We start from the raw sequence: 144179 nt of genomic DNA, 5'->3' as shown, positions 1-144179 counted from the left end.
AGGACATAAGACTGTTGAGGAGACCATGTATTCCTAGGTCTGCACAGTGAACCTGCTGAAATCCATATCTGTAGTGTCGAAGCTCATCGGGCATTGTTCCTTGCCTCCAAACTAATGAATAGAGGAACAGCATATCTGAGAAATATGAACAAGCCATGGATGACAGCTTAATTGGGGTTTGAGACTTACCCCAGTTTCTTTTCTTTTTTTTTTTGACTTGAACCTGCCATTTAATAAGTTTTTTTATACTGTCCAGAAAAGTTTGCAATCTTTGAGGTGAAAGGGGAGAGTGTGCTAAATTTTACTATGGAAGTTGATGGACTTCATACCTCTGGTCAACCATAAATGCACCTGAGTGCATGATTTGTTCAATACTTAACAATGAAACTAACTTCCAGTAAAAGGAACTATAGAATAGTCTTAAGGTTTGGCAACCTCAGGGATAGTTATATTAGTCCAGAATAACTTCAGGGCACACATATGGTGCATAGATGGCTACATTTGTTATGGAGAAGTATTTACTGCACAAGACAATATAATTGAAAATCCATTCTATCATTTAGGTTCAATCACACAGCCTTTATTGCAGTGAGAATTGAACTACAGGCATATCTGTCATACTGTTGTTGTTGTGACTTTCAGCTTTTCCCTGTTAGGGGTTGCCACAGCAGAACTCCGGTCCAATAATGATTGGCAGTAGATTTTTACGTGCGAGTTGTCGGCCCTGATGCACAACCTTCAACGAAGGTACACCCATTCACACATGTCTCCACACAGAAGACACTCTAGCTGAGAATCAAACAGGACAGAGTCTTACTGTGAGGCGACAATGCTACCGCAGCACCACAACCGCATATCTGTCATACTGTCACAAGGGTAAAGGAATGCAGTACCCAATCATGAGTTCATAGGTTCATAGGTTTACACTAGGCTAACAGCAGGGTCTTAAAAAAGCTAAACCATGCAACTCAACCCACTTTTATCCCTGAGTTTCTCAGATAATACCTATATGGTGGGGATTATTAGTAAGGAGGTAGCTAAGGGTTATGTCGAGGGAAGGAGATATGATAGTTGAGGATTAATTTACTTAATGTCAGCCTCTGTACTTCAGAGACATGAAAGCCAGACCTTGGGTGAATTTGTGATTTCTCATCAAATTTATTTATTTATTTATTTATTTATTTATTTTACATTTGTTTACCGGGCTAGTCTGACTGGATATATTTCCATTTTCAGCAGAGGCCCGGGGAGAAAAGCTCCACGTAGAAACAAAACACAGTTATGTTATACATAAAAAAAAAATAAGTAGCAAGTTAAACATAATTCAAGACTACATACATACCCTGTAGAGAAAACAATTAAGTTGTAGTTCTAGAAATACAAAATAGAAAGGTTCTGTAACAGTAAAATATTTGTGGCAAGTGTAGAGCATATTCAGGAAATTTCTTTTACATTCAAAATTCTTTAATGGATTGTAAAAGAAGCTACTTGTAAAAGAAGTAGATTGTTAGGGAAACTTCTCAAAGTGTAGGTAGTAGAGAGCGAATAGAAAGAAGGTGTTAAAGAGAGAGAGAAAAAAAAAATTGTGGAAGTCACAATTTTTAGTCAGGATTGAAGCATGGGCATAACCAGTGCATTTTAAGGTGTTTTTTCAGCTTTTGTTTAAAGAGACCAATGATCAAGGTTTTATTTGAACAAGGTCTGGGATAAACTCTGCTTCACATAGATGAGGAAATTATTCTGTAAACGTGGCATCCTTTGAGACACATATTGGTTTCTCCAGCATGTTCTATTTACATTACAAGCGAAGATTAGGTCCTTGGATATAATCTTTCTGGTACTGTGTGCTTTGCAGATGCACAAGAGAGCCATCAGAGCTCGATCTGAGAATGACTTATATGCCAGACATAGATTGCCTCTCAGTAACCTGTGGGAGACTGAGTGCAGAGATAGAGTCTTAAAGCGAACTTTTTAGAATAGGGCATTCATACCCTGTATTCTCATGGAGAGGACCCTTTCATGGCATTCCAGCTGTTGCAAGTGCCTGGTTAGATACATGCCAGAGTGGGCATTGTACTCAATGATGGGTCTGATAAGGGCTGAGTAGTGTGGTACTATAAGTTTCTTCGACCTGGATGTCATACCCCTTGCTTATGAGCTAGGCAAGATAGAATGGTTTTCTTTCTATCTTGGCTATGTGCTGGTCGAAGGCCAGATCACTGTCTACATATGTTCCCAGATCCATAACTATTGGGCCACCTCTTAGGGGTTGTTATATTGAAAGAGTTGTTAGCTTGGATGGATGATTACCCAAAATGCATTATAATGCATTACTTCTGGCTGAGTTTTAATTCATGGCTTTTATACCAGTCATTTGTTTGTCTTAGACCCACTTGTAGGATGTTGGTGTTATGTGGGCATCTATGATAGCTCCTAATTAAAAGTAATCTGCAAACTTGGTAAGCTAGAGGCCTCTGACATTAGTCTTGACATCTGAGAAGTAGATGCCAAACAGGAGTAGGTTCAAAACAGAACCCTGGTGCACTCCACTGGTGACTGGTCTCTTGCTGGAGGCAATCTCACCAGTCCTGACTTCTTGAGTTCTTTTTGTAACTGAAGCAAGCTAGCAATTCAGTGAGTTATGTGAAGGTTTATGTCCAATTCTGAGTGTTTGTCAATAATACCTGTCAGGGATATTGTATCAAACACCTTGGCCGGGTCAAGGTAGGCAGCATGCATTGTTATGTCCTCATATGTAACCTTGTTGATCCACTTGAAGAAGTCCACCGGGTTGAGTAGGCAAGACCTTCCCTTAACTTAGCCAGAATGGGATGGGACCAGTATCTGTAGGTTGCCAATGTGCTTGTTGATAATTTCCATGATACCTCATTGCATGGCTTTGCATATTGGACTTGTCAGCCTGATGGGTCTATAGTTCCCGGGGTTATGAAGAGGCATGACCAATGTGACCAACCATTCACCTGGCATGTAACCTGTTTTGAGGCTTTACCTGAAGAGTACAGAAGTCCAGGTAGGTCTGCTATGTCATGTTTTAGATTATTTAGGAGGCAACCATGGCTATTGTCAGGGTCCAGTGCAGCAGTGTATTTGGCCTTGGTGAGTACCACCAGGACCTGCTCCCTGTTGATATCGGGGGGATATGCTGGAAGTGTTTTCACAGAGGATACAGGGAGAGTAGGGAGGGAGGTTCAAGCTAATTTTATCAGCCAATAGATTCTCTATTTTATGTCAGCCTGGTCAGTGAAGGATGTGCCATTTGCCACCAGTTCTGCACACTGCTGAGTGTTACTTTTAATGTTCCTGACATAGCCAAAGAAGGCCTTGTGATTGTTTTTTGCCTGGGAAGTTATCCTGACATCATAAGTGTCCTTGATGGACTTTATTAGACCTCTTACTTTCTTGCTCAGTTAAAGCAGAGAACTCTTCTCTCTATTAGAGTTTATCTTTCTGATTTTGGCTATGTTTTCTTTTTCTTTTGTTATATACCCTGATATGGAAAAAATACTACCAGTGGAGTTTTCTTTTGGTGTGAGATCTGGACTTACTTCTGATAGTTACAGCAGCCTCAGTGCAGCCATTTATAGGATCCAAGGATCATAGGAGGTTATTAGGCTAATGGCCCTGCAGCCCTTATAAGCCTAGCCAAGAGTGTATCACCAAAAAGAAACCTCAGTCAGCACCTGTCACCCCTGTCAATGAGGAACACAGGTGGAACCCCTGGGATAAATTTGTGGTTTCTCATCCACTCATCAAGGTTGTGGTTGAAGAGGATCAGCAAGGTACTCTGTTTGACATGTATGGGAAGTCTATTCCAGAGACAAGGCAGCCTCTTGGAGACAAACCTGTCTCTCCAGCAGATTTTGTTTATGTTGCATATTAGATTTAGGCCTTTTGAGTTTGTTCATGTTTTCTGTAAATAATTCTGCATAGGTAGCTGAGTTCTCAGGGTTTGAAGAGCCATGAATTCTGAAAAACTGTTGCTTAATAGGATATTTTACTGCATTGTATTGCTATAAACAAATCTGCACTGTTGTACTGAAATTGTCTGCCTTACTGGGTCCTGTTAAATCACTTTTGTTACTGCCTCACTTTTTGTAAAGCTTTTTTAGGTAGTTTCACTGTATGAAAGGTATTAATTGGAAATGTCCTCCATTTGTTAAGCATCTGTTGGTTTTGACTTTCCTGTCAAGGAGTGTGCCATATTAACTGATTTGTTTGTAGTTAAAAACATTCTCTAGAGTCTTCTTGCTCTTTTTTCTCTTTACAACTTTAATTTGATATCTCACTGCTGTTTTGTCTGCTGTGATAAACATTCCTATAGTGTTTTCTGCCTAAAATAGTGTAGCTAGTAGCTGTAGCATAATTCCCCATCCTCCCTCCCTGTTGTTATCTTGTTCTTAAACTTGGTGGCTTTGCAGTTGCCCACCCATGCTATAAATTTGATCTGAGACACTCCTCCCAGTCCAGTTTCATTAGCTCATTCTACTTAATACAGACGGAACATTTGGGAAGGCCAACCCCCTTAGTTTCTTAACCTTTCTCCCTTTCCACTCTAATAAAAACATTTTTATTCAGCTGCTTTTACAGTATTTGTGTTTCCTCCTCCTACTCTGTTACTTCATCTTGCATTTTCAGCTACTTGTTCTTTAAAGTGTTCAATTGCATCTTTTCTGCTGCATTTATTTTTGCTTGTTTGTAGCCTGTTTAAATTGTAAGTGCTATTCTAAGCCTCTTAGTTTTAGTTTAAGCACTTGGGCTTTAGGCCTACCCCTTAACTCTCCCTGGTCTCTCTCCCTCAGATTCTGACAAATATGGATGTACAATTTCCTATGGTTTCTCCTGCCAGCTTGGTTGATATGGGGCATCCTGAGACAGTGTAGCAACTGCCTCATGTACACAGACAGCCATCTACTATTACTACTTAGGAACACAATTTGTGAGAGATGAAATTACATTAAGAACCTAGAGTCTATGCTCTCTCCCTCACAAGCCAGCATATCTGGCACTGAAAAGGTTATCAACACAATCACTACACCTCAAACACCACTTACAACTACACAGCACATACTCACATATGTGGAGGTTCTCAACAAAAACATACCCAAACAAAGGAGACCTCAGAGCCAAAAACGCACATGAACTCCACACCCCTCCCAACTGGGTCTCGCAACCACAAATGTTTAACCATAAACCCAACATATTAGTCAGGGGACAATCCATTATGAGACACACAGATGTGCCTCTCACCAAGCTAGATAAGGAGAAAGTCACAGTTAGTTGTTTGTCAGGTGCTAGAATGCAACATATCACACACGCACTCAAGTCTCTCAACAACAGGTACTGTTATGACTCTCTCATAGTCCATGTTGGGATGAATAACTTGAGACATACCTCACTGGACTATATGAAGAGAGACATGATTGAGCTTGCTGGATGTGTGTCCCAGGCAGTTATGTCCCTAGCCTTAAGCAGCATTATACTATCACCCAGAATGATGACTCGATACAAACAGAAACTCATTGACTTTAACAATTGGCTTAGTTTCTGGTGTCATTCCAGGGGGATCCAGTACCTGACAGCCTGGGAAGATATGATCGATAGACCACAATGCTTTGCTAGATATAACCTGCATCTGTCTCACTTGGGCTTCAGGCTTCTGGCAAAGGTCCTTGCCTCCCCCATAGTGCCTTTTTTAGGAAAAGTCCTGAGGTCGATAAAAACAACATAAAACGTTCAACAAAATGCTAATTAAAGGTCATGCTGCTAAACTCTGGGAGTCTAAACATGAAACTGCACTCTTTGCAAGCATTCTTAACCCTGGAAGATGTTGACATTTGTGCAGTCACAGAAACCTAGTTCAAAGCTGCAGAGGGTGCCCCAGCCATACCAGGTTACTCATCCTATCATACATTCAGACCCCAAACTTTGGACAGCATAGCCAAAGGAGGTAGAGGTGCAATATATATTAAAGACACACACTCCTCCAGGCTTGTCAAACAGTATGACACACAGGAGACACTCGAGGTGTAGTTAACCATTGATAAGACCCCTATTCAAATCAAAGCTAGCTACAGCCCCCAAATTTGAGTCAAGATGCCCACTCCACCTATCTGAACCAATTCAAATATATCAAGATTCAACCCTTTACCCTGGTCCTGGGTGACTTTAACTACCCAACCATACAGTAGACTGGAAAACCTACTTATGCCAGAATCCAAATGCCTAGAGATGCCTCGATGTTATAAATGCAAATGCCATGATACAGCTAGTTGATACCCCCACAAAAGGTGATAATATCTTGGTATTAACCAACATGAGTAACCACTGCAGCACCCCTACAGTATCATGCTCCCTGGTAAGGTTCAACCATAAAACAGTCACTTTCAAAGTCAGCATCTCCTCTGACCCCCCACCCCCCTCTAGCTAGGGTCAAACAAAAAAACTTCTCCAAAGCTGATTACAACCTTCTGAGGGATGGTATAAACAGCTTCACAGCCCATTACCTCTCTGTTGGAACTGGCCCCAATGTCCAAATCTACACTAAAGTACTATACGAGCAATTATATATATATATATATATATATATATATATATATATATATATATATATATATATATATATATATATATATATATATATATATATAGAATCAGGAATACCTGACAGGACAAAATCATCCCTCTGCAAGGAAGAATAAACCTATCTGGTGGACATCTGCAATAAATAAACTATATAACAAAAGGAACAATTGCTGTCCAGGACCAAGAAGAAGCAGGTGCACAATTGGAAGCAATCTATCCTTAGCCTGAACAAGCAAATAAGAGCACTAGTGAAATCCTCTAAAGCCAACCTCGAGTCCAAATTGGCCACATCTACTCGAGACAATCATAAGGCCGTCTTCACATATGTCCACAATCTCAAAGGAAGCACCCAGATTGGTTCATAACTAGTGGTAAAGAACACCACACACACAAATGCTGAAGAGATAGCCAACCTACTGGCTGAATGAATCAGCAAAAACTTCACCCCTCTGTCCCCCCACCTGTAAATCAGGACATTCTCAGTACCTGACCCTTCCCCTTATCTCTAGGGAACAGGTCATCACAGCCCTCTCAAAGGCAAACATACAGCCTTCATGGGACCTGATAACAGCCCAGGCTGCATCCTACATGAACTCAGGCATGAACTTGCAGCACCATTAGGCACCTTATTCAATGAAAGCCTGAGTACCGGATTTTTCCCAGCCAAGTGGAGGACAACAACTGTTTTCCCTTTACACAAAGGTGGAACGGCCACCAATCCAGGAGATTATAGACCCACCATCATAACTAGCCTGATTTGCAAGGCCATGGATTAGATTATCATGGACCTCACTAACAGGGACATTGGCAACATCTAAACACTTGACCCCACACAGTTTGGCTTTGTCAAGGGGGAGTCATGTTTGTTAAATCTGGCTGACATCTTTGAGACAGTCATCAAAGCCATGGATGAGGGGAAGATGTTACACACCACCTACCTTGACCTGGCCAAAGCCTTTGACACTATCCTCACTTGGGCATAATAGATAAACTCACTCAATTTGGCATCAGTCCATATCTTATCATATGGATAGCAAGCTGGCTCACTGATATAACCTGCCAAATCAAAATAGGGGAAGCCACCTCAAGCAGTAGACCTGTAACAAGCGGCATACCCCAGGGACTGGTCTTGGTGCCTCTGTTATTCAGGATTTACTTCTCTGAGGTGCAGGCCAAAACCAGAGGGCTATGGCTGACCAAGTTTACAGATGGCTGCAAGCTGGGCACGGTTATCAATTTTCCAAGTGATGTGGACGTCCTCCAAGAGGGTCTCACCCAAACAAATGACTGCTGCCAGAAACACGGCCTCGAGCTGAATGCCAAAAAATGCATCATCACTCCCTTTAGGGAGAGTGATATCCCCACACATAATTACATTAATAACAACGTCCTAAGCACGCAGTCAGTCATGAGGGATTTGGGCACCAAGATTAATAGAAACCTGACTTTTGACCACCATGTTGCTTCTATTATATGGAAAGCTTTCTACATGGCCCACCTCATAAGTATGGGTATCTCATCCAGGGACAAGGAGGTCATAACATCCCTGTATTCTTCCCTTATAAGGCCAATTATTGAGTACAATGCCCGTTTCAGCATGTACCTCACAAAGCACATGCAGCAGCTGGAGAGACCAGAACAATCCAAGGCCTCAAACAGCTGCCCTACACAAATAGGCTAAAAGCCCTGTCCCACTACTCAATTTCATACAGACTCCTCAAAGGTGACCTCTGTCTGGCATACAAAGCATTCTCAGACCCTGCCTTGATGGGAATGCTGCATATCCACAAGTCAAGCTCCACTCGAGTAACCTGCATGTGTGACCTCAGCCTGGTCTGTGACATCAATAGTACTTGTTGGTAGGACAGATTGCTGTCCCAGAGACTCACCCATCTGTGGAATAGACTCCCTCTCCAAATCAAGCAGAGTACCTCATTATCCCTTTTTAAACTTGACCTGGATAACAGGATGGGAAACAGAAAATATACCCCTGGGATTCCACCTGTGTCCCTCCTGGACAGGGGCTTTGGGTGCTGATTTGTCTAAACATGGGCTAAACTCTTGGATAGGCCTATAAGGGCCTCAGGGCCAATAGCCTAGTAACTTCCTAAGATCCTATGATCCTATATTATATATCTAGATATATATAAATATATATATATATATATATATATATATATATATATATATATATATATATATATATATATATATATATATATACACACACATATATATATATATATATATATATATATATATATATATATATATATATATATATATATATATATATATATATCCTATAGTTTACTTTAGAATAATTCTTAACTGTTATAGGTTTGTTTTGCTTTCAGAGTTGATTTTTATGTTGAGGGAGACAGCTTTGTGATCCAACCTCACCAAAGACAAAAGGGGTGGGGGTTAATGCTTTTTCACGTTGGCGAGTATTAAATCCAACATGTTTGATCCACTAGTTTGAGTGTATACTATTTGGCCCTTGGTGTTTGTGTTGAAAAAGTCCAAGAAAAGTAACTGTGATTTAGAGGCAGTTTATGTTTCCCATTCTATGGAAGTGTCATTAAAGTGTCCCAAGAACTGGGTATTTGGTTGGATGGTGATCACCTTTAGTAGGTCTAGGTATGAGATCTGAGCTATATGAGTCAGAAAGGGTGACCTGTATCTGTCCAGAATATGGTAAGAAACCTTTTGAATGGAGAATTGGCTTGGATGAACTCTAGGGCATCATTCTGTTTAACTGACCTGGAGTTGTATTTGTTGCTAATGTACATCGAAACCCCTTCACCATTATCCTATTGAGCAAAGAATTCCTACACTAAGACAGGCAAGAAGAAATATATACTAGTATTGCTTACTTTTATGTGTAGTTGCTGATTGCCTTAATTAGAATGAAGAAAGAAGCAACATTAAATTGATCATAGTAAAACAACTGGCTTTACAAAAAAAACCGTAATGGGCATTGGTGAACACATATCCTTTGTGGGATTTGTATGGTCCCAGATTAATTAGATATTTATGTTAGCTACTTATTCAATAAGTGTAGTTTATTTGCCATTTATTTCAGTCTCATTATGTTAAAGGACTAGAAGTCTTCTGAAACAAAGACCTAAATCAGGGACATTATTTGGAAATTACTGTCTTTCTGGTTCACAAAATATGTTCCCTCATAAACAACCAACTGCTATATTAATTCTCATTGCATATCAGTTTTGGACACAGACATGTTATGCAAATGTCTTATTGCTATAAAATTTAGTTGATGTTTACATGTTGTTAGAGGGGATTGTGTGGCTATGAACTCTAGGGGGCCTTTTTAAGCCTAGAGATAAGAATCACATTTTTATGTATCAACTAAGCCATCAGAATGGCTGACTAAATATACAGACTTCTTGCACTTGCTGGGAACTAAAGACAGATCTATTGCTTTGAAGGTAGCTATACTCACCCCTATCTCACCAATGCTACAAAGTCAACTCTGGTAGATCTTGAAACTGCACCATTTGAATGTCTTTTTACCAGTCTCAGAAGTCCAGTGCGCTATCCATTGTGCCAAAGAGCTACCAGTCCTACACTTCTGCTTATGGTCTTTACTCATTCATGTTTCTTTTATAAGATCCCTCTTTTCTTTTAGTTCCCCTGAACTTGCAAAAAATACCTTAAAGAATATTGAAACAGTATTGTTGGCTTTTCCCAGTTAGGGGTCACCACAGCAGAACTCCGGTCTGCTAATGATTGGCAGTAGATTTTTATGGTGCCCAGTTGCCAGCCTGATGTCCAACCTTCAGCAAAGGAATGCCCATTCACACATGTCTTTCAGAGGCCACTCGACCACAGGGAGGACATGAAGACTCCACACAGAAGGCACTCCAGCCAAGAATCGAACAGGAGAACTTTTTGTGAGGCAGCAATCCTACCGCTATACCACCGCAGCTTCCATATTGAAGCAGTATGAAAAGATAAAACATAACACTAGATTCTCAAAATTACATCAAAGAAATTATATTTGAGACCATATTTCTAAAACAGCAATGATTCTGAAAAGTGTAATTAATGAGTTACACTTACACATTTACACAGAAATTGTTTTGCAGCCCATATATTTAAATTTGGATAAACATAATTTTCTACTGATTATTCTGATTAGACTAGTTTCTGTCAATGATGCAGTAAGGGATTTGGGGTTTACACCTTAACCATCTAAGTTAATCAATTTGCTTTCAAATTCTTGCACCAGTTTAATTCCATTTACTATTACAGTAGCTAATATTGATTGTATCATTGCAAGGAATTTCATTATGATTCACATAATATTATAAAATTAGCAGAAAACATCAGTTTAAGCCATTATGTTGTTGACTAGTATACAAAAACGACATACATTCTGCTGTTTGATACGGTCTTCATAAATAGATGTAGGCTTACATATAAAATCTGATTATTTCTAAGAATCAGATCTAACATATACTAATTCAAACCTGAACACCATATGTGTTTAATGTGTGCTAAATATGCACTATGTAACCTGAGTTTTTATATAGTATTTACACTGACAAAGGAAGCATTAAGCTAATGGAAATTCTTTGTCAGACAGTATGGTTAGTGGCAGGATAGGTCAGTGGAGAGGCAGAGAGAGAGAGAGATACAGAGAAAGAGAGAGAGAGAGAGAGAGGAAACAAAGTATGGTCACATTAAAAATACAACACCTTTACATACTTAAAGACTGAAAAAAATACAAAGTAACACTGATGCCATTCAGCACTCAATTTAGTTTTTATAATTCTGTTGCACTTTTCTAACATAAAGTTGTAACATCCCCTTTCAGTTTTTTTAAACACCAGTCAATAATTCTAAGTTGAAGGATTTGAAACAGACAAGCATCCACAGACTCTATAAGCTATTTAGATTCACTTGTAACATCACCAGACCTGACACTGACATACCTGCCACTTATATAAATGAGCTCTATCCCTACAAGAGAAAAACATTATGGGAAGTTTAAAAGCATACCACCCTTGAAGAATACCACCTTAAATAAATTATATTACAAGACAAATGGTGTCTTAAATCATGCAATACTAACATTCATTGTGTTGAAATATGCACCAAGAATATCAGTAATCAACTAAAGGCTATTATCAGGGCTACTAATGCAAGTCATGAACTTAAATTAGCTTTAGAAACCAATGATAATTATAAGTCCTTCACAAATCCTTCTTTAGTTACAATACGAAACTAGGGCGGCCACGGTGGTGCAGCGGTTAGCATTGCCACCTCACAGCAAGAGGTTCTCTGATTCGATTCTCGGCTGGGGTGCCTTTTGTGCGGAGTCTGCATGTCCTCCCTGTGGTCGCGTGGGTTTCCTCCAGGTGCTCCGGTTTCCTCCCACATCCCAAAGATGTGCAGTAGGTGGATTGGACACTCTAAATTGGCCCTAGGTGTGTGTGTGTGTGTGTGTGTGTGTGTGTGTGTGTGTGTGTGTGTGTGTGTGTGTGTGTGTGTGTGTGTGTCTGTGTGTGTGTGTGTGCCTTCTGTGGAAGGTTGGGTGCAAGGCTGGCAACTCAACACTGTAAAACTCCAGTGCCAATCATGAGCGGACAGATGATCCGCTGTTGCGACCCCTAACCGGAAAAAGCTAGAAGAAGAAGTTACAATAGGAAACTACAATTTAAGACCTGGCAGTGTTCTGAACTTACTCAAAATGGTATCACCCATTCAGACCCATTACGCATAACAAATACTAGCAGGCAAACTTTACAGCGAAACAACTATCTTAATTACACAAATTCTTGAATTACTTGCACCTCCTATAAAAAAAAAAAAAAAGAAAAGAAACTGAGGACACATCAGGTATTTAGGCCCTGCATTGGTACTGAGCTGAACTGAAGTGGGCCACCAGCCAGAATTCTGAGCTGAGATACTAGATGACTAGAGGTGAAAGAGCTTCCAAAAAAACATAAGTTGTCTTTTTTTTTTTGCTTATTTATACTACTTACTGCACTTTTTTATTACTTGTTGCCTACTTTTATACTGTATTTATTTACTGTCTACAAAACTACACTGTTGCACTGCAATTGTTTGCTTTACTGTGCCTGTTAAATCAATTTTATTGCTGTTTTCACTGTTTACAAAGCTTTTCTGTTAGTTTCACTGCTTAAGCATTTACTGGTATTATTCACTGTTTTAAGCTATCTGTTCTGCTGCTTCTGGTTTTTCCGGCCAAGCAGTGTTTAAATAACGTATTAGCTAACTGTTTAAAGCATTCTTTAGAGCCTCCTTGTTGATTTTCTGTTATTTTAAATGTCTTTTTAGTGTCTCACTGCTATTTTTCTGCTCTTTTAAACATTATTTAGTATTTCTTGGAGAAACTTGGGTAGCTAGTAGCTGTAGCATAGTCCAGATACAGGTTTGTTGCTTCTGGAACTGTTTGTAGTGGTTTGTTTGTTTTGAGCACTTTTTCCAGGGCATCTTGAATTGGAAGGGGCCTAGCTATACTTTTTTGAGAGAATTGTGCTGATTGGGACCTGTCTTTTAAAGGGAGGTCAGTCTAGGGCTTGAAATAAGCATCATCATTGGTCATTTTGAATCTTTTTAAAGTTTTTTTCAAGTTATTAGTTTCCGGTATTTAGGCCCTGCATTTGAGCAGATTTCTGCTTGTTTGCACTTCATGCAGTGCCACACACTACTGCACAGTTGTGTGCCAAAGCCGGGCAGTTAAATCCAACAAATTTTTCCTAAAACCTAGGCAGAAATATTCATCCACTGACCTCCTCCATGATCAATTCTGAATAGTCACCCCTAGTTACAACATTCTTTAACATAGCATTATGGACAGTTGGACACTTGTTTCTCCTGCCAACCTTGTTGACTTGAGTCTTTTGAGGCAGTGTAGCAATTGCCTCATGTACACAGACAACCTTCTTTTAAATAAACTCTAGTACAGGGTGCAAGAGATGTATTTACAACAATAATGTAGAATCCATTCTCTCTCTCTCACTCAATACAGTAACATGGAAATCTAACTTAAAACCTATTTCTCATAAGGAAATTATAGATGGGATTAAAGGAAGTTGTTGTGTCTTTCGGCTTATCCTGGTTAGGGGTCACCACAGCGGATCTCCAGTCCTCTAATGTTTGGTAGTGGATTTTTACGTGCCGAGTTACCAGCCCTGATGCACAACTTTCAACGAAGGCACACCCATTCACGCATGCCTCCACACAGAAGATGCTCTAGCTGAGAATCGAACGCGACAATGTCTTGCTGTGAGGCGACAACGCCACCGCAGCACCACTACCGCGGGTTAGATGGGATTAAAGGAAGTAAGTCTAATAAAGAAACTGGAATATATGGCTTAATTATCAAAATGTATACATTGTTCCCTTCTTCTATAAACTCTCTCCTACATAAAACCTTTCTTGAAGTTCAAATATTAGCAAATATTCCTCCTTCTAGGAGATATTCTCTAATGTCCCCTATATTAAAAGAGAATAAGAACCCTAATCTTTGCAACTCATATAGACCAATCTCTTTGTTGAATAATGATTATAAACTATTTATGTCAATTATGGTCAATAGATTGAAAATACCCATATCTAAATAATTAATGAAGACCAAACTGGCTTCATACATAACAGGCATACACAGGATAATATTAAAAGAGTATTAACACTGATAGATTACCTCAATAGAGGAAACCATGAAGCACTGATAATAGGTCTAGATATTCAAAAGGCCTTTGACTCCTTAAATCGGGGTTATTTATTTAAAGTCTGACAGTTGTTTGATTTCCCCCCTTTTTTATAACAATGATAAAGAAAATCTATGAAATTAATCTAGCATATGTCAAATTAGGTCCCTTTACTTCCAAAGCAATCCAAATCACTAGAGGTACTAGACAAGGATGTCCCATGTCCCCAATTCTATTTGCTCTGACCATAGAAATACTTGCCATTTTAATATGTAATAACCCAAAGATAAGAGGTGTAAATATATATGACCAATATATATCTAAAATAATGATGTTTGCTGATGCTGTCTTACTTACCTTACCCAACTCTAAGTAAGTGTTAGGTGAAGTAGATATAGCAACAACAAATTTTCAAGAAATCTCAGGACTCTCCTTCAACAAATCTAAATCAAAATAATTATTGTTAAATAGAAAAGAACATACAGGTTCCAGTTAATCATATTACTGGAAACCAAGTTTCAACTTTCGACTATTTAGGAATAGTCCTAGATAAGAATATAGAGGAAACCTTACAGCTTAACTATGCTAAAGCCATCGACTTAATCAAGATATTAATAAGCAAATGGAATAATTTGTTTATAACATTTGATGATAGGTTACAACTGATAAAAATGGTATTGTTACCTAAATGTATATAGCACAAGCACGTATACTTCAACCAAGAAATACATTTCTTAAAGAAATCACTTAAACTCTGATGAAATTCCTATCGTACCCCAAAAGAAATAGAGTGGAATATTCTCATCATATCAGAAAATGGGAACAAGGGGGGGTTAAAATTTCCCAGATATTTAAACTTATATAAAGGAATCTGTAATTAAAGTAGTGATGAATTGGATAAATTCTAAATACTGTAACGATTAGAAACAGTTACACTCCATTATACTAATGAATAAAAATTATTTATCAAAGAATGCTTTGGTAACTGACAAAGATAAGATATGGCACTATTTAAGTTTAAATTTACAGTATAGTACAACAAAATTAACTAAACTAACAATAATAAACAATATTTTTGATATGTTTAGAAAATTCATTAACACAAATTTAGAAATAAAACTGTGGCATAGATATTTAATACCATTTACTATCACAAGGGATTTCCCTGATAAAACACATAGAGAGATTTTTGGTTTATGGGAAAATAGTAACCTATTTTATTGGTTGCAATGTATTGAAAACCAACAAGCTTTGAACACACAAAGTATATTGTCAACCTATGGCCTATCCCCTAATGACTGTTTGGTCTTTCAGAGTGTCATAGCATACACTAAGGATCTGTGTAGAACAATACATAACTCATCCTTCAAAACTGTACAAAAATTATAAACTGGATTTTTGGAATTTTATATAATAATATCAATGTTAAGAATGAATTATCATATTTATATAACACTTTGTCTATAAGACAGCTCTTAAAGATTCTTACTGGCAATACCTAACTAAAGGGTTTCAAGTATCATTATCAATGGAAAATAAAACAAGCATTTTATTTTCAGTTAAACTAACTTCTTATTCACAATTCTGGAAGATTTTTCATTGGAAATTTCTGCACAGATCCTTTTTGACACCTGAGAAACTCTCAAAAATTAACCCATCAAACAACAAGTTATGTTGGAGATGTCATCTGTCCATTAATGCTGACTGGTCTCATATTTTTTATGACTGTCCTAATATTAAACTATATTAGAATGAGATCAGCAAATTTCTTCAAGCTATCTATACTGATATATTTGTTTTGGCAAAGTCTTAATTTTATTGAATATTGTTAATAGTAATAATATGAAGAAATATGATCTGTATTTGTTGTGGGCAATGTTAGCAATAGCCAGAAAATGTATAACTAGAAGATGGAAATCTAATGTAGCACCCGCAATGGAGGAATTCCTATCATCACCATTGAAGAAATGTTAACTAATAGAGAAAAGAACTAAAAAGAGTTAAGAACTTTTCCTAAGCCATTGGTTAATAGTCTGTGGAGGAACGTTTTGAATTTGATTGATACCCTACAGATGGAAACTAATTCTTCCTAACTATCATAGTTTACATATTAACTTATTATTTAATTACAATTTTTTTTATCTGAATCCTTTTTGTCATACTGAATGTAAATGCTGTAAATAGTTAATGAATGTTATGAATGTATTAAATTGTGTTATTTCATCAAAATAAAAATCATTTGAGTAAAAAAAAAAAAAAAACAGTAACATGGAGAAGGTTTTCAACTCACCCATCACTACATATGCTCATAGTACCAATATTCATACTCATACCACTACTCAAACACACAGTATGCATCAAACATGTAACTCCACATACGTGGAGGTTCTCTCAAAAAACTTACTGACACACCACAGACCTCCAAAACACAAGACTGCTGCAACTAAAACAGTTCTCACAGCACCGATGACACAGCAACACCAGTGTCTTACCCACCAAGCCAGTAAGGCATAACAATAAAAAAAACAAATATTCCTGTTATTGGAGACTCAATAGTAAGACACACAGATGTCCCACTCACCAAGTTGGACAAGGAGAAAATCATGCAGCTACTTGTTTGATGGCAAGATTCATCAGATCATGCATACTCTCAGATGTCTCTGCAACAAGTACTGTTATGACTCTGTCATAGTTCATGTTGGTCTGAATGACCTGAGATGTACCTCACTGGACTATGTGAAGAGAGACATGGTTGAGCTTTCTGAGTTTGTGTCCCAGGCAGGTATGCCCCTAGCCTTGAGCAACATACTACCCTTATATCGAATGATGCCACTGTATAAGAAAAATGATTGATTTCAACAACTGACTCAGATGTTGGTGTCATTCAAAGGGGATCCAGTTTCTGTTAGCCTGGGAAGCCATGGTCAACAAATCTCACTGCTTTCCCAGAACCTTTTTTACACCTGGCACCTCTTAGCTTTTAGCTGCTGGCAAAGGCTGTTGCCTCCCGCATTGTGTCTTTTTTAGGCAATGTCGCAAAAACAACATTACCGATGCAAAATTAACCAATAAGAACAATATATGGGTTATGCTTCTAAATCCAAGTAAAAAACACGGCACAAAAACTATGAAAAGCAAACAAGTGACAAAAAGGCTCCACTCCAGATAAGCTTTATTAAAAAGCTTAATAAAAGCAAATAGCAACGATACTGTTAAACAAAGATACAGACTTTTAAGCGCTTTTCGTTTGTTCTCCAACAAACTTCATCAGAAAGGACTTTCTGATGAAGTTTGTTGGAGAACAAACGAAAAGCACTTAAAAGTCTGTATCTTTGTTTAACAGTATCGTTGCTATTTGCTTTTTTTATGCTTCTAAATGTTAGGAGCTTAAACCAAAAACTACACTCCCTGGAAGCACTTCTATCATTAGAAGATGTAAATGTCTGTGCAGTCACAGAAACTTAGTTTAAGGCCTTTGAGAGTACCCCGGCCTTTCAAGGCTACAATGTTTTCCACACCTTTTGACCACAAAATGAACATGTGAAAACCCCAAGAAGCAGTGTTTCAATCTATATTAGAGATAAATTTACATCCTGTCTAGTTAGACTGGACAACTCCATTGAGTTACTCCAGATCCAGGTTACGGTGGGTAAGACCCCCATTCAAGTCATAGCCTGTTATAGATCCCCCTCCATGGATCACGATGTCCACAAAGCCTACTTGACCAAACTAGAGGCAATCCAAATTTTAATGAAGGATTTCAATTATCTCACCATCAACTAGGAAATCTATTCTAGCCCTAACTCACTAGGGTAAACGTTCTATGAATTTGTTAATTCAAATGCCCTGGAACAAATTGTCCATACTCCAACAAGAGGAACAAACATTCTGAATCTGGTCCTCACCAACATGTCAAACAGATGCACTGATGGACCCTCATTAGTTAAAAGTGACCACAAATCAGTCACAGAGCTGGCACTATCACCGGCACTCACAAAGGGTGAAATCAGACTAAAAAACTTCACTAAGGCAAGCTATACCCTCCTATGTGAAGGTATAAATGCATTTCAAGCCCCACCCCAAGTTGGAAGTGGTAACTATGGCAAATCGTACACTTAAGCCCTGTACAATAACTTGCATAATTGTATAAACTTGGCCGTACCATAAAGAAGCAAAAGCAAAGTCCCAAGTAAAAACGAGTTGCCAAGGTGGACATCCAGCATCAACAAACATGACAATAAATGCAAAAAGTTGCTGTTCAAGAAAACAAAAACAAGGTCCCAAGAATGGAAAAACACTCTCCTCAGCCTCAACAGGCAAATAAGACAACTTGTCAAATCCTCCAAGGGCTCCTTTGAGAAAAACTTAGCAAGTACACCAAGGATAACCTTAAGGCCTTTTACACCTACAGATGTAACCTAAAGGGTAGGACTCAAGCATGTGCAGGACTAGTGGCCATCAGTATCACACACACTGACCCCAGAGAGTCAGCAAATCTGCTAGTGGATAGGTTTGGTGAAAATGTCTCTCTCTTATCCCCTCCTAACTTACAACAAACCTTCCCCCAAACTCCCTGAACCCTGCATATCTGAAGAGTGGTCTATATTATATATTTGAAGTTTCAAAACTTCGAACCTCATATGTTCGACAACATATGAGCGAAGTTTGAAGCTTCAAAAATATAACAAAAAATTAAAAAAAAAAAAAAACTTACCTTAACTCTCTGAGCAGGGGGGAAAGCCCCCCCCCTGCACCCCCCCCCCCACACCCCTACTGAAATATATCAACTCCGAGATCACGCTTCAATGCAGAAAAAGGAAATTTTCCCATTCTGCACTGTACAAAGCTGTTACTTTTAACCTTCAAACTTTTCAAAGTTTGATCATATGGCGTCGACCATATGACATTCAAACTTTGAAAAGTTCGAATAATTAATAGGGACCCCTGAAGAGCAGGTAATCAAAGCTTGTCCAACCCAAAAAACACAGTCTCTATGGGACCAGACAACATCTGAGGCTGTCTTCTAAACAGGCTAAAACAAGAACTAGGATCACCACTAATTACCCTTTTCAATTATAGCCTAACCATAGGCTTTGTTCCTGCAATATGCAGAACAGCAACAGTTATTCCCCTCCACAAAGGTGGCCTAGCTACAGGCCTGGGGAATTACACATCCATAAGCCTGATCAGCCTCATCTGTCAGATCATGAAATGTTACATTGTGGATCTCATAATTAAAGACATAGGTGACCTGCAAACCCTGGATCTTACCCAATTTGGCTTCATGAAGGGCAGTCCCTGCCTGTTAAATCTAGTGGATTTCTTTGAAAATGTGACCAAAGCCATTGATGAGGGTAAATCTGTGTACACAGCATACCGCGACCTGGCAAAGGCTTTCGACAGAATCCCACATTCAGGCATTGCCAATAAACATAGCAAACTGAATGTAAACCCCTTTGTTATAAGATAGGTTGCCAACTGACTCACAAACCAGACACATCCTATCAAAGTGGGTCACTCCAAATCAGCCAACAGACTGTTTACCACTGGGGTGTCACAGGGATCAGTGCTGCTCCCACTACTGTTTGGTATATACTTCTCAGAAGATCAGGTCAAAACTAAGAGGTTGTGTCTGACTAAGCTTGCAGATGACTGCAAACTAGGTACAATCACTAAATCCCCAAATGATATCAGTATACTCAAGGAGGGTCTTATGCAGACCAACAACTGGCGTACTAGTCACAATCTCAAACTGAATGCAGATAAATGCATTATCATTCCCTTCAGCACAAACAATGTCCACTCACACTATCAAATCAACAGTAGTACTCTAAGTACCCATGAAGTGGTAAGGGACACGGGATTGCAAGTTGCTGTGACCTTAACTTCAACCACCATGTATCTACTGTAGTGAGAAAAGCTTTCTATGTAGCACATTTGCCTAGTAAAGGCATCACATTGAGAGCAAAACAAGTCATAACTCCCCTATACTTGGCAATTATCCGGCCCATAATTGAATACAATGGCCTGTTTGGCATTTAACATACTAAGCACCTGCATCAATTAGAGAGACTTCAGAGGTTTCTAACAAAGACGATCAAGGGGATCCAGCAAGTGGCTTACACAGACTGACTAAAGTCCCTGTTGCTATACTCCATATCATATAGATTTCTTAGGGGAGACTTATGCATGGACTAGAGAGCAATCCAAAACCCAAACCTAATGAGATTGCTGCATATCCATAAATCAAACAGGAGTATAGATTCCCATTCCAGGGAACTAAATATGGCCCATGATTTAAATAGGACATGTTGGAGGAACGGATTTGTCTCCCTGTGAGTGCCACATGTTTGGAACAGGCTACCAATTCATGTGAAACGGAGGTCCTCTATGACACTGTTCAAGAGGAATCTGAATGAGTGGATGGGGCACCATAAATTCTTACTGGGGATAGAGCTCACAACCCATTTGGACATGGGCAGTCATCACTAAATGCAGTGTTGGGTATTGACTAGCATTTCTATAGTATTACATTGGGATGAAATGGCTAGGCTTAAAATGACCTCTGGGTCAATAGCCTAGTAATCTCCTATGATCATATGACACTGTCCAAACCAAAAATTATACTTTCTTCGGACCTGATAATTTACCTGGACACCTATTAAATAGCACCAAACATGCCCTTATGGGACACCACTGCAAATTGTTTAACCTGACCTTAGTTAAAGGATTTGCCCCAAAATATGGTGAACTGCAGTGTTGATGCTCATACACAAGTTCAGACTTACAACTGACCCAGAAAATTATAGACCCAATAGCCTGAATAGTCTGATTTGTAATGCCATGGAATACATCATACCTGAACTTATAAACTATGATATCAAAATCCTTATCAGGTTATATCCACATCTGGTTGGCTTTGTCAAAGGGAGATCTGGCTTTCACAGCTTAGTGAGCTGCTTTCAGAAGGTCACACAATCTGTAGGCAGAGGTAATTTTGTTTACACAGCAGAATTTGGAGCTATGCCACATGCTGGCATCATAAACAAGCTAAGTGCCTTAAAAGTATACTGATACATAGTGAGGTGGATAGCCAACAACCTTAAATATAAAACCCACATATTTAAGATGGCCAGCACTTCCTGAAAAAATATGAGGGTAACTAGTGGTGATCCTGAGGACTCAGAACTGGAACACCTAATTTTCAGCATTTACTTCTGACACACTGGGAGTCAGGACCTTTGGTTAACTACATTTGAAGATGACTGCAAACTTGGGGTTATTGTTAAATCTTTTTCTGGGATCTACTTCACATGACTGAAAACTCCACAGACATGATGCATGTTTCCCTTCACCTGTGGCTTAAAGTGCCAACTGTCAGAACACTGATAGTAGGGTAGGAAGTAGTGTTGTAGTGTTTCTAACTGTCGGTATGTCTCTACATTTTTATGGGAAGTATCTAAAGTAATATGGTGGACATCCCATGCACTCATGGCAGTAGTGGCAGTGCGTATAGTACTGTAAGGTAAGTAAAAGGTATATGCCCTTTTCCCCACTGTAGTGCGATCTTGAAGTTAGTATATATAGTTATGGGGGTTTTGGGGGCATATCCCCACACTTAGTTTTGTTTTATATTGTCTGGTTTCTGTTAAGAGGGTAACTAAGTAGTTTTTAAATTTTGGAAAGAGTTAGTCATTGGTGTTGTAAGTGTGCATGTGTATGGCTTAAAATTCAGTATTTTGAAATTCAGCACACTTAAGCTTTCAGTACAATGAGACTCAGTCTAATACATTTTTAGTATTTTGAAAATTAGGCATTGTGGTGTCAGTCAAATGAAATTCAGTATTTTGAATTTTCAGTCATGTGAAGTTGACCCCTTTTTCTGATACCCATTCATTAAAAGGAACCAACCGTAATAAGCACATACTGTATGGAAAAAGCTAATTTGGAAAAACATGTAGTATAGTCAAACCTAGTAAACAACTTTCTTTCTGTCTCTACCGAAATGCACAACATTGCCATTGTCCTACTCCAAAATGATAATTCATTTAGGGATCTTGGAAGCTGGGTTGAACATTTTCTCTCCATTGACCACCATGCAACAGCAATATTTATTTATTATTGACATTTATTAACTGGGACAGTCCAGCTGGGCTCAGGTGCCTTTTTTTCAGTGAATGCCTGAGGATAAAAGTTCCAAGGTATCATATTTAATGCAAACAATATTTACCATAACAACTTTTATAAAGCAGTTTCAATGAATACATAATACATAATAGTTAGTATAATAAAATGTGCACTGATATTCACAAACATTTAATTTACAAGCCTTGAACTGTGACTTTACAGACAAAAGAGGGGTATATATAATAGGTAGGAGTAATTTAAGAAATACAATGGAGTTAGGTATTAAAGGAGATAAGCAAGTCTGAGTGTTAACAGAGATGTAGTAGTGGAACAGTAATTTGCTTGTACTATCTAGAAGTCGGTATAGAAGTTTAAGAAGTACAATAAAGTGAGGTATCAGAAAGGGATAAGCAGTTTAACTGATTTAGTGCTTTAAAGGGAGGTATATGAAATGTGATGATGGGAGATAGAGAGCCATGTCCCCCAGTGAGGAGCAGGGACAAAGCCAGGAGGCGGAGAAGAAGACTTTAATAATGGTTTAAAAAGATGAAGGTGTTTGATAGACTGAATCCATATAGGAATTTTATTCCAAATTCTAGTTGCACTATTTGAATAGACTGACTGACCCCAGCAGCATGGTTTGCAGATGGTAAGCAGCTGTTTATTATTTAACTGAAGAACACAAATTGGAATATAGTATTGGAGTAGGGGTCTAATTGCTTGGTAGGCAGAAGGGCTATAGATGATTTTATGTGTTAAGTTGAGCAGAGTATAAGTTCTTGAATAATTCTCTGAAGACATACACTATTAGGTGGTCAGAAATGCATAATAGGGATAGAATCATCAGCATATTATATGAGGGAGGCTTGCTAAGAAAATATATGTAAATTGTTAGTCAATATATTAAAGATTAGAGAATGGGGCCCTGTGGTATGCCAGAATTGACAGCAAGGTAGAAAGGGAGAAAAAATGTAAAAACATTTAACAGACAATTAGCTATCAGCTAAGTAGTTGCTAACCATAGTAGTGTGGTGTATGACAGTCTGAGGGAAGACAGTTAGTAGAGGAGGTTTTGCTGAGATAGTAGATCAAAAGCTTTAGAGAGCTCAAGGAATAGAAAGAAAACAAGTTTACCTCTGTCTCTGGCTTTGATAAAAGTATCTGTGAAGGTTCATGGTAGTATTATGGGTAGATTTAAAACCATGTTGTGTGGGGTTCAGGAGCTTTTCCTGAAGAATATGTGGAAGAACTTGCTTGCGAATACACTCTCCAGAATTTTTGACAAAGAGGATAGCATGGCATGGGTAAAGAATGTAAGATTCCTTAATAGATCTGTTAATTAGAAGGGACACAGAATAGACTATGGAACTGGAAGCCAGTTTGAGATATTAGGTGTGAGTTAGAAAATCATTTTATTTATCCTAACTTCTATCTAAAGGCATATCATCCATGAGATAAGGATTATTAGAGATATTTTTAAACAAAGTCAATGGAGGCAAATCACTTACAAAAAAGCACTCCTAATGCCAATCTTATTGGCACTAGTGTGCACACTGCACCCATCATGAAGAGCGTGAGCCAGACAAATAGACGCATATATGCTGAGGTACTAAAATGTAACCTTTCTGAACCTAAAAGACCTCCTAAGTAAACTACACACAACAAATGTTCTCAACAACCTCAACTGTACACTTTCAAAAAGGAACTCACATTATCCCATAGAGCCACATTGCATGGAATGTTCTTATCAAATTAAACAAACTACTAAGAGGATAAATTAAGTATACCAAAACCAAACTTGAGGTAGATCTGGCCTTTCAGACCAGAGACGGCCATAAAGCATTCTTTAGCTATGTCCACGACCTCAAAGATAATACACAATTGTGTGCAGAGCTCATTGTTAATGGAGCCCCCTACACTGGGCCAAAAGATATAGTAAACATACTGGCAGGTAAATTCAGCTCTGACTTTACTCCCCTTTCTCCTCAAGCCTCCCCTTATGAATTACTATAACATATAACTCCCCCATCTATCATCAAAGGCAGGCCGTTTACAGACTATGGAAATTACAGACCCAGAAGTCTCACTAATTTCAAATGCAAAATCATAGAAGGAATCATCATTTAAATTATCAGTAATGACATTGGATACCTCCAGACACTGGACCCAACTTTATTTTCATCAAGAGCAGGTCATGCCTAATGAAGATGGCAGACGTCTTTGAGAAGGTCACTAAAGCAATGCACAAGAGAAAAATAGTTCACATTGCCTACGTTAACCTGAACAAAGCATTTTGCACAATACCCCCACTTGGGCATTGTTGACAAACTCAAGAAGTTAGGTATAAACCCTCATGTCACCCAGTGGATGGCCAGGTGGCTCACAGAGAGGACCCAGTAAGTTAGAACTGGGAAGTCTACCAATTCAAAGAGGCTATTCTCCAGCAGTGTCCCTCGGGGATTGGTCCTGAGTCCACTCTTTTCTGGCATTTACTTTGTCTGAAGCTAAGGCCAATGTCAAGGTTTGCTGACTGACCAAATATGCAGATGACTGCAAATTAAGAACAATCACAGAATCTTCTGCCAACACTAACATTCTCCAGGAAGGGCTGACACAGACAGATAACTAGTGTCAGAGCCATGGACTAAAACTAAATGCCAAGAAATGCATACTAGTATCCTTTGGTAAGTCAGCCAACCATGACAACACACTCTAAGAGATGATACAGTAGTCAGAGAAATGGGGACACACATAGACAGGAATGTAGCCTTTGATAATCATGTGTCTATGGTAGTAGGGAAATAATTCTATGTTGCACAACTTTCAAACAAGAGTATGAAGGAGATCATTAATTCCCGTTATTAGTACTTATAAGACCTATCATTGAATACAATGCCCTGTTTGATATGCACCTAGATAGGCACATCCAACAAATGGAATGTCCACAGGGGTTCCTCAGTAAATGAATACAGGGTGTAAATAACATGTCATATGCAGACCACCTCAAAGCCATATCACTCTATTCTGTCTCCAGTAGGCTACTGGGGAGAGATTTATGCCTGCCTTTCAAGGCATCTTTGCATCCAACTCTGACAGATCTCCTGCATATCCACAAAACAAACACCACCAGAATGACCAATTCAAAAGATGTAAAGCTTGCTTGTGATATAAATAGACCCAGCTGGGGATGCAGGTGTGTATCTCAGAGACTATTTACAGCAGGCTCTGCATGCATGGCAGCCCGTAAATGGTTTGTCTCCCAGAACTCTGCTTAAGAATGTTTCATCTCCCAAGTCTCTGATTACTCCACCAAGGGCACCAGAGATTCAGAAATCATGGCTGGGCTTAAAAAGGCCACAGTGGTCAATAGTGTAGCATACACTGATGAACCTGTGAACCTATGAAACATCTCTCTTCATGCATCCCTAAGTAGACCAATTACTGAGTATAACATCTTCTTTAGGCTCTACCTGTCTAGTTATATTAAGCAACTGGAACATCCAAAGAGGTTGTTAAAAAAGAACATTATTGGCTTAAAGTCCCTGAAATACCGGGAAAGGCTTAAATCTTTTTTTCTCAGTTTCTTATAGGTTTTTGAGTGATGTATGCTTATATCACCTGTATTATTATATCAGATAGGTTCACTGCTATCAAAACCATTGACTTAATTTTCTGCCACCACATAAATAAAATACACTGGTAAGATTTATTAATTACCCAGTTTCTACCCCACTTCTGTAACTAACTTTCCCTGTAAGTTAAACAAAGTGACACCCTAGCATATTTCAGATTAAAACCAGATGACTGGATGGGTACCCATACATGTCATCTAGGACTGACCTGCTTTGTCCTTCTTATGAAAGGGGGTACAGCATGAGTATGGTTATTGGCAAACCATAAACGGTCTTGTGACTTAGCTGCCTTGTATTTCCTCTGCTCCTATGAACATAGTTTTCTTACATCAGCAGCTCCTCAATAATTCTTCAACTATCTGTTTTAAAAATCTACATATTATGATGCATTTTGTTATTGTAAAATAAGTTGTTTTTTTAAACCTCAATTAACCTGGATGTTATTAGCATTAACAAAATGCCATATATTTTACTCTTCCCTTAATGATTTGTGCATTTGCAGGGAATCAGCAATTGCTTATTTTGGATGTTTGTTGCTTGTCATTATATGAGAAAAAGGTGGTGTACCCCACCACTGCTATAATTTAGGGCATTATAACTATGATGCACTAGCCACCTCTCCTGTGCTCGATGATACAGTGATACTGATGTGGTGTGTTTTTATGTATTAGCAGCTTGATTATTGTATCATTTTTTTTTACACTTGTTAATCTTTTTAGTGTTTCTTTTCTTCTGAAACCATTCATTCATCTCATATTTCTTTGTATTCTTCTTTCCCTGTGCTAACTTTGTTCGTATACTGTCCTCCAGCCTCTAATATTGACTCTCATTGCTTCACCAGTTTTACACAGAATCAGCTCTATTTTTTTTCCAGATGGCAGTGGATTTATTTCATATTTATTTTCTCTTTGTTGTGACCCTGATTTAGTTTTCCCATTTTTTAAATACAATACCTCAATCTCCTCTCCACAACTTGCACAGCAAAAGTCCAGAATTTGATTTCTTTGAATGGCTTCACTTACCTACTTTTCAAAACCATCCTGGAAATTGCATAATTTGTCTTATTTTCCCGTATTACTCTTGTTGCAGACATATTCACTGACTTACTTATCATTTCCAGAAGCATTTTGAATCAGTTACCAACTTCCTAAAGTCTGAATGTTGTTCAATGTATTGGTCTATTTCCACTGACCTACCAGCATTTCCTTCTTCGTCTAACATTTCACCTGTAATCCCCTTACTAACAGATTTGTTGCTGCACTCTGAACTTCTTGTCCTTTCAATAAACCCTATAATCTAGGAGTACTATATTCCACTGCTTTCTTCTGTTTCATTACCCCTTTGCCATACAGTCTTGAAGATCAATATTTTTAATAAATTAATCGCTTTCATAATATTATACTTCCCCCTCTTCCTTCTTTCACCTATTTTTTTTAATTTTGATCATTTTATGTTGCTCTCTTCCAAAGCCCACATAGCCATTCCCTTCTTTTTTCAGTCATAATATCATCCTTTCTGATTTCCCTCTTCTCCCTCAATTTAAAAATGGCAGTGCCATGACAAATGATTCCAGCCCATATCTCATTACTGCTGTTTTCTAAGATGCTGAAGCTATATTACCTTCAGAATATGTCATCATCTTATACTTTTTAACAAACTACTATTATACAATGGCATCTTCGAAAAGACGGAAAATGTGCACGCTGATTGGCCAGTCCAACCAGTGTGCATATTGTAAATCCAAAGTAACCTAAGTTACAAGTCTGGCCGCTAAGAAATCATGCAGCCCTGCCTTTCTTTTTAGGGATGGCACTGTATAATTGCAAAGTTTTATCAGCCAAAGTGAAAAATAAGGTGCCCCACCCAATCTAGAAACTGATGTGCTTACTTCTGTAAAGAAAGGCACTCTTCTTCCTCCAGAAAGTTTCCTTAAGTCAAGGAGCAGACTTACCTTTTTGAGATAATGATCACCCAGTAAGACTGGAGTCCTGCACACCACCGTCCCTCTGTACTTCTTTGTATATAGTTTAACGATTCATGCAACCTAAGGATGACAGTCTACAGAACCCACAATATTCCATCTTGGGCTTGGATTTCCAGTTTCCGGTTTAGGAGGCAGTTAGAGATGCCTACGCATTGTATGGATTTAGCGACTATTTGAAGTATAGCACTTTGGTTACATTTTGTTTGTGGATACCTAAAAGTAGTTTAAGTGTTTGAGAAACATGCAGTGTTCTGTTTGAATATTGGCTGTTTTAAAGCTCACTTGTCAATAAAAATAAATTGTATTTTAAATGCTGCGAAAATATTAAAGACTGTGAGGATTATAACTAGTGCTAGAAAAAAAAAATACTGTCAGAACCAGATAGTTGTTAGAAACTTTTGTTGAGTGCTGAATTGCAATGTCTATTTCTAAACAGGAAGTAGTGATGGTGTCAGATAGGCTATTAAGGCACTGCTTTGAACTCCTCTGTTTTTTTTTTAGTTTATTTTATATGTAAGTAAGTCCTCCTGAATAGTATTAGTGCTTAAAGCAACATAGAGGTAAACTTTAAGTTGTAGTTTCATTCAATTTTAGCACAGCTCTGAATGAATAAAGGACAATTCTTAACAAAATCCATGACAAATCCAGAAGTAATCAGGGACAACTTTAAAATATTATTATACAATGTCACCTCCTACTGTTTGGAATATAATTCTCAAAAGTTCAAGACAAAACAGAGGGGCTGTAGCTAACTACGTCAAAGTGTGGACAATTTTATCTCACAAAAAGTGGAAGAATACAAAGTAAAGCACACAAAAACCTAAATAACAACAACACAAACATAACACAACACAAAACTAACATCATTGTATAATAGCAATAACCCATGGTTGGGTGTGGGTAATGCTGGATTTACCCACGGTTGGCAGCCCTCGTGACTAAACCATTCCAATCGTGGGTAAATCCAGCATTACCCACACTCAACCATGGGTTATTGCAATACTATCCCATATCTTTGTTCACTCTTCCACTCTCAGCATGTAGCCAAACTGCTATTTTCTTTCCCTTTTAAGGTGTCCTCTGGCACTAGCAGCTGTAGTGAGATGGCACTGTTTCCAAATTTTTATTTATTTTTAACATTACTGGCTAGGTGTCCATTTTCAGTAGACACTCAGAGAGAAAAGCTCCAATAACTGCAAAAGCATTTTAGGAACAATTTTATAAACTTCAGAAATACTAGAAAATATCTATACTTTAAATAATTATACCAAATTAAACACAATGTAAAAACACTGCTTAAGAATTGATACAACTTATATGACAATGAATTAATGTTTAGAGAGATGTTTGCCAGTTTATAGAGACCTTAAAGGTAAGTTAGTATAATATAAACAGGAATTGCAATATGAAGTAAGAGAAAAACAGGGTTATGGCATACTTAGGAAGAGAGTTGGGGGAAAAAATTGCATATATGTTAGTTGATGGAATAGTTCTAAGCAATTTAGACTTTTTAGTGGTATACAGTGGTGGACTCCAAAAGTGTATTTGCTACAAATTTAGCCGCTATATTATAGTATAGTTCAACATTTGATTTTTGAGATGCCTGGAGGTTAGTAAGGATGGGAGTGTCATAAAATAGTGATAGGAGTAGTTAAGTAGTGGCGAGTGTAGTTTGGCAAGTTGCGTTGGTAAGAATGTTTTCGGCTGTGTTAAGCATCCCATGTTTTTGGTGAGTTTTTAAATGCAATTTTGTATATGCAGGTCAAATTTAAGATTATCATCCACTATCATCCCTAACAATTTTCTGTGAATATTTTGCTATCAGCTCCAATGTTCTTCTAGCAGCTACAGTCATGATTTTCCCACCACAATTGGGAATGTTCACATTTCAGTAGTGTGTGTAGATATTCACTGCCGTTTTGTAATGCCTTTATTACCATGTGGCTTGCTATACCTAGTTTACAACCATTGACCATATCAATGCCTTCAGTAAGATAATGAGAAACAGAGTCCCCTACCACTAGTGCAGCTCATGTTTTCTTTTTCCGGTCTTTATTGTCATAGAACCACTGGCTTTACTTCCTTTCTGGTTCTATCATAGAACTCCTTTCCTTCATCACAGTGGCATAGCAAGGATGGGGTGAAGGTGACATAAGCATCAGTTGCAAAGTGTCGGGGAGCATAATAAGCAGATCCTGATCAGTTTTTAGTGAATGTGTATTAATAGCATCCCGAAATTCATGTCACATTGCATCTGCCGCCAGAATTGACTTTAGCATTCTATGTATTCCACGAACTACCTGAACATTACTAGCAAAAAGTGTGCTACAATTTAAAAGGATAGATTTTTTTTCCCATTAAGTCCTTTCAAAGGACTTCAGAACTGAAGTGTTTAGTAGACCCTGTGTGGACTGTAGCAGATGCTTATATGGTAAAAAGCTGCTACATTTTAAAATTAAAGATTTTTTTCAGAATATAATGTTCTGGGACTTCAGAATATAAGTGCTTTGGTGTTCCATGCCATTACTGCAACAGAGCTGCTTGCAAAGTTGGAGGGGGGGGCAGATCAATGGATGGCAATGGGAAGCACAGCAGCTTGCCACATCTCTTCTTCATCTTACTAGACTTTTTCTGTCCTCCTCCTCCTCCTCACTTCCCTGTCTCACAAAAAAAATTCCACTTTTGACCAGCACATAATCCTGCTCTCTAAGCTGCGTCCATTGACCCTTATTTCCCCCTGCCTTCTTCTGACAATTATGCTTTTCTTCTTTAACACAGTACTTCATGAGATGGTTTTCTAACAAACCATTCATTTCCCTTACTTTTTGACTTGTCCTTACATACTTCCTTACCCTTCCATGAATCATTTTATCTGTCATGCTGTTGCCCTGGATCTTTTATTTGACTTTCCCTTTTAGAAACACTAGCCTGCACCATATGAGGCACAGAGTTGATAGTGTTAGCCCTAATACTCAGTCATGGAAACTTCTACTGATCTTTTTTTTTTTTTTTTAATTTTCCTTATTGCACCTTCAAAGAATGAAAAAAAATGGATGTGGAGACCATAGGCAACCTTTTGGGAGGTTTATTGTACCTCATGATAAGCACTTCCATCATATGTCCTTTTCATATCATAGACTTGAAATAGAATTTCTGTCCTTTATAAAGACCCAGAACCTTTCTTGGGACAGGTAAGTGGATTCCATTAGACTTCATTGTCCCAATCCCCTTCAATAAACAAATCACAACAAATGACATTTGACGATCTTTATTAAAACTTCCATAACATAGCTTTGTTCACCAACTTTATTATTTACAACTGAACATAATATCGATTCTAAACAGCATAAACATTCTTGTAATGTTATGCAGAGCAGCGTACCTACTCACCCTGCACAGCACAAACATCCTTGTAATATTAATCAGGGCAGTGCACCTACTCACACTAACCTAGTAAGCAGCGTCCATACCTCTGCTCACTTACCTTACTTATGAAGTGCCATCCTTGTAATACTAATCAGGCAGTGTACCTACTCACCCTGCTCAGTAAGCAAGGTCCATACCTCTGCTTGCTTACTTTACTTATGAAGCAGCATCCCAGTCTCACTTCATACATCATTCATTGAATTACCTTCCACCAAATAAGCAGCATCCTTACTACAGCTTACCCATCTATTCAGAAAGCTTCCTCCAGCTGCTCATTTTCCTTTCCCCAGCTCCTTGAAATGAACATCCATGCACCAGAGGGGGAAAAGACGAGGGCAAGCTTGTCCCTCTTCTCCACCAACATGCCTGACCAGGCAGTTCCCCCTGCCTTCTAACCAAAATTGTTCAACCACTACCTCCCATAATGGGAAGGGTTATGCCAAACATCATTTGGTGTACCCATCATCTGTAAAGACCTTAGAATCCTGCATTCCATCCCTGAAAACATGCCCTAATAAAAGTAAATAAAGTAGGATTGCCCATGACTCCACTGTACCACAGAGACCTCCACCCAAGAGAATGCATTCTTTTTACACCGCTTCTTTCCAGCCACTAATTATGGCTCAACCTGAAAGGAATGCCCACCTATAGCCACAACCCTGCCAACTGTAGCATATCGCCTTAGCCCACCAAATTACCCAGTTCTGGCTGTGCATTAACCCAATTGCTGTAGAGAATATTCTAACTCCAAAACTTTTAATGCCCTAACCCAAAATGGCAGAAAACCAGCACCCCTGGACCTAGGTCATAAAAACTCACCTATGCTCACCAATGAAGTACTCTACATGCCCAGCCATAAGCACCCTCATTTCACTCATTACCAAATGACAATCCGGACTAGAACCCTCAAACTTCCTAGCAACCATCCAAACCAGAACACTCAAACTACTAACCATCCTTAACCACTGCCTGTCTCTGGCCTTTCCCCTCGAAGGGTCTCTTCCCCTAAATTGAACACAGAGCTCTAATATGCCTTAATAATGTGATTACTCAGACCCACATTGCACCCCATTCTGGTGGCAAGAACATCCAGCCTATAAAAAACATCACCTTTCAGATCCCCTTTTCAAGCCACTGTATGATGCCTTTTGGCCTTCAGCAATCTGCAAAGAAAAGAAAAGAAAACAAATTCTATGACCCCTGCCACCCCCATCAAGTGTTTGCCAAACTCTGCACCAAAGTATGGAACCAGCCCCCCCATTTTTTTTTTGTGCTACAACTCATATCCCCAGAAATAAGAGCCAAACTTGTCTAGCTTGTAATCATCCTCGAGCCAGGAGCCTAATAACTTCCTGTGATACTAAGGGTGCTGTGATCCACACCACCTACCTGAACCCCATCCACCTTAATGTGCCTTAATGAGCAGTAACTAAAATGCATTACCTGTAACCTCATCCAGCCCACTACAGGAACCCCATACTCTTACCTATGGCCAATGTCTGTTGCTCCCTTTTACTATTGTATGCAAACACCCAAAAGCAGGAACAACTTTCAAACATTGATCTAACATACTGAAAGGTAATTAACACTGAGATCACCAACTCAAATGCCTATCCTTCCCTGGCTAGCAGTGTAAATCCTCTACCAAAACTCAACTTTGAGATCCACTTACTTCAGTCAGTAACTGTTGCCACCTTGTGCTCCCCATGTATAACCTCTACTTCCATCACCTGCGAATTCCCTGTGTATCACCACAGCTGGTACTCGGCACACAACCGTCTACAAAGAAAAGGGCAAAAGTAAATCCTCTAATATGTAAAGAGAAGGCTCTACCTGATACCCACCTATTCCAAATTATAGCAGCAGCCTTCCATACAAACTATCCTGCCAAACCGGGAATGAATGTAACACCTTCACACACATCCATGACAAAGCAGCAATAATTGAAGCTAGGTTTCCAGTGACCCTATCAAATTTAACTACCCAACAAGTATGTTAAAACTTAACCCCCACATGAAGGGACCTATCAATATCCACAATCATTTGCCTAGCTCTTAACCTTCCATCTTGAAATGAGGCACACTAACCAACATATCAGATTTTAGATTTCCTGATCCCTGTGTGATGCAGATGATGGCTGCTAGTCTATTGGCAGTCTCTTGCTCCATGTGGTCTGCGTGTGTGTGTGGTTTTATGAGGGAAATTTTTGCAAGTATGCTGAGTTTTTACAGATGTTATGTGAAAATATCTTCCTAAGTTTCAAAAGTATCTGATGTTTATAGCAGTGATTGCATAACCATGGTTCACAAAATGTTTGTGTGTATTGTAATATTTGTGTGCATGCCTGTACATATTATTGTTCTTTTTTATTTGTGTGCATTCATGTACATATTATATGTTTTTTTTTGTTTGTTTAGCTCAGTTGTAAGATGTAAAAGTTTATCATGAAATATCTGTTAAGGAAAGTTTATGAGTAGAAGTTCATAATTCTAATTAACTTGTTTATATAAGAAAGTAGGACTAAGATAACATAACATGTACTTCTCTTTAATAATTATTCACTATGCTTTGGAATATATTCGAAGGCTTTGTTCATGGCACTGTTTATTGTGTAACTAGTTTAAAAAAAAAAATTATTGTCTCCATGGCACTAACTGCCAGCTCCACACCACGCATGCCCATTTTTTTTTTTTTAAACTAGTAATTCAAACAGCCATTGCACTGTACTGTTTAATGATATTCTTCAGAAAAGTAATGTATAAGCTGAAAGTACACACAGAGAAAGCAACAATTCTATTAGAACAGTACACTATCCTTAGTAGATTCAGCATTGCCTGTCACAGAAAAGACTGTGGAGGATTCTAGCCACACTGTTAGTGCAACAATGTTGCATTTTAATAGAAATCCTCTGCCTCTGCAATTCTGTAAAAAGGGAGAAATCCAAATAATGTATAAATATTAAAAAGTTGTGAGTAATAGTGTCAGAGTCAGGGAAAGAAGAAAATGAAAATGCAATGCTAATCCACAGCAACCATGTTTTGATGACATTTGGTTATAGCTTGCATTTTTATTCCTGCTATTAAAGTATAAAGTGTTAATGTTTTTTAAATGTTAGCTTAATATTTTAGTTTTTCACATTGACTTTAAACATTAATGGAATGAGATGGATAACTGAACCAACTGCCAAGCAACTCACTCACAGCCCGTTTAATGGGCATCACTGGTCCCAGCTGGGGAAAACACCTCAGAGCGTGACACAACCAGCTGGCCCAAAAGGAGCACCTCACACCAACCACAACTCAGTCCTCCAGCTCTCAATCCCATGCTCCAAACATTCAAACACCACCACCAACAAAGACAACATGCAACATATTAGCTGAAAAGGGGAACCACCAACAAATTCAACAGTCAGAAGCCCACAATCAAAGATGAACCACCACAGGCCAACCACCATGCTGCCCACCCAAAGCCCACGAAAAGATGCACTCAGCATGAGCACCATATGACCTGTTGAGAGCCATGAACAATAACCACAAATCTCTCCAAGTCTCGGAGCACCAGTCAACTGGAAAGAATACATGACGCATATGAGTTCCACTCCCATGTCCACCACCAAATATACATCGGCAATGCAAATGTTGACCATATGTTAGCTCAAAATTTAACATACCAAGCATAACTTGTCATTCAAAATACCCATGAAAACATTAAACACAGCCTTCTCTGATCTTTCTTCCCCCCCAATCCCCACAAGTCACCGAGGACCCACAGGAGTGAAAGAAAAGCAAAAGCCCCTCAATGCTGACAGCAGTAAACCTAGCAAAAGTAACTGAAGCTCTCTCTCTCTAAAGTCAGCATCCAAAAATATCTGTAAACTGTCACTAAAGGGCAGTCACTTACCAGTCTCAAATACCATCACTCAAACGAATGAGGCATACATGTGGACATACAGTGAATCTGTGCAGTGGAGAAGCCTATTCCTTTCAACCTCTATTCCCTTTCTGCTAAAAGCTATACTGTTAAGAGTAAGGCCGTACTCCACTGACAATTTGCACCACCTGTGCATGCGCAGTGGAAGCCATTACTCTACTTTACTCAGAACCCACGAAAGCCACTGGCAGCTTCAGCTGAGAGGAGCACATTAATATGACCATGGCACTGACAGGAACAAAACAACAACAAAAACCATGCCAAAAATGGGAGAGCCAGATAAGCGCCTGCTTTAGTCACTGCACTGACAGACCCACCCAGTCAAAACCACTTCTCCAAAAGCCTAAAAAACCATGACTTCAAGCAATCCCCACAGTACAGGTCCAGGAGGCCAAAGGAGAAAACGTAACCGACCACAGGCAACATCCCCTGCCAATCCCCTTCAGTTTTATATCTATAAAATAAATATAATATATATATATATATATACATATATATATAGAGAGAGAGAGAGAGAGAGTTATTATTTTTTTTTAAATTTAATATTTTTAATGGAGTTAAAAAAATATCCACTAACAGGTAACCCCCATAACAACGATACTGCAAAGGCCCTCCCTTCTCTAAAACTCTGGGCAATGGCCAGATCAATGATATGCATTCCACCACAATCGCTGCCTCAAATGCTCTATCCCAATAGCCAACCACAGCAAAAATGGTGAAAAGGAGAAGAGTAAAAAAAAAAAAAACACTAACCATACCAACCACCTGCCACTGACCAACCCAAGGCCTACCTGCTCACTTGGAATACCTACAGGTCATCTTGGGCATGAACTCACCCTAGCAAGTTCAGGCCAAAATGTGATTGCTTACCCAGCTACACCTGTCTAAACCTCTTAAGCCCCTCCCTACCCTTATCTCATTTCCTCTCAATCCTCCCTTCCTCCACTTAACCTTTTCACTTCCCCAACTCACTTAACACCCAGCAATATCCATTTAACCCCTCATGAAGCTGTCCCGGGACAACTTGGTTTGTTGCAAACTTCATTCATTTTTATGTAAATCTTGGCTAAATCAGATTGGTTGCTTAAAAAATGATAACCAGGCAATGAAATATAGATTCATGAGCATATAATTTGCTTGCATTTAGAAGACTGGTAGTTTAAAAACTGATAACTAGCCAATGAAACAGAGATTTATGAATGCATAATTTGCATGCAATTCAAAGACTGGATCAGGAGACACTGTCCCAATTTTTTTAGTGACTACTGTGCTCACTGTCTCAAGATTCCCTAAGCAATGCTTTTGAATTATGCCCTACTCTTCTAAAACACTTCCATCATCTGTTTTATAGGTTCATAGGTTCATACTAGGCTATCTGCCCTAGGGCATTTATAAGCCTAGCCAGAGTGTGTGTGGCTTTCACCACCCCTTAGGATGGGAATACTATACCCATTAGTTTGCTGTGCCTCTGTCCAGCAGTGACACAGAGATGATTCCCGGGGTAAACCTACGATCTCCCATCCACTCGTCAAGATTTCTCTTGAACAGAGTCAGTGAGGGGCTCTGCCCCACATGGACTGGGATTCTGTTCCATAGTGTAGCGAGTCTCTGGGTGATGAATCTGTCCCTCCAGCATGTCCTATTTATATCTGTGTTGAGGTTTAAGTCTTTAGCATGAGGTTTACATCCATGAATAGTAAGTAGTTAACCTATATACTTTCATTTTTTTCTGTTTGTTGAATTCTACATTGCCAATATTCTTTTCTATATAGCTGCATTATTCTCTTTCTTCTTACTCTTAGATTTGTCATTCTTGAATTTTGCATCTTATATTTTCATGCGTTCTTTCTTTATGCTTAACATAGCATTTACCTGTCAAACATATTCTTTCTACCTTCTTCATTGCAGTTGTCTTATATTTTTTCTGTTGTTCTTCATTGCAAAAGAAACCCTTCTTTCCTTATTTTACATTCAAATGGCACTTTTTGCTGCTCACTACCTTTGCTTGTTGTTCTGCTTCCCCCTTCTGCCTTTTTTATAACTTCCTACTGTACTGTTCTTTGTAATACACACATTGCATCTCTTCTTTGTCTCCCCTGTTTTTTTTATTATTCTTATATGTTGACCTGTCATGCAAAACAAAATAACAATGCGAAGCTCTTGTGAAATAGTACAGTAAACTGCACATGGGGGGATTTAATTACATTCTATCCTGAGCTTAGAACTCTCACTTTGTAAAGTGCTGCTTGAGGACAGATAAGACCTTTTGTTGCCACATCTTACACTGTTTTGTAGTCTCCCATTATAATTTTTCCATATGTGTCCAGTTTTGTATACTGTGAGAGGAGTGGATCCCATTGTTAAATTAGAGCAATATTAATGTTTATGTTATTCAAATTGATTACATCTTTGATGTTTACAAAGAGTATTCTTCTCAGCACCTGAAATGTACCTATATTTGATTGTGACTGCATTGTCACCATATTTAAGTATGCTTTAAATGTTTTTATTGGTGTTTTGCTCATAATATGATTGAAACTTAGTGGTTGCCTTTATTCCATATTGTTCTAGTTTCTGCTTGGAAACCCTGTTATTTTATAACTTGATGTTTCTAAGTAGAAAAGACATTGTAAACATTTGGTATAGCTATTTTAATGATTACTGTTTTTTAATTATTCATGTATAAATGTTTTTTTTTTATTTTTCCGCTCTTTTGACTGTTTGTATTGGATGATCCATTGTAATCAGCACCTCTTCATTTTTAGTAATCATTTATGGTTCAGGTTTATAAGGTTTTTTTTTTTTTGATATTTGCAGAATCCCCAGTATAACAGTGTAAACACATTATTGTTCCCTTCAGTGTATAAACATTCAGTCAGCCATGAGCATTCACAAAGCCCGCAGTTATCAGTGTCTCATATTTTTCCACAGACTTTGTAAACAATAACATACATAGTGAGATATCCTTATTAACTTTTCAATTTTTGGTTTGAATTCACCTCTCCTTAGCTATATGTGCATCACTTTTTACTATGTGTGGTTATTCCAGATGTTCTTTATACCTGCAATATAACTTTAATCTCTACATTACTTTTCTTCTGTTCATAATCTTTATATGTTTTCTTGTGATTTTTAACATTTTCTGTTAATAGTTGCATTTCTACATGTTGGCTTTGATTTCCATTCTTGGTCCTTTCCAAAATGTCTCTGATATTATGAGTGAAGATGTCATCTTAGACTTGTTTTCTTCAAGGTTTGGAATATTTTCTATATCTGAATCTGACAGTGTCTACAAATATATATGCATTTCCAGAAAATGCAAACCTAATGCATGTAACCAATCCCAAGAAGGCTACCTCCTTCAGTCCAATGAATATAAAAAAATAATATGCACTAGCTTTTATATATCATATGATAATTATGAACCTGTTTTCCTCTCTAGCTGATGCAATACTCCCTCATTGTAGACACAGCAGTGCTATATATGATTTATGAGCTACACTTTGGATTTAGAAAGAGAAAGAAAGGGCAGGTGAGATTCATTATTGACCTAATGTATCTGATCCTATTGAATGATTGGTATATTGATGTTTATAATAATCAATGAGTCTAGTAGATTATAATCATATGAAATGTCCAATCTTCCATGCATGGAAGTTGGATCAGATTTATTACAATATATAAACATGTATTTTAGTCTCTTGGTTAACCACTGTTAAAAATATAAGGAAGATGTTCAACTGAGTGGGACCTGCCATAGAGTCAGCATACTATTGAAATCTAATTTTGCTAAATGTGCTATCCCAGATGAAGTCATTTTTGATGATTGTTTGCAATTTGTGAGCTAGAAATTCATAATCTTGTTAAGCTGTGAATAGACCATACTTTTTCCGGAATATTAGACAAGTGATGCATGCAGTCCAGATGTTTATGAATTTTATGAGAAACCATGAAGTGTCTGAGAATTTAAACTAATATCTGCCCATTCTACAGTATAAGAAACCATATTACAGTATAAACTTTTGCTTTTTCAGTCTGTGGAGCTTGCCCCAACTCATTAACTTGTGGGGCAATAACTTAAAGTCAAACTGCTGATCTATTTTTCAAAGTTATTTCCAAAAAACTGGTTAATATCATTGATTTATTAAAAGAGGTATAATACTACCTCAAAAATTTTATAAGTCAGATTGACAACAACATTCCTAAATTAAAGGAGCAATTAATAAGGATAAGCATGGACTTTAAAATTAAATTTCAGCAACAGAATTTGTCATCTACACCCTTACACCAAGTCAAACAGCTAAGGGCTTAAAGACTTGAAAATCCAGAGAAGAAATAAGAAACATTTATTTGTTATGAAAAATGGATCTGAAGAAGTTCAGTTGACAAAACTGTGTACTTCGCAATTGCTTCACAATATTTCTCTTTCCAGTGCTTTTCCACATTTAGGCCATATTTCTGAAGAGGCTGTATGAAAAGATGAGCTTGCATTGTGGCACTATTTACAATTTGCAAAACTGATCAAGAACGCTATGTATTACAGTAATTATAGATAATGCAAACTGAGTCAGTATTCAGAAGCCAATTTTTCCCAGATGGCATTTCTAAAGTATAGTTTTACTGATACTGAGTTTGTATTATTGTATTTCACATTACACACTAAAATAGCTGTAGTATATTTACAATTAAAGTAATTAAACTTAAATAGCTATGTATTGCTTATTTTCTTTTGAAGTAATACAGATTAAGCATATGAGCGAATATGTATATATAGGGATGATACGACAGAGGTAACTTACAGAGGGTATCTTCAGTAAATGTGTATTGGTACTATGAAAGTACCAGGTATGTCAGCTCATTAAAACTTTTGTTGAATGCATATTTTATATAATACATAATTATAGTTCTAATTCATTTACCTGAAACCCAAATGTTTGAACCATTTGCCTGAAAACTCATTTGACTGAGGCTCCAAAACAAATGTACTATAAACATGTTTTTGAAGGAGGGCTTTGGTCTCCACAGCCTCCTAACATATATACTAACAACATGGTCACACAACCAGGATGAAAAAGATACACACCACACACAGTTATCAGTGCTGAAGTGCAAACACAAACATCTACACATTTGGCAATACAACATTATGGCACTGGCCATTGCAATCTATACATACTCTGCTAGACTCACATCCCTAATAACTCCTGTGGTAAGAAATGACACCATCACATACTTTCTATACACATCTACGGTTTTCTGTCAAATAAGATTTCATTCAAAAGAGTTTTCAGTCAAATAAGTTCAAGTATTTTATTTCCAAGCAAGTTGTCATTCAGCAAATGGACATGAACCATTAATTATATTGAGCTTGGATCGGTCAGTGGCATGAGCTCCTTCTGTTTTCCATGTGGTACGGTTTCACTGTATCTGTATTGCCATACATTTCAGTAATTTTGGTCCTTCTGATGCTGACCTTTACCTTGATAATGTAGAGCAGTAAGACTTTCAAATTTATAGCATGAAGACCTGTTGTAAAACACTCACAGGATGTGCAGCACTGAGTGACATGGAAGGTTCCTTAATGTTCTTTCTGAATGCAAAAGAAAAAAATCTCCACCCATTTCTTAACTGGATATGACTTTCACACACCCAGTAACAAAGTAGTATGTTTTATCATTGGTATCCACCCTCCTCTTTTTTGAATAAGCCTTGTATTCTGTTTCAGTCTTATAATTAATCTGATCAATTTTTAATGATTTATTTGTCATTTCTTCAAAACAGAAGCATGATTTTGTGGATTCATAAAAATATTAAAATCTGTGAAATTGGATAAATTCTTTGTCTGATATGAATCTCAATATTTTATATGCATTCATCCTTTAAACTGTGATTATGGGTGACTATTATGTTTCAAACCATTGCTGTTAAACAAATCAATTACCTCTTTATTATACTACATTGAGTCCTATGGGGAATGTTGATACCCTGAGATCTGGAAGTACTCATCATAATCCTAAAAGTGTTAAAGAACAATTGTTTTTCAATTGTAGATTTGTATACTTAAAAACTTTTACTTTATCTCTTTAAGGAATCCATTTTTTTTCTGGCAGGGGTCATCAGTGCTGATTTTATTTTTTTTCAAAAAGGCCTGTGGGTTTGCAAGGGAACCACTGGATGTTCATATCAAAGTAAGCATCATCAGTTTTAAATCCGGCTAGGGATCTTCTCACAGAGTCCATTATAAAATTAAAGGTTAATTGAGGCTGAAGTTACAAACTCTATTTTTAGATGACATCCTCTGTTGAGTCTTGCATAACAATAATAAAACAAAGAAAAGTTTAATTTAACAATTTACTGGAATAACTTTGATTAAAATAGCATAATTCAATATTAGTAAAACTGCACAGGTACATTATTAAGAAAATACAGGTTAGTGCTTTTGCCAAAATTACCAAATGAAATTCATTAGACAATTTGTAAAGTTAATACCATCAGTTTAAATAAATCCCTATTGATGTCATATGATAAATACAAGTTACCATAGAAATCTCAATTGAAGTCATCTTAATCAACCATACTTTAAATTATGCTTAAACATTTGTAGATATTTAATGCACTAAAATGTTAAGCAATTGCCTATGATAAGATTTTCTATTTATGACATCTGGATTTTAGCTTTTGTTAGATTCTTTGTGTTCATTAAAAGCTAGTGGAGTATTAGCAATTAATAATAACTACCAATGCAATTCCCCTCAGTCTGAGAGCAATTCTAAGATGCCTGTACACTCCTCTAAATGAAGCATTTACAAAAGAAAAAAAGTTGTTTTTTTAAACACACAGTTAATATTTATATATCAGGAATTTTTCAAAGATATCTGTAATCATAAATTAAATATGCATGAAAAACACAGCTTTTCTTTTCCTTTCTCTGAGTTGAGCATCATTTGTCAAAATCATAAAGGTACTAAATCTACCACCTTAAAGTGGAAATGACAGTAGTTACCATTTTTTGGTCTTACTGGGAGTGGCTTAAAGGCTGCTTTAACTTCACCCTCCGCTAGGTATTATTCAACTTTTTTCCTGTCCTGTCACTCATATCTTGCAGTATCATATAATAAACACATGCTAGGCTTTAGAGTATTCTGATTTTATATATTACCCCCTTTGCTAGAAAGATATGTGGAACATTTTAGTACATATCTGTTCTCTCTGTGGTACTAATCTCAGATGAGAGGTATGAAGTTACTTAAGGGTCTTCTGATTGGATCCATATCCCTGCCTCTAGAATTTCTATATCTATCACATCCAAAAGTACTGCCTCCTTTCCTTCTGGCATCTAGCTGGAATATCTTTGCATGAATCTATTTAGTACAGTGTGTAATGTGAACCTCTTCTGATGAACTCACACATCTTGTTCTGTGTATCTCTGGCCTTCACCTTCTGATCATCTTGACTCATTTATCACTTATGGTATTAGCCATTCTGTTCCACCCATGGACAAGTGACATATTTGGCATTCATTTTCCTAGTAGTGAGGGATCAGTGCTGTGAGCAGTGTGGATCATGTTTGTTTTTTCTCCTTTGTCATAAAGTTTGCCCATTATGCATGCGCACTGGGACTCATTACCATACAATGTAATGGTTATCCAAGCATGTGTGGGTCTGCACTACAAAGATCCATTGATCCTGACTGTTCAGTTGAGATTTTAAGTAAGTATTACACCATGGACTTGTGCACCCCACCCCACCCCAACAATTCTCCTGACCTAGAGAAAGGGGAACCAGTTCTAGTTCATCATACTTTTCCTCCCAAGCCAGATCATCTAGTGCCTGAGATTTGTAATATTTTAATAATAGTGTTTACTTGGATTCTACTTCATAGAAATTTGTAACAACTTTTTCTAACTGTCTTGTATTACCTTTACATTCACTGCCATTGGTACGTCTCAGTGCATATTCTACATTAATGACAGCTATCATTTTATTATATTGCTACATTTCACTCTGCATCTTCATGATCTTTATTTGCACTCCTCCACCTTTCTATTGATTTTTCCTACTTGTAGCAATTCCCGGATTTCTTTTAATTCCCTGCCTAACAATTTACTTGACCTTTCTGCCCTTCCCAACAGTGCTTCTTTCCTATCAGCAATGTGATTTCACTTGCAATTCTTTCTTTGCTCTCTGTTTCAAATATTACTGTTTCTTTCATCAGTTTGAATTTTTCCTCACCATTTCTATCATCAGTCTTCCATTAACTTCTTTATAATTGTCCAGCTTGTCCACTTTCATTTGCTACATTACCTGGTCACATGTCGATATTTTCATTGCCATTTTACTCTCTTTGTTCGTTGAATATGCTTATTATGTTCTTCTGGGCAGGGATTGAGAATGCTCTAATGGATCTCTACCTAAACATGGATAAAAAACTCAACTAAATGAATAAGTGAATGAATGAATGAATGAATGAATGAATGAATGAATGAATGAATGAATGAACAAATATTTTGTCCTACCAGAAGATTTTAATCTTCTTTTTTCTTCTTGATTTTCCTCTGTTGTTCTTCAAACACATCTTATTAGCCTTTATCTATTCCAAAGAAAGTGGAAAGTAAGGTATATAAAATACTGGTGCAACCAGTCCATACAGAGCAGAAGTTAGGCAATGAAGGCAGAGCATTTGAGGAAGTTTGAGGTGACAGTGATGAAGTGGACCTGAGGTGGCACAATCAATGGATTAAGCACACAACAGATAATGCAAAAGTAAACACAGCTGCAGAAAAGGCCAGCAAGAACAGGTTATGCTGAATGATTTACATGTGCAGAAAAAAACAGAAGGCAATTTGATAAAGCAGGTTTGGGAGAGGGAGGAAGGAGACAAAAACAGACAGGGACACCCACCAAAGATATGTATGGATCACGTGAGAGAAGACTCGGGCACAGTTGTCAATGAAATCTGAAGAACATAGAAGAGTGGAGCTGAATCAAGACATATGGCAACAGATGATACAACACTCCAACCCAAGTGAAAAAGTGAGAGAAAGGGAACTGATTATGGTGATGTTGATGACCCATTATGCTTGCCTATTAGCATGTCTTCTAGTACCAACTTCTTTGGTTTCCTCACACCTTTTCCTTCCTCTCTCTCCCTCTCTCTCTCTCTCTCTCTCTCTCTCTCTCTCTCTCTCTCTCTCTCTCTCTCTCTCTCTCTCTCTCTCTCTCTCTCTCTCTCTCTCTATCTCTATCTCTCTTCCTTTCCACATACATCCTTAGAGTTTCCACACCTCATTTCATTTTGCTTGCTGAGCTCTGCCTCTGATCACTGAAGACCTACATATTCTCCTTCTACTTGTATATATTTTACACAAGACTTCTTGCTTTTGTAACTCTCCTATGCTATGGCCACTTTCTTACAATCCTTTTTCGCATGATTCCCTTCCCAAATCTAGACTCCTTGTATATTATATCACCAACAATTTCCTTTAAAGGCAACCAAGCAGAGAAAAAAAAATCAAGAATCCCGTACCTACATTTTTAATTCAAGCAGTTTTGTTAATTATGTTATTCTGTGTCTTTCTGCTTGAACTCACTCAATTAAAAAGCATTGCCACATCCCCATAGCACTTTGCCTTTTCCTGATTTTATTGGCCTGTCCTTATTCACATCGGTCTGTATTTCTTTTCACAGAGACTTCATATTTCTAAGAATGACATGCTTTCACTAACTCAGTGGACTTTGTTCTATTTTTCCCATTTCAATCTTTGCAGTCACTATTTTCTAGATGCATAATATTTTCTCTTCCTGTAAAGTGTCACCATTTCAGTGTCTTCTACTGGGGCATCATGGTGCCTATGCCTTCCTTTGCTTGTTTTTGTTCAGCTTAACTGTTTTTGTTCATACTTATACATTGATGGGCCCAAAGAGCTATTCTTCTTCTGTCCTATTCCTTAGCCTTTATGTGACCTGACTCCACTGAGGCTTAACAGTTCTTCCTCGCAGTCTTTCTCTGCATATCCACTCTTCCTCCACAGCCTGCCTGTCTTGGTTTATGCTAACATGGCTGCTATTCTCCTCCTTCCTTGGATTAGTATTTTACATGAGAAATGTATTTCTCATGCTGAATCCTAGCCACGTTTATGCATCTTTCTGCATATCTTTGCCTCCTTTGTTTTGTTTTTTTTTCCAAAAGTGCTACATAGTAGTATGTTATCACTCTGAATCATGCAGTCAACTGTAGTTAGTTTCTTGTTTGATGCTATTCAGATCCATTATTTACCTTTAGATACATGCGGTTTGAACTGTAGTCCTTTGTATGCAGACCTCCTACATACATGATTAATGCTGTCATAAGAGTAGTTTAGCATCTTGCTTTGTCAGAATGGATGAATTGTATCATTTGAAATTCTCCTTTTGGTCTCCTTCTAGTATAGAATGACAATTACTGTCATAATTCTATTCTGAGACCTGTTTATCTGATTGTACAAATACAGGCAGTGTCCAGGAGATCTGATAGGTTTGTAGAGAGACAGATGTTTTTGGTCATTAGACTGCAATCACTGACTGGGGACATGGTTGTAGAATATTTTTTCATTCTGGACAGGTAGATGGATGGTGGATAATTTTATAGGTGTTAAGAAGCTGAGTATATGTTAGTTGATGCAGTTCTAACCAGTTTAGGCTTTTTAACACTATAGAGTGGTGTGTTCTGAAAGAGGTATTTGCTGCAAATTTAGCAACCTTGTTATAAGATTGTCCAAATTTTAATTTTTCTGAAGCCTGGAGGTTAGTAAGGATGGGAGCGCCATAAAGAAGTGTGGGGGAGGAGGTAAGTTGTGAGAAGGGTTGTTTTACTTACGTCAATCAGAAAGTTTTAAGCTCTGTAAAGCATCTCTAGTTGTTGATGCGTTTTTCATATGCAATTTTCTATATGCAGGTCAAATGTAAGCTTATCCACTATCACCTATAATAATTTGCTATAAGAAGTGACTTCAATGGTTGTATTATCAGGAGGGACAATTATAAATTTTGTTTTTTCATGAGAGACGAATTTGTGGAAAAAAAGTAGTAGTTTGGTCTTTTTTGGGTCGAGCATCAGTTTGAGGTTATGAAGTCATGTTTAGTGGCTGTTAAAGCTTCCTGAGTAATTTCTTGGAATCTTCCGTGTATTATGTCAGTGCGGCTTGCTATATGGATGTATAGAGGATGTTGGTGAAAATGTTAAAGAGGAGAGGACCAATAATAGAGCCTTATGGTACACTAGTGGTTCTGGCAGGTAAGGAGAGAGCATGGAATGCCATTTAACTGACTGATACCTATTGGACATGTAGCTTTTGAACTACAGAAGGGTGGGCTAACAGAGACCTAGTGAGGACATTTGAAGTAGAGGTTTGTTATGACAAATTGTGTTGAAGGATTTAAACAATTCTAGAAATAAGGAATAGACTAATTTGCCATTATCTCCAGCTTTATTGACAGTATCTATATAACTTAGAATTGCAGTGATAGTAGTATGGGAAGGATGGAAGCCATGTTGTGTAGTGGATAGGAGTGCTTCCTGTGGGAGATCATTTAGCAAATGTTTTTGAATACATTTTTCAAGTACTTTGGCAAGAGGAAATATTAATGTTTATTGAATTTCTTCTTTGAGCAGAGGGGTAATGTGTGACTTTCCGGAGAGAGAGAATGTGGGATTCCTGGGCTGACCTATATATAAGGACTATGCTATTGGCTGATATTTTTATGTACTTGCTAGGGAAGTCATAAACTGAATAAGATCATGGTTTAAGCTTGTTTAAGAATAGTTTTATGTAGGATGTGGGCACTAATTTAAAGGCGAAAGTGGATGTGGTGATATGTGACTGTTGGGCAGGGATGGGATTACATGTTGAGTAATCCTTGTTTAGAGATACTATACTATCTATAAAATAGAGAACTGTATTGTAGTTTAGAGTGGTGAGTTATAGGGACTTGGGTTTGGGTTGAATTTTCTTTAATGGTTGCACAATTTTTTAGGGATTTATTTAGTATTATTCTGAAAGTTATTATAGTATAGTTTTTTTATCTTCATTTATTTTTTTTTGTATGATTGACAAGCATTCTATAGTTTTTTAGATATTGAAATGTTTTATATTTTTGCCATTCTTTCAATGCTTTTTTTGTATTCTGCATTAGCATTCTCCTCTTTTTGGATAGCCAAATTGTATTATTTGTTGTTAGTCTCTTCCTTCTAGGAGGTGCAAAGCTATTCAGGATATTCAGGAACATTGTATTGAATTCATTTATAGCATTGTCTAAGGAACATATTTTTAGGAAGCTCCAGTTAATAGATGATAGTGCAGTAATGAACATTTCTGGGTTAAGCCTGGAAAGGTTGTGTGCTGTTTTATAATTATGCTGTTTAACTGGATGTGTGAGATGTCTGGTCATATAGACTGGGAGATGATCACTGAACTAATTTGACATTGTATGTGTGGTGGTATATTTACTAGGGTCTAATACTAGGATCCATTCTAATAGGGAATTTTATGTCTTGCTATAATGTGTGGGGCTATTAAATAGTTGTATGAAACCATATAAATTCATGCTAGATGTAGGTGAGATAGACCCCCGGATTCATGAAGCTTGCGCCAGGCGCAGGCGTAGCGTATGCGGGATAACACCAAATAAGTCCGCCAAACGATTCAGGTACGAACCAATTCCACATGCACTACCGGCATACATCAGATCTGCGCAGCCCTCGGCATAGGTATGCTAATCACCCCATGCGCAGTGTTGCACCATGCAAATGAAGGCATACAGAGATTCATGAAGTGGTGCAGGCATAGCGTAAGCCCATGGAAATGTAAACCAAAAAACATGGTTTACATTTTCCAAAACAGAACATCGAAGCTATGGAAGCGGACCAGACTCATGTATTACAAAGTTAACATATGCCAATGGCTAAATACACAGCCGATGGCACAAGAAAAGATGCACAACACCTAGAAAACAACATTTAATGTCATGTCCACAGTAACGCACAGTACAACCGCAGGGCACGTGTGCACAAACAGGAATACAAAGAAAATATATACAAATGTCATAAAATCGCAATGTAAGACAAATCAGGATTTCACCATAATATGCAATGGTAGGCATGGTACACCACAAGCAAGGTGCAAGGGTTGCCAAGGGCCCGCAACAGGGTTTGGCACGGTAACTATGAATTAGTGGTCAATGCCATGCAAATGAGGCAGGTAATACTGAATCACAAATGTCCCGCTGGATGAAGGATGTACCAGATGGTGCAGAACTATAACACCGAGGAGTGTCTCAGAGGTGATACATGACATCAGCAGAGGGGTGTATCACCATAGCTGCAAGCACATTGTGGCAATGCAAATCTGGCCTGGCCATTGCTAAGCAAAGCTGCAGGACAGGGGTGGGGAGGAGGGTCTAGGATCATTCAGCTGAGAGCACAAATGGTGCCCGAAAGCACATGTGCACGGGGATGAAAATGTGCCCGAAATCTGGTATGCGGATGTACGTGCCACGAACAATAGCACAAACAGGAAGGTCAGGTGAAGAAAAGAAGGAAATGCAGAAGTAGGGTAAATGGCGTACTACTGAGCAATTAACACCAATCAACTCACGGTGGCCAATCGATGGCAGTAGACAAGCCTGCATGCAGAAACCTGTAAAACAGGATAGGGGAGGCATAGGATTGCAAAGAAATGAGGGGGGAATTGGAATGCAAAGATAGGAAAATTGTCATAGCAGAGCAAAGCAAACCCACAGTACACCGGCAATAGAACACATTACGCAAGATACGCCAGGTCTAGGAAAGTACAAATGAAAGCAGGCTGCATGATGCATGCCAGCAAATGGTAGGTGTAACGTGCACAAATGTAAAGAGAAGGGTAGGAGGTAATTTATGGCAGCCAAATGTAATGCAACACAAAAGACAGCACAATAGTGGTTCCGGTAATAAAACACAGAAGATATCCTGTAGCCACGATCGTACATACACACCCTATGACATCATCGGTGTTCACAGCAAAATAGTATAAAGTGTGAAAGCACCCAACACACACCTGTGTATTCCCAAACACTGCACCATAGGTGTAAACAGATGGGGAACTTTTAAAATGTACATGTTGGGAGCTGCCATAGCTGTGATTCATCAGCATGTGTTACAGACCAACGGTGTTGTGGAGGATGATGCCGACAACTACCGTAGGCCTCGGAGGAGGAGAAGAGTGTTCAGACCAAGGGTAACCTACCAGGGACTTCATGATCTGGAGATAGTAGAGCATTACAGGGTGGACAGGGACATCTTACAGCAAATAGTAGAGCTGTGCCAGCCACACCTGAGAACCAGAAACAACAGAGGGGAACCCATCCCAGTGGACATGAAGGTATATGTAAGCTTGTGAATACAAGCCACAGGTACCTTTCAAAGACCAACTGGAGATATAATGGGGATCTCACAGGCATCAGCATCCAGGGTACTACACCAGTTCCTGGATGCCATGTTACCACATGCCAATGAGCATATATACTTCCCCCGAACTCAGGAGGAGTTGGCCAGCAATATGTGTCACTTCCACCGTGTGGCAAACTACCCGGAGATACTGGGTGTGATAGACTGCACGCACATACATATCAAGTCACCACCCGGTGAGCATGGTAGGAGCTACATAAACTGTAATGGATTGCACTCCATCAACTGCCGGGTCATTTGCAATGCCCAGGGCATTATCATGGATGTGTGTGCTGGCAGCCCTGGAAGCTACCACGACTCCCATATTTGGCATGCCTCACAGCTGTATCAGGTATTTGTCAGGGGGGGACATCCCACAAGGCCACCTTGTGGGGGATGCTGGCTATGCACTGGAGCCGTGGATGATGACCACCATCAGAAATGCACACACACCAATGCAAGAAAGTCATAATGAGGCAAACGCACAAACCAGAATCATCATAGAGTGTGTGTTCCGGATGCTGAAATCACGGTTCCGGTGCTTGGACACATCTGGTGGAGCCTTGCAGTACTCTCCAGGCACGTGTGCCCACATCTTCATAGTATGTGCCATGCTACATAATATAATCCTGTGGAAACAGCTGCAGCAGGGTCAAAATGGGGGAGGGCCTCACAGCCCACCACAATTGCTAAGGCCAACACAGGCACAGAGGGATCCAGACCACGGACACACTGTGCCAGCCCCAGTAGGCAGATGGAGGCGTGCCCAATATGCCTATATCTTGGCAAAGAGGGAACGTATAGCACATACTCTGACAGTGTAGGCCCCCACGGATTGACACTCCTCTAAACCTGCACACACAGTAAAATGGTTGGCACACAAACACGACCACCTGTAAATTGTGATGTATAGGTGGCCCACTGTGGAATCCTACATAGGCAGCCCTCAAACATTGTACACGCAACAGCCATTGGAACACGGATTGTCAACACCTGAACAGTACATGCGCCTATCAGCATCTGTCGGTGCTGTGTATAGGTTCTCAGGTACATCGGTAGGTACACACCCGATTGTCAGAGGCAAAACACCAAACGGGGCAAACATTGTCTCCCGTCACCACAACATCGAGTAAGCAACTGTTGCTTACTGGAGCAGAGGCAATCACGGGAGCACATATGAGTAAGCACTGTCCTGCACACACTCAGCACGGATTCCCCTCTGCGTTAATGAGGGGCTCCACATAATGTAATCATGGATGTTGTGTCAAGGCAGGGGATGTACCCATGACAGGTATTCGTCACCCCAGAATGCTGCACCCACAGATGTATGAAGGTGAAGCACATTATCGTGTGTAGCTCATTGTGATATACATACCCAATGCTGGAGTATATCCAGTAAACATCACATGGACATACCATTAACTGGACTCATCAATATGTAAACTGAGTTATCCATGTGAGTGCAGTGTGGAGTAACTGCTGTATTCTACTCCACATTCAAAATGAATAATACTTGTACAACTCCCAGATGTCCAAGTGGTATATGCAGTGACCGATGCGCATGTTCCCAGTCCCACGTCCTGCAAGGGATGTAACGTAATCCCGACGGCACGGGTAATGCATTCTGGATGCAGGTCATCAGAATATGTGTAGAACACGTTAGCGGGAATATGCGTTGCTCACTGCTGGTAAGCGATGTTTAAAATATGACTATATGGATATGCGCGAAACAGGGCTGAGCTTTAGCGACCACTGCGCAGATCACGGTCAATGATGTACAGAACAGGTGAAACCAGCATTAGTCACCCCTGAACAAATAGCGCCTGCTCTGAAGGGTAAAACAACCACTGCCAGGAGTTGAACAGGCAATCATGTATACAATCACCCAACACTATTGCTAGCCAAGATGTACCTACGGTAGGGTTGCCACATTTCAAATGACCAATGTGGGACATATGCCAGATGTCTGCAGGCCAACACATACACCGGGCCAGTACGAAAACCAGAACATCAGTGTTTTGCCTAGATAAAAGCTTATTCTAGTAATGGTCATAGTTGCATGTTCCGTGTCCTGTAACATGTAGGTGGTTCAGATACAGAATAAGTGTTGTATGCAACTATTACATAAACTATAGGGAATATGTTTATCACAAAGTCACAGGACATTTGCCATGTTCACAAATATTTTGCAGGACACAACTGCACAAAGAGGGACTGTCCCTCACAAAGTGGGATGGGTGGTAATCCTAACCTACGGCAGGTGTGTAATGTGACAGGTACAGACACAAATGTGAGGAGTCCAGGAAGACAGTATACACCGACAAACACACAATGAAAGGTGTAGCGTGCCTGTCACCACCCCTGTCAGATATATATATATATATATATATATATATATATATAGATATAGATATAGATATATATATATATAGATATATATATATATATATATATATATATATATATATATATATATATATATATATATATATATATATATATATATATATATATATATATATATATATATATATATAATACAGATAGAAAGGGCGATAGTGTGATATATGTCAATATATAAGGAGTCACTGGCATCTGCAAATATATAGATAGGTCAACGACATTCAAAACACCTTGGAGGTACAAATAAATAGGATACCGCCAACTATGGAATGTGTCACACACCGACACATGTAACCACAAGGCTGAAAGACAGAAAGAACACAGTACTGGAACAGTAGAACCGCGAGCAATATTATGATGATAGGAAGGGACATGTAGTCACCGCTGCCGGTGGTGCGGTCCACGTAGGTACCGTGTACAACTGTGTTTGTGAGTGATGTAGCCTGTGTATGTGTGTGTTGAGGGTGCCATGTGCATTTCCGCGTGACTGTAAGTTGTGTGTGTGTGTGTGTGTGTGTGTGTGTCCGCATCGTGTGTCTGTAGGTGCCAACTCAGAGGTAGATCATTACGGTAGGTGCGGGTATAGCTAGCCGTAGGCATGCGGCAAACACCTGTCCCACATTGGGAGGGACAGCCCCTCCCTGGGCAGGTGTGTCCTGACATGAAACATTACAAAGGGTAACTGTCCGAGAGTTTAGGACATTAGTATGTCCCAAATATTATGCAATAGTTGCAGGAAATAGTCATGCCTGTATGTAAGAAACGGAAATGTTACATGCAATATGATAAGTAGGTAAAGTCAAAGAACAATAGGTATGTAATGAGGATAAAAGTATGTGCTATTCTGTGTACTGACCGTGGCTATATGTCAGGCTGTAAACACCACTGTATGACCTGCAAGTGTCCAACTATGGTCATATGAAAAGGTAGCAACCCATGCCACAGAGGGTCTGTCACCAACACCACTGCAATGACTGCAAATATCTGGGACAGACATACACGGGATAGCTGTCATTTAGAAATATCCCTGCACATATCGCTGTACATCCGGAGGTATGGAAGTATCAACCTCACCTGCATACCATATAGAAACCAATTAACAACGGCCCAATGTAAAATCCCGTAACAGAAGTCTACTTAGTGATAGCTCTTTAATTAGGGAAGGGGCCCACACACATATATATAGACTATGTAGAAATGCAAGCCCCACAAAACCATATTTGCTAAGTACACCCGCCTACATCACCCACACTGGAAACAATAGCAATGCAGACCATAATCACAGCACAAACATCCAGTTACTCAATTACATCTGCTGAACCATTAACATACCTTGTGAGAGACACATTTAAAGGCGCCATGCAAAATTGTATCCATTGTATAATGGAACAAACGGTGATGTTACAGGTGTTGTTTGCAATAGTCCATTATCAGATGGGTGCGATGACAGGTACAGTCACATGTAGAACCACATAGTCAAGCTGTCACACACAATCCATGGAGGACATGACTCCAAACTACACGTGGCTCTACACATAGCATTTGCAATTACACACAACAAATCACAATACAGGCCGTCTCCGTAAAGGTAGGGCAAATGGCCAACGCCCAAGTGGAGAATTCAATTATACCCCACTGTTGCCGTGTAATTGGCGAATGGAGTAGCTGCACAGCTGATGTGCACGTAATTAGTCACACAGGAACACCAATTGGCAGCAGTAAACCACATGTTGCAGGTATCGACGTATATAAGGATGACTTGCCAGATATGCAAACCGTATGCTCATACCGTAAAACAATTTAAAGAGTGATACAGAAGAGTGAGATAGAGACGAAATACCAGAACAATATCAAGGTATGTAGAACACTCGGTATGTAACTGTATGTATAGCATGTTCTGTATTAACTATGTCAGTGTATGTATAGCCTGGTTTGCATTAATTAAAAGTGTCTGCAATGCATAAAGTGGGAAATGGTATTTATGTAGTGATGTCTTGCTGATCATACTAACGCTTGTAGAAGTTGTGCGTCCAGCAGTGGGCCACAAGGTAAACAGCACAGACACCACAAGGGATGCAACATGAGGGCTTTAAACAGAACAATGACATATGACCCGCCATCAGTGGCAGGGTATGTCCAACAAGTACGTGTCATAGCAGGGGATAGTATAGGTTGATATACTGTAACAGTGCGCATGTGTATGGGCATATAACAACAATGACATGTCTAAGGTAGTCCCACTGTGCAAGTATGCTTTGCATTATGGGATACCATGTAAAATATGCGTAATGCATAGTATAGTAGATTGATATGTCAGATATGCTACACAGGAGAACAGGCATATTATGCATACCAAAGGTATCATATAGTGATGTGAGTAGCATTATTTAATTAATTTATTTATAAACAGTTATGATGAAATAAATAATGTAATCCACTCTGTTCATTTGCAAAGGACACAAACATGTCTCCCATACTAGAATAGCAGAAGAGATGTGACAGACAAATAAGAACATGATTGGCATGTATAATAACAGGATACATATGGCCTGTAGTCACGGGACATTGTAATAACGTGATAGCTAATCTAAATGGAAGGGCTACTCCAGTAACCATGCACAAAGGACATGTAATAGCTTCACAGGTTCATAGTGGGTACCATGCAGTCTGGCAAATCTATGTGTAACAACAACTACAGTGTTCACACCAGTGGCACCTCCCTAGGGTAGTGTCCTATGAACAGAAGAGCCATGTGTAACCTGCACCTCTGCACAGTACAGCCACTGCAGTGATCCCTGGCGTACATGTGTCGCCCATCCACCAAATGAGGTATTACATGAACAGTGCTACTGAGTGTCCCTGTGTGATGTACATAGGAATCTTGTTCCAAAGCATGGTGAGTGTCCGGTCTGGGAATGCAACCCCCAAGCACATCCCACCCCATTGTTGCATGTGTGCACATATCCATGAGCAGGATGCTCACAGTGGCTATTGTTTATGTCGCGTATGCGGAGTATATCCATTAACATAGTTGCAGACATGGGCCCTATCTTTGCAGCAGAGGTCACCCCTGAGTATGTAGTCCACAAATGTGTGCAGACGTGGTGTCTGTACTTCAGCGGCATACTTTAACTGTTGTAGCTCAATAAACATCATGGCCTGTTAATGTTGTGTTATGTAAAGCTGTAGCTGTTGTGTAAGGTACACCCTAAGCAGGGTGTTGTACCCTTGAATGCGTGTATAAGTCTGGTGCTCAGAGGTACAATGGGTACCTATGTACCAGCTACATACCCAGTACAGACAAGTGTGGACACATAGAAGGATATCCACACCACAGTGACAATGTGGTAATCACAGGAGTGTGTGCGACATACGTGTGTAGTACGAACACGTACAATGCAACATGTATGTAGGGGACTAACACCTATGTGATAACCAGTGGGTGGATGGTGTACTGCAAAGGTGATGTTCATTCAACTAGTGTCATGCAGGTTGAGGCCATGATATTCATATCAGGTATCCGTCACAGTGACACCTGTATGGATGGGGTCAGTATCAGCTGGTGGATCAACAATGGTGCTTGGTATGCAGTGGTCTGTAAAGCTAGGCAGGGAAGGTCCCTCTGTGATAGCCTGTACCTCAGGGAAGCATATACCGAACATTAGGGCCTCATGACTGAGGACTGTGGTATGCCAAGTGTAACTGAAATGCAGTATGTGATATGGTATGCTACCCTCAGTGTGTGTGTACCATCCATTAGCCACTTTGCATAACATCCTGAGACATATGTTTTGATGTGCAGGTGGATGTGTATGTTGTCAATACCAGAATGGAGAACGGTGCAGAAAGGCAGCGAGAGGACAATGTAGGCTGTGTGGACCCCTGTGTCGACATCAGCTACACTGGTCACTTTATGAAAGGAGTTTACCAGATGTAGGAGGCATGCTGTGGCCCCAACAAGACCAACCCGGGTGGCATCAAAGGACCGGAGCACAACAAAGTCTCAGCGAATGATGTCCATGATGATGTTCCCTATAGCCGTGCAGAACAGTCCAGTCAGGTGTGTAGGGCAATAGTCCCAGTCATGCATTGTGGTGCCACCTGTGTGGAGTGTAACTGTCGCTGTGTGCCAGTCAGAGGCCACAATGTCTGGTACAAGTCTATTACTGAATATGGTGTCCCAGTGGGGAGACATGTCATTCAGAGGTTTGTGGACATCACAGCCTGGGATTTTGTAGAGTGATAAGGGGCCAGTGTCCCAGGACATATAGAGTGCAGGTCAGTACTGTGTAGGTGTGACCGCAAGGAACGTGGCCCCGTAGGGAGTGAGAGGGTGTAATGTTAGCACTGAAGCCATCAGACAGCATGTTGCCAACATCACCTGTTTCTGTCATGTTCCAGAGTGGCATTGGTATGTGTGAGCAGATGTGGGTATTGCCAGTGACTACTGACATACCACCATAATGCCTTGTGGTACATCCCGGAATGTGTCACAGTAATGTGTACGTAGCTAGTTATGGAGTATGTGATGAGGGATCCCGTGGCCCTACCGAGGCTGACCAGTGAGTTACCCCACCCATGGGAATGTACACCACTGTGCAACAGTCCCCACCTGTTGTTGTAAAGTATGTCCATGTAAATGCACCCCCAGAGTGGCGTCTGTTATCTGGTGTGTACCATCATGGCTCTGTGTGGAATAGCATGATCCATTTTGTCATGTACATGCTAATGAAGTGCTCTGGGGTATGTCTCAGCATTTCTATGTGCATTGTCCACCTGCACGTGTGTCATGACGTCAACTACCGCTGTCATAAGACATCTGTAGTAGGTGTTGTAGTACTTTTGTACTGTGTATGCCGTGAAGTGTGTAGTGCCGGTATGTGGCTAACAAGGGTGAGTAGCATATGTTCAGATTCCACCAATGAGGGGATAACCCCAGGTGTGGAACAGCAGTCACATGTTGGTAGTGTCCATGTCAAGGATACTCTTGGTCTTGGAGGTGGTGTGTATGGGTCGATCCTGCCGAGCGGATGTTATGACTCACGGACAGCGTACGCCTATTGTGTCGGTACATGTGTGGCTATCACTGTTAAGTGTGGGTTACTGTCAGTCTCACATCAGTAGCAGCAGTCTGAGCCCAACTGTCCAGTACACCATGAAATGAGGTCTGGTAACCATGGGGTATGTTGAATCCGCAGCTTGCAACACTGTGTATACCAGTTCTGGACACAGTTATTTGCACATGGAGCACCTGTGATGCATTGAGCTAAGTAACCAGCCGGGATGTGTGTACAATATAGTGGAATATGGGGACACCTCATCCGTGGGTGTGCCAGTCCAGGTATGTGCCTGAGAGGTACGGTCTGTCTATAACCAGTCATTGCAGGTGTGCTCTGCAGAGCCTAGAGGCAGGTCCCAGTCACTGCAGAGATATTGAAGTGGTGCAGTATCAGGTGTGCCTTGCCTGTGTGCGTCACAGAGGATTATGTCAAGCATTGTGTTACATGACCACATGTTTTGCTAGCCAGTTCCCATTCTGGTGGTGACTGTTATTGGACACTGTGCAAGACAGGCAGTATAAAAGCAGTAAGAGTCCAACATGTGATCCGTACTCCCAGGGCTGACAGGTGCAGGTCAACTGTGCCAAAGCATCATGTTGTTTGACCAGGTCAGTCAAAGTGGACAGGTACCAGACGCCTGTGGAATGACAGCAGAATCATGGGCAACTGTTGGAGTGACACAGTCGGTCATTGTACAGTGGTAACAGGTCCAGATGACTGCAAAATGCTCCCCAGGGCTCGGACCACACCATCAGGGCTACAAGACTGGTGGGCTATTGCATGTCCCTGCACACATAGTCTGTGCCCTGAGATACAACTTCAGTCACACTAACATAGAAAATGACAGTCACATCGTACCTGCTGAGGTGTGGCATGGGTGCATAGGTTATGTTGCAGAACCAGTTACCCGACAGCAGGATGTAAGTGACTATCGCCTTGTGTAGCCTGCTGAGTGGAACAGCAGTGTGACCGCCGACAGAGTCACCTATGACAGGTGTGTTGTGTATGTTATGACACCCTATTGGCTGTATGTGATTGGCACACATGTGTCTGTGGGCTATAGGTTGGTGTGGTTGTGTTTGTTGATGTGGGCTGCCATTGGTGCCTACAGAGAGTATGGAGGGGTACTGAACAAGGTGTCCTCGTATGTGTGGCCTGTGGTGGGGATCATGTGAGACTATGTGATGAGTGGGGTGTGTTACGAATGTTACACATCTCCACATGACTGTCAGGTGCAGTCAGGGTTGGTGACAGTATAACCCCCAGCAGGGCTGTATATGTGCATCCCCCAAAGGCTGTACTGTTGTATGTTGGGAGGTGTGCATTGACTGTGTACATGAGAATAGCTCCATACCACATGTACAACATAGTCATCATATAGACAGGCAATAGCACTGGTACGTGCCAGTTGGACATGCCTGTATATAACTGATATGTGCCAGGTGGACAAGCCGTATAAACCACCATGTCTCACGAGATATGTGAGTGATGTGTATAAGACAGCTGTTGTACTGGAAGCAAGCTGGAAATGTATGGACAGACAGTGTACCTGTGAGGACTGGTGTGGAATGCGTGCTATACTAAGCAGTAGCTCATAACATGCCAAGAAGCTCTGAACAAGTGCTGAGCATGAACATACAATACAGGTAGGGTGTTGGATAATATCGAGCCACAAGTGTTGACGACAGTCATGATTGGTAGCACCGCATCAGAACACTGCCTTGTATGGTCTGCAAGTCCATGAACCATTATCAATGTAGATGTTAGCAGTACAGATGTACAAGACAGTACGGATGTTTGACTACAAATGCCTTTGTATGTCACAGGAGTGTTCTACCAGTGGCCTGTTGACAGACTCACAACTACTAAAGGTGCTACAGTGACATGTGCATATCACACCAGTGTCAGCTACAGTAAACCAGGGTTAATGTGTTGTACCCCACCCTCATTGTATCCCATACCACACAGACAAATGTCAGCCATCTGTGTATGTGAGGATGTGAATGGCCATGACCTATGGGCAATAGTTGTCAGAGTGTTGTGAACAACATACAGAATGGGCTGTGTGTGTGAGGTGTGTGACGTATGTGCACATTCTGGTGGATGATATCAGCAATGTCACCACTAGGGGAATATCCCTGTACCCATTAAGTACCACCAAGGCTGTGGTCAACATTATGGACACTGTGTTAGGGATGGTGTTGTGCAGTACACCTCCCTGAGTTGGAGACATCTCCATGGCCCTTTAGGTAGTCATCCGAGGTAACCATGTCATGACAGGGTGGCATCCATGAGCACGGAGATCACTGGACAGGCATACACAGCACCCATGTGACCAATATTGGAACACATATCACCTTCCAGGGGTAGGGGCCATGTGTGGATGGCCGATACCAGCCTCCACAATACTCACCTCCAGCATGCAGCATGCTATCCACCTTGCATACAGACATATGCCACACTATGCTGTTGGACATGCTACATGTCCATAGCCTGATCTGAAAGACATACGTCATGGACAACCACTGTCCTATGACTAGGATGGCCACATGCTGGACAGATCCCTGTGACATACTCCCACCATACCATGCAGCCCTGTCCACATAGCTGCACATATCATCCCTGTCATACATGGTGTGATGGCCATATAGAAGATGTAGTATCAACTGTCTGGATCAGTAATGTGTCACTGATGCCCCTTGCGGTGGCGTAATGGGTGTCGGATACAGCTAGTAAACCCTGCCCGTACATGCTATAGCTGATAACCTTACCTGTGAATGACGTCCGACTAGCCATTGTCTCATGTCTATCACATGTGCAACACAGGCGATCCGTGGCAGGATGCTGAACAGCTGTACAGTGCAGTGTAGATGTCTATGGCAAAACAGATGCATGTACAGGTTTCCATGCGTACTTGTGCATTGTCACTGCCCAAGTCCATTAAGGCTGTGTCTGTGTTGATATGTGACATATACACAGCATCAAGGTAACAGCATTACCGTGAACACATCCAGGCATGTGCAGATAGGTAAGAACACCAGTGCAGGCAAACAGACATGCTCACATGAAGACAGCAGTCATATGCAGTATGAACACTGTAATGAGGTGACACACTTATATGGAGATGATATCTAATGCATAATGGGTGTTACATGTGTGAGACATATACATGCCAGTCGTGTCAGTGTCATGATGATTTGCAAAGATAACTGTGCAGATGTACTAGAAATGTATGTGCAGCAGTATCACTGTACATGTCTGAAAATGTGACCTGTCACCTTCATCATGTCTTACAGATAATGCCTCGTACACACCTACCAGCATACAGCCGACAGGGACATGATATCCTAATACCGTACCTCCATGAAAACCACAAGGTGTTATTTAGCCATGTGCCACAGCACGTACAGCAGCGGGACAATCTGTGGCAGTATCTTCGCAGGAGGGTCAACGAAGTGGGTGGCCACAAACGCACCTACCAGCAGGTGTGCAGACACTGCACGGACTTGATATGTCATGCAAAACAGTGTGCCACTGTAATCACCAGGGAACAATGTGGAACAGATGGTGGGCCACCAACCCAGCCTCCACTCACACACACAGAGGAGCTACTGGCCAGTCTGGGGACACCCTCAGAACAGCTCCCACAAACACTAGCTGCCATCGTGGAGGTGGGTGTCTCCCAACCAATGAGCCTGGAGTTGCCTGGTAAGTCAGTACTGAACATATGGCCAGTATATCCCACGTACATGCATGTGTCACTGTACATCATGTAATGTAACAACATATGCAAGGTATGTGGACGCACATGCTGCATACTACAGTATGCTACCCTGTGTATGCACCATACCTCTGAACTGTACAGGTATTTGCAGAATGTCCAGATGTCTGCCTCATATTGTCACTGTGTTCCCCTTAATATCTGTCCCTTTCTGGCAAATAGCTGAGGATTGGAGTCATTAAATGATGACAAACATTTATGTTTATGACTGCACATTCTTTGTAAAAAACATGTGCATGCAAACCTATTATTCTAGCAACTTTCTAAGTTTGTAAGAGCAATATTTAACATCTGTCCCTATTTGTCCGCCATCATAGTAGGCTTTGTCCAGATTTATTGTTCTAAGAAGTTGAGAGGTATGGTATGCACATATGTGCGTACTATATGCTATTGCACAGGCGAATGTGTTAACTTGCACAGTGCACCCTGTGGCTGTCATACAGTCATGGATAATGTTCATACTGCTGTGTCACCCCTATACAGGTACCTCTGGCATGCCGCACAGACAGGAGTCCGTTGCAGGTGAGACTGTCATCGGTATCAGGCATGTCAAAGCATAGATCTATTCGCCATGTGGCCGGTTAATACTTGTACACATGATGTTCATTCCAGACATGATATACAGGTCGCATCACTCATCATCCACACAGGCCTCCCTTGTGCAATATATACAAATGAAATGATGCACAGACATGAAACCACAGTATTTGTCATTGCTACATATGTGTCCAGCTGTGCATACAACAGTGGAGGTGTTCTACAATGGGGGCATATGTACTATACAGTGGAACAAAGCGTGTGGTACACAAAACAGTACCACACAGTGAGCAGTGATATGGGCAGCCCACAGGCATCACCATTGTGTTATATGCCTCTGCAATGGGTTCACACATTGTGATGTGCCATCCGACATGTCTCAGACATGTAGTGTTTTGGCTGCAATATTGTCACACTTTCCCATAACCCATACCCCACATACCACACATACACCTGTTGTCTGCACAGCCTTGTGGATGGTGACATATCCTACATCTATGGGTGTATGCCATATGGGACAACACAGACATGTGTGATAGATGGCCATCACACACATATGACCAACACATGTGCACACATGGCCATGGGGGATGGCCAGAGACACGTAGCCATACAATAGATGTGATGTGGATACACCGTGTCTCACTTTGTGCATACATGGTCCAATTACAGCCCTACTAGACTGATTGTACAGGTGATGTGGTAGGCTGCACATCTTAAATGCCTGTGCATAGCTAGTGGAGGTGTCACTGATGTCTACCTCATAAGATGTGTTGAACATGATGCCTGTGTCATAGCATGACAGTAGTCACCTCTACAGCTTCCACTGACAGTGACACCAGGCCACAGATACTGTAGATTTCCCTTGCTGCAGTAGGACATCACTGCTAGCTGTGCACCTTGTGTGTGTGTGGTACGTCAATGTCATGTGTGAAATGGTGAAGTGACAGGTCCGCTATGTGTGGACATGGTTGCCAGGCAGCTAATACTCTGTAGTTATCATGCAGGGGTGTCATCTGAATGTCCTCCAGTGACATGTCACATGACACAGCATGGTTTGGTGTGATGTTTATACACCTCAACATCGTGGGTCACAATCCACAGGTATGTCATGGGTATGCATGCAGTTCTGGATATGCAATGTGTACATATTATGCAGTGTTTAGCAATATAGATGCCTCATGATGCCATGCAATGGCACAGTGTCTGTATTTCACACTGTACAGCAATGTAGATGTCTCAAAGTCCCCTACCATGCCCATGCACATTTGCTCAACATGCATTCTATCTGTAGGGCATACGAACAACACCACAATGTGATACCCAGTATGATGCTGTACATATGTCAGGACACCATTGTGTCAGACATGTATGCATGTTAATGCACACATCAGCAGATTAGATTTCTAGGTCGCCTCAGCCATGTGTACTGTTATCCTGTTCTGGTCCACATGGTGTATCACTGGGATGCATGCATACTACCATGATTGTGTGAATTGCATGGCTAATGATATGACACCTGCTTGCTGTAGTGTGCATTCCAGGGGGTATGCTTACAAACACTATTGATGTCTGAGCCGCATGCTGTCAGCTGTATCACAAGCATGCTGCATGCCATCTGTCATATCACATGCATGGTGTGTCAGTGTGTGGTTGTCAGTGTGTGTGTGTGTCAGTGTGTGTGTGTGTGTGTGTGTGTGTGTGTGTGTGTGTGTGTGTGTGTGTGTGTGTGTCAGTGTGTGTCTATTGTAATTTAAAGTCTTTCTTTGCATTCACAGGTGATGTAGGTGTGTTACCCTCCTGTGGTCCATCTGATGTTAGTGTCCCCACAGATGCTAGCAGTGATGAACATATGCATGAGGTACAGGCAGGTTTGTGAGGGGCTGAATCTGTGCCAACGGTTGCCATCCCAACTAAGTCCCCCTCTTCCTCGCACACAGTTCAGCTGCCAACACATACCGTATCACCAGTGGCCATAGAGGAAGGACAGTCAGCGTCTGTTAGCGTTGAACAGGAACGTGTGGTGGCTACAGAAGGTATGTGTCCACACCATGGTGTTAGTGTACTGACTGCAGACGTGCCACACAGGCATGTGGCCAGTGATGCTCATAGGAGGACCTCTGGCAGACATGCACCTGCAGGACATAGCGCAGCAGCTGGAATCACCAGACGCATGTTCCAGACTGTAATAACAGCACAGGCATGTGCCGAATGGCAGAACAGAGAAGGGCAGAGGTTGCAGAGGGCTGCAATCCGTAACCTAAACAACAACATCCAGGCATTGGCACTTGCTCAACAGCAGATTGCTGATGTTCTGGACAGGCGATTTGGTGACATGGTCAGAATCCTTGACCGTGGCATGGCAATCTGCCAGCATGAGCAGTCTGTGCTGGAACATCTGGTAGGGGTGAGGCATAGGTCACATGGACGTAGGCCAGCTACACCACCTAGTGCAGGTCAACGTGAGCATGCCACCTCACATGGCCGCTCCCATAGTGCCAGTAGCAGTAGCAGTGCAGCTGGTGATGCGCTGTCCACAACAGGACACAGCAGGCCACATGGACGTGGCCCTGGAGGTTCCCAGTGGGGACACGGTTCCAGTGGCCATGTGTTGACGGACAGTTGCCATTCTGTACCTCCACTTGGTAGTGCCCGTGCAACTCCTGGCAGGCACAGGACATGTGGCCATGGCCGGACACAGTGAGCTGTACAACTTGGTCTGTACAATCTGGAGCTGTCAGTAATACCCTTGTGTAGGCCCCACAAATGACAGAACTGTGTGCACACATACATGCACACAGAAAACACAACTGTAGGGCTCCACAACACCCACATGCATACTGAACAGACATGTCCAATCAAATCACCGGCCCTTACCCACACACATGATGTCATCCATCGGTGCAGCCTATGCCCCTGTCAAACATTATCACCCTGTGCATATGATGAATCCTGTGCTGCATCCCTGTCATCCACACTATCGGTGCAGGGTTATGCTCAAATGGTCTGATGCACAGGGTGAACAGAATAATGAGAGGTGTATCTTACATTATTTGTGTGTGCATAGCAAGGGAAGTGTATGTTGCATTGGTTGTGTGTGAATAGTGAGAGATGTGTATATGACATCGGTTGTGTACTGTCAACATGCACCAGACATACCATGTAGTACAGGTGCAGCATGCATTGTGATATGTTCACAGTATGTGTCTCGGTTACAACATTAACAGCATGTTGGCAATGATGCCCTGGTTCCCTCCTATGGTGTACTGGCATGTGCCTACAGGTAGCAGTGTTTGCAGTCCCCCATGTGTAACTGTGGAGTACTCACAGGCACGTATGTCAATATCAGCATGCTAAACGTGCCCTAAACCTGACTGTTGGAAAGTCTAACATGACACAGATCTCCACACATATACTGCACCTGAAGCATGTGGTCAGTTGAACAGGCTACAGCAGCCAGAGACGTGACATACATACCAGGAAACATTACAGGTATGTTGACATGGTGCAGGGGTTGTACACAGCGGTCTGGCCACTGATGACGTTAGAGGTGGAAACTCGCAGATATACTCAGAATTAGTCCAAAATTATACAAAAATTACTGAACCCACAGACATTGCCAACATACTGGCAGACAGATTCAGTGCAAATTTCTCCCCCCCCCCAAAAAAAGGAGAAATATCTATCCCACCAGAGTCTAGCCTCCCAAACATCTCAGATGCCCAGGTGAGAGCTGCTGTCTCTAAAGCAAAAAACACAGCATCAATGGGACCGGACGGTATCCCCGGCTGTGTGCTACACAAACTCAATGAGGAACTAAACCCACACATAAGGCTGCTGTTTAATCTTAGCCTTACTACAGGATACGTACCCAAAGAATGGCGTACGACAACTGTGGTCCCACTCCACAAAGGCGGTGCTTCTACGGACCCTGGAAATTACCGCCCCATAAGCTTGACGAGCCTTGTCTGCAAAGCAATGGAGAGGATCATACTGGAACTCATAAATAAAGACATTGGGGACCTACAGACACTGGATCCGACTCAATTTGGCTTTGTCAAGGGCAGATCCTGCCTCTTGAACTTGGTCGACTTTTTCAAAACAGTCACTAAGGCCATTGATGAGGGTAAGGCAGTTCACACAGCCTACCTTGACCTAGTAAAAGCGTTCGACACAATACCCCACTCGGGCATCATAGAAAAGCTCACCAGCTTAGATGTAAACCCATATGTCACAAGATGGGTTGAAAACTGGCTCAAGGACAGAACCCACAGGGTTAGAGTTGCTGGTGCCATGTCAGACTCTAAGCTGGTCACAAGCAGTGTCCCACAGGGCTCAGTCCTGGGCCCCCTCTTGTTCGGCATTTATTTTTCTGAAATACAGGCAAACATAGGGGGATTGTGGCTGACAAAATTTGCAGATGACTGCAAACTGGGCACCATAATTGACACTCCATCAGACACAGATATCCTCCAGAGAGGTCTCATAGAAATGGATAACTGGTGCCAGAGCCATGGCCTTAAGCTAAATGCCAAAAAATGTATAGTCATACCCTTTTGGAAAAACAAGGTAACCCCTAATTACCACATAGGTGGTAATCCATTAAACACGGAAGAAGTTATCAGAGACCTGGGGACCCAAGTTGACAGTAACCTCTCTTTTGACACTCACATTGCCAAAGTGGTTAGGAAGACCTTCTACATTGCCCACCTGATCATGAAGGGATTCACATCCAGATCAGGAGAGGTCATTGTACCCCTGTACTCTTCACTTATCAGACCAATGATTGAGTACAACGCCCCATTCGGAATGTACCTTACCTGACACCTGCAGCAGTTGGAAAGACCCCAAAAGTTCCTCACCAAAAGGATAAAGGGGCTCAAACATATGTCATACGCTGCCCGACAGAAGAAACTCCAGCTCTATTCAGTCGCATACCGTCTGCTCAGAGGTGATCTGTGACTGACATACAAGGCCATGTCCAACCCGGAATTAATGGGCATGCTCCACCTCAAAAAATCCAAATCCACCAGAGCCACGAGAGCAAGAGACTTAAACCTCAACACGGATATAAATAGGACATGCTGGAGGGACAGATTCATCACCCAGAGACTCCCTACACTATGGAACAGAATCCCCATCCATGTGAGGCAGAGCCCCTCACTGACTCTGTTCAAGAGAAATCTTGACGAGTGGATGGGAGATCGTAGGTTTACCCCGGGAATCATCTCTGTGTCACTGCTGGACAGATGCACAGCAAACTAATGGGTACAGTATTCTCATCCTAAGGGGTGGTGAAAGCCACACACACTCTGGCTAGGCTTATAAATGCCCTAGGGCAGATAGCCTAGTATGAACCTATGAACCTATGAACCTATGAGGCAACTTGATAGCATGAGGCCTCACTGTGTAGCTGTAATACCCTGTCACATTGCAGGAACATGCCCACATTCACGGGGTCTACAATGCTATAACGCACACCCTATAGTGCTGAGGTGAGGACTCTTGCCTATGTGGTCATCACCCTCACAGTACTTTGCACTCACACAACGTGACACAGATGAGGAACATGCACAGGTAGCCAGTACGGCTGGGACCGATGGCATCAACAGGGTAGTAGACTGCATCACCATGAGGGGTTAGTGATCCTGTTTTCACTGTATGGTAGCATACACCCTCACACCAAGCACCAGACAGCCATACATACATACACACACACACTGTGGTGACCACAAATGTGTATACGGATAGCCAATGTGTGTGATGCACCACACATGTCAACATCATGCTTTCCACACTGCGGTATGTACAGATCTCTACAATTGTGTACAGGGGTGTGTAACAATTGGGATGTAATCCCCACCATATGTGGCATATGTGGTCTCACAAGTGGACACGTATGGCAGTGCTGGGAATGATATACCTGCCATATGATGAGACGTTTGACAAACATGCAGCGGTATTGTCCGCATTATGTGTACCAACACTATGTCTGGCAATTGTGCTGCTATATGCACATGGGAGGATGTAAGTGTTACAGGTGTCATGTGATGTACAGTCGGTAACATCTGACTGCTGTGTAAGTGTTATGTCATCACCGTCAAGTAACAGTGACATAGCGTACTGTTTGCACATGTCATGCTAAGATGGCATGTGACACACCTGTGAGCCGTCCCCGGCAAACATCCATCTACACAGGTGGATCACCACTTTATGTACACACATCCCTCCATACGTGATGTACAACCAACCATACTGTCAGTATGTCACCATATACAGGTGTCAATGATGGGGCTGCATTGTGACTGCTTGTTATAGTTAGGCACAGATGAGTTACAGACATCAGCCACTGTACATGCATGGTTGCTGCATGCACAGTACAGATTGTACATGTGTGTTGGTCCTACATGCATATCCTGTAGCCATGTTTGTTTGCATTGCTATTGGTGGACATGTGTGTTGACATACATAACACATGGACTGTGGTATGATATCACCGGTGTCATGGGTGACTAGTACAGGGGAATGTGTCCTCAGTCAACATTGCTACCTCCTGTACTGTAAGCATTCAACAGACATGGACCCACCTTCCATTTGCATGCGTATGATTGCTTAAGCCACTTGTCTGCATGGGGGACAGCAAAAGCTATGCTATGTACATATGTGTTGTGTGTGTGGTCCATGCACACATCCACTGCAATCACATGTATGACATATCCAAACATGTGTGTTCATTGGTGTACAGCAGCACTCATCTGTCACAGCTGTGTAAGACCCACTGCCCCTGGTATGTCTTGAGCTGACCTGGTCATGTATAGTGGTATCATTGCAATGCATAACACCTGTTGGAACCCTATCGGTACATGTGTACTCTGCACAGTTGCTGTAGACCTCTGTACAGTCCACTGGTCATGTGTCACATGGTGTTGTGGTAATGTATGACTGTGTATTGCTGCACCAATGACATGGTGATGTTTTGAGGGCTACAGTGTAGACTGCGGTGTGTACGTCTGTGATCTGCATCTGGGACAGCTGTGATGGCACCTGAGTGTGTACTGGTCACTGCATGTTTGTGTCCACCCTGTGCATGGGGACAGTTATACCTTACTGTGTCCTTCCATGTCTAGACTCCATCTGCAAGACAGCCCTTTGCAACTGGTAAGTGTGTGAGCATGCCCAGTACGCCATTGTGTAGATGGACACACAGGACAGTCCAAACTGAGCTCTTGTTTGTTTAGACTCCATCTGCATGCAAGATGGCCCTTTGCAACTGCTAAGTGTGTGATCATGCCCAGCACGCCATTGTGTAGATCGACACACAGTACAGTCCGAACGTATTACTAAGTGTGTGACCATGGCCAGTGACACCTTGTGCCGGTGATGTCCCTCTGTGCATGGGTATGGCCATTGACATCCTGTATAGTGATGATGACCATCCAGGCAACAGATGTCCATTTTCAACGTCATGATGGATGCCTACAGAGTACACACTGGTCAACTATTTTGAAGAGTGTACTGTCTGTTTATTGTTGTTGTAGTGCTCCGTAAATCTTTAGTTGCCCCGATCACACCACTGCCGTGTGTTTGTCTATGTCTACCGTGGGACAGTAATATGTCTGTATGCTTTCAGACTGATCACACTTTTTACAATCCCTGTCGGCGTCCTTGTCTTTGCGGATGATGACATGCGCCTAGAAGTATGCCTTTGGGTGTGCTGTGTTCAGTAATCTCAGTAGTGTGTTCTGTAAATGCGTCATGCTGTAGTGTGATAGTGTAGTTAGGTGTATGTTCGACTCCAAACTCTGCCAATTGTGTGTGTGTGTGTGTGTGTGTGTGTGTGTGTGTGTGTGTGTGTGTGTGTGTGTGTGTGTGTGTGTGTGTGTGTGTGTGTGTGTGTGTGTGTGTGTGTGTGTGTGTGTGTGTGTGTGTGTGTGCACGTGCATGCGCATCCTTCCATCCATGTGGGGACTCAGTCATGCTTTTAGACGCCTCACACCACAGATATTTCCTACCAGCATCTTTGCCTTTGTGGATGATGACACGCACATGGAAGTATGCCTCTGGGAGTGCTGTGTTCAGTAATCTCGGTAGCGCGTTCTGTAAATGCGTCATGCTGTAGTGTGATAGGGTAGTTAGGTGTGTGTTCGACTCCCAGCCCTGCCAAGTGAGTCCGTGTGTGTGTGTGTGTGTGTGTGTGTGTGTGTGTGTGTGTGTGTGTGTGCGCGCATGTGCTTCCTTCCTCCTGGGGACTCAGTCATGCTTTTAGATGCCTCACACAGATATTTCCTACCGGCATCTTTGCCTTTGCGGATGGTGACACGCGCCTAGAAGTATGCCTCTGGGAGTACTGTGTTCAGTAATCTTGGTAGCACATTCTGTAAATGTGTCATGCTGTAGTGTGATAGTGTAATTAGGTGTATGTTTGACTCCCAGCCCTGCCAAGTGTGTGTGTGTGTGTGTGTGTGTGTGTGTGTGTGTGTGTGTGTGTGTGTGTGCCTGTGTGTGCATGCGTGCGTGCATGCTTCCATCCGCCTGGAGTTTCAGTCATGCTTTTAGATGCCTCGCACCACAGATATTTCCTACCGGTGTCTTTGCTTTTGCAGAAGATGACACGTGCCTAGACGTATGCCACTGGGAGTGCTGTGTTCAGTAATCTCAGTAGTGCATTCTGTAAATGCATCATGCTGTAGTGTGATAGGGTAGTTAGGTGTATGTTCGACTCCCAGCCCTGCCAAGTGTGTGTGTGTGTGTGTGTGTGTGTGTGTGTATGCACGCATGCTTCCGTCCGCCTGGGGACACAGTCATGCTTTTAGACACCTCACACCACAGATATTTCCTACCGGCATCTTTGCCTTTGATGACACACGCCTAGAAGTATGCCTCTGGGAGTGCTGTGTTCAGTAATCTCGATAGCATTTTCTGTAAATGTGTCATGCTGTAGTGTGATAGGGTAGTTAGGTGTATGTTTGACTCCAAGCCCTGCCAAGTGTGTGTGTGTGTGTGTGTGTTTCTAGCTGCATGACAACAGTACATTGCTTTTACAGTATTCACTCTCCATAACATCCGTACGGCATCTTTGCCTTTGATGCTGCTGTCTGTAGGCTAGACTTATGCCTGTGTGAATGCTGTGATCTACTAATCACGGTAGAGCATTCTGTAACTGTGTAATGCTGTTGTGTGGTACAATGGTTACGTCTGTGTTCTGCTCCCAACCCTGCCAAGTGTGTTGTGTGTGTGTGTGTGTGTGTATTTATCTATCTCTATATACATATATATATATATATATATATATATATGTGTGTGTGTGTGTGTGTATATGTATATATATATATATATATATATATATATATATATATATGTATGTTGAGATTATCACTCTTGAATGTGCTGCATTATCAGCACATGATCACCTTGGATGTATGTACATCTGCTATGGCTCTGTGATAGTGCACATGCTGTGTGCTGTAGTGATCCTGGGTTACACTTGTGTAGTGACCAGCTATTGTGTTGCTGGGTATTACAAGGGCCATTGGAAACAATGTTAGCACAGCACCTTTGAATGGTTGTGTGCACATCTCGGCAACAGTCAGCAGTGGTTATTACTTTGGAGGGTGAGTATGGTTCATATACATATGTATTAACTGACAATACTATGCAACTCAGGTTAACATTACTGACTCCCGTTTATCCACAGGTTGTGGTACAGATCCCAGGACTGTATGTATATACATTGACAGGTGCAGAACTTGGTTAGTGTTGGCTGCATGGAGGGGTGTCCATGGCCAGTAATGGCGATCTGTATAGCCTGGCAGGTACAGTCTGTGACTGTCTCACAACCTCTTGTATATGGCTGATACATGCTATACACACACTTACCACAAACAGCTAGGGCTATCACATACACACACCCATTGCATTACCATTGGGTCATGCAATAACCGTTGTCACACACACACACACACACACACACACACACACACACACACACACACACACACACACACACCTTCCTGTAGATTGGATGGCTCAATGACAGCTCTGGAAATGTAACACCACACCCTGTGCATATGATGTCACCTGTGCCACCACCTGGGATGTGTAACATTGATGCAGGATCAGACTAACCTGGTGCTGATGCACACGGTGGCTTTATACCACTGTATTGATGTTAGAATGTTGTTAACACAAAGTGTGATATCCTTCTAGGTGTATATCAGCAGGCATGATGCATTGCAGCTATGACCATCAATGAAGCATAGTTTACAGCACTGTTAATTCTGATGATGTATTCTCCATCCATGTGCCATTTCACTGATGTGTGTAGTATTGGCAGCATGTGTTTCTGAGTGTGCAGTACATGTCTGATATGTGTAGTACACATTTATACATGCTTACAAACACGTACACTGGCTTACACAACATTACACGGGCTTCAACATTCGTACACTAGCTTACTCGTTCTTCAACGCTCTCATACGGGCTGACACACGCACACACATGCTTACTCAGGCTTACTGGCGCGCACAGACACACTGTAGGCAGGTTTGCAAGAAACATCGGTGGTATCCATGTCGTACACCATCAGTCTCCTGACTTTCCTTAGGATAGATCATAACATGCCTCTTACACTGATGAGTACTGACAGCAAACATGTGACACTGCTCCGGTAAGATTACAGTGTTTTATACATACACACTCATGTTGTCACCTATCTTCTACTCTAATAGTCCCCTTATCCTACACTACACTATAGAGGCTTGGCCCATATGGCATGACATACTGTGATTCACTATCCTCAGCCTCACTTGTATCAGATTGCCTACAGATGCTTGGTTACATCTCTGACAGAGTGCTTCCACACATAACAACCAGTACGTAGTAGTCATGCTGTCTCCAGCTTGCCATTCATCTGCATGGCAAACTAACATCTAACTAAACCTACATTTTGTATGTATATTTTACATATTTGACTTGTTTTGAAGCGCAGTGCGTTCTCGTGCCGCTGCGCTACACTTCCACACTGGAGATCGGGGGAGGACAACTACCATTTTATTGACATCTAATGGACAATATTGCCACTGGCCTTATATTTGGACATTGGCATGCTTCTTCGACTGTATTCATACTGTATTTGCAGCTGTCATTGCTCCGTTTAGCAATGTGCAGAGCATTACTCACTTAACCTCCGGGTACATTTCTGCACATAACTCTGCTCTTGCACGGACAGCTTACTGTTTCATGTATCGCATATTTACATAATTTGCATAGCTTTCACCTACAAATGGAGTATGTTGCAAATCCCAACATTGTCCGTGCAACGTTCATGTTACGGGCGGTCTTACACGCCCCTACAGGAGTTTGCTGAATAGCTTGGCAGACACCTTTCCTTGCTCTACTCTCACTCTACTCGTGCACGCCAGAGGCTTTGTGTATCATGGCCTAGGCTTTGCTGTGTGCTATGTCTATTTGTAGTGTATGCAAGGCTGTGGGTATGTTGTGGCCTGCTACATCTGGCATTTCTACAGAGCAGCTTCCACTGTCATCATTTGTAAAGGTGACAGCCCTATAGGTACTTTATATAGACTGCTGTGTCATTTGACATGTCAGCACATACCTGCAGTCAATACTGAACTTCCTACTGCAGTGCTTTTCATACCTTCTGAGTTATCTTGCAGTCGATAATACTGTTTCCTCTGACATGTATCTGTTTCTGATACAGGATATCATTTTATTACACCAATACACACAATATATGGCAGCATCACAGGCCGGATGCTATTACATTCCTATTGCAGGGCATACCCGCCCAGAGGGCTGTATTCCTCACAAAGGCCAACAGGTGCTTATCTACTCTTATTATTCTATCATGTACCTTATGTGTTCGCTGGTATTTGCACTTTCCGTCAGTGGCAGAACTCACGTGCAAGTGTGCAGGACTGGACACTGTATCGGGGACACTGTGTGACACCCTGAGGGACACATTACTTTTGATTCTATTAACCTTCCACATTGACTTTCACAGGGCATACATTGTCATTCACATTTGTCGAGGTACATGCTTTTGACTTGTACATGTTTTGTCATTTGTCCTGATGTCTTTCTTCTCACCTGTCCACCTAGTATCACTAATTCTGTACATTTATTTAGGACGGGTTACCTTCATACCTCTCACCTGTACACATTATGGGTAAATGCCCCGAGGTTTGACCTATGATTTTGTTACTTCTTTCATAATAATGTGCCTTTCTGGTAAATTACTGGCAAGGCATTAAGGACTGTGAAGTTAGATAATAATGATTGACATTTGTATTTCATGATTAATAACCTTCATAACAGTCATACTCCTGACTACGCTATTATTCTGTCAATGTTCTTACTTTGTCTGAGGTATATTTAATATAGTCCCTATTTGTATTTCATGTACTATGCCTTTGTCCAGCTGTCTTATTCTGAAAGGTTGGAAGGTATTGTTACCATCTTTGTCGTACGCATGTCCATCCATGATAATCACCTACATGACACTGATATAAGTCCCTACGTCTTCCCCCAGTGGTTTATACAATATGCAGTAGATGGGTTCTACCTTTTTGGAGAATATAGGCGTGTGCTTTACCCACATAGGTATATTGATCACTCCCATGGGGCGGACCTAATAAATCTGTGCCAACCAACACCTAGGCCCATTTCTACATACCCATGATTCCCATACCTGACACCCCTCCACAAGTACTCATTAGACATATTTAATGTGAGTGATAATAAAGTATGAAGACACTTCTAAGCACTATCCGCTCTCCGGATATCAGGTCATACGTCATACATTCTATCGACCCATGTGTTATTACCCTTGCACCTGCTACTGTTGCATGTACAGCTATATCGTAGTTGCAGCTGTGACTCCTTTGCATCAATGATTATTGGACACACTTAGTACGGGATCAATTTTTGGGGTCCTGCAAAGGACACCTATATCCATGTTTAAAGTGTAGAACTTGCAGGTCTGTCACACTGGTACTTTCCGGGCAATGGTTTGGAAAGCAGCAGTGTATTCACCTTTCATGCATGTCTGTCTGTCTATCCATAATAGCTATGCTGTGACCTATTTATGTACATGTGTTATATCTACAAGGACATATGTTTATGTTTGTTGTGTATATATCTATTAATGTATCATGTGTGTATAGATATATTTGTCTGTACATTCCTCATTTCATAAATTTCTTTGGTTTAAGTCTGTGGATATATGTGTATACACAGATATATATATATCCATATCATACCTTTCAACTGTACAGATTTTCGCCAAATGTACAGATGTTTGCCTCTTATCTTTGGTCCATTTTTCATAACGTTGTGGCTATCTGGCAAATTAGTGGCATATCATTAAAGACTGACATTGGAAAATAATGACAAGCATTTGAGGTTATGACTTCATACCCTTCAAAGAATCCATGCTAGTGAAACGCCTGTTATTCTATCCACTTTCTATGTTTGTTAGGACAATATTTGGGAATTGTCCCTATTTGTACCAGTTGTTTTCATGGCTTTGTCCGGTTTCTTACTTTACAGGGTTAACAGGTATGAGCCATATATATATATATATATATATATATATATATATATATATATATATATATATATATCATGTGGAGAAAACAGCATTCATTTGCTATGCTGTGAGTGGATTACACACGTGCAGGCGCACTTGCATATCCTTATTGTGGGTTACATATGTTTAATAAATCTTTGTGCTTACGTGGGCTTTCCTAATTGTGACCGTAACAGTTACATATCTGTATTCCGGTTTACGGACATATGCGAAACACACGTTCACCTTTACATATTTAAATGTGTTTACAGCACAAACACATTCATTACACTTTAAACTTATATGTGCTGTGGTCGTAGTTCAACTGGGACTGCATTCACTTTGGCCGGATGCTGGAACCACTATTCTATTAGTGTTCTGCCTCATTGATATGCATAACCATAGTACTTAGCTACATCAACATATGCCTCACCGCTACACTTACAACACAGGCATCTAGTTTCCTGCTGGAAAAAATGCGGTACTACATATTACACATTCCCTATTGCCTACTGCTGTGGATCCCAGCTGCATAGTTAATCACTCCAAGGATATGCAGAACACCAAGGCTTATAGTCCTGGCACATACAGGTCTTTGATTGTCAGGGTGTTCATTTAGTGATCTGGGTTTAGGCTTGTCCGCCTGGTGAACGGAACTTCCCTGGCCGAGTTCAAATGTCAGACAAAGCACATGGACAGGGAGTTTCTCCCTATTATGAATTTTTACCTGTGTTTACAGACACAGGTGTTTGGGCACCTGTCAGCAGCTTATTCTGTTGGCAATACATATTATCGGTGGGGTTGTTACAGTCCATACTCCACGGTGAGGGGTGTTCCCATTCACATTTGACTATTTCCTGTATTCAGTCATACGGAGATTATTATTTTGGACATGAAGTGACAGTGCAGGTATGCAGTTGTACATTAAATAAATGTAAAGGGTTGTTACTGTAAATATGTACAGATCTCTGTAATATGCTGTTGTGTTCTGGCAAAGCAGTAGCTAATCATTCAAGACTGAAGTTGGAATGTGATGACAGACAGTTGGTTTCAGACTTCATACTTTTCAGGACATTAATGCCAATGTGCAAACTGTTATTCTATCAAATTTCTATGTTTCTAAGAGCTATCTTTACAAATTGTCCCTACTTTTGGGCCTTTGTCTCACTTTTATTCACGGCTTTGTCCAGATATCTTGCTCACACAGGTTGACAGGTATGGTTGGTTACGCCCGCACACAGTAAGTGTCCCTCACACTTGATCAGGGTTATCCTGTTTACATCAGTGTCTTCATCACCCTTATGCCATTTGCCACTATGCGAATGTGTGCAATATATTCTCCCGCCTATTTGTGTCGGGACACGTGGGTCACGGGCAGGTGTTTTATCCTGGGTAGTAGGTTATGCATGACCATGTAGGGCTGGACAATGTCATGGACCTCTACTGCACATTCTGACTTGTGTCCAGATATCTACAAGATTGGACATCGTGTCTTCATACCCATTCTACTATTTACACAGGTTACTTATCCCATGAGGGATATCCCAAAAATTTGACATGACCAAAACAAGACAGATTCCGAAGATATTTCTGGCGTTATGAAAATGTGCAGGGGATTTTACATGCAAGGGATACATGGTTTGCAATCCTGAAACTGCCTAGGGTGACACTACCTACTACATATGCGTAGGGGTCACTATGTGTAGCTGTGTCTGCAATGAACCAGTAGGCCAAGTACGGCTGGATTTGGTGGATGTTCTGGTACGGGAGAGGGTTGTGTGATGTGGAGGGGATGCTGGGTAGGCCATTATGCATCCAGGTGTGTTGCATTTGTTATGACCAGTTCCATCAGGACCAATCTGTGGGTATGTGACGGTGATATATCTATACATTTGTATCGCACATTTCCATATTCATATGTTTGCGGGATTGTGTTCTATGCTATGGCCTGTCTGCTTGTCTTGCAGCTGTTTCTGCATGTGTTTGTGTTTCTTTCAGCTTCACCCACTGCTCCCTCATACACCTCTGGTTCATCTTTTCTGCATACGACACAGTATCACCTTGGAGGATTTTACCATTACCCATCCACCCCACACACGCAGATTCCTCACACCCCATAGATCACTACTTTGATTGTTGGCCCATGACACAGCCATAGTAACACATTGACACATTGAATACCCTACATGTGTCAGGTAACTTTATGGGTGTGTGGACTACTCTGCCATGTTTGCTTTCCACATGCTATACCTCACGCACATAGGTAAACGCCCATACTTAACTTTCATTACTTGGTTGGTATACCCGGGTACTACCCATTCAACAGTGTCACATACAAGTTCAGCTTGTACCGCTGACTTCTGGATTTTGACAGCCTGTTGTATTCATTGGTAGGATGGCACCTTTTCCTATGTCCAAGCTATTCCTTACACATATCTGACTGTTGTGGACAATAACTCCCCACAGTCGACGGTAGGGTTTCCACCTTTTCATTTGGCCACAGTGGGACATTTGCAGTGAACACATCACATTTTACAGGCCGACACATACCCACGGTCAGTTCGGCAGATAGAACTTACAATTCTTGCCTATATGTAAGCTTATTCTTGTAGCATTTTAGTGGCTTATTCTGTTTTTTATGACATTTATGTAATATACATACAGGGAAACTGTTTAATGCAACTATTACATAACGTCTAAGGAATAATTTTGTCCTATAATCTCTGGAAATTTGCCATTTTTACAAGGTTTTGTCAGGACACATCTGCCCACAGAGGGACAGTCGCTCACAAAGTGGGACAGGTGGTAATCTTAGTCGACGGTACAGATCATACTGTTCCTTTTGGCCCACATGTGTCCTTATTGGTGTAGCTGTTTATATGCTCCTTCTGTTTCATTTACATGCGTATTCTATTTCCTATCACATTTGGTATGTGAAATACGAACATACCTTTTGTATGTGACTATTACATGCCTTGTGGGATATGATTCAGACATATGGTCACTAAATATATCTACATTTCTCCTTGTGTATTTTGTTATGGACACATCTGCCCAGCTATGTACCCTCTCTCACATTATGGGTCAGCTGGTGACCCTCTCCATTGGGCTGGACATACCTACTGGCGGTGCGCTAACATATGATGCGCTTCACTTCCACATGGTATAGCTATCTATACTATGTTGGACTACGGGCACACAGTTTTCCATGTCATTTTTTCAAGGGTTAGGGACCTGTTATTCCCTACCGTGCATTTGTGTTTGCTTCTTCATTTTCTGTTTGCAGGAACTATCTTGCATGCTTTGCATATGTTTCAGTATAAACGGACACTGATAGGTGCTTTTACTATTGCAGGCGGAATATAATATTCAGCAGTTTAAGTTGTTCATCGACAGCTGACATTGACACGCCTCTGTGCGCAACTTCGATACGCCCCATGCACTCGCGTTTCCTACGCACATGGCTGTGGCAGCTGCGCACCTTCATTAATATGCATATGGCGCTACTACTCCATATATATGCTGCACGGCCGGCGCAAGCCTTACGCCGGCCTTGCGCCAAGCTTCATGAATTCTGGGGAGAGTTTATGTCCAACCAAATGATTTTTACATCACCTAGTGGTATTTTTTTCTTGTGAAAATGTTATGGCTATCCAGTGTAGGATATCTTCCAGTATAGCTGTATTGTCACCAGGAAGGATATAAAGGATAGTAATACATATTTGTCTATAATTGTTTATTCTGGAGAATGGTGATGGGAAATAGTAAAGCAATTCCGCAACCTTTCCTCTTTATAGTGTCATTATGGATGATATTACAGCCAGGATATAACTTCAGAATTGTATATGCTGGGTTTAAGCAAAGTTTCAGTTATAGTGAGAACATCAGGCTTATGTTGGGTAATGCAGGCATGTTGTTCAGCAGTTTTATTTCTTATGATTCTAACATTTACTCCATCAAAATTTACATCACCAGGGTTAGGGATTGGCTGTTGGGTTACAGAAGTGTTTGGGGGAGAATTATCTTTGTGTTCATTGTGATAGGTGAGGCCAGTACTAAGGTGTGTATCTCCACCTAGAAGGATTTTAGTATATTGGGAAATTATGCATACTTGTTTTATGAAGAGGATTCTCACACTTAATTTTGTTTTGGTTTGAGTTGAAGTGCAGATAATCAGTCTATTTTTGGAATAATGGGGCAATATTAAATAGGTTCAGTGCAATGTTTGGACAGGGTAAAGAGGAGGTATGGATAGGTGGTTGGGACAGAGCAGAAGAGATGCTGAGACATATTATTGAGTCATGCTAGGAAGAAAGATGGCACAATAGGAGGAGAAGAATAGATGATAAGCCAAAGAGTAGCATAATTAAGTACAGCAAACTGTATGTTATAGATGTCGGGTAGAGTAGCATAATTAAGTACAGCAATCTGTATGTTATAGATGTCAGGTAGTGGGGAAGTAGTAATGAAGAAGGAAACGATGTTACAGAGCAGTAGGAGATTCAGAGATGGTGGATTCTGAAAGCTGGGTAGAGGATGGTAGAGAGAACTATTTATTATAAAAGAAGAGAGTTAGGCTGTTCTTGTATCATCTCTGGAATGTAAGGAATAGAGGGGTATGAAAGGCTAGAGTATAACGACATAGCCAAAATAGGAAGAAATGAGGGTTTATTTTCAAAAAGTAAAAGTTACAATGTGAAATAGATATGTACTGTTAGGGAAGGTTGTGATTATAAATGGATGTAGTGGAAAGCAGTATGCAAGGGGAAAAGGATAGTTGGGAATGGGGTTAAGAATTAAAGATACGGAAGTAGGAAACAAGAAATAGAAATGTATGTATAGAAGTAGTAAAGTCATTTGGAGAAGGTTTTGGAATAAGAAAAAATAAGAGTCAGAAGAAAACCATGTATGTAAGAAGTACAATGCTAGAGTAAGAGGAGATGGATGCGAGTTGGGGATAGGGTAGGGGTACTTATCCCACTAAGGTCAAGCTATAACCAAGAGTGATCAGTTTATAGACATTAAAAAGTAATTAACAAAGTGATAAAAAGTGAAACAGTTTTTCTATTATATCCTGAGGTTAATTAAGTGGCATATGCAGTATAGTCTACTAGTGAAGAAAAAGGGGACGTTGGCCAACTAAGTAAGAGGTTGTTAGAGTGCATGTATTATTTCCCAGAGACTTTCAGTAACAGATCAGGCATGTATTTGACTGATTAAAGTTAATATACAGCAAGGTTCTACATGATAAATGTGCTTACATTATACAATGAGAAAATTCTCAGTAAACAGCTTGTAGGAACAGGGCCTTGTGGCAGAACTCCTGCAGTACTGGAGTCAGATGTAATGACCGATGGGGTTGCCCTATGAAGAAAGATAGTGACTGACTGAACTGAATGAATTGAAGACTTTCTTTTTTTTTGGTCTTAATCATTTTTGGTCTTCACATTTGACTTGTAAGTGGTCATACCTCTCAATCTCTAACCACACAAACTCTGCACAAAGCCAAAACTAATGGGGTACAAAGGCTCAACATCAGAGACAATTTTTAAAGATTGCTCTTATAAACTTAGAAGGTTGACAGATTCGTAGGTTTTGCTTTATTATGCATATTCGGAAGCATATGAAGTCTGCAACTCAAATGTATGTTATAATTTAGTGACTTCCATCACCAAAGATTTACCAGAAAGCCATAAATGTTATGAGGAACTGACCAAAAATATTAGATAAAAATCTGGACATGTTGAGAGGCATGAGAGTGTCACTGGGCATGTAATGCATATTTATATTTTGCTTGTTCTGATTAAAAAGAACATGAAGACTATCATTAATATTTATTTATTTATTTGTTTGTTTGTTCGTTTATTGGAGTAGTACACTGATCACAAAGACCATTTGCAGCCACAGCCCAGGTGAAGAGATTTACAAAAAATAATAAAATAAAGCAGAACTAATTCACAAACACAGATTAATGAGAGAAGATAGATAATAACATAGACAATTGATAAAATATGTAAATAATATTAGCAGGGTAGAAAACCAAATGTAAATTAAGTTTAGTAGTAAATATGAGTGGGAAGCAACAACTGAGAGCAGAGGATCAAAGCAGAAGTGATGCAGATGAGGAGGGAGTTAGGTCATGTGTCCAGTGAAAAAGCATTTGCAGTCAGATTTTTGATGAAGTTGTCTTTGAATTGAGCTCTAATGTGAGGAAGAGGAGATGTCATTAAGTTGAAGATGGCGGGATTGCCAGAGTTTGGGTGTGAGAATGGAGAAGGAATGGTAGGTAGATTGCAGTTTAGTTTGGTGTGTCATGAGAGAGGGAGTTAACTTGGAGAGATTGTAGAAGTAGGGGATGGCTTTACTATGGATTTTGGCTGTAGGAGGTGGATTATTACATTTGGTGTTTATATATATATATATATATATATATATATATATATATATATATATATATATATATATACATATACATACACACATGACTGTGGTGGTGGTGCTGCGGTAGCATTGTCCCCTCACAGTTAGATGTTGCCCGTTCGATTCTCAGTTAGAGCGTCTTCTGTGTGGCGACATGCGTGAATGGGCGTTCCTTCGTTGAAGGTTGTGCGTTAGGCCCGGCAAGCCAGCATGTAAAACTCTACTGCCAATCATTAGCGGACCGGAGTCCCAATGTGGCGACCCCTAAAAGCCGAAAGACACAAACAAAATATATAAATACACACATATATTTTTATATTCAGGTGCTCTGATTTAAATATCAAGACTGATGACAAATCTGCATGCTTTGTCAAATAATTAATATGTGTTAAGAAGGAATTAGTTTTTTTCAGGTAGTTTACCTGTGCTACCTATTAGCACAGATGTACTATGGAGAATGTTTGGTGTTTTCTACCACTGACTTTATAGTGGAACCTATTGCTTGTTTATATCACTGCTTGCTACTCTTTCGCTGCTCATATCACAACTTGATTATCTTCTGCATTCAGTCTTCCCTTGTTGGAACACGCTGATCTGAACTGGTTGAACGGAGAGACTTTGGCCTGATCACATCAGATTTATGCGGTTTTACTTTGACTTTTTTTGGGAAACAGTGAAAGTAGTACAAGAAAGCATTTGAGGTGCTGTAAGACATACCTGCTGACTTATCATCTTCATCATCATCATCATTATTATCATCAATATCATCATCGACCCCTTTTCCCATTTTCTACATTGGCTACGGGTGTAGTATTAACTGCAACCATTTTCTTTCTCTCTCTCTCTCTCTCTCTCAGTTCAGTGCCACACGCACACATTCTTAGAATCTCATGCCTTGTTGTTGCAGATCTTCTCTCACACAATCCCTCCACCTCTTTGCTGTATGGCCTTGTTTCCTCTTATCATTCTTCCTGTTTGTCACAAATCTTCTTCAGGCGACTACCATAGATTCTTTGTCACTTGTCATGAAAAGACAGTCCACTGTATGTCTCATAAAACACTGTGTGATTCCTAGCTATATGTACTTAAGCAAGCCAGATAAAGGCTTGAAATTAAGTGGTATCACACCTGTCTGAATGAAGACTGACTTCAAATTAGCAGTAGACTGTTATCCTTTCTATGAGACTGAAGTCTCCCAAACGAAATTCTTGTTTTTCCTCTAGGAGATCTCTGCTGCAGCATATGACTGACATCAGATTTCTGGAAGGAACGGACCTGTATGTCACAGTCTGCCTCATTGTACATGCAATATTTATTCAATAATGAATGTGAAATGTCTACTCAGTAACTCTGCTGCACAGCTGGCCTGAATCAGATCTGGTTTTCTAAGATAGTGCACTTAATAGGGTGATGATATCTTATTAGGTTGATATCCTCTTGGAAATGAAGCACATTTTATCACCCTTACTACTCAGGTATTGTTTCTGTCATTAATTAAGCACCAGGCTACAGTCTGACTATACCATTTCCCTACAAGTCTAGTGATTGCCATCCTGGAACTGCTTGGTCCAGTCCTGTTCTAGACTGTCATTAATTCCCTAGAACTTAGTGTTAATCCATTGATATTAGATGCTTAATAAAACAGATTTACGCACTGGCAGTCTGGACAATTGCCATTCCATCTTAAAAATACCTTTAATTGCTAACTCACTAGAGAAAAGGTGATTTGTATGCAACTAGACTCTCAACAGACATACATTATGTATAACTGATTTCAGTTCAGTTTTTTTTTTTTTTTGGGGCATAGAGGAAGTTATAGTAGAAGGATGGCTTTAATATAGTTTACTTTAGTACCATAACAATAATGACCTGCAGCTTAATTTGCATTATTACTGTAAGACTCACAGCTTTAACCCTCCTTCCTTCAGTACACTATTTCTGCTGTAAACTATATCATGGATAAACTTGTATTGCATCTGCTACTGGATAACACACCTACAAGGCAGTTGCCAAGGCAATGTGTGTTGTTCTCTGAGACTGTAGCATTCCAGACTTGTGCTCTAACATCATCTGTGGGACAAAACTCTTGAGTTTGCTTCAAAGGTGCACAGCATAGGGATAACAACTGATAGGTTGATGATCGAGCACTAGACATCAATGTTGTCATGTCATTTTATTTCCATCCTAGGAATATTGTCCTCATTATACTCTTAAATTTACCTGCCTGTCCCATTGTGGTCAACCATGCCTTGGTCCATGAAGCTTGGACTTTTACAACTTATTGTACTGGTGGTTTCCAAACTCAGAAATTACTAATCAACAAACGGTGTGGATTTCAGAAACCAGTATACCTTCCAACCTTTAGACAGGAAAAATAGGAACAAAGGCCCTTGAAAAATAGGAATATCCAGATAAAAATCTGGGCAGCTAATTACCATAACATTTTAATACCCAATAGAACATAACTCTTTCCACTTCCAGTAGAAATGTGAGATACTACTCAGTCACACATTTAAAAACAGAGAGTAAAAAATGATGAACCAATATAAGTGCATTATCAAACAGACACTTTAAAATCCGTAGCCATTAAAGAACTATATCGCAAAATTCTACCACACATTATTATTTCATTTTGCTTTAGAAAAAGGAAGTTGCAAGAGATGTGTCCTCTCTTTCAGTTATTGTTGTCAGTGGACTGTTGGCCATGTAGTATGGGTTTCTATGTGGTAGATGTCTTCAAAAATCATGTGATGAGGGAGATTCAGAATATTGATTGAAGGGATAAAATAAGCCTGAAAACAAGAACATACCTTCAAAAGTAAGGACTTCCTAAATCAGGGCAGAAAATAGGAATATTCCTCTAAAACAGGGAGAGTTAAAAGGTCTGGAACCCAGATATTAACAGATATTTCTCATTATCATCAAATTAATATGGTTCTCTGGAGTATGGGTTTAGTGTTTGTTCAGTCTGATATTAGCAATGTTCTGGTCTTGGTTTACTTAGTCCTAAATTTGCCTTAATCATTTTTATTCAGAAGTTGTTTACTTGGTATCTCTTTTACTCCACTGTGAATGCACTAACAATTATATCACTTCCACTGCTTGCCTTTGGTACATTCCATACTCAGGCCATGCGTACTGTGCATAATCATATTGGTGCCATATGAGGCACATATAAAAAATCATAACATAAGCTGTGGCACAGTACAAATCCAAGTAAAGTGTTTCAGAAAAGAACCTTTTCTCAAAGCTCATTGAAGAAAAGAGAAAAGGCAAATGCTCAGTCTTTTCTGCAGAAAAAAAGACATGTATATTGCCTTTCTATAAGCAATGATGACTTCAGAGGTAATTATATTAAGTAGCAGAAACAGGGAGTCACCCAGTAGATGGGATATGTAGAGTCCTGGCCTTTGGTATAAACCATTATTTTTGCAGAAAATGTATTCACAATTATCTAGCACAGTTTTGTGTGTTTTGGTGAAATGACTGATATATTTTTTTCTAAGGGATACATCTCAAACAATTGGTTGAATCATGGAGTAGAAATTTGATGGACATAGAAGACAGATCTCCTCTGCTATTTCAAAACACATTATGACATATGAATTTAGTCATAAATTCTCACTGCCCACAAATAAAATTTAGTTTTAGAAGTGCAGGTTATCCTTCTTACTTATGGTAGTCTGCTTACCAGTAGTGTAATATACAGTCATGTCTTAATTTATCCAGAATAACTGCCACCAACAAAAAGAAAAACTACAATCTAAGATTTCTTTGGACTGCCCATGGTGTTACTGAACACATTGCATAGCATAGGTTCTCATGATATAAGCTGAGTTTAAAGTAATGGCACTTTAACGTTGCGTGAGTTCCTGTACAGCCCAGAAATAAAGACAGTATCCAATATAATGGCATTCTTCTATCTACGCAGTCTGCACAGTATGTATAGGTAAACATGATGTTTGCATTACATTTGTTATTTTGGAATCTTTACTTAATTGCTGACCGGTAGAGTCAGTGGGTAGCAGTAGTATTACACACACTCATAACCACAAACCACGTGCGAACACAAGATACAGGGATATTACTATCTAGCACCTGAAGCTCGTATACGTAAGAAGTATATGATCACTGAACGATCATGCATTGCGGCTACTTATAGAACCTGGTTGCATTTTGAACAAGTCATATCATGTTAGGTAGGGTTCTTCTGCTAGCTGTCTACCTACCAGGTGAGGATACTGAGATTCATCTAAATTTAACAAAAGAGATGCTGTCTGAAAATAGTTGTTCTATTGCTCAAACTGAACAAAGCAAACATATTTAAAATGGGATGCAGTTTTAAATTGGAGCTGGCATATTTTATTGAAGATAAATTCATAGTGGTGTTATGTATACTTCAGTATTAAAATTAATTAACTTTAACAATGTTGCAGTCTATCCTGTGTATCTTTTCTGGATAAGTTTTCATTTGTTTTGTGTCTGAATGTACACCATACTGGAAGCTTAGAAGAAGGTATTTACTTCTGTTTCTTGTTTATTTCAGCTATAAAATTCCAAGTAATGCAATTCCCAAAGTCTGCAAGAGTCTGCCCTGGTGCTTCCATTAATCTCACTTGCATCATCCTTAATTTCACTTTTTTTTGTTCTGATGTGCTTTGGTACATCCAGCAACACAGAGAAGCACCACAGAGAATAAACAAAGAAGAAGAAGTCCATAAACCACATACAGGAGGAAATGCAAACTGTACTTTACAATTAACCAACTTGAAGAAAAGTGACTCTGGAACATATTTTTGTGCATTAAGTCTATATGAAACACATTCGTTTGGAAATGGAACGAAACTCTTTGTCTCAGGTAAATAAATTGACTATAAACAATAAGTAAGCATAATTAAAATATTTATCAGCAATTCAGCTGACAAGGATTGAATGAATGCGGAAGATATTTTTATGCTGAAGTTTTACAGATATCCATTTGCATTTAATATAAGGTTTAGCCTAAATAAGTCGATTAAGATGCTATGCACTTTCTCTATAAAATTACTGCCGTTCTTCTTATTTAACAGTTTCCTGCTTCTGAAGATGTGATTTGCATTGTTAAAAGACAACTCTTTTATGACAAGTGTCTGAATAAGTTTTTTTTTATGCTTCAGATTGTTATACAAGGTATAAATCAAAGGGTCTACCAGTTGTACAAATCTTTTATCCATCTTAATGAAAAAATAAGAGTCATTCTGTGTCCACATTAATTGAAAATGTGATGTTACCATTTATAGAATGCTAAGCTTGTCTTAAAAACAAACTGTGTAATGATATAAGATAATAATTCATTTCTCTGTACTGTTGTTTTTCATTTGTCTTGAAAAACAACAGTAAATATAATCTGTCATCTATTTTAGTGTTATTAAAACCAATTTGATTATAAGAATTTGTAACTTTTATTTGCTTTAAATTAGTTGAAGATTCAGTTCATAAGTAGCATTACTATTTTGCTGAAGAAAAGCTGAAAAGCATATATTTAGATAAGGTACTATTTATATATTTTTTTCCTCTTGAATACTGGAATGATAGTATTTGATATGTTTTATAAATGCTTGAAGTAATAGTAATAATTTAATAGAAGTTATCAGTCAAAAGCTATTATACTGAAGAACTAATGTCCGGACTTTCAAGAGATGACACTTGTGTTTCAGATATGTATACTGTATAAGTGGAAAAGCATGCTAGCAATTACAATAAACATGCTTATAAAAAAATCCAGATTAGTCTTAAAAGCAAGATCAGACATCTTGCTCATTTTTTACTGGACAGTATGCTTTCTTTTTCTTCATTTGCTAACTATACAGCTTTCATTCTTTTACATGAATAAATTAAGCAAGTGCAGTTCTAATAGTAAATGATGTAAATATACACATAAATGCATATGATTGCAGCATTTTTGAACATGCAGTTTGCAGTAGAAAGACTATTAGACAGACTTCAGCTCATTAATAAATCATAATGTCTTGTTATTTCCATGGCAACAGTCAGCTTATATCATGGCTCTGACCCAGATAACTCAGGTTTTACTAGTAATTGAGCACTGGATGAGATAGCCAGGAGGGGTTGAAGAGAATGTGTGATACTAGTTCGATCATCCTGTGCAAGTTAGCATCTTAGAACTTCTGAGAGTGACACCTAATGGTCACTTAATGCAATGACAGGAAGAGAGAATACAGGTGGGAGTACACAGTTTGGCCTATCAAGCAGTACTTGTAATGTAGATGGTCATCAGTGGGTGTGCAGAAGGATAAACACATTGCTGAGCCATGGAGGCAGGCCTCAATTCTGTGGTACTTATGCATAGATAACAGGATAAGGAATTAGGAACTAGCATCAGGAAGAAAAATATATCTCTGCTAAATGATGTTCCTTATCCATATATATGTCATATTTCTCTCCACAGAGCTTACAGACACTATAACTTACAGAGGGAACCAATGTTTTATAGAAGGTAAAACTTAGATACTAACATGACTGGAAAACATCAAATCAAAATTAACATAGGATGGAAGAAAAAGTAACTCTATATGAATAAGAGCTATGATTTTATAGCATATATAAGATAACATTAAATCTTGTTGCTCTTTTGGTGTACATCATAAGTAATGCAGCTGAAATTAAAAAAAGGAGTGTAGTATTAGAAAATGTGAAAATATTGCTTTTATTTTCCTCTATTCCAAATTTTAAAGGAAGTAAAACAGCTTCAAAGAAATTTAGTATTACTAAGGAAATACTTAACGTATATTGTCTGTAAGGCATTACATGCATTATTTACAAGTAGTTCAGAGACAATGCAGTGATTTCATAATTTATGCAAGATATATAAAGATGTAAGTAAACATATTTGTTAAAGTTTGATTTATATTTTTCTAAACTTTTTCATTAAACTTATTGAACAAATCCACATGCTTTTAACTCACTTAACAAAAAAAAAAAAAAAATAGATACTGCACAATATCAGCATGCTTATTTCATAAGATCATAGGAAGTTACTAGGCTATTAGCCCTGAGGCCCTTACAAATCTAGCCAAGAATTTAGCCCATGTTCCAACAAGTCAGCACCGATGCCCCTGTCCAACAGGGACACAGGTGGAATCCAAGGGGTGTATTTTCTGTTCCCCATCCAGTTATCCAGGTTGTGCTTAAAAAGGGTTAATGAGGTACTCTGCTTGACATGGAGAGGGAGTCTATTCCACAGAATGGGGAGTCTCTGGGATACAAATCTGTCCCACCAAAAAGTCCCATCGATTCCACAGACCATGTTGTGGTCACGCATGTGGGTTACTTGAGTGAAGCTTGACTTGCAGATATGCAGCCATCCCATCAAGACAGGGTCTGGGATTGCTTTGTATGCAAGACAGAGGTGACCACTGAGGAGTCTGTATGAGACTGAGTAGAGGGACAGGGCTTTAGCCTATCTGCATAGGGTAGATGTTTGAGGTCCTGGAGTATCCTGGTGAGGAAGTTCGGCGTTTCAAGGTGCTGCATGTGCTTTGTGGGGTACATGCCGAAAGGGGCATTGGACTCAATAATGGGGCATATAAGGGAAGAATACAGGGATGTTATGACCACCTTGTCCCTGGATAAGATGTCCTCACTAATGAGGTGGGCCATGTAGAAAGCTTTCCATACAATGGCAATATGGTGGTCAAAAGTCAATTTGCTATCAACCTGGGTGCCCAAGTCCCTCACAACTGATTGCGTGCTTAGGACCTGTTATTAATGTAACAATTTGTGGGGAAGACATTCGCCCCAAAGGGGATGATGATGCATAACCCTTTTTCTGGCACCCTTCATTTGTTTTGATGAGACCCTCTTGGAGGATGTCCAAATCACTAGGGGAACAGATGACAGCACCCAGATTGCAGTCATCTGCAAACTTGGTCCATCATAGCCCACTGGTTTCCTGCAACTCAGAAAAGTATATTCCAAACAACAGAGGTCCCAAGACCAATCCCTTGGGTACACTGCTCATTATGGGGTCTACTGCTTGAAGTGGCTTCACCTATGTTGACTAGGTGGGTTCTATCAGTGAGCCAGTTTGCTACCCATCTGGTAACATACAGATTAATGCCTAGCTGAGAGAGTTTATCTATTATACCCAAGTGAGAAATAGCATCAAAGTCTATGACCAGATCAAGGTAGGCAGTGTGCACTGTCTTCCACTTGTCCATGGCATTGGTGACTGTCTCAAAGAAGTTAACCAAATTTAACAGGCATGACCACCCTTTGATGAAACCAAACTGTGTCGGATCGAGTGTTTGGAGGTTGCCAATGATCTTCTTAATGAGGTCCATGATAATCTGCTCCATAGCCTTGCAGATCAGGCTAGTTAGGCTGATGGGTCTATAATTTCCTAGATCGGTGGATGCTCCACCTTTGTGCAAAGGGATGACACTAGATGTCCATCACTCAGCTGAGACAAAGCCGGTACTCAGACTTTGGTTGAATAGGGTGCCTAATGGTGCAGCAAGTTCATGCCCAAGTTCATGTAGTATGCAGCCTGGGATGTTATTGGGTTCCATGGAGGCTGTAATTTTTGCCTTTGAGAGGGCAGTGATGACTTGCTTCCTAGAGATAAGGGGAGGGGGGCAGTTTCTGGGGATGTCCTGATATACAGATGGGAGACAAAGGATGAAGTTTTCACTAAACCTGTGTTCCATTATTTGGCTATATCTTCAGCATTTGTGTATGTGGTGTCCTTGACCACCAGTGCTGCACGGATCTGAGTGCTTCCTTTTAGACTGAGCACGTATGTAAAGAAGGCCTTATGATTGTCTTTAGTAGATGTGGCCAGTTTGGACTCAAAGTTTGCTTTGGAGGATTTCTCTAGTGCTCTTATTTGCTTGTTCATGTAAGAAGATATTGCTTCCAAATAGGCACCTGCTCCTTCTTAATCCTGGACAACAATTTTTTCCTTTTATTATAGAGTACATTTATTTGTTATATTCTAGTAGAAATGGTGATCTTTGAGTGAGAATATTGAAATGGATTGGTGCAGGGTGCAATAATTTGGCGTTTTCTGTTTGCTTAATTCTAAAACATTTCCTGTGCTAAGAAGATGTTTTAGTTGATGATTATTTGTGCTAAACTGCTTTATGTTTAATACCATGTAAACATAATACAAGGTGGAAGAAAATTATGCATGCCTGACACATTATAGGAAGATATTATGGCCCAAATTGGAATGGCAGATTATAAAATATATTTTTTAACATATAACAAGAATGAGAGAGGTGAGACATTTAATTATGAATGGGGACACTATATCGTAGGGTCTATATTAGAACACCAAACTTTCAAAATTTCGAGTGTTCTAATACTGACCCATTTTCAGCGAATGCTGAAAATATCAAAAAAACAGAAAACCAAACTTTTTCCTAGGGAAAGAATTCGGTTGTCCGTTTCTGTTGCTTCGGTATTTTCAATGCTATGGTGGAAAGTTACGGGTCGGGTTCAGGTAAGTGTGCGATTGTGTGGACGTAAGGGTTAGGGTGGGTTAGGTGAGTTAGGGTTAGGGTGCAGGTCAGGTAAGTGTGCAATTGTGTGGACGTGAGGCTTAGGGCGGGGTAGGTGAATTAGGGTTAGGGCATGGGTGAGGTGACTGTGCGATAGTGACGGACCTTAGGGTTAGCGTTTGGGTTAAGGTAAGTGGATAGTTAGTGGTGTATGTATCGTTTAATGCAGGGTTAGGTTAAGAGTTTAGGTGTATGTGTGTGGATTGCTGTTTCTTTGGTGTGCTTGTGTTCTGTGTATGTGTTTTGGAACAGCAAATTTTTTCCCTAGGAAAAAATTTGCTGTTCTGTATGTTCGATGTTTTAAATTTTTGATTAATAGGGTTTGATATTAGAACATTCATTTCAGTGAATGGCATTTTTGGTGTATTTACATCAAACATGACATTTGTTGAACTGTTCATACTGAAATTGTGGTACAGTGAAGATCGGGAAATTTGCCCTTTCCCCACTGTAGGCAATCTCGGAGTTGGTACATATAATTAGCAGGGGGTGTGGGGGATGCAGCCCCCCACAAGAGAGGATTTCAATGAACTGCATTTCTGATGAAATGCCGTTCAATGAACTGTCACTTCGCTGAAGTGATATAGACCTTTGGGCAAAACCGCAATCCAGATTGTAGCTTGCTACAGACCCCCCACCATGCCCCAGGATTCCCACTCCCCTTTTCTTGATACACTGAAAAATATTAAGGTACAACAGAATACTTTAATAATGGGTGATTTCAACTACCCTACCATTAACTGGGAAAACTACTCATGTACCAACTCTTTTGCTCAACGTTTTCTGGAAATCATCAATTCCAACGCCTTGGATCAACTTATCCACACCCCCACCAGAGGCAGCAATATCCTAGACCTGGTCATCACTAACATGGGTGACCAGTGTTCCACACCAGAGGTCAATTCCTCATTGGTCAGATCTGACCACAAGCTAATCACCCTAGACATCCACATCCCGCATCCACCCCCATTAGGAAAACAACCATAAAAATTTCTCCAAAGCCAACTTCACGCTTCTTAAGACAGAAGTGGCAAACTTCACGACACCCATGCAGATGGACAATAGAGGTATGACTGATGAATCCTACACAAATGCACTTTATAAGCACTTACACGAGTGCATGGATCATGCTATCCCTAACAGAACCAAAATGCTATCCTCCAAAAAAGGAAGCCAATCTGGTGATCTTCTGCCATAAACAAACTCTGCAACAGAAGAAAGAAACTGTTGCAAAAAAGAGTAAAATCCCATGATTAGAGGAACTCCCTGGTCAGCCTCAGTAAGAAGCTGAGATCCCTCATAAAATCCTACAAAGCTAGTTATGAAAACAAAATCACCACTGATTCTAAAGACAACCACAAAGCATTCTATAGCTATGTCAAGAATCTCAAAGGCAACACTCAGAAATGCTCTGAGTTACAGCACAAGGACACTAAATATACAGAACCAACTGATATTGACAACATCCTGGCAGATAGGTTCAGTGCTAACTTTACCCCACTCTCACCTCCTAAAGGGCCCATCTTTATACAGGAAGAATGCAAAGTTCCTGTAATCACGGCTGCACAGGTAAAAACCTCACTCTCCAAAGCCAAGAACACAGCACCCATGGGAGCTGACAACATCCTAGGCCGCCTTCTACATGAACTACAGAATGAACTGGCACCCCACCTAAGTACCATGCTCAATCATGGCCTCACCACAGGCTTTGTGCCCATTGAATGGCGCACACTGACGGTTATCCCACTCCACAAAGGGAGGGCCACAACAGACCCCGGGAACTACCGCCCCATTAGCCTGACGAGCCTGGTCTGCAAAGCCATGGAATGTATCATCATGGAACTCATAAACAAAGACATTGGAGATCTCTAAACTCTGGACCCCACACAGTTCGGGTTTGTAAAAGGAAGATCATGTCTCCTAAACCTGATAGACTTCTTTGAAGTAGTCACTAAAGTCCTAGATGAGGGTAAGGTAGTTCACACAGCCTATCTAGATCTCGCAAAGGTGTTCAACAACATCCCACACTCTGGAATTATAGATAAACTCACTAAACTAGATATAAATCCCTATGTCACAAGATAGGTTGCCAACTGGCTTACTGACAGAACCCACACTGTGAAAGTAGCAGACACCAAATCAGACTTCAGACCAGTGACAAGTGGAGTACCACAGGGTTCATTCCTGGGTCCTCTCCTGTTTGGTATCTACTTCTTGAAGTACAGGTTAACACAGAAGGTCTTTGGCTAACTAAACTTGCAGATGACTGCAAACTAGGAGCCATAATCGAAATTCCTAACAATGTGGATTTTCAGCGCTATGGTGGAAAGTTAATGGTCGGGTTCAGGTAAGTGTGCGATTGTGTGGACATGAGGGTTAGGACGGGATAGGTGAGTTAAGGTTAGGGTGTGGGTCAAGTAAGTGTGCGATTGTGCGGACGTGAGGCTTAGGGCGGGGAAGGTGAGTTAGGGTTAGGGCGCGGGTGAGGTTACTGGGTGACAGTGACGGACCTTAGGGTTAGGGTTTGGGTTAAGGTAAGTGGATAGTTAGTGGTGTATGTATAGTTTAATGGAGGGTTAGGTGTAAGAGTTTAGGTGTATGTGTGTGGATTGCTGTTTGTTTGGTGTGTTTGTGTTCTGTGTATGTGTTTTGGAACAGCAAATTTTTTCCCTAGGAAGAAATTTGCTGTTCTGTATGTTCGATGTTTTAAATTTTCGATTAATAGAGTTTCATATTAGAACACTCAAAATTTTGAAAGTTCGGTGTTCTAATATAGACCCTATAATGTTGAAAAAGATGCAGCAAAGTGCATGAGACATCAAACAATATCCTACGGTTTATCAAAAAGAAATGAAAATGAAATGAGCACAAATGGCTAGTAGATACATATGTGGTGGTATTTACTATGCCATGGACTTGTTAGTAACTATCAGTATCCCCACCACAAACAGATGGGTCTACATCACTTTGGCATAAATTCATTTCAGTGAATGGCATTTTTGGTGTATTTACATCAAACATGGCATTTGTTGAACTATTCATACTGAGATTGTGGTACAGTGAAGATCGGGAAATTTGCCCTTTCCCCACTGTAGGCAATCTCGAAGTTGGTACATATAATTAGCAGGGGATGTGGGGGGTGCAGCCCCCCACAAGAGAGGATTTCAATGAACTGCATTTCTGATGAAATGCCATTCACTGAACTATCACTTTGCTGAAGTGATATAGACCTTTGGGCAAAATCGCAGTCCAGTTTGTAGCTTGCTACAGAACCCCTACCATGCCCCAGGATTCCCACTCCTCTTTTCTTGATACACTGAAAAATATTAAGGTACAACCCAACACTTTAATAATGGGTGATTTCAACTACCCTACCATTAACTGGGAAAACTACTCATTTACCAACTCTTTTGCTCAACGTTTTCTGGAAATCATCAATTCCAACGCCTCGGATCAACTTATCCACACCCCCACCAAGGGCAACAATATCCTAGACCTGGTCATCACCAACATGGGTGACCAGTGTTCATCACCAGAGGTCAGCTCCTCATTGGTCACATCTGACTACAAGCTAATCACCCTAGACATCCACATCCCGCTTCCATCCCCCATTAGGAAAACAACTGCAAAAAATTTCTCCAAATCCAACTTCACGCTTCTTAAGACAGAAGTGGCAAACTTCACGACACCCATGCAGATGGACAATAGAGGTACAACTGCTGAATCCTACACAAATGCACTTTATAAGCACTTACACGAGTGCATGGATCGTGCTATCCCTAACAAAAGCAAGATGCTATCCTTCAAAAAAAGAAAGCCAATCTGGTGGTCTTCTGCCATAAACAAACTCTACAACAGAAGAAAGAAACTGTTGCAACAAAAAAGAGTAAAATCCCATGATTGGAGGAACTCCCTGGTCAGTCTCAGTAAGAAGCTGAAATCCCTCATAAAATCCTCCAAAGCTAGTTATGAAAACAAAATCACCATTGATTTTAAAGACAACCACAAAGCATTCTATAGCTATGTCAAGAATCTCAATGGCGACACTCAGATCTGCTCTGAGTTACAGCACAATGACACTAAATATACAGAACCAACTGATATTGCCAACATCCTGGCAGATAGGTTCAGTGCTAACTTTTGCCCCCTCTCACCCCCTAAAGGGCCCATCTTTATACGGGAAGAATGCAAAGTTCCTGTAATCACGGCTGCACAGGTAAAAACCTCACTCTCCAAAGCCAAGAACACAGCATCCATGGGACCTGACAACATCCCAGGTTGCCTTCTACACAAACTACAGAATGAACTGGCACCCCACCTAAGTACCATGTTCAGTCATAGCCTCACCTCAGGCTTTGTGCCCATTGAATGGTGCACTGCGACGGCTATCCCACTCCACAAAGGGGGGGGGGCACAACAGACCCCAGGAACTACTGCCCCATTAGCCTGACGAGCCTGGTCTGCAAAGCCATGAAATGTATCATCATGGAACTCATAAACAAAGACATTGGGGATCTCTAAACTCTGGACCCCACATAGTTCGGGTTTGTAAAAGGCAGATCATGTCTCTTAAACCTGATAGACTTCTTTGAAGTAGTCACCAAAGCCATAGATGAGGATAAGGTAGTTCACACAGCCTATCTAGATGTCGCCAAGGTTTTCAACACCATCCCTCACTCTGAAATTATAGATAAACTCACTAGACTAGGTATAAATTCCTATGTCACAAGATGGGTTGCCAACTGGCTTACTGACAGAACCCACGCTGTGAAAGTAGCAGACTCCAAATCAGACTTCGGACCAGTGACAAGTGGAGTACCACAGGGTTCAGGCCTGGGTCCTCTCCTGCTTGGAATCTACTTCTCTGAAGTACAGGCTAACACAGAAGATCTTTGGCTAACTAAATCTGCAGATGACTGCAAACTAGGAGCCATAATCGAAACTCCTAATGATGTGGACATCCTACAAAAGGGCCTCACTGAGATAGATGCCTGGTGTCAAAGCCATGGTCTCAAGCTCAATGTCAAAAAGTGCATTGTCATCCCCTTTGGTAAAAACTCTGTACCCAGGAACTACCACATAGGTGGTAGTCTACTTAACACCGAAAGTGTGATAAGAGACCTTGGAACACAGGTGAACAGTAGTCTCTCCTTTGATAATCACATTGCCACAGTGGTCAGGAAATCCTTCTATGTGACACACCTCATCAAAAAAGGTTTCTCATCCAGAAAAAAAGAGGTCATTGTTCCCCTCTACTCATCATTCATTAGAGCCATTATAGAGTACAATGATGCTTCTGGTATGTACCTCACAAGACATCTACAACAACTGCAAAGGCCACAAAAATACCTCACAGAGAGGATTACTGGCCTCAAACAGATGCCTTACGCAGACTGTCTCAAAAAACTCCAACTTTACTCCATTGCATGTCGCCTATTCAGAGGTGATCTCTGCCTAACATACAAAGCTATGTCAAACCCAGAGCTGTTGGACATGCTCCACTTAAAGAAATGTCAATCCCTCCGAGCTACACACTCTAGGGACCTAAACCTCGTCACCACAATAAACAGAACATGCTGGAGGGATAGATTCCTGTCCCAGAGACTTCCCATACTCTGGAAAAGACTACCTATCTATGTCAAAGAGAGCTCCTCATTAGCACTCTTCAAGAAAAATCTTGATGATTGCTTGGGTAATAGGAAATTCACCCTAGGGATCACTTCTGTGGTTCTGCTTGACAGAGGGACAGGAAAATAATTTTCTTGGGTGGCGAAAGCCAGGGTACCTTTTTGGCTAGGCTTGTATAGGCCACAAAGACTGTAAGCCAACAGGACAGTCCACAATCATTTAGCAGGAAGCAGTGTGGGATGGTTTCTCTAATCTCCCCTAAGAATAGAACGTCTTGCATCTGCTCCCTCTAATAGATGCAACCCAACTTCTTCCTCCAGAGAGAGGTGCAATGTCTCTGCTCCTTCATTACCTTTTCTTTCTTATGGCTCTACAAGATACCATTAATCAAGATGAGGTCATCTGAGTTATAATTGTCATCTGAGTTTTAATTAGATCTTTGTTCTTCTAAGCTACCACATCTGGATGAAGGCTATTTGAAACTTGGTTTCAATACATGCAGGACTGGAATGATGCACTAAAACTCAAGAAAAATTATTCTTATGGAAAGACCATTTCTATTCATGTTTCTCTTTCAATCTTTTCCTACTAATTTGTGTTATTTTAATAATCACTTTACGCCATTTGATCAATGCAAGATACTTCTAGTTCCTTTCTACTGCATGTTAAATCATTTTTTCTTCTAATATTTGCTAATAATTGATAGTTAATTCATACCTGTTGAATTGTGGCAATGGAATTCATTAACAATGAATTAATTAATGATTTGGCTATTCATATGTGCTGATTATTTGTTTTTTTCCTTTAGTTGTTTTTTTATAGATATAAGTTGGTTGTGTATTCTATTTGAACGATACAGATTTCAAGCGACTTTTTCTCCTGTGTAATAAATATACAATTCTTTGTTTATTCCTTAAACCTTTATTAGTAAAGTCATAGAAAAACTATAGTGATGCTAAAGTGTAGATAAGAGAAGACCACACTCTTGCCAATATATAAGAAATGCTGAAATAGTTAATGATTAATGTACAGTCTAGTATTCAATAAACAATGAGGCAGAAGTGATGGGTTTCTTAGAAAGGATTGACAATTGTTAGAATACATGTAAAGGGAATGCTTGATCTTTGAGAAAATAATATCAAAAAGAGAGTAGTATCATGATATCAGCATTGCAGATAAAACTGGACAGCATCTTTTGGTAAATCCGAGAGGAAAATGTGCAAGATATGCACTTGACTTGTGATGGGTATCTGTAAAGATAAAAGATAGATGACAGTTAACATATATAAATAGGAGGGTGTTGGGGAGTCAATACTCTACATGACAGGTGCAAGAAGGTTTATTCTTGGCAATTTTTCTTTTTTTTTTTTTTTTTTTGGCGGGGGGGGGGTCAAATGCCTTGAAATAAACAATTCACTTCAGGGTGACTTGTCTGCTACATTGTACTAGTATGGTCAGTTTATCTTTCAGTTACCAAATAATGATTACCATATCTACAAAATGTCAGTGAAGACATGATGGCCACCCATACCTACAAACAGTCAGTGAAGACATGCACATGACCTGCTTTGTAAAGTTCTTTTCATCCTTGAGGTTATGAAAATTTGCTCTAATTGCAGATGAATGTTAACATCTGAAGAGTGTCAGGTGCAGACATGGAAATCAACATGTCATCTCCAAACATGAATGATGTGTACACACATGATGGAAAGAATAAGAGATGCACATGAGTTATTCTTGATTATTGATGCAGATTATGGAAAACATATTTTTCATATTTTGTTTTACAGTGCTTCAATGGGCTTTGCTGCACTAGTATAAGTGTGTAGCCATGAGTGCACAGAATGATAGTAAAACAAGGGCATAGAAAGGTGGTTGGCAACAGTGGGGCTGGTGGTGCAGAAGCCGAACTTTCATCTGTTCTGCTGGTGACACATGTTTTGGTATGGACTCACACTGCTGTTAGAGTAGTTGTGAGGAATCAGATGATGGATAGTTACACCATCCCAGGGGGGAGTGTCTGGGGATGACTGATGTCTGTGCAACCTCTGTTGGCAATTACAGACTGCATGCATCATCTCTTCAGTTTACAGGGGTAGAAATAACTCCTTGAAATCATTGCAATTGCCATTCCCACAGTTAAAGCCTTTAACCAGTTGCCATATGAAAGCTGACTTCCTGCTCCATGTTTGCAAGTCCTGTTAACAACCCTCATTCCCCAGGGTTAATGTGTTTACCACAAAGGTTAACTTTCTAAGCCCCCCCCCCCCCCGCACCAAAAGGTTTACATCATGGGTTTCCCAGAAATGAGTATTTAGAGGATCTAAGGTTGGCCAGATGTAGAAACTGAGGGAAAAGCCCGAAGCTGCACTGTACTGTGGGAGATTTATAAATAAAAAGGCAGGCATCCTGAGCTGTATAGCTTTGCTCCTGCATTTATGAGTATTACCAGTATTTGTATTTTATATTTTAATATCTCAATAAATATAGCTTCAGCAACAATGAAAAAGGTGAACAAGGTATTATTGCCTTCTGATATAAAGTACCATGCATTTTCAGTGAAACAGTATATGTGTGATGTACTCGGGTATTAAAGATTATTTGTGAAAAGTAATGGAAAAATGTTGCATTTTGCATCATATTCTGCCACCTCTTTTAAAAAGAACAAAGCCCATAGGGCACTGTATAAATTCAAAGGCATTAATCCAGGTGCTGAAGTTATGCTCGAATGATGACAGAGAATCACATTGTTTGACCTATAGGGTGAGCCTATTCCAGAGCAGAGGGATCTATTAGGGTGATGATCCTATCCCTCCATCTAGTTTCACTTATTTTTGCCTAATGTAGGTTGAGATCTCTTATTCTAGTTTTGGTGGCATTATTTAACTTATTGAGAAAAGGAACTGATCCCTATATACATAGTAAGTGAGGAATATGAACTTATATGATACTGAGTTTAAGGACATGGATTCTAGTCATTCCTGGTAGCTAAGGTTTATGAAGCTAGAAATAATTTTTTTAAGGAACCTCCGCACTTTTTCAAGCTTTTTTTTTTTTTTTTTTTTTTGATGTGCCTAGTAAGATATATGCCAAATGGTGCATTATATTCTATGAGTCTGAGCACTGCAGAGTATAATGGAACAATGACATCCTTGGTTTTTGAAGAGATGCTTTTGGCAATTAGTTGCTAAATTTAGAATGATTTCCTAGCTACACTTGCCACATGGTGATCCAAGAAAAGGGGTTGTCATCCCAGGTATCCAGTTCTCTAATCACTGACTTTCTTGATAGTGAGGTGTTATTAATGTAGTGCATTGAAACAATTTGCTGTATCCCAAAACTGAGAATACTGCACTTCATGGCATTTAATTTAAGCCCTTGTTTGCGTACCAGGTGTTGACTCCTTTTGAAGAGTATAAATATCTTGATTTAACTTGACAACTACAGCTAGGTTGCAGTTATTAGCAAATTTGTTTAAACAGAGGTCAGCGTTATCAGTTTTGTGGGCAGAGAAATAAATGCTAAACAAGAGGGGGGCCAAAACAGATTTCTAGTAGACACCACAGATCACCTTCTCTCTGACTGAAGATATGCAAGATGCCATTTCCAATGTGTGTTTTCTGTCCTTGAGCCATTTTACCATCCATCCTCATAACCTCATAAGTAAAGGTATCTCATCCAGGAAAAAGGAGGTCATGACATCCCTGTATTCTTCCCTTATAAAGCCTGTTATTGAGTACAATGCACCTTTCTGCATGTACCTCACAAAGCACATGCAGCAGCTAGAGAGACCACAAATGTTCCTCACCAGGAGAATCAAGGGCCTCAAACATCTACCATACACAGATAGGCTAAAAGTCCTGTCCCTCAACTCAGTTTCATACAGACTCCTCAGAGGTGAACTCTGTCTGGCATACAAGGCGATCATGGACCCTACCTTGATGGGACAGCTGCATATTCACAAGTCAAGCTCCACTCGAGTAACCCACATGTGTGACCTTAACCTTCTCTATGACATCAACAAGACTTGTTGGCGGGACAGATTTGTGTCCCAGAGCCTCCTTCATCTATGGAATAGACTCCCTCTCCACATCAAGCTGAGTACCTCTTTACCCCTTTTTAAGCGCAACCTAGATAACTGGATGGGAAACAGAAAATATAACCCTGGGATTCCACTCATGTCCCTGCCGGACAGGGGCATTGGGTGCTGATTTGTCTAAACATGGGCTAAACTCTTGGCTAGACTTAAAAGGGCCTCAGGGCCAATAGCCTAGTAACCTCCTATGATCCTATGATCCTACCACATAGGAATGAATGAATGTTTAATCCAGTAAGCATATTCATGATCCAGTGTGTGGTATTGTGTCAAATACCCTGGCTAAATCAAGATAGGCAACATGGACACCATATTTTCCCAGAGTTATGAAAATTTGCATTATTTGCATATTAAAGCAGTATTTTAAGAAGGGTACTCTCAGAATTTGTAAGCAAATTGGAATGAGAAAGCAAACATGGCAAACATGGTTTATTATACATGCAAAGTGAAATTGTCTTGTATAATTGAGAAGTGTCTGTGGATAGTTACAGACATCCTAAAACATTTTACATGTTTTGATAAACAATACAAGCAAGTAAGTACCACATGGAAGAGGAGCTGTGAATGTTGTTGTGTTTAGAAAATGTATGGCCATATAAAGTGCATACATCCTGGGGTGTAACTGTTTCTTTTACATACATATTATTAATGAGAACCAAATTCCAGTACCGTCTAATATCATATGAATGTCAGTTTGTTCACTGGGAAGCAAGATGCCATTTCCAAACTGACATGATTTGATAGAAAATCACAGTAAACCACCATCATTGTGGGGTATACAGGACTTGAGTTACTTGGGTTACTGAAGACTGCTTGCAGAACATTGAGTAAAATAGAATACATTTCTGTATTTACATTCATAATGCTAAAGATGGGTGTGATACTGTCATCCTTAGGAGGTTATGCAAGCAAAGAATCTTAGGAAAAAAAGTGTCAGGAGAGGAAGATGGATAAGAAAATCCTTGCAGAGATGCAGCTGCATGAGTTATACATTATTAATGTTAGAATATTGACATTTCAAGCCTAATATCCATTGAACAGTAGATTGCACAATAGTAAGTTAAGTGGCATCTGCAAATTTAAAAGATTTGATGTTCATGTGCAGAAAAAACATCAAAACAAGAAGCACAAGGATTATATTATTAAAGAGAAGTCACAGTAAGCAGTGAACATTTTATATATTTTCATATTCCTATAATAATGTAAAAGGGACTATGTGTCTGTCATGACGGGGGACTACACAGTGGATGTTAGGCAAAAATGACATTTAAAAAGTTGAGAAAAGTAAACATGTCCAGATATGTGCAAGTTATTAATGTTCTCAACATTTAAATATTAAGACCACTATCTCTTGAAAGGTAGATTGTGCATTAGCGAGCAAAGTGACAAAGCAAACTGGCATGAGTTAATACACATGCACATGGAAACTGTTTCTGTGAGATATAGAGGGCTGCTGTTATTGAAAAGTGTTTCAAATAGATGGGAAAAATTGTCCACATTTATATTAATATTTCAAAAAATATAGAGTGAAACTGTCATGATGGATGGCCCATACAAGTAGCAGATGCTATTTAAAAAAATGCATAAAATGTGTACCATGAGGACAGAGTTTCACGTCTGTTTTGTAATGCCGTTCTGAATATAAGCAATAATTTCATATTGGAAAATATAAGACATGTATAATCGACAGGCAAACAAATAGTATAGTTTTATATGTAGCAGTAAGTCCTTATAAGTAGTCCTTCTTGCATGGATTTCTAGTATGATGCTGTTATAAAGAAATATTATAAAAATATTGTATTGCAAATTCGTAAAAGAAAAATGCTATTTTATTTGCAAAGATTATATATATTTTGTACGATATCATGAAAACAGTATTGTGTTACACATTGTTGTTATGCATCATTGGAAAGCTCTCAGTGAGATGAAAGCATTTTCTTGTTGCTATCTTTGGTTGAATCATGTTTGTTTACAAATAACACCTTGATCATGATTAAAGTAATTTTTGGTATATAAAATACATTTTTTCTTTCTAAGTTTGATATATAAAGTCAGGATCACATGATAGATCTTAGATAGTAAATTCAGCGTGCAGCACATCTAAGGCAGAGCTTTCATAGTTTACATTTTTTATGACTACCATCTATTTTAATTATGTTTTAACACCAGATTTGGGTGTACCATGGTATTTCTTGACTTACATTAATGTCTCTTTCCATGCCTATGTTTTCTTCCCCAAAAATATGCTTTAGGGCTGACCTTATTCAAGTGAAAGAAAGTTGTGTGGTGCTATATTTGCCAGTTGTCTAACTTTCACATTGTACTCATTTATTCTTAAGCAACAGAGGCTACTCACCTTGCTTACTGCAGATTACAACATAGTGAAACATTAAAGCTATGCATTGTACAGTGAGTATGCACAGGTGATAGTACCAAAAGTATATTTGGTACAACTGAGTTTATATTGCAAATTACTAAAAGAAAAATGGTATTTTATTTGCAAAAATTAGAGGTATTATAGTTAGACAAAGACATATTTCAGTACACATATAAGACAGGCCCAAGGTATCAGTGGTTGAAGTATTTCTCTTTTCATCTGTTTTCCTGTGACGTAAGGCAAGTCTGGGCAGCACGATGTTCCTTGATATTGAACCATAAATACAACTTATTCATATAATATTTTACAACATTTTTAAATCAGCAGTATTAGAGTAGATACTTGTTTATGTAAGATGGCATGTACGTGCAACAAAAAGTTGGCAGTATTTGCGGCAGGTCTTACTGTTGATTTACATAATTAATTCAGAGGGAAAATCTTTGTAGTATTTGTATCTGCTGTACCATCATTTATATATCGGAATGCTTTCACACAACTCACAATGTTCTCGTATAAATTTTATTAACAGCTACTGCTTGCAAATGCTAACATCTGCATGAAGCTATCATACACCATTTCGGTATAATTAATTTTCCATTGAAAATGTTTGTCATATTTTTATTTAATTTTGCAAGTACTCCTTAATATTCGCAGACAATGTAGACCCATACTGACTTCTTCATGGTGCATGCCTAGTAAATGGTGTCTGATACTAGATGGCACTTTGCCCTCTAATGCATGGTGTACCATTCATGACATATTTGGCTCAGTATTAAAACACTGTTAATGTTATTACAGTGAATCTCAAATAAATAAATAGATAAATAAACCTATGGATTTCTTTGTCTTAACTAAGTGTGAGTAGTGAAGTTGTCTTCTGGTGTCCCTCACTTGCATAACCACTGTTCAGCATGACAGTATCACACTCCATTTTTTTTAAATGTCAATATTTAAGGTATTTTTTCTTTTTATTTATTTTTGCATTCTTAATTAATTTATATACATTCCATCCCACGATGAAGCTTCGCTGATGATACCTACCATATCCTGTTAAGTTGCAGAGTGCACATTGCTTCATAATGCAGGATCTTCTTTTCATGAGGTATTAGTCTCAATTAAAGAATAATATCCAACTTAATTGATTATATCTCAAAAGAAGAGTTACATTTCTTGCTATGTTTTTCATACTTCACCATTTTAAACATACTTTTTCTAACATCCACTTCTTCCTTAGGCCCTTTTAACATGACAGTACCATACTCCAGTTTCCAATTATTTACATATCTATGGGAAGTATTTCAGTTTCTGAAACAGTTTGCAAACACTCTTCAGTTTCTCAAGCCCTGTATAACTGCATTGATGTATTTGTGGTGGAACCCTTCCATATCTTTGTTTCATTTTGCACATATCACCTTGTTTATTATATTTCATGAAATGATTGTTTCAGAATTAGAATAATATAAATAGTAATACTGCACTTCAGTGTCAGATTTTTGTTTCCTAACTGTATTTGTAATTTTTCATGAAAAAGCAAAGCAGCCACACCAGTCCAACAGTTTGAAGCCAAAGGAGCTCACAATTAGGCAAAGTATTCCGCAAATCAGTTTATTAACATGTAAGAATCCCAGCACCAAGCAACACACACGTTTTCGTCTCTACAGGAAGACTTCATCAGATACAATGAATTTCCTGTTCACACCCAGGTTAAATACTCAAAAACCAAATTGTTAATTTTTGAGTATTTAACCTGGGTGTGAACAGGAAATTCATTGTATCTGATGAAGTCTTCCTGTAGAGACGAAAACGTGTGTGTTGCTTGGTGCTGGGATTCTTACACGTTAATAAACTGATTTGCGGAATACTTTGCCTAATTGTGAGCTCCTTTGGCTTCAAACTGTTGGACTGGTGTGGCTGCTTTGCTTTTTCGTGAAATTTGTTATTTTGCAGCTCTGCCTTGTTTTTGAGTTTGTAATTTTTCATAACAACTCCATTGTTTCCATACCCCCATTTTAACAATACTGCATTATATTTTTTATTTATTTTTGCAAATATGAAAACAATATTTCAGATTTTCTCAGTCTTTTACAAACTCTTTTCTCTAATGGAAGGCCTGCACAACATGCAGTGTGTTTTTTACTCTATGTATCATAGCCTGTTAGCTTGCAGATTCCACATTTCATCCTAACACCAGATCTACTGTTCATGAGATATTAATCTCAGCATTAGAATAACCTTAATAACAGTTATATTTCTTGATGTGTTTGTTGTACATAACATGTTTACTAAAATGACATCCCTAATACCCACTGCTTATACAGACAGCACCAACATGGCTGCAGCCATTTCATTTTCTCGTGGTAATACATAAATAGGACATATTTCATATTTATCATAAGCTTTTTACAAACAATGGACAGTAACAGAAGTCCTATATATCCCATATTAATGATTTAACTATGCCTGTTTAACAATTCATGTCAGTTTAGAGGTGGAATCTTGTTCCTTAATGTGTGACATACTGTTTGTTGTACAATATTAGAATATTGTTGATAACTTGCATCTAAATATCTAAATGTTTTCATCTGACACAACTTATTTTGCCGACAGTTTGCCTAGCTGCCATTCCTCCAACACAACAATTTCATACTTCATATTTGACATATTGCTAAAACTATGGAAATATGACATACATTTCAAATCTATCTGTAAAGATGTTTCAGTTATTCAAGCATTGTATATTTTCCATAACTTTTCATAAACAATATTCAGTTCCTCTTGGGACTGTACATCCTATATGCATGGTTTCAATGCAGATACATAGTAGTTCATATTAGCTTGCAAATGGCATCTTCTTCCCCATTTCTGAGTTTGCCATTCTTTAGACATGATCAACAAATTTGCAAATACCAATAGCATTCATAAATGAGGGAATAAACAAAGCTGTATGGCTCAGGAAGTCTCCAATGTATCCATTTCCTTTCTGAGCCATTTTTATAACCATCCTGTGCAGATATAGTTTTACTCCTACTCCTGTTCTTTTGCTTCCATGTCCATTAATGCATTGTAAAACAAAATATGACAAAATGATATTTTACATAATCTGAACCAGTAAAAATCAATATCTCATGGAATCTCTATCTCAAGCTGTATCATTTGAAAAATGGTAGTAATAAATCAAGCAATACAGGAGAAGACATCTAGATCTTTACTGCCTCGACTACCATTCTTGCAATATTATCACTGATATGCAAATATTGCAGAGAAAAAAGCTGTACAGTTCATGATATGGACATATCATTACCTGATTTTAATGAGTATGTTAATCCTTAGAAAAAAGGTCACGGTAATGTTTTGTAACATGAAGACATGCGCGGGTGACATATACATGCATACATACATACAAACAACAACAAAAGAAAGGAAATACTCTGCATAGCCCTTATTTTCACTCATTGTCAATAGTAGCTCAAAGGCAGAGCAACCATCTAGCTTGAATGATGAATAGCTAGTGGAAACAGAAAAGCATTAGTACTAATGCATTTTAACTTGCTGCAAAGAGTATTAAAAACTGCATCTGCCAATTCCCTAACCAAAAAGAACAATGAAAGATATTTTAAGTAATAAATAAACAAACTGTTCACCAAGGCACCAAAATTCATTTCCAAAACTATCCACAGGTACCACCAAGGATCGCAGACTAGCTAATGTAGTTTAAAAACACAGCTTTAATGAAAAACAAAAAAAACACATATACTACTGGCATTAACACCCCCTGTCTAATACGTTTTCATTTAAAAATTACTTCATCAGATGGGGACTGACTTGTGAAGCACTCCCTTTATACTTCCTCTACTCAAAAAATGAACTGATTAACCAATGAAGTTAAGAGATTAATTATTGGCTTAAGTATTGGTGTCATTCAAACGGGATCCAATGCCTGTCAGCCTGGGATGACATGCTCAACAAGCCACGATGCTTTGCTAGGGACGGCTTGGACCTGTCACCCCTGGGCTTTCGGATATTAGCAAAGGCTCTTGCCACCCCCATAATGCCTTTTTTAGGCAAGGCTTAAAAGACAAACCCACCTCCATAGGTATCACAAGGGATAAGAAACTAAGAATAATGCTACTCAATGCCAGAAGTCTAAACCTCAAGATGCACACACTCGAAACTCTCCTTAGCATAGAGAACATCGATATCTGTGCAGTAACAGAAACCTGGTTCAAGGCTTCCGAGAGCACCCCAGCACTAGCAGGTTATAACTCATACCATGCTATTCGGCCCCAAAACTTGGACCAAACCACAAAAGGAGGGGGGTATCAATATTCGTCAAAGATACCCACACCTCCAGGTTGCTGGCACAGCACGAAGCATCAGAGACTATCCATGTGCAACTAACAGTGGGTAAAACTTCCTTCCAGTTTATAGCCTGCTACAGACCACCCTCCCAAACCCAGGAACCCCACTTGGCCTTCCTGAGAACACTGAAAAATATGAAGGTCTCTCCAAACACCATTATAGTGGGCGACTTCAACATCCCAAACATAGACTGGGAGTATTACTCTTGCTCCAACACCCTAGCCCAAAGGTTCCTAGAATTTATAAACTCAAATGCTATGGAACAACTTGTTACCACTCTCACAAGACGGGAAAACATACTGGACCTGATCATCACCAACATGGGGGCTCTATGCTCTAGACCAGAAGTGTATCCCTCACTGGTAAGATCAGACCATAAACTAATCTCACTGGATATTCACATCCCGACCCCACCGTCTGCCCAGAAAGCCACAGTGAAAAACTTCTCTAAAGCAAATTTCACACTCCTCAAAACCGAGGTGGAATCCTTCAAAGCCCCCGGGCCTGTGGAAAATACAGCCCAGACCGCAGAATCCTTTATAAATGCATTCTATGAACACCTTCGGGAATGCATGGATCACGCAATCCCAAATAAAACCAAGACCCAATCCTTCAAAGGCAGGTGTCCTGTCTGGTGGACCCCAGCCATAAACAAACTATACAATAGAAGGAGGAAGCTACTACATGATAGAGCAAAATTCCAAAAAGGGAAGGCATCTCTGATCAGTATTAGCAAAAAACTACAGGCAATCATAAAATCGTCTAAGGCCAGCTTCGAGAGAAAAATTGCACAGGACACTAAGGATAATCACATGGCTTTCTTTAGTTATGTTAGGAACCTGGATGGGAATTCCCAGATATGCTCAGAATTAGTCCAAAATGACAAAAAATACACCGAACCCACAGACATTGCCAACATCCTAGTTGACAGGTTCAGCGCAAACTCCCCCCCCTCCCCACCAAAAGGGAAATATCTATCCCAGCAGAATGCTGCCCCCCCCCCCTGACATCTCAGATGCTCAGGTAAGAGCTGCCCTCTCCAAAGCAAAAAACACAGCATCAATGGGACCAGAAGGTGTCCCGGGCTGCGTCCTACATGAACTCCAAGAAGAGCTAAACCCAAACATAAAACTACTGTTCAATCTCAGCCTTACTACAGGATATGTACCCAAAGAGTGGTGTACAGCAACAGTGGTCCCTCTCCACAAATGTGGTGCCTCACGGATCCTGAAAACTATCGCCCCATAAGCCTGACTAGCTTGGTCTGCAAAGCTATGGAAAGGATCATCATGGACCTCATAAATAAAGATATTGGGGACCTACAGACACAGGATCCTACCCAGTTCGGCTTTGTTAAGGGCAGATCCTGCCTCTTAAATCTGGTTGATTTCTTTGAAACAGTCACCAAGGCCATTGACGAGGGGAAGGTGGTCCACACAGCCTACCTGGACCTCGCAAAAGCCTTTGATACAATACCCCACTCGGGCATTATAGATAAGCTCACCAGCTTAAATATAAACCCCTATGTCACTAGATGGGTTGCAAACTGGCTCAAGGACAGAACCCACATGGTTAGAATTGCTGGAGCCATGTCAGACTCCAAACCAGTTACAAGTGGCGTCCCACAAGGCTCAGTCCTGGGACCTCTCTTGTTCGGTATATATTTCTCAGAGGTACAGGCCAACATGGAAGGACTGTGGCTGACCAAGTTCACAGATGACTGCAAACTAGGCACCATAATCGACTCTCCAGCCGACACAAGCATCCTACAAAAGGGCCTCATAGAAACAGACAACTGTTGCCCGAACCATGGCCTCAAGCTAAACACCAAAAAGTGTATAGTCATCCCCTTTGGCAAAAACAAAGTGCCCACAAATTACCACATAGGTGGTAATCCATTAAGTACAGAAGAAGTAATTAGGGACCTGGGGACCCAAGTTGATAGCAATCTCTCATTTGACAACCACGTGGCCAAAGTGGTTAGAAAAACATTTTATATAGCCCACCTAATCATGAAGGGATTCACATCTAGATCAGGGGAGGTCATCGTGCCTCTTTACTCATCCCTCATCAGGCCCATAATTGAGTACAATGCCCCTTTTGGGATGTACCTTACCAGACACCTGCAGCAACTGGAAAGACCCCAAAAGTACCTCACTAAGAGGATCAAAGGGCTCAAACAGATGCCATATGCTGCCCGGTTAAAGAAACTCCAGCTCTACTCAGTGGCATACCTCCTGTTCAGAGGTGATCTGTGCCTGACGTATAAAGCCATGTCCAACCCGGAATTAATGGACATGCTGCACCTCAGAAAATCCAAATCCCATCGAGCTACACACTCGAGAGACTTGAACCTCAGCACTGAAATAAATAGGACATGCTGGAGGGACAGATTCATAATCCAGAGACTCCCTTCACTCTGGAATAAAATCCCAGTCCAGGTTAGGCAGAGTCCCTCATTGACTCTCTTCAAGAGTAATCTTGATGAGTGGATGGAAGATTGTAGGTTTACCCCGGGTATCACTTCTGTGTCACTGTTAGACAGAGGCACAGTATACTAACCTCAAAAATGGGCATAGCAAAATTCATTTAAAATGGGTGGCGAAAGCCAAACACACTCTGGCTAGGCTTATAAATGCCCTAGGGCAGATAGCCTAGTATGAACCTATGAACCTATGAACATTCTCACTAATAACCCACCACACAGCCACACAACAGGCCTTCCTGATACAATATACAGATGACTCCACACTCATATGCATATCAGACAACCTGGCACATCTCCAAAAAAATTACTCAGGAAGTTGTAACAGACACTGAAACATGACTTTGTAACTCACAACTCATGCTCAACTCCCTAAACAGACTTCTTTTTTCCAAAATCCTTCTCTCATGAAAAAACAACATTTAAAATCTTCTCTATCTCTTATAATACAATCAGTGAAGTCACTTCTCATAGCAAATTATTAGGAATGATAATAAACTGTAATCTTAAATCAAACCTGCATATATAAAATTGCATAAAAACTCTCCAAAAACTTATGCTTTACAGAGCTAAAAACTTTCTCAGCAACACAAGCAAAACTGCACTTGCCACTACTTACCTCCTCCCTTCACTTCTTTATGGCTTTCCCATCCTTACTAACTTACAGGCATCACAAAAAGCAAAACTTAAATGCTGTAATAAAGTGGTTAAACCTGCAGCAAATACCTACCACTGTATAGCATTAAAAATACTAAATAGGTTTGAACTACCCCATCAACTAACATATACACAGATTCTTGCTACCTATAAAATTATCCAACATCCATCTGGTTGTCCAGCACTAAATACTGTTCTACAAAACTATGTTTCCACTTTATCAATATGATCCTATGACTAAAACATTTCCTCAGTCCACACACCTATGAAATCTTCTGGGCATGGTCTGAACTCATACCATGTTGTTAAGACCTGGAACTTCTTACATATATCCATTAGGTCAATACTTTCCATTCAGTCCGTTAAAACCATTCTGAATGACTTCTTTTCCAAAATCTGGCTACATTATTGCTCACCCACACTGTGAAAGTAGCGGACTCCAAATCTGACTACCAATCAGTTACAAGTGGTGTCCCACAGGGATCAGTCCTAGGTACTCTTCTGTTTGGCATCTACTTCTCTGACGTTCAAACCAACACAAAGGGACTCTGGCTGACCATGTTCACAGATGATTGCAAAACTGGAGCCATTATTGATTCTCCAACTGATGTAGACATTCTACAAAAAGGCCTCACTAACACCAGTGACTGGTGCCAGAACCATGGCTTTAAACTCAATGCCAAAAAGTGTATTGTCATTCCCTTTGGGAAAAATTCAGTGCCCATGAACTACCACATAGGCGGTAGTCCACTAAATACCGAAGGTGTGATAAGAGACCTGAGGACACAGGTTGACAGCAACCTCTCCTCTGATAACCACATTGCCACTGTAGTCAGAAAGTCCTTTTATGTAGCACATCTCATTACAAAAGGTATCTCATCCAGGAAGAAAGAAGTCATAATCCCACTCTACTCTTCCCTCATTAGACATATTATAAAGTACAATGCTCCATTTGTTATGTACCTCACTAGACACCTACAACAACTGGAAAGGCCACAAAAATACCTCACCAAGAGGATTTTAGGCCTTAGACACATGCAGACAGACTCAAAAAAACTCCAACTATACTCTGCCTCTTATCGTCTACTTAGAGGCAATCTTTGCTTGATCTACAAAGCCATGTCTGACACAGAGCTGCTAGATATGCTACACCTAAAGAAATCCCAATCCCTCCATGCCACATGCACCAGGGACCTAATCCTCATTACCACAATAAACAAATCATGCTGGAGGAACAGGTTCCTAACCCAGAGACTTCCCATACTCGGGAACAAACATGCCAATCACGTCAAGCAGAACACTTCACTGGCCATCTTTAAGAGAAATTTTGATGAGTGGATGGGGAATAGGAAGTTCACCCCGGGGATCACTTCAGTGGCCTTGCTTGACAAGGGCACTGGGAGCTGACTTTGGGCAGCATAATGCCAGATAATCTTCTTGGACTAGGCTTATATAGGCTCCAGGGCCATTAGCCTAGTACACACCTATGAACCTATGAACCCCAGGATAAACTATATTCTTAAATATGGGCAATGGTTTTGTAATGCTTTAGAAGTTTTCTTCCCAAGCATCTGTTGAATATGGGCATCTACCCATTCAAACATTCTTGGCAATCAAATGTCAATAAATATCAATAAATAAATACATGCATGTACTTTGACATAACAATAAGTAGTCTTCTTTGGCATAAATCAAGGTAAAACCACATAGGATCTTAGGATCGTAGGAGGTTACTAGGCTAAAGACTCCAAGGCCCTTGCAAGCCTAATCAAGTTCAACCTGTGTTCCAAAGGGTGTCTGGCTCAAGCAGACACTAAGATCAGCAGCTTTTGCCTTTGTCCAAGATGGACACAGGTGGAACCCCCAGGGTGAATTTCTGGTTACACATCCAATTGTCCAAGTAATGCTTAAATAGGGACAATGACAGGCTTTGTTTAACATGAATAGGAAGCTTTTTCCAAAGGTCGGGCAACATCTATGAAACAAATCTATCTCTTCAGCAAGTTCTTTGATGTCACATACCGGGTTAACGTCCTTTCAGTGAGTGACCAGTGTGTCATTTGACTTGTCAATGTGTAGCATTTCCATTAAAGCTGGGTCAGAGATTGCTCTAAATGCAAGACACAGGTTGCCTCTAAGCAGTCTGTATGACACAGAGCAAAGTGACAATGATTTCAGTCTGTCCATATATGACAGATCTTAAAGACCCTGAGTTTTCATTGCAAGAAACCTTTCTGATCTCTCCAATTGCCACAGGTGTTTGGAAAAGAACATACCAAAGGGAGCATTGTACTGTATTATTGACTAGATGAGGGAAGAATACAGGGGGGATATAACCTCTTTTTTTTCCTAGATGCAATGCCCTTACTTATGAGATGAGCAATATAAATTCCCTTCTTACCACTGCGGAGACACAGTGATCAAAGTTAAGGTTGCTATCGACATGTGTGCCTAGAGCTCTCACTACTGTCTGTGTGCTTAGGAATGTGGTATTTTGGTTTGCAGGAACATCACCCTTTCCAAAGGGGATGATAATGCATTTTATTTGCATTAAGTTTAAGACCCTAACTTTGGCACCAGTCATTAGTCTGCATAAGACCTTCTTGCAGGATGTTGACATTGCTAGAGGTTTCAATGATTGCTTCCAGTTTTCAGTCATCAGCAACCTTTGTCAGCCACAGTCCTTTAGTTTTAGCCTGTACTTCAGAGAAGAAGATTCTGAACAGTAGGGGTACTAGAACCGATCCCTGTGGAACACCGCTGGTTATGTGTCTGCTGGATGATGTGGAGTCCCCTATTTTAACCATATAATTTCTATCAGTGAGCCAATTTGCAACCCACCTGACAATATATGGGTTGATACTCAGCTGAGTTAATTCATTAATGATGCCTGAGTGGGGGATTGTGTCAAGGGCCTTGGCTTAGTCTAGGCAGGCCATATGCAAAGATTTGCCCTCATCTAGGGATTTCTTGACAGTCTTGAAGAAGTCCACCAAGTTTAACAGGTGTGATATTCCCTTGACAAAGCCAAACATGGCAGGGTTGAGCATTTGGAGATTTTCTATATCTTTGTTCATAAGGTCCATGATGATTCATTCCATGGGATTGTAGATAAGGCTAGTCAGGCTAATGGGTCTATAGTTCCCAGGGACAGTGGATGCACCCCCCTTTGTGCAAAGGTATGATGGTAGCTGTTTTCCATTCTGCATGGATGATGCCAGTACTTAGGCTGTAATTGAAAAGCATCACCAGTGGTGATGCTAATTCCTGTTTTAACCCATGTGGAACAGAGCCTGGGATGTCATCTGGTCTCCTATAGACTGTGTTTTAGGCCTTGGAAATGACGTTTAAGACTTGCTCCTCAGAGATACTAGGCAGGGCAGGGGTTAGGAATGCTTTGGGGTATATGTGGTGGGGAGAGGGGAAAAATGTTTTCACTGAATCTGGCAGCCAGCAAGGTTGCTATATCCACAGGTCTTGTATATGTAGCACCATTAACTACCAGTTCAATGCAAATCTGGGCCTTACCTTTGAGGTTACAGATGTAAGTAAAGAATGCCTTGTGGTTATCCTTAGTTAGGGAAGCTAATTTGGATATGCATTTAGCTTTGGAGGACTTCACTAGGAGTCTTATTTGCTTGTTTAAGTTGAGTAGGTACTGTTTACAGTTTTGAGACCATTCCTTCCTACTCTTAGACAGCAATTTCTTTCTCCTGTTGTATAGCCTATTAATGGCAGTTGTCCACCAGGCAGGTTTGGTTTTCCTTGAAGATCTTGCTTTGGATCTACCAGGTATGGCAGAGTCAATACAATTGTACAGGTGCTCGTATAAAGCATTGGTGTATAACTCAGCATAAGTGTCTGTCCCATCGGTGTGGGGAGGGACTATAAAGCTATTTATACCATCACAAAAGAGTTTGTAATTGGCCTTTGAGAAGTTGTTTTAGTCTAGCTGTTGCTAAGGGGTGGGGGGGGGGGGGGAGTCTTATGTTATAGTTACTTCTAGTGACATTCATGGCCAGATCTCACCAGAGATGGCCACTCAATGGGTGGTTGTGTAGTGGTCACTCATGTTGGTGAGCACCAGATCCAGGATGTTTGAGCCCCTTGTAGGTGTGCCAACCAACTGGTCCAGGGCATTGGAGTTAACCAAGTCCAGGAACCTTTGGACAAGTAAGTTAGAATACGTATAATTTACCCAGTCAAAGAAGGGGTAATTAAATTCATCCAAAAGGAGGGTGTTGGATTGTATCTTGATTGACTCAAGTAGATGCAAGTAGGCTGAGTGGATGTCCTGATTCATGGAGGGGGTCCTATAGCTGGCAATGACCTGAAGAGGCATCTTATCTACAGTCAATTGCACCTGAAGTAATTCAAGGGAATCATATTGCTTAATCAATCTAGAGGTATATTTATCTTTAATGCATATTGATACACCATCTCCTTTAGTTCTCACGTCTTCAGTTTGTGGTCTGACCGTGTGGAAGGAAATGTAAATTGGTATAGCTGGGGTGCTCTCCACAGCCTTTAACCAGGTCTCAGTAACTGCACAGATGTCAGCATCTTCCAAGGTAACATTGTAAATGACATATTGATACTGGAGTGGAGATGTGATGCAATAAAACAAGATATGTTAATGAAATGTCTATTGAGAAAATAAAAATAAATAAATAAAGTCATATATGAATAATACACATAGGTTCATAGGTTCACAGGTTGGTACTAGGCTATCGGCCCTAGGTCCTATGCAAGCCTAGCCATAACAATTCCCTGGATATTTCTTCCCACAATATTTACCTCTCTGGACCCCTGTCTAGCAGGGCAACTGACATGATACCTGGGGGGGGGGGGGGGCAGCACTAGTATGTAGCACACCTAGGTAGATTGTTAGAACAGCTATGTCTTACATTTATATAGATACATAAGAGGCTTTATCTTTGTCATATTAGGCATTAGCTCATACTTTATAAGGTGTTTATTTACTTTTTTACAGAACACATCAATATTAAGGGGTAAATTGTGACATAGGGATTAATAATGAGATATCTGTGCTACTACATGCTGCATTTTGATACTTCCTGATGCATATTACAGGTATCTATACAACTCCAGTGCTCTTACAAATGGTAGATACATTTGTTTTGTTTTGTTTTTTTGTTTTTGGTCGGTGAAAGTAGAATGATTATCTTAGTAAATGTCATTGCATTACTTTGAAACCACTTTTTCAGGTGAGATGATACACTCAGACAGACAGACAGAAACACACACACACACATGCACAGACATACAGACATACACCCACACACATTCAACACATGGGAGGCTTCAATATCATCTTTCCTTACCTGCTAATATACTTAAAAAATGGTTGGGAAATTACTAGACAAATTGCTTGGGTGAAGAATGAGAAGTAGTTGTGGTGATTACACAGACACACACACACACACACACACACACACACACACACACACACACACACACACACACACACACACACACACACACACACACACACACACACACACACACACACACACACACACACACATGCATGACTTCAATACCCACCTTCTTTACATGCTGTTATATTCCAGTAATAACAGTGATAACAGTCATGGTGAGAAGTACCAATAGAGGTCATAGTTGTAAACTTACCATACTTTGGAAAACTAAAATCCAAGCTCTTCAGTAACAGCCAGTATCTATGCCAAAAAGAATACAAATTGTGATAGATATTGGATTAAATATAACTCAACAGACCTAGCTTATGGTACAAAAATATCACACCTCAGCTTAGCCTGTATGGTGGCTTTTATTTACAGCACTCAGAAGCAAAAATGTAATTGGCTAAGGGATATGCAGCATTCAATAAGTGTGGGAGAAAAAACAAATGGAAAAAAATAAGCAGTGAAGGAATGAAATCAATTAATTTTCTAAAAAAATAATTAGAGTAATGGAAAAGGCCAAAAAGTATTATTTGCTGGAGCTCAGCCATCAGGATAAAATGATCTGTAAGGGTCATACTACAGATGTTTGATGTCTGGAAATGCAGGGTTTATGCCAGTTCATGGGGGGGGGGGGGTGAAATAGGTTTAAAATTGCATTTTGTTATATTTTCAAATGCAAAATTACTTTTTATAATATTGAAACATCACATACTCAAATGCATATGAAGTTCTATTTATGATCTGTAGGTTTTCTGTTTGAAATAAAATGGTCATATTAAGTTGCATATGGATATTCTCATCTCAAGAATCAAGAGAATTCTCTTGTTAAAGTGATTATGATCTTCCATGTTACATGGCAACTTAGGTTTTAGGTCAAGTATATTCGGAAAGAAATAATGTGATGGCAACACTGAATAAGGTTAATTGATTATAATGGGAAACTAAGACAGTCTTCATCCATTTTCCCCTGCAGCTGGAAGTTAGCTGCCACTAGCATCTATCTCATTCACTAGGTCCATCAGAACTACCTCAGCCTATCCCAAACTCAACCTAACAAAAGACAGGGGCAATTAAGTGATCATGAATGCAGTATCATACTACTTCTGGGGCTTGTGCCCTAACTCATGTCCCATTATGGCAGTATTCCCACCTCTGCAACTACTGTTCTCTGAAGGTGCATGCGCACTTTTGAATATTCAAAACTAAGCAACTATGTGGGTTTCTGCTCAGGCAGCATAGAACTGACCAGGCTCTTACTCTGTTTATTGCAATGAGCCTAGACATCCTACCCCTCACTACCATCCTCCTTCTGCTCCCCTTCTAGTGCCCATGTCATTAGCCAGTCACAGGTTGTCTGAGGTGCAGTAAGGGCTTTATCCTTCTGCAAAATGTGACCCCCCCCAAATCCTTATCATTTTTTGGTAGTCAAAAAAGAAGTAACGGGGCAGTACATATTATATTCACATTAGAAACTCTTGCGACTTCACTTGGCTTTGACATTGCATTCCTTCTAACCATATTCTTGTAAAAGCTCATAATTGGTGACCCAAGATATATCCTTCACAAAATTGTGCAGGAAATGATTACTCTTCAAATCTTCAAAGCTTGTAGAAAAAAAGACTTCCTCTAGACAGAAAAGATTTACCATACCCTATGGCCAGCTACCAATGAGTAGCGGGCAGATTGCTTTACCAAGCGTCGCATCCAAACATACATTCCTAAGACACTCAGGGAAGGGATATCTACTGCTGAATTTCTGTTGCAAATGTTAAGCTGGGACTTATTTATAAATTCAGGGGGACATTGACACTACTAAAATGTATTTCCTTTATAGATGTGCTCTTTTTTAGTTTCATTTTTTTATTTTTTTTTAGAGATAGCAGTTTTGCTTTAAATACTGTAACTTGTATTCATGTATGTTGTGAAATTTTCTTTGAAATTTCTAATGTTAAATTCGGATTATTGAAAAATATTTAACTTTTTATTCTATCCTTCACTGTAGCTTGTTGCCAAAACAGCTAGGGCCTTGAATGTGAATTTAATTCTGTGGAAGGAGAAAATAAATGTTACATTAGACCTCACCTCAGACTATCTGCAGTTATCCACTCTTTTGGTTTTTGCATTAAAGCACCTTATTTTGAGTTCCTATTGTTGTAGGTTTAGGTTTTTAAACATTGTAGTTAGGACATCAACATAACTATGTTCTACTTTCTTCAGATAATGTCCCTTCCATGCCTTAACTTCTTTGATACCAACAATATTCTTAAACTGCATCTCTTACTATGATTCATCCCATCATCCATCTTTTATTTAAAGTTTAAATATTATTAACAACATAAGTAAAATGTAACAAATTTCAGTTACCATAACCTTCATATTGCAAGAACTAATCGTTTTGCTGAATAGTAGTCATTACTTTTGCTATTGTGTCCTTAAGACATTTGAAATGTCTTCAATGTCCATCTAAACATGTTTCCTTCACCTACAACTGCAGTGGCTGAATGATGAAAAATGAAGGGCAGCAAATGACTGATATTCAGGCCATCTATTTGTGAGAAACTGTTGTAGTGACAAAAAATCCAAATGAAATAGGCAGGGTAAGATTCTTTCTTTCTTATGCAACAAGATTCTATGGCATAGGATGCTTCAAAAAGATAAGCTTACAAACAGTATGGCAATTGGTAAGACTAAAAAAAAAAATCAATCCAACATTTATGTATTTTTTTATTTATGTATGTATGTATTTATTTAGCTAGTTAGTTAGTTAGTTAGTTTAATATTTTTTAAATGGTTAAATGAACAGGCCCATGAACCCTTTTCAGGCATGTCTGGGTTCAAGTTGGCTAAAACAAGATGCATATATCAAAAACATAACAATAACATTTGAAATACATTGAAGCAACTGGATAATGTAAAATACAGAAGCTATAAAACACTTTAAGCACAGAAGGTTTAAGTTTAAAGTTTAATATTTAGTATAAAATGCATATGCTAATAGCATACCTTTCAACCTCTCAGTTCAAGAAATCTAGACAAATCCTAAAACCACTGGGGGACAAAGGCCCAAAAATAGAAACAGATTTTACATTTATTTAACATTTCTTTACTGGGACAGAACTCCAGGGAGAAATGCTCCACACGCATGTATTTGGAAAGTGTGAGGAAATCCACCAAATGCAGGGAAGACATGCAGACTCTGCACAGAAGGCATCCCATCCAAGAATTAAACCAGAGAACTTCTTGATCTGAGGCAACACCACTAACTGCTGCAGCACAGTGTCACCACTGTGCCACCATATTGCTCTAATAAACTTAGAATATTGTTGTCTGAAATTCAAATGCATTACATCAGTTTTTAGTGATTTTCCTGCAAATACAAATTTCATGAGTAGCCCCAAACTTTAATGCAAAAATATGGATGTTCTGTGTGAGGTATGGCTAATAAAAGACTCAGTCGTAATGTAGACTGATGATAGATCAATTGATATGTGCAGGGGTTTTTTTAAGTTTCCGTGCACTTTTGCTTTAAAAGGGTAGCATTTTGGTGTCATTAGAGGGATGTTGTTTGTCTGACACCATTTAGAAGTCAAAGAAAAATTTTTGTAACTGTGATTGAATTAATTGTCTGCATTAATGTCTACATTTTGTTTGAAGACTTGCTATTTCTAAATGAATGTTTTATTATAACAACATGCTTGGAGACATCCAGCATCTAATACTTAAGAGTACAGTTATTATATATTTATTACATTTGTTTACTAGGAAAGTCTGACTAGGCAAGGCCACTTTTCAGGCCTGGGGAGAAAATCTCCAGCAACAACTGAATTCCCTTCTTAATGGTGATGAACTAGAACAATAAACATTCTCTGAAAATGTACACACAAATCATTACAGCTATTGAGTATTTTTTCTTTATCAAATCCTACCTACAGAAGATTCCTTCCAAATAATATATTCACATCACATAAATGTAGTTTAATAAAGAAAAATATAGTAATTGCTATTTTTAGGGGTTTCTTTCAGACTAACCTTTTGAGAAGAATTTGATGTTTATTCTTGGCAGCTATAAAATGCTTCTCCTTTATCAAGTCCACCTGCAGAGAATCTTAGGCTAATGCAATTTTCCTATCATCTAACTTTAACTAGATAAGTGAATATGTAAGCCACTGTTCTAAATAATTAACTTATTTTATTTTTTTATTTTTTTAGACCCGTGTTCTGAGAAACCTTTGATATTTTTCATAAGTGCTCCACAATATATGATGTCTGCAATGGGTTTCATGACTCTTGTCTGCTTGGTATATAATCCTCCTCCTAACCTGACAGTGTCCTGGAATGTGTCTGGAAATGAAATGTCAGGGAAAATGGGTAACGGATTGATTAATGAAGCTGGAGATTACATCATCATGAATGAGTTAACAATATCTAATGTCACTTGGGACAAGCTGTCTTGTATTTGCTGTATAACTGCAAATGAAAATAAAGTGTCTAAGTGCCTAAGGCTAAAAGGTAAGGTTTGTGTCTGATAAGAGTTTACAACACATATTTATCATGAACCTTCACATTAGTATTCTTTAGAAATTATTTGCTGACTTCTTGAGACCATGAAAAATGATGACTTTGAATATAATTCTTTTTCATGCTGTCTGGTGAATTAAAATGTTTATACATCTGAAGCAAAATAATTTCTGACAGCACAGCTATAAACTCTGAGCTATTAACAAGCTGCTTCTTTTGCCCAGAATTTAGCATTTAGCTCCTTGAAACGTTACTTGCCTACTGTGTGACTAGGTGCAGCTCACTAAACCAAGCAGTGCTCCTAGATCACCCCAGAAAAGGAATGATTTGTCCAGTGGGCATATTCGATCAACAAACAGATAAAATAAAATAAAAGGCACTTTTCATTATGTGAATATTTGAAGAGCTTTTCATTTGGCCCAAAGGTAAATGCATTTCATTAGTCATCTGTCACAAACTATAAGGCTGTATATTTTCATGACAAGAACCAGTGTTCAGTTTAGGTCATGTATGCATTAGAATCATTATTTATCTTTCTTGGGGGAACATCATTTTCAAAACTTTTTTGTCTTATTTAAGCTGAGTTAGTGGTCTTTGGTTGGTGAACAGTTCTATGCTATGTCCATGTTGTTTGTTAGCTGATGCATAAAGCTATTGCCTCCCTGCTTACATATATTAATTCCTTCAGTAATATGCATGTGCAGTTTATACAGAATTATGATTGGGTCACTGATGGTAATGTATATATTATATATTCGAGGCATGGATGACAAAAAATTATCTTTAAGAGTGAAGCTCAAGAATTAAATCTTGGCATCCATGTTGAAAACTTAAAATAGTCTGTTTCAATCAGAAATCTGATCATAATTCTTTGTAGAGCATGGAGACTTATCTCCTCCATGTACTACTACTTAGTGAAAAGTAAGATTAAAAAAATATGATGCATTGTGATGTTTTTGAAAGCCAGTAAAGCAGTATTGTTAAAGAGCTTACATATGTTCAGTCCAAGGGAAACAGTTTAATTCAAACTGCTGCATGCACTTAATAGACAGCAGGCAGACATGGGAGTTGAAATGATGGCATTTCATGTCATGCTGTTGCTATTTACTGGTCAGAGCTGTCTGCTTTAGAGAAGACTCAATATCAACAACATGTATGGGGTGCTTAACGGTTGTTAAGCATTCCTCTACACTAATTTAAAGGTGGATGTCATGCTAGATTAGTGCTAAACCAGGGTGTAGTTCCACCATTTTTGTAGCATGATCACAGCGTTACAAGCAATATATAGTAATTATCTATGAATATTATTACTAAAAGAAAAATAAGCAAACAAAAATGAACTCTTTTGTGGCATTCTGTCTAATTTTCTATGTGATTTCCATATTAAACATTATTTCCCACTTCCACTGAATACAATGGAAGAAAATACAGAACAATTAAGTTAAGACAGCCATACATTGTGTTAGTAGATAAAGGAATGCACTATTCTTTTGAATTTTCTTTCAACACCTGTTCAAATAATCTAGAGCATTCTAGAAATGTCATGAAAACACAATGGCATTGAGACATGACAGCTCCTTTTAATGTTGTACTGAAAAACAATAGCTTGATAGTTTCCAGGAAAGTTACTTTGCAATAAGTTATCAGGCTTTCCTAAGACAAAATATTGCACAAAGGTTCATAACAGAAAGTGCAGCCAAACAGTGTTAATTTTTTATCTTGAATTCTTTTTTTTCCAAAGTTGACATTAGTTTAAAATATTTTTCCTTTTAAGTACAAGTTAAACTAATCTTTCCAAATAGTCCATATTAAGCACTGACCTTGTAACCTGTTTAGATTTCAGATGTGCATGATTAAAGGAATGACTACAGATGTGAAAACAATTATATACACACACACACATATATATATATATATATATATATATATATATATATATATATATATATATTTATATATATGTGTGTATCTACCTATCTATTGATCTATCTTTCTAACTATACTGAAAGATTTTATATAATTGCCTTTTCTCTTTTCTTTTTTCAATAAGAAGTATACAACATAGATGCATTTCTATAGGTCATATTTACAACTGCTTAGAATTTGCATTTGTAGCAAAAAAAAAATCATATTAATAACTGAATTTCATTTATCTTTTTTTGTTCAAGAAATACAAGATGGGAATAATACATATGCATGTGACCAAGAAGAGCATTCCCAAGAAGAAGGTAAGATAATAAATGCATACGGTGAGGTGATAACAATAAATTTGTGAATAACACAACAGTCCAATAATTCAACTGAGTTTCCCATCATAAATGAGTGCAGTATTTGAATAATTTCAAAGGGTATACCTGATCACTGAATTTATTAAGTAGTAGTGCACATATGGACAAATATTTGGATAAGGAACATAAATCAACATTAGCTGCATATTATTTCAAGAGCATCATAAGAAGTAAAATTAAAACAGTATAAGAAACTTCTCTGTGTGGAAAATTTTCAGTCCATATAGCTCTAGTTAATCACTGTATATTAATTAGATCAGACAATAGTAGTAGAAGTAGCAAACTTAAACTTGTCTTAAGTAAAAAAAAAATAATAAAAATATGCAATTGTACATATTTACTAAGTATTCGAAAGTAATCCAAGCAATCAAAAATCCTTTATTAAGTACACAGACAAGTGATCCAAGTAAAACAAAAATAGAGTAATAGTTTCCTTGCAAGCTTTCTAAATATATATACATACTTTTTATCAGGCAAGGGAGTGGTTTATTGTGCTGTAACACAAAGTGTTATTGGTACACATGTTAAATTAACATCCCTTCAGGATTTCAAAGATGGCCGCCATTCTGTAGACACTGCATATCTACAGCTCTCCAGATACTCGGAATAAAAATTAACCCTGAGGATATACTGCAAGCTTTTCTACACTAATTGTTGGCTATAATTAATCTACTACAACTAAATACCGCTTGAGAGGTGAAAGAACCGGAGGAAATTAAACAAACTCACAGGATTAGATCTGATTGACTGTCTGACTCTGAACAGAGTATTAAACAAAGGAACTGTCTGAGTAGTAACCTTGGATATTTACTATTCAGTTATACTAAAGATCTGCTTTGCTCCACAATGTCAAAAGAAGACAAAAGTATGGAAACAACAACAACTAAAACCAAATTATCAGCACTTCAGTCACCAGAAAAAGATTCAACAATAAAAAGGCAGAAGATTACAAAACAGCAGGAACTTTCAAAAGCTGGAATGACAAATAAACTGGATCCACTGGCTAATATGGAAGATATTAAAACTGCTTTGTTACCCATCCAAGAAGCTTTGAAAGAACTATTAAACCAGGTACTTTCTTTTGGTGCCACATGCAGTCAAATTCTCGAAAGGATGGATAAATCAGAAGTTAGAATATCTGAAAATGAGGACAGAATAACATTGCTTGCAAAAAAAACAGACAATCATGACCTGGATATTCAGTCTATGCAAAATAAAATTCTGGACTTGGAGGCACGATCCAGAAGGAACAATATAATTATCAGAGGAATTCCAGAATCTATCCAATATAATGATTTAATTTCTACCATCATACAAATACTTGAAATATTGTTCAATGACTCTGACATAGCCAAACAAATAGTTATAGAAAGAGCTCATAGAGCTCTCAGAGAAGCACAAGCCTCAAACATACCTAGACCAGTATACGTCAAAATACTCAACTACCAGGATGTAAACAAAATAATTCTAACTGTTAAAAAGAATGGAGGTTATATTATGTGGCAAAATAATAGAGTTTCTATGGTCCAGGATTTACCATTGCAAATAAGACAAGCTAGACAAGCATTATCTCCATACTGTAAGTTCCTGATTGAAAAGAATATCAAATTTCAAATGAAATACCCTAACACATTAATTTTTACAGTTGATGGCTCCAAATATTCCACATCTACAAAAAAAGAAGCAAAATTTACCTTTTTGAAGATTTTTAAGTCCCTTCCAGCTTCGGAAACTTGATCTGGCCATCCAGTCTGTTTACAGCAACGTGGATGCTGGGATTCCATGCTTACTACTTCTCGAGGCTTTAAAATCCTTTGTTTGTTCTTTTTTCTTCACCAGGCCCCTTGGTAAATGTTTACTTAGTTTCTTTTTACAGCTCCAGCTCGTCCATGAAGATTTTCCAAACTTTTATGGCTTCTACGAACTGAGTCCCTTCACAAAGCAACAGGAAGTCCATTGGGTGCTGCTGAGGGTCCGCTTTTGAGGTAGCGCATCCGGAAGTCCGTCCGCATAATGGTTCCCCCGTCGCGAGCTTGAAGACAAGATTACAAGCTCAGGGAGTAGGATGATCTCTGTGGAGGAAGGGAAAGCCATTTGGACTGTAAAATGAGCATTTGTGGACATTTAAAGTATGTAACATGTTTTATTTGTTTAAAGGGAACTGTGAATTCATTCAGGTATGATTACAACTGAACTAATAATGTATTGGTTAAAATGTGTTATTTAACTGATATCTTAGAAGTATGATAGCTTTACCATAGTTATTCTTTTTCCTTAGGTAGTTTATGCTGAATGTGGTTGTGTTAATAACCTTGTAGTATACTTTATTATTTGTTTTTCCTGTATTAATGATGTGTTTTAAAACTGCAAATGTTTAGATAATAAGGGGATTTAGTGTTGGGATAATTAGTAGATAAAGAGACCAGAAGATATTAAATTCTGGCCTCTCTAGGAATGTGAAGGCTATCTTGTTTATATACTGGCATGTGGTTCTGACTGTTTTGAGAACTGTGTTACCTAGTCATCATTTTATAAATTTAATTATATTACCCAGTAAAGTGTAGTTAACGTGCTATTTTTATTCACCTTATTTGCTGACATTATAATTCTAAATAATTTAGATTATATAAACAAAGTCAGATTTAATATTATACTTAAAGGTTAAACATTTGTTTTCTCTGTAGTTCTTTTTATCTCTGCCAACTAACAATACATATGGTGAATTATCTTGAAGTCAATAATGTTATTGTTTAATAGGGGTACTGTCACATATCTGATTATTTTAGATTTAAATATGGTAGTTAGATAACTTAAGGTGATACAACTAATTAGTATAACTAATAATATATGAGCACTATTAGTGAGGTGTGATAGTAACTATAAGTGTAGTGAAGACCAATTACTTGATAGGTTTAACTAATTAGTGTGTTCAAGAGCTGTGGATATTTATCAGTGTTTATTAGGGAATGTTCTGGTTAGGCTTTGTAGAGTTAGATGTAGTTTTTATAGGTTTTTTGCATGTTTTTGATGTTTTATTTTGTAAGATAAAGAATAGATGTTTAGTAAGGTTATTTACCCATAAAAGTTCTAACAGTGTAAAAAACCTATGTATGTCCTGGTCCAGGGGAATAGTGGATAGGCATTGGTTAGTGATGGGATGTCAAGATTGCTTCCTGACATTATATACTGTGCTATTATATTTGAATTTAGTACCGTTTCTCAATTTTAAAATATCCTTAAAAGATTTAAAAATCTTAGTATGTGGATAATAGACTCATGGAATACTAAAGGGCTCCAGAACTTGAAAAAAAGGAAATTATTTCTTCATTTATTTCTCCAGTCAAAGGCATATTTTATTTTATTACAAGAAACCCACTTGACCAATGACCAATGGGCTGTCCTTAAGGATAAGAAATGGATTAGAGAGGTGGTAGCTTCAGAAGGGACAACTAATAGTGCAGGGGTGGCTATTATTATTAAAAATCAGTATCAAGAGAAAATTCTAGATTTTAAAATAGACAAAGAGGGAAGATGGTGTTATGTGACTCTTTCATCTACACTTTATGATAAACCTGTGGTACTTCTTAATATATATGCCCCATGTACCAATCAACAACTTTTTATAGCATCACTTTATTTTATCCTGAATCAATATAATAATTGTTATATAATAATAGGAGGTGATTGGAATACATATCAAGATCCCAAATTAGATAAATCAAGTTCACACAGGTCCTTTAATAATCAAGCAGTGATAGCATTACAGGAACTTAAAACAGATTTTAAACTATATGACCCATTTAAATACACAAATAATCAAATGAATTCAAATAACTTTACATTTTATTCAAGTTGTCATAAAATGTGGTCTAGGATTGATTTTTTTTCTAATTTCAGACGTACTAATGACTTTAGATCCCTGTGTATCTATACAAGCTCGACATTTATTGGATCATTCTAGGATCACATTAATTTTTAACAAGGACACTAAAAATAATAGGCATCATAGAGGTTATAATTGGTCCCTAAATCTGTATTTATTAAATAAAGAAGATATAACTAAAGAAGTTCAAGAGACCTTTAATCATCTACTAGTTAATCTCTCTAAACACTGGCATCCATCTGATATAGAATGGGCAACGACTAAAGCACAAATAAGAGGAATCTTTCTTCAAAAGGCTACTTATTATAAGAAAACACAAACTAGAGACATACAAGAATTGGAAACTAAAATTAAGTTACTAGATTAGGATTTAATTGGGAACTATAGTAAACAAACTGAAACGGAGTTATTAAAATGTCAAAAAGATCTTTTTTTACTACAAAATAGTAAATTGTCATTTTATGAACAGAAAATACTGGTTAAATATGCTAATCATATACAGACCCCTTCAAAAGCACTAGCTCGTATCATTAATCAGTCAAAAATACTTTCTCTAATTTCTGAAATACAGTTTAACAATAAAACATATACCAATACTGAAGACATTATGAATACCTTTGAATTAATATTCTCTCAAATCTATGGTGAGCATCAGGAATTACTTATAAATAAGAGTAATAATGATTTTCTGCAGAAGATTAGCTTTCCGAAAATTGGTGATGAGTCTCATGTGAGTTTAGTCAAACCAATTTCCTCAGAGGAGATAACAGATACAATTAATAATTTGAAGCCACATAAAAGCTCCAGGACCGGATGGTTTGACTACAGAATTTTATAAAACTTTTTGTGATATATTGGGGAAAATACTTCCACATGTATTTAACTATATAATTAATAGTAAAATTAATGATCCTCACTTTAATGCTTCGAAAACAATTCTTATACCTAAAGAGAATGCTGATCTGCAAAATCCGGATAACTATACACCCATTTCACTTTTGAATATAGACATGAAAATTATGACATCTATTTTGGCTAATAGATTGAAGAAGGTAATTAACCTAATAATATCTGAAGAACAAGCTGGTTTTATAAATGGCCGACAAACTTCTGATAATATGTTATCACTTCATACACTAATTTCTTATGCCACTCATAGAAATCTTAATGTTTATGCACTCATAATTGATGCTCAAAAAGCTTTCGATAGAGTTTGATATTTTATCATATTTTAATATACCCCAAGACTTTATTTTAACATTAAAAAAATTATATAACAATCCCTATACAACTTTATATATTAATAAAAATTTCTCAAAAAGAATACAAATTAAGAATGGTACCCGTCAAGGATGTCCGTTATCTCCTATATTATTCAATTTATACTTAGAACCATTATTCCTACATATTAAGCAAAATATTTATCATAATGCTCCAATAATATATGGTATGAAAATATCCATGGCTGCTTTTGCGGATGATCTTAATATTTACTGTACGATGCCTGTTTCAGATACCAAGAAAATATTAAAAGCTGTGGAATATTTTGCAGAAATATCTAATTACAAAATAAATTTAAAAAAAACAAGTTATTTCCTTTAAAGACGCCTACACCCTTTTCGCTTTTACCATTGGTAGGTCAGTTAAAATCCGAAGAAAAAATAAAATATTTGGGTATTGTTTTCTCAACAGATAATAGAGACTTTTATGCGAACAATGTTAAGTTAATTTGGGATCATATAGTGTCTGATTTAAAGAGATGGAATAATTTGAAATTACCAATAATGGCAAAGGCTTCAATTATTAAAATGAATGTACTTCCCAGAATATTATATATTTTTCGAGCTACTCAAGTCATAATTTCTAGGAAATTCTTTAAACAACTTCATACGGAATTAGGTATATTTGTATGGGAACCTAGAAAAACTAGAATATCTTATGATAAACTGATGACTCCGAAAAACAAGGGTGGTTTAGATTTACCAAATTTTGAAGCATATTATTTAATAATAAATGCTAATAGAATTCTAAGAGTGGTTAACTTTGACAGGTCCAGTCCTAAATGGTCACCCAAGTGGTTGATTCTGAATCACAAACATGCTGCTGGGTTGGGTATTAATTGTAAGGCATTACCTTTTTTAAATAAAGATACCTTTAAAATGTATGTTCTGATGGAACATATTAGATTATATATAATATCAGTACAAAATCTGTTTAACTCTCTAAACCTCTTACAATATATGATGACTTTCCAACCATTTCACAAGAACCCGAATTTGAAAATTGGTAATCAACTGATAGATCTTAAAAAATTCCCACTTATAATTGATCTAACCATACTTGATTTATATCCTTTTCTTGGTATCTCAGTACACGACATGTTAAGAGAGATGAGTCTTCCTAACTCGTATTTAATTATAATGAGACAGTTAAAGGATCTTTCAATAAGTTATTTTAGTAATTTCAAAATTAAAGACGAAGACCTAACCATTTGTCTAAATTTATGGCAAACTCTTATGCAGGACTTCAAATATATAACGGCTTCATATAATTTGATAAAAGACGTGAAATATAATAACCAAATACTCTTATCTAAATACTGGAAGGAGAAATTATTACCGATTGATGATAATAAAATATTGAAAGCAATTAATTTAACCTTAAAATCAGTATCTCTTTAAAAGTTATTATTTACTCAGTTGATGATATTTAATAATGCTTATTACACTTGTCTCAGTCTGCATAAATTCAACTCTAAAAATTCACCTAAATGTCCATATTATATGGATCAAATGGCTGACCTTTTACACATGTTCTGGAGTTGTAAATGTATATTCAAACTTTGGAATTCTTTAAAAATTCAGTTACAAAAAATGGGTTATCTATAGTCTACACTTTCTTGGGAGTTTATGATTCTTCATATTCCTCCGAATAATTTGGACAGATCCCAAATGATCATACTCATAAATATTTTCCTAATGAAGCTTTATATAGCTACAGATTGGCTGAATCCATCCCAGACTTCATGGGAAAACTTTAAAAGTGTAGCGATAAGATATATTTTAGCACATAAATTACTAATTAAAGATCATAAGAAAAATATAAATAACACAAAAATATGGGAGCAAATCTTTAATATTGTGTTAGCTTAAGGTTCTAATCCACTTTTCCCCAGGAAGTACATACTTAATATGGTGGTAAGTATAGATAAGCCTTATATTGATACTAGATTTTTATTTTCTCTTTCTTTTAATACCCATCTAGAAGTTTATCTTAATGCATAATGATCTTATGTAACTGTTAGAAGCATTCATGTATATAATGTGCATATGTTGTAGTATTGTATTAACATTTGGAAAAGAATAAAGATTTATTATTGAAAAAAAAAAATAACATCCCTTCCCCCATCAGTGTGACATTCGAGCTGGTCCTGCCTTAGTTAGTAGTTGTCATAATAATATAACCCTTATGTACTTTAAATAAAATTTATAAGGATGTAGTACCTCTTATTTAGCCAGATCATTAAGTAAATTATTAAGTCTGTGATTTTATCCAAGACGATATACTACATGGCTGGAAATATATTAACCTTAGTCCATTTGGCAATCAAGAAATATACATAAATATATACATATACACTTTTCATGTAAAAAATCAATTGTAAAAATTATATTCTATTTTCACAACTTATTGTTAACAAAAATTGCTTTCGTCCTTCTAGATTTCTTCAGGTCTGTGTACAAGAACCTTAAAAACTATCTATAAAAATATATATAATTGTATAATTAGTCAGTATTGTTATTACACATCATTTTGAAAGAAGTGGAAAAAAGAGAACCAGAAAAAGAAAAAAATAATAAGAAAAAATGTATGATGATGGAAAACAAAATATACACTAAAATAACAACTGATTTAAAATGGCTTTTAAAACCAACTGGTAGAATAAAATAAAATAAAATAAAATAAGAAGTAAAATTCATACATTCAAAACCACTAATAGTAACAGATGGAATTAAAATACACTATATTTCTAAGAAAATGAATGTAGTTAAGTGACTGACATCAAAATTCAAAGTATGCCTTTACATGAATTTATAAAGTATCTATAGGATTTTCAGTATGAAAGCACTAGTTCTACATATATAATGTCTAGGAATTATAGAAGAGGACGGGAAGATTTGTAAACCAATGGAGAAATTACGCAAGTTGGAGTTATATATGATGGGGTTTCAGAATACAGTAACATCAATGCCAAAAGAAGTAGAACTGCAGAGAAGAATAGATTAGAGGTAAAAGAAGGAAGAAGAAGAAGAAGCAGTACGACTTGTGAGTGCAATGTGTGAAGAAAGTAGAAGCCATACCAAGATAAAAAGAGGAAATGAATGAAAAAAACGGCTGGGAATCTTGAAAGGAAAAAATGGGAGGGTAGAAGGGAACTGAAGGGAAAGTATAAGGAGTAAGAGCATACATACATGCAAGAACAGAATAAGAAAGCGTTTTTAAAAAGGATGGCTATCTTTGAGGTGTTTCAAAGTACCTCAACACCTGCAGTGGTCTGCATAAAAAAGAAGATGATCTCTTTCCAAACCTTTGCCTCTGAGGGAGAGAAGGAAGGGTATCCAAAGCAATTAGTGAAGGTGAAAATTTGTATTAGACATTCAGTATGCAGTATTTGAGATGAACAGTTGCAAGGAATTGCCCAAGGTAGGGCACTTGGGTAAATCTTTACCCAAAAATAAGATGTACACATGTAAGACAGTGATGCTCGCAGACAAGCTTATTCCTGTTAATTCTTCACTGACTTGAATGCAAATAATAACTGGGTAATCATGTTACAGTTTGGTTCAAATAGATGCATGGTGGCTAACATGTACACATTAATATATTTTTATATATATATTTATATATATATATATATATATATATATATATATATATATATATATATGGGTCTACTTCACAAAGTCGAAATTTCAAAATGGAGACTTTCATATGGCCGATACCATATGATCGATATTTGAAATATCGACAATGGAAGTACACCATAAAAAAGAAAAAAAACTTCCTTTAAACTGCTAGCAGGAGGCTATGTCACCCTGCACCCCCCGTGGGGGGCACTGCTCCCCCAAACCCCCGTAACTTTAATATACCAACGCCAAGATCGCACTACAGTGCAGGAATGGAAATCTTTCCATTCCACACTGTACTGAGATGCCAGTTCCGCATTGTCAGCATTTCAAATGATGATTATATGGTGTTGGCCATATGAATGTCAGCATTTTGAAATGTCAACAATGTGAAGGGTACCCATATATATATATATATATATATATATATATATATATATATATATATATATATATATATATATCTGCATATGTGTGTGTGTGTATATATATATATATATATATATATATATATATATATATATATATGGGTCTACTGTATAACTTCAAAAATACACTTCTTCGAAATTACACAGTAGACCCTGGGTTACGGGAAAGTGCACTTAATCAAAAGTGCACTTTCGCGAAACCCACTTCAGCGAATGGGCTACATACTGCAGTTTAATGCAGTAGTCACAGACCTTAGGATTAGGGCACAGGTCATGGTAAGGGGATAGCTAGTAGGACTATCCCTTTACCATGACCTGTGCCCTACCCCTAAGGTTCATGACTACTGCACCACAGTGGAGGACATAGCCTGTCCTACACTGTGGTGTGGTAGTCACGGACCTTAGTGTTAGGGCACGGGTCATGGTAAGGGGATAGCTAGTAGAGGTATCCCCTTACCATGACCAGTACCCTAACCCTAAGGTCCTTGACTACTGCACCACAGTGGAGGACACAGAACGTTTTCCTACTGTCCTCCACTGTGGTGTGATACGTTTGCAGAAGCAGTGTTCGCGAAAGTGCACTTACGAATAAGTGCACTTTCACGTAACTGAGTGGTCTACTGCTCTTTTTCAAATAAGTAGTATTTGATTAAAATCAGTAGACCCATATATATATATATATATATATATATATATATATATATATATATATTTATATATATATATAGCTGGTGCAGGGGCAACAGGTTTTTTCAATTTTTCTGTCAGATTAACATTTTGTGAAGTCAAACATTTGTCTTTGCAGCCATTGTTGTTCTGGCAGTTATGTGTCGTCCATTCTAGTGCTAGCAGTGATGTTTTGTCCACTGTAGTATTGGCAGAGTTTTTCTTCAAGATTTGTAAGTAAACTCATTATAGTTTCTATATTAGCCATAACAGCTGAGTAAATCTGAGATACTTGACAGGTATAAACTGTAACACACTAACAACGGTGCTGTGTTTGCTGCTTTGCTGATCTTGCTGATGTTGTTCCCTGATGTTGTTCTCTGCATAACAGATGGAATTCAATAATCAGATATAAATGATATAGAAATATAAGGAAGACAGAAATGATCCAGAAACCAGTATCCTGCCCTAATTTCTATGCAGCACAATGAACCAGTATGGAATTTACAAACTGGAGTAAATACAGAGCCATGTAGAACACTGTGAACTATGTGAACTATCAAAGTACTTTTTGGCTTTTAGCTCTTAATTCAGTAACTTAATGAAATGTTTTGCTAATAAGATAGTATTTTTGGCAACCCATGTTTATCTGAAATCCTTATGTAGGTTAGAAGTCCCAGCATTGTTGTCAAAACAAAGCACTTCATTGCCTGGACATTGCTGTTGTACTTGTGGAAAAGAAACACTGGGCACCAAGACAAACTGTCTTTGTATTATTAGCTCTATATTCATACATTTTTATAGGGGATACAATGGGTATCTAGATGCAGTTTGTAGACATGTACAACTAAGACATAGTAACAGTCACTCCAGAGGCTTTGTATATGTTGTAAAATGCTCCTGTTGTACCAGATTTTATGTTGGAAAAACTGAGATGACTTTACACAAAAAAATGTATAAATACTGTTGCAATGTTGTTAAGAGTTATGTTAACAATGCCTTATGTAAACCCTCAGCTGTTTGCAATGGATTTGCAAAGTCTGAGTTTGGGATTTTAAAAGTTGTTTCCCTGAATTGAAGAGGTGCAGCATGGGGAAACAAACTAGAGTACAAAGAATTGTTATGCCAACTCCAGCTAAATGTTGCAAACCCCAGGGGTGCAAATGAGCACATTACTATAGCTCCAGTACTGAGTCCTGGAAAGGCCAGATTAAAACAGAATGCTTTCCCATCTGTAATTTATAACTTGTGAGCAGGCAAAGGGGTAGATACTGTGGTTACATCTTGATCATTAATTTGAACTAGTTTTTATTTAGAATTTTATTGAACTAAGCCATTATTGTTTTTTAAGATTCTATACAGCATTTCATTGATTCCATGGGAGAACAAATGCTTTTTTTTTATTTTACATTTTGATTTACTATAATCGATACGATGCACCTTTGTTCACTTGCCCATGGGATTTTGAAATGAGATTTTCAACAAGGTCTAAAATTTAACATTTAGCTGTAAATGATTTATTTTGCTTGAAATGGTATTTTTTTATAAGTTCTTAAATTTTATCATTGGTTATTGTTTGGTTTATGTCTCTTTCACAACAAGAATCCAACAAGTGCACAACCTAGATAAAAAGAAGTGACATAATTTCCAACTGAAACTATTCTATAAAATTTCTCATTTCCTCTCATCAGTTGTAAAACAAAATCTCTGCCCAGAAATGTCCTCATCTTTAAGATGGAGAGCAGTCATCCCCTTTTAATGTGCAATCTTATTTTGTAAAGTAACAGTCTAAGTTTAACTGATTGATAGTTAAAAGAAGAGCCACCCTCATAACAACCAGTGCAGATCTAACATTGTCCTATATTGTCACTCACTGCTTGCCGACACAAAAAAAAAAAATGCTTGCTTTCCCATCACATTATCCCTCAGATCACAGATCACCTGTCCATGTTTTACTTGAAGTATGTGCTTTGCAGTAATTTCTGTCACTTTGGAACCGTCTAATGGTTTGTCTGAGGAATATCATTGAATTGCCTTTCTTTAAATCAAGACTGTTTTTGTTCTTCAAGTCTTCAAATCTGTACTTGTTTTAGAGGGAAGCAGTTTAACTCCCAGAAGCATAATTCTTTGAATCAAATCTTTATCCATTTTATTTAAAATCTGACTCAAAAAAGGAGTCACTGCCATGTTGAATTTATTTCTTATCCTCACAGCAGAGAAAGACTGAAGTTTGATGTATATGTAAGCAGCAGTGGATAAGGGTTTTGTTTGTCTACATAAGAAAAAAAATTGAAGGCAGCTTTTACTGAGAAAGTAATTATAGGGCCAAGTATTCTCCACCAGAAACATATTGCATAAGTAGGAGTGATTCTCTTTAATGTTTGTGCATATTTCCTTTAGCTGTGTGTAATTTGTCTAAATAAGTGGAGGTAACATAATGTGAAGGTTATGATATGTTATACAGATTTTAATAATGGTGAAAGTGTTATTATGTTTTATTTGCAGTCATTTCACCTGCTGCCTGCAAACCATAAGACCTTCTCTAGGTCTATTAAGTTCAATTATTCCTTTCACCAGTCAAGAAAATTGCACCAGTCATTACACATGCTTCAATGTATTTCCTGTTTTTATCCTCATCCTTAATTGTGCATGCACCCAGTAAGGCAATAGAGAGTGGTATGCAGTGGGTGATCTATAGAAGGCACACCATCACATTTGAAAGGGGCACTCCATCAAACCTGCCCCCTTCCCCAATGGCATAAGTGGTGGTCTGTCTAGTCTCTGCCAGGTACGTTACACCATCCTGTGTCCTTCCAAGTATGTACAAACCCTGCAACTCTCTCCCAAAGAAATGTGAGCATGCCATGACCCTTCACATTTCTACCTCCCTGACTTCCTTCAGTCTTTGGACTGCTAATTGAATCCAAATCACCTGGGCTGTTTACAGAGCTCCAACATTCTGTACCACAGAGCCAGAAGGAAATATTTTTCAAGTTCTGCTATAAAAGTGTATATATAAACACACACACACACACATACACAAACACACACACACACACACACACACACACACACACACACACACACACACACACACACATAACTTTCTACTGTCTATTCTTGCTAATTTGCACTAGTGTTCTGTTTGGTTTTCTGTATTACTACTCTACTAATCATGTTAATTTGATGTTCCATGCTACATTAGATCCAGATCATGGCTGATGTATAGGACACATCCCACCCAACACACTGGTTAAGAAGTCAACAGACAGATAAGCACATTAATACAATTTTAAGCATTAATATTATAAATATGATTTATTTGAGAAATGCTACTCTCTAAAACCAAACATTCCATGGTCAAACAAACTGCAAAATCACAAAAAATAGTACCTATAACATATGTGTTGTTTTTATATCTTTAAGAATATTGTTGCCTTGGAATTCAAATAGATTCACATGAATACTATGAGATCCATTGTCACAAGCAATACTGCATAATCTCTTAGTAAAAGTTACAAGAATATAAAACAGTTATTTGTAGATCTAAAGCATTTGGCTTGATTTCTTGCTTTCTTAGTTTTAGGGGTATAGGTCACTGAAAGTCAGAGATGATATCTAGACAACATTTTTTATCTTGTGTTGCTGAACTGCAATCTACTAATGCAATCTACCAATGCAATCTGCCAATGATATTCCACCAATGCAATCCATCAATGCAATCCACCAGTGACATTCCAGTCTTTTCCTTAACATCATTTGTCCAACATTATTTCTAGCACCTTTTTGGATCATTTTCCTGTCACTTGGTTTGATAAAATCAATGCCAACAATTTTTCTTCTGTCATGATGTGATGAAAATACTTTAATTTCTCATCAGCAATCACATTTATAAACTGGAGTCTTTTCCAAAGTTCTCTTGGGATTAATTCATTTAAATAACTGTGTGACCACCTAATTCTCAAAATATTGCAATAGCCATACATATCAAAGACTTCTGTCTTTCAGATATCCTCCTTCTTGGGTGTCCATAATCTATCATCTTTATATTGTAATTTTTCTACATTGCAATTGGACAGACTAATTTTTGAACAGTCCCAGCCTGACATATTTTTTTAGATGGCAGCTTATTCAGTCTAGCTGTATGTAACCTGGCCTGAATTTATGTTCTGCAGTCAACATCTTGGTTTATGTTAACACCTAAGTACTTATGAGTATTGATTTTCTCAAGAGGCATTCCATGACAATCTGTGTTGAAAGTTCCATTTTGTTGTGTTACTGCCATGTTTTTCTTTTATTTACATTTATTTCTAGGGGGAAAATCCCTTAAGACTTCATCTAATTTATTTACCAACTGTTGTAAATCTCTCTGTGATGTTGTAATATGGGCAATATTATCAGCATATTGATATTTCTATCATTCATTTGAAAACCAGTAGTATCTAATTAATCCACATAACTTCAAGTCACTCACTGGTTTTCAGGTTGAAACACATAGGTGAACTAAAACATCCTTGCTATACTCCTTTTTCATCTGAAAAGGCTCTGAAAGAATACTCTATTCTAATGGACGCTTGTTGTATATATGAGTTTCTGCTAATGTATGAACCGGCTGCTATTACTCTTATGTTTTTGATAATTCCAGAACTTGTAGTGATTATTTTTCTTTGTATCATCCTTACACTGTTTATTGCATAATATTCTATCACCTGTTGTATTGTTGCATTGTATTGTATTTTACTATTGTAGTACATAGAGCTTTTCTCCCCAGGCCTCCACTGAAAATGGGTCCCCCAACCACTCAGACTATCCAGGTAACCAAATGTTAAATAAATAGATAAATAAATAAATTCACAGAGAAGAATTATTTCTTGCAATTAGCAAATGCATTGTAGAAAGGCTAATCAAGTTTCCTTTCTTTCAATAGGATTATTCAAAGGCTAAACACTTGGAGTCTATTGACAAGACCCTACCTGAACCCCAACTGTTGTTTGTCTATCTTGTTTTGCTAACTGTGTAATGCTCTTGAGAAGGACTTGAAGGAGTATTTTTCTGGCATGACTGGTCAGTGATAGTGTCTGGTTGTCAGTGCAGTCTGTTGCTCCAGATGCTTTTGGGATAATTACATATGATGAGTAAGGCCAGTGCTTTAGCCACTGCCCTGTTTGCAGGATCTTACTGCAATGGTTGATTGAGAAATCTACTATGCTGCCACCAGTTTCCTTGATCAGCTCAGTAAGACGGTTACCAATAGCGGATGTATTTTGACTGGGAAGGTGTCTAATGGCATAATTCTTTTCATTGTTCAGTATCATGGGCTCATATTCATTTAAAGATTCAAGTCACTCATTAACAATTATGATATAAGTCTGCTGTATACAACTTTTATCATCCATTGATGTCATTTAGTTTTCTAAGTAACCTTCTGTTATCATCTTTGACATTTCTTTGCCTTTCTTTAAAAGCAGCTCTTAAACATTTGACAAAATTGTATGCTTGGCATGCATTGTTGTTCACCTACCCAGTTTTGGCATCTGGATATTGCTACTCTAACCATGCAGCTTTGTCTTTACATACTAGTATTTCCACTATGAAATCAGCATGTTGGTATAATTCTGAGTAATCTGTTGACTGATGTCTATATTTCCTTATGCTCCTTCTTACCTCCAGCAATTTGAGCTCTAACTCCAAAATCCAAGGCCTGTTATGTGGATTTCTCTTTTCAAAAAGTTTGTTAGTAGCACCTCCCATAATTGTTTTCAAATTTCTCAATTGTGTTTCAGTTTATCTTCCGTCATCTTCCTGTTATTTTATCAGTAACACTGTATTGTTAACTTCTACCATAAATACATATTTAATTGTATCATGTTCTAATTTGTCCAAGTTTAAGTGTGGGGTTAAGTGACTAATTTTTTAGTGACACATACTTTAGCAGAAAATGGCACACACTATTTTATAATATGATTCAAAACCTGGGCATGGATATACTCTCAAATTCCTAATTCTTTTCAACTATCTTCTCACTAAAATATAACTAATCTGATTTTTTTGTGTTGTCATCCGAAGAGATGTAAGTGTACCACCTTCATGGAGGATGCTCAAAATCTGTGATGGTGATCACCAGATTATTATTCTGACTCCTCAGTCGTTCCATACCCCATGACCTAGTTTGCCACAGTTGTGGCTCATGTTAGCATTTTGTCCAATGTTTCCACTGATATTATATCCCATAGTCAAGATGTTCTGAGATGGTGTGTCTACAATAACTGACTGGGTGCTGCTATAGAAGTTTTCTACATTTTCATCTGGCACTATGGCTGTGGAGTACAAACTTGAATAACTGTGACATCAAATGTTTTGTCTATTAATTGAATAGAGATACAACTTTTCTGGTCTGTTAACAAAAGATATAGTCAAATAACTTTTGGTGGCTGCACATGGTTGCAAAATATTCTATTACTATATTTGTAGGGGAAACTAGAGCTGGGAGTGTTGCATGAGTCAATATGCAATGTATTTGTAATCATAACTAAGTTGCACAAGTGTAGTGATTACAGTGTGAATGATGTTCTGAGTAAAATCCAGACAAAAAGAGACACATTAGCAGATATGCTATATTTTATTTGCAAGAGCATGAAAGAAAATATGTTTGGTAAAGATCTGTACACAAAATAACATAAAATGGATAACCGTGCTATGACTGAAAAGAAGATTGCAGAATTTTAGATGAGTAAAGGGATTGAGAATGAGCTGCATATAGTCTGAAAAGTGGCTACGAATGACTGGTCAGAACACAAAACTTTGTAAAGAAAAAGAACTTATGTTGCATGAAGAGAATACATCAATTACATTGATGTTTGAAGTTCAGGTTTGATAAACTGATAATTGTCAAGTCAACTAAGAAACCTGCTTAACCCTGAAACAGAAATGTTGAAGGGTTATGGTAAGAGAGTGCATGGGTCTCAAATTGAATAAGAGGTGTTAGACCATCTGAAAGTGCATTTATTTGTCTCAAATAGTATAAATGCAATGCTTGTTGTATTATGCTTTCTTATTATAGCTCTCATTTCATACCGTAGCTTTAACTATATAGAAGTCCATTAAAATGTTGTACTTATCTTGACTTTGGCATGGGTAGTCACTATAAAGGATGTTCAGACTCTCTCACTCACCTGTTTGACAAATGTAACTTCCATTATCTAAAAATGTAGCACTTGAAAATGAAAGCTTCTGCAATAGTTGGCTTTGATATCATCTTTGCTCACAATGCTTTAAATACTTTAAGATGCTGAAAGAAAAGTGGGAAAATGGAGATACATTGTGAAAGACAGCCTAAGATGACAGATTCATGTCATTCAGACTCACTAGTCAAAGAATTTTAAGACGGATGATGGATAATTTTTTAATGCTTTAAACATTCTGACACTGTTTTTTCTGCTTCTCTGTATTACAAAGAGTCTAAACAATAACTTGGGATAAACTACCTGGCCTGGCTCCTTTACACAGAGAAAACAGTTCTGATTACATTCCAGCTGATTGGGGGTTAATTATAGACCCTGGAACTAGAGGGGTAAGGCACTGAGGGGTACAATTTAGATGCATTGCCCAATCACTTCTCACCAGGGGGTGAAGAGGGTGGTACGTTGACAAGGGCACACTAATTGGTACAATTTCCCTGGTGAAGATAGAATCCACCACTGATGCTTCAAGGGGTGAGTAGCACTGCTGCTGAGGGGAAATGTCACTCACAGAAGTGGGAGGATATACTTTCCTGCATCCTACTGCATTGCCTTTTCCCTGTAACTTAATCTGTTGCATGTGGGAAATAGGGCAACATATAAAAAGACTGTCTAACTAATGGCCATCCCTGTTTGACTTTCAACTCTTTGGAGCAAATGGCCTAATTGGCTTAGATGAGGCTGATGAATGATAGACAGCAGGGGAAAGCAGAAAGAAAACAAAAACAATAAGCATAATCTATTAATATGGAAAAATTATGGTGGAACCATAATAAACCTTTGTTTGTTGACAAAGATAAACCCCCAGTCTTCCCAAGCTATATGGGATACTAAATCTTTATGGCAACCAAAACTGGTTCGGCTAGTCACATATATGTTAAACAGTGAAAAATTACAATTAGTTTCCTTTAATGGTATGGAGATGATTGAAATTCTCTCAATTAAGAACATTTAAAAACACTATAGTGTTACCATTAAGGAGTTCTGCCATAGTCTTAAAAGTTTTTGTCTTTATTCTATGTCTAATTTTTCCATTCACTGACCAACACCATTTAACCTACAATAAATGTTCTGATTATTTTTTTAATTAGAGTATATCATTAAGCTATAACAAGGTTGTTTGGGGACACACTAAACATAATAGTATTTTATATGGACACTTACTAAAATATCACCACTCGAAATGCTGCGTGCTGGCAAGATGGGAAAAAAAGACAAAAACCCAGGAAAAGAACGAATCTTGTAGATTGCTTATCTCTTTCAGACTTCCTTTTTGCAGGGGACAATGCCCCCAACAGCTCCCCAAACTTAAATATAACAACTCTAAAATTGCCATACCTTGGAGAAAAGTGAATATTCAAAGAAATGCCCATGTCAGACTTAATATATTCTGTTTTTCATTCATTCAGTCTCTACGTTTTGGGACTTGCTATAGTAGTTCTAACATTTTATATATTATTTTTGTCTATTGATCACTCAAAAATGTTAATATTGAACAGCTATACTTCAGACCATGATTGTGAACAGTTATCTGATAAATTTGTTAATCTATAAAGCTTTCAAGCCTTTATCAGGCCATGCTATAAAGAAAATTATAATAAAAAGTCCAAGGCATTTTAACTTTAAACAACTCAATTGGTTTGATATTAGGTCCTGTGATATTTATGAATGTCTTATAACAAAATCTATCTATATATTATGACTTTTATTTCATTGATCAATAATCAAGGTAAAATTCAGTTTCAGCTTGTATGAGCCTGTGCCAGTGGTGTAGAGGGTTCAAACCCTGATTACAGCCTAGGTGGCCAAAGTTCAGCTCTTGGCTTGTGTGTGCGATGGCACAGATGGGAAAGATGGGTGCACCCATCATGGGAGGAAGGTTAGTGAGGCACATACCACAACACTCTGCCACATTGCTGTTTGTGTGGAGACCTGGAGACAATAGTGCATCAGTGCTGAGTGCCACCTGGGCATGGGTGGGGGTGTCCTGCTGAAATTAGGCTCCATGCAGACATGTGGGGCAGGTCAATTCATACTCTTATTGTATATTCCATCGTGGGTGGTCACTGACATGCACAGGGGTGGGAAGTTATATAAAATGCTCGATAACAGCAGCATGATTCTGCAGCAGATGCCTTCATCTACCTTAAACTATGATGTAAAAATGCATGTTTCAAAAAATGTACTTATTGTCCTAAAATCAGAGCAGTGGCCTCACAACTGGACAATATGATTAGTCTACAAAACTATATGAACAACAGATAGATGTCAGTTTTATTAATGTTTGTATTAATACATTTGTTTTATTCAGCTATAAACAAAAACAATGTTGACTGCTGTTATGCCTCTAATAAATCAATTCTAAATAAAAACTAACCTTTAACAGCTTCAACAATATAAGATCATGAGTCTGTCTCTTGGGAATTTCATTGGAGATTCTGCTGTTCAAATCTGATACGTAATGTACTCTAAGGGCACAGATTAAAAAAATGTAAAGAGCAACCCTCCATTCCTTCTCACATAGAGATCAAGCTCCTCACATTGAACTAACTTATATATACCAAACTCCCCATCTGTACAGCATTGTGACACAAAAGCAAACAGTACATGTAGTAAAGACAAGAAGAAGTGCAAGATCTATTAAATTGAGTTGTCCAAATTCTACACGTATATTATTGTTCTGTCAAAACATAAAAATAAAGGCACTTGGCACACATTCACAATGACAAAACATGATTTGAACAGATAATTTAAATTTAATGGTAACAGGTTGATTGACTAATTTTAGGGTAAGCTTGCATTAAAGCCACTCATGTATAGTGATAAATGGACAGAACAATTACATAGATACACAAAATCCTTATACAGCCTGCAGCCTAGTATAAAGGAGGTTTAATCTGCAAAAGTAGCCAAAGCAATTACATTTAATTGTTGCAAGAAAAACTGCAGTGCAAAATAAAGTTTTATGATCAGAAGAGCATCATAGAATTAATAGTTAAAAACAAATCTTTGACCAGTTTCAATATAAGAATATGGACATGAGTACCAAGCAAGTTACTGGGTGCTAGGTTTACTTCACTGGCAGTATAATCAGTTGTGAGTTTCAGAGTAAGGAAGAAATAATATAATTTTAAAAAGTTTATAATTAAACACATGTACATACATTTATAAATAACATGTAAAAAGCTGGAGGTAACTGGAGAATACAGTATGTGCATAAGTTGGTAGGGGGACTAGGTCAGTGGAATCAAGTTACTGATATGCTATTGACTGGAGAAAGGGGTTCTTTTCTGGAACACTTGATGGTACATACAGACAAATCATATAAACCACAAAATCTCATATTGTAACATCCTTTTGTGCTGTCAGGTCAGAACTGCACTAATATATTGCAAAGACAACATACACAATGCAATATGCACCATTATTTTAATGCATAAATTATGTGAGTTGTTTCTTTAATTAATTATCACTATGTACAGCTGATATGTCAGTTAAGTCAAGAAATCGTATATGGTATAATGTACAACGACTCTGTAAGCCAGATTCTGGTTTCCACCAGGAGTAAAACCAGTATAGGTTTATAATGCTGGGGACTGCAGATCTGTGGAGTCACCCTGGGTGGTTGTACGAATTGTGTTCAAAACACTGTAATCCTATAGTAAGAGCAAGGTCACAGAAACAGTGCATAAAATAATAGCAGTATCACAGAAACAATGCATAAAGTAACAGCAACGTCACAGAAACAGTGCATAAAGTGACAGCAAGGTCACAGAAACAGTGCATAAAGTATCATCAAGGCCAAAGTAACAGTCAGACATAGACTGCAGTTAATAGTAGCTCCCCCATCTACACAACTGCTGGATTCAACACTTTTCACTTTCTGGTTTTACAGTGGCTTGCCCTAGTTATAAGGTAGTGGTCATCTACTACAGGGCTAGTAAGTAAAAGGGGACAAATTTGAAATGGATACGTATGTGT

Source organism: Protopterus annectens, chromosome 8.part0 (genome assembly GCF_019279795.1).
Source record: "Protopterus annectens isolate FY-2018-M chromosome 8.part0, PAN1.0, whole genome shotgun sequence".
In the NCBI taxonomy this organism is placed as follows: Eukaryota; Metazoa; Chordata; order Ceratodontiformes; family Protopteridae; genus Protopterus; species Protopterus annectens.
Note: the sequence above shows the minus strand (reverse complement) of the source record.